Raw genomic sequence first — 142,056 nt, 5'->3', positions numbered from 1 at the left:
GATGAATACCAACATAGGCTAAAACACATTTCTTAAACAAAACTCCCACTTTAGAGAACTAGAAAATCTAAACACCAGAACACGTTATTAACGGATCGTATAGTTATGAATATATAATAAATGTAACTTTGTTTATCCTCGCGTGGCGACAGTCGTAATAACACGGATTTTTACACCTCATGTTCACTGTCAAGTTATAACATGGGTGTCTTGTTATACACCAGACACACATGGTGTATTCATACACCTCATGCTCACTGTCAAGTTATAACGTGGGTGTCTTTTTATACATCAGAAACATGTATTGTTCATACACCTCGCGCCAGCTTACAAATTACCAAGTATGTTACTTAAGGTGATTATTTTTTGTGGATTTTTCCATTTTTTATCTGTGGCTGATAATTTGGACAACTCATTAGTGATCACTGGATTAAAGCAATTGCCTTTATAAGCGTCTTGTTCCAAAACAAATGTAGGAGCTAGGGTTTAGCTCGAACGCGGCTGCAGTTTTAGCCGTAAGGAATAAGCGACTGATGTCTATAACTTAATTAATGCTCTCCACTTGGTGAATATATACAGATGTGTTGACGATAACGCAAATCATAAACGATAGCCAGATTCCAACAATAACCAAAATAGAGCCAAACCAGCCAGGTTGCCAAAGAGCCAGATAGAGACCGAGGGAGAGCCAGAGAGAGAGATTAAAAAACAGTTATGTTCAGTCGCTTATTCAAATAGAACATTGTTAATAGCTGAACACATAATAACTAAATCTTAAACAGTTACGTTAAATTGCGATGTTAACAGAACCATGCAAGAACCTATACTGAAACGCAGACTAGAGAGACGACGTTCGCATAACGAAGACACAAGAAAGGCAGTATATAAGCCAGTCAGACGGTGGCGACAGTCAGTAAAATAGTAATTGTTGGAGTTAACAACAAGTATGTCTACAACGGTAAAAAAGTAACTAATAAACAAAACACAATAAACACGGTGTAGCACATTTCACGAATGTTTAGCGTTTAAAATTTTTTTTTTATAATGCCTTATTTATTTTAAAACTTTTGCGTACACATCATTCTTTGGCGGTTCTTTCGCCACTTTCGCGTATACGTCATTCTTTGGCGGTCCTTTTGCCACTTTGGCGTAAACGTCTTTTGGCGAATCGACTCCCATGTTGTCATCGATTGGTAAATTTTCCTGAGCGCATACATATGGCCCGTCCGCACCACGAAAATCAACATCTGAAACATCATGGCTTGGGCCAGCCTCCGCACAACTATACACAGGATCTACTTTGTTGGCGACAGCGTATATATCTTGACTGGTTTCACCGGATGTTTCGTACAATACATTGTTGACCGAAGCTGGAGTATAGTCTAAAAGTGTATAGAAATACGAATTAATGAATGAATGTAACTTGCTTACTTTACCCTTGCATGGTCGGAAAACGAAAGTAATTATAAGACGGGTGTTCTGTTTCATACGACTCGTGCCAGCTTACGAGTATTTGTTTTTTATATGTATGGCTAATAATTTGGACAACCCATTAGTGACCAATGGTTTGGAGCAATAGCCGTTAAGTATCTTGCTCAGTGACACATACACCCACAACGGTAGCAACGATAAGAGCCTTGAACCATTTACCCCTGGGTTAGACACAGACACGCTAATCACTTTGCCACGTCGCCACTATTTAAAAGTTTCATACGTGGTAATTAGTAAGCGCGCACGAAGTGTGTGTAACAGAACACATGCGTTATAACGACCGTAGTTGCCCCAGCATTGGAAAATTATGTGTGCGTTTATGAGCAAGGTACTTACTACTGAGTTGTCTAATTTGTCAGCTTATGGGAAAAACACAAAGTTACATACGTGGTAACTAATGACCTGGCACGAGGTGTATAAAACAGAACACTCGTGTTATAACAATTGCCACTGTCCCACCATACGCGCAATTATTGATTAAAATACATTAAGCTTATTTATCCTTGCGTGGCGAGGCAATAATAGCCGTTACAAAATGCGTACATAATTAACGGTAGCAGCGTTGAACCTCGAACCCGTATTCCTTGGTTAAAAAATATTCATTAAATATTTTAATCACAGACATAAAATAAAGTTTTTATACCTTCATTCGGTACGGCATACGTCACTGTGACATCACTAGCCGGAGATTTGTTTCTGTAAAAAAGTTTTTTTTATTTTTAAGCAAAACAAGCCATATGGGTATTGGTTGTGCTTATAATGTCCTGGTCTATAAATGACCAAACCAACCAAAAGTCATGTCTGCTTATCAACACATTGTAATAGCTTTAGCAACTCGACTGTGGGCATGGGAGTGGCAACCATGGATAAGTCACTCAAGTTTCCACCCACGAGGATATAAATGACCAAACCAACCAAAAGTCATGTCTGCTCATCCACACACTGCAATAGCTTCAGCAACTCAACTGTGGGCATGGGAGTGGCAACCATGGATAAGTCACTCAAGTTCCCACCCACGAGGATATAAATGACCAAACCAACCAAAAGTCATGTCTACTTATTCACTACAATAGCTTCAGCAACTCGACTGTGGGCGTGGGACATTTGGCCTACATATTCTAACCTGTAATACTTTATGCAGATTACTCCACATAATACGATGACAATGACTGCCCCAACACTTGTAGCTGCATAAAGACCCGCACTCGAACCACTTGTTTCCTTATGTTCTATACCAGAAGTAGTCTCGGTATACCCTACACAAAACAGAGGCAGTTATTTAACACAAACACAACGTAAAATATATATTTACCACCGATTTTTAATCCTTGAGTATATTACAGACACACAAGGTGTATTCATACAATATATTACATAACTTATAAACAACATACACAGCAGCTTGGGTGCTGGTTTCTTATACACCAGACACACATGGTGTACTCATACACCTCATGCTCACTGTCGAGTTATAACATGGGTGTCTTCTTACACACCAGACACACATGGTGTACTCATACACCTCATGCTCACTGTCGAGTTATAACATGGGTGTCTTCTTATACACCAGACACACAAGGTGTATTCATACACCTCATGCTCACTGTCGAGTTATAACATGGGTGTCTTCTTATACACCAGACACACAAGGTGTATTCATACATCATGGTGCACCAAAAATAAATTACCCCTTTCACTGTTTGTTGTCGTTTGTACTTCAGTTGTTGCTTCTGTAGTTGTTTTAACAGTTTCTGTATAAAAGGAAATCGCGGTTTATTTTTTAATTAAATCGACATCGCAATGTTTTTGTTGGTTGTAACGGTCACGTCTTTCATCGATTAAGTTCTACTTATTTTTAGTCTGTTATAACAACTGCTGTTCTACCGTGACTTTCCGTATTTTTTTTTGTAAAAGCATTACAAAATTAGAATGGGGAAGATGGGACATGTTTTTATTCTTATTATTCGTCTCATTTGGGAAAAAATACTAACAAAATTATATAACAGTAACCTCACCCTCTAAAATCTTACCCCACGGTATAAACTGTGTTTTATTTATGGTATGATAGTACCGTTAACCGTACAAATGAAAGCGAGCGTTTTATTATATGCTACCTACTTTGACAAATAAAACGTTGGGTATCGCCACAACGTACGATCTTCCACTTAAATGATGCGTCAAAAGCTCCATCCCATCCCATAGTAACACAAAGTTTGGTGGAATCATAAATGTCATCGTTGGTGTCCCAATAAGTGAAGACTGATGTATCAGTTGTTGTTCCATCCGACCATTGCAATGTAGTTGGACTGGTACGACTCAAACCAATGAAGAATGAATATGGTTTACCTAAACCATATAAAACACAAAATCTAATACTTAAACCCACACACAATAGTCCGTAATAATGTGATTAATATTTAGCTACCTGTTAACTTAGTCGTATCAATATTTTTCACGAGAAAATCTTGAATTCGTTGAGAATTAACAACAGCTAGAATGGCGTTCATTGATTGACAACTTTCGTTAGCTTTATCAACTCCATTCACTGCTGTATACTCAATGTAATATTCGATGCCATCAAGTTGATGCCAACTATCAGTGGTTGATGTTACGACGATTAAATTTAACAGAATCAAAACGGAAAACATAATTTTGTATGTTAACTCAAAATTCTACCATTCTATCATGAAAGACATGTATAGCTTATGTTTGGTAGTGCCAAGGCATTATAACACGGTTGTTTTGTTTCATATACCTCGTGGCCGCTTACAAGTTACCACGTATGTAACTTATTTATCCTCGCATAGCGGACAAATGACAGTCGTTATAACACGGTTGTTTTGTTTCATACACCTCGTGGCCGCTTACAAGTTACCACGTATGTAACTTATTTATCCTCGCATAGCGGACAAATGACAGTCGTTATAACACGGTTGTTTTGTTTCATATACCTCGTGGCCGCTTACAAGTTACCACGTATGTAACGTATTTATCCTCGCATGGCGGGGCAACGACAGTCGTTATAACACGGGTGTTCTATTTCATACACCTCGTGCTCGCTTACAAGTTACCACGTATGTAACTTATTTATCCTCGCATGGCGGGCAATGACAGTCGTTACAACACGGGTGTTCTGTTTCATACACCTCGTGCTCGCTTACAAGTTACCACGTATGTAACTTATTTATCCTCGCATAGCGGACAAATGACAGTCGTTATAACACGGTTGTTTTGTTTCATATACCTCGTGTCCGCTTACAAGTTACCACGTATGTAACTTATTCATCCTCGCATGGCGGGGCAACAGCAGTCGTTATAACACGTGTGTTCTGTTTCATACACCTCGTGCTCGCTTACAAGTTACCACGTATGTAACTTATTTATCCTCGCATGGTGGGGCAACGGCAGTCGTTATAACACGGATGTTCTGTTTCATACACCTCATGCAAGCTTATGAGTTATAAGTATATAAGTTTGTGCCTTATAATATTTCTACTAAAATCCCACCTTTTTAAAGTTATGTACTCCTATATTATGTTGTGTGTATACCACCTATAATATAAGTCCTAAAACTCCTTACGACTCGATCACATTTACCATATTAATGCCAACTATATATCGTAGCATTGCTTCATTGTTTATTAAGCCTACATATAGAAGTATAGTAGAATGGGGAAAAAATAGGACACCCATTTTTATTTTCTTCTCATATTTGGTTGTATAAGCAAAGAAAATTCAAAGAAACATAAAACAGTATCCTCACAAATCCCATACACCGTTGTTAATTGTTTAAAATACGATTAAGATATTTGGATTATGAGCTAAAGGTGTCCTGTCTTTCCCAACATTACTATATGACGTAATGTCAAAGTAAATTCTTCAGTTTTGCTTTCTGGCCAAAATTTACGTAAAGTACACATCTCCCGAACATGTAGACAAGAAAATGTAAAAAATGTAAAATTTCGAAATAAATAAATTAACGAATGAATCATACTTTATAAGCTCGCATGGCGAGGCAACGATAGTCGTTATAACACGGTTTCTTGTTTCATATACCTCGTTTTCGCTTACGAGTTACGTATATGTAACTTTGTGGGTGTTAAATAATTTCCGTTAAGTGAATTGCATTTTTATGTAAGTAGAATATATAAAACCAATCGGTTTTAAAAATTAAAACGTTTCGATTCTAGCAAAAATCTAAGCAGACTACGTTATTTTCTATAGCAGCTAAATGTCTAAATGAAAAATACTTTCAACTATGCTGGCAATGAATTAAAACTAATCAGTGTGAAAAACGCTTTGGTTCAAGCAGAAATCTAAGCAGACTATTAGCTGTTTTTTAACTAACTACAATAAGGAATCAAACGCGTGCTTTTCTGCACTTTTAAATATCATTATTTCAGAACCTAAGCAATATTACGGTAGTTATAAGTGTAGCTGCATAAACTTTAACTTAAGGAAGTCTGGGCTTTGCGGAACCATTTTAAGAAGATGACGCAACGTTAAAGGAAGTTAACGGTTACGCAGTGTAAGCGTAAAAGACAATGGAATAAAGTTTCGACCGCGTTACGTGATAGTAAAGTTGCATAGGCGTCTCTGTAGAATGAATGAATGACACTTAACTATATCTACTCGTGGTGGGGAAGTGAAAGTATAGTTATAGTAGGATGGGGGAAGATGGGACACCTTTTCATTCCATTTTCTCGTACATTTTGGTAGCAAACAAAAAACATTCAAGGAAATATAAAACCTTGTCCTCGCGACTTTCATAGACCATTGTTAATTGTTTAAAATACGATCAGAATATTTATATGTTTCGTGCTAAAGGTGACCCATCTTCCCCCCACCCCACTATATAAACCATTTCTTGCGTTAGGCAACACATATATCCATTTTGGTAGCGGCATTGAGCATTGAACCCATGTATCCTTTGATTAAGCTGTAAGCTACTGACTATGTTGAAATTTGCATTAATAAAAACATTTGCATTAATAAAAACTACTGAATTTAAGGTATTAGAATTGCGACTGCCTTGATGTATATTCTATAAGAACTCGGCCAAAAAATCAATCTAGTGTTTATTATAAAAAAAGACTTAACTTTAAATCAATATTATATAGTGGGGTGGGGAAAGAAAGGACATCGTTCGCACATGATATCAAAATATCCTGATTGTGTTTTAAACAAGTAACGACGGTCTATAGGAGTCGTGAGAATACGGTTTTATAATTTTGTTTTTTGCTTACCACTAAATGGGACGAGAAAATGGTATAAAAATGTGGCCCATCTTCCCCCATTCTTCTATACTTAATGTGCATACAATACAATGTTGGGGATTATGATACAATAAGGCGATTAATGTTGGAATATAGAAATAAAATTTCGCAAATACCGGTACGTCCTTAAATTAAAGTACGGGGTAAATTAAAACAGTTGGGATAAGATGAGACTTTGTTCTCATTAGAAGTAGTCTTTACATAATTATATTTACAGAATTATAAAAACCGTAGTTCCGCTGCTCTAAAAGAGTGTTATTGTTTATAACACGAACAGAAAATATAAGATTTAGGTGCTAACGGTATCCCATCTTACCCAACAGTATTATGTTTATATATAGTTAAAGAAAATGGGAGAAAGAGATGGCGGTAGTGCATCGCGCAACACTTTAACGTCACACTGCGATTAATTTTACAATGTTTAATAACCGCTAGATGACGGTAGTGCACTGCGCAATTCTTTAACGTCACATGGCGGTTAGTGTTAGATTATTTATCAATCGCTAGTTGTCGGTAGGGAACTGCGCAATCTTTAACGTCACACTGCGATTAATATTACAATATTTTATAACCGCTAGATGACGGCAGTGTGCTGCGCAAGTTTTTAACATTACACTGCGAAAAATTGTACTAACTTTTATAACCGCTAGAGGGGGGTAGTGCAGTGCACAAATATTTGAAGTCATACTGCGGTTATTTTTAGAATATTTTACCGCCAACTAGCGGTTAGAAAATGATCAAAAGTTAACCATAGGGTGACATTAAAATTTGCGCAGTTTCCTACCGCCGTCTAGCTGCTAAAAAATATTCTAAAAATAACCGCAGTATAACCTCAAAGATTTGCGCAGTGCTCTACAGTCTTGCAATTAGAAAATAGTTTTAAATGTGTGAAGTTATAGATTTGACTACCACCATCTAGCGTTAAGAATTGCGAAGTGCACTACCGCCATCTATCGGTTATAGAATATTCTAAAATTAATCGCAGTGTGACGTTAAAGAGTTGTTTAAAAAAAATAATTATTTATATCCTCGTAGGTGGGAACTTGAGTGACTTATCCATGGTTGCCACTCCCATGCCCACAGTCGAGTTGCTGAAGCTATTGCAGTGTGTGGATAAGCAGACATGACTTTTGGTTGGTTTGGTCATTTATTTTCCCGTGGGTGGAAACTTGAGTGACTGGTCCATAGTTGTTGAATAACTTGGCGTTTATAGAGAGTTTATTTTATTTACTGCGAGAAAATCACAAAGTGTTGGAAATTGTCATTACGTAAAAAGGGTTGAAGAAATGTTATTCACGAAATGAGTGAGATTATGCATAGGTTAGAACAGCATCTTCAAAAGAGCTCGGGAAAGAAAACTTTTTGGGAAGTTTTGATGAGTGTTAAAAGATTTAAACCGGCAAAATAAACAAACTTAAGATAGTTGAAAAAAAACTTGATTTTACAATTTTATTTTAAAATAAATTTCATCAAATTTTTAAAATATCACACGTTACTGTAATGAAAGCTGGTAAGTAAAATAAATACAGATATTTTTTTTGTTTATTGTAAATGGTAATTTCTTTAATTTTGTTTTCTATGATGAACAGATATAGAAGTGTGTAACAGAATACGTTAAAAGCCGAATACGTTTCCAACGGAATCTAAAAAAGTGACTGTTGGATTCAAAACTACGAGCAAAATTCAAACGAATAAATAAGTTGTTATATTTTTGTGCATGTTCTGTTTAATAGAATTTTGGACGGAAAGATAAAATGTCGTGACCACAATGGTTTTCGTATTTTTTGGAAGCAAAAATAAATGAGTATAATAATAATATAGAATCAGGCGTGCAGATATTTTTTGTTCGTTGTTTTTACACCGAGGCGAACTACGCTGTAGTGTAAACGCCGCTTAAAAGAACAAACACAGAAATATCTACGCTGACCTGCGCTAAACAACGCTGGCTGTAGATATTTCTTTGTTCGTTCTTTTTACACTGATGCGAGCTACACTGTAGTGTAAACGCCGCTTAAAAGAACCAACGAAGAAATAGCTACGCTGACCTGCGCTGAACAACGCTGGGTGTAGATATTTCTTTGATTGTTTTTTTTACATCGAGGCGAGCTACGCTGTAGTGTAAACGCCGCTTAAAAGAACAAACAAACAAATATCTGAACAACCAAGTTTTTATATAAAACAAGTGATTTAGGAACATAAAACATGATTTTTAAGAAAAAAAATTCACTGCTTTTAACAATCTCGGCTGCAGTACAATGACCTCATATAACGTCACACTAAGAACAACGTCGTATGACGTCACGATGAGATCTGTGACGTCACACAGATACCAACCATGTTTCGTCTGGATTAAGGCCAAGAGATTCCATTGCTTCTATCACGTGATCTGCGAGTGTAACTTGTTTTATCTATGTGTGGCGGGAAAACGACAGTCGTACTATATTGTAAAACCACAGAAAGATATTCCTTTCAGTAACCCTATCCTGTACCATTGCTAATATAGATACTGTGTGGCAAGATCTCATATTTTCTAAAAACTCACATTTTGTATTTTTTAAGTAACAACGTTTTTTTAGAGTCGCGGGTATATATTTCTATAAATATTCTTTGTTTATTACCAAATGGATTGAGAACATAACATAAAAACATCCTGTATTAGCTCACCCCTACTTCTATAACTCTCAACTTACTTTCATTATTTTCTACAGGTGACGTCACTGGCACTTGTTCTCTTCTTTGGGGAAACACCTTGATATCAAAATCTTCAATTTTCTCCAAGTTTTCGTCGCTTTTCCGCGACTTATTGTTCATTTTTTCCACGTCATAACCGATCGCTCGTGCCACTCTGTTAAGTCTTTCTTCGTTAATTTTTCGTCTCGTGACGTCGCTATTCTGATTCGTGACGTCACGCCGGTCGGTAGCAGTTTGGCGCTTCAATTCGCCCCTTCGTGTGACGTCATTACGACTAACGTCACTTCGACTGACGTCAGAGGCACTATCAGTCGCGCTGTTGTATAACTGCATTATGATGTCAAGCTCTGCTGACGTCAGAGGTGCGCTGTGTGACGCAATCGGTACAGGTGATTCCCCCATTCGCGGACCAGGGCCTTGGGAACGATCGGAATTTCCAAAATCTTTCAAAGTTTGTTCCGAAGTTGCACGAACATTTCCGAAATCTCCCGAATCTAGTTCTTCGCTTTCTGTAGTTTCGTCGCTGTAGTTTCGCCCATGCCCGACTGGCATACGGTCATAGATGCTATTTGCGTAGCTTGCCACTATCCCGGCCTGCCCTATTTCTTTCCGTGGGGTCGGCGGAGAATCCGCATCAGCAAAAAGGTCATCCGGAATCTTGTACTCTGTCGGAGTCAGAGAAGGGACCTCCAACCTTTCAAGATCATTAATTCCAGAAGAAGAGTCGGAAAAATCAACCTCCGCTATTGTGGAAGCCGCGCCGGACTCGCTGTCACGTGACAAAGTGCTGACGTCATCACTGCTGTTCGAAAGTTCGATGACGTCATCGTGACGTATATCGCGCACCATGTACTGGTTTAACTTGTCTTCTAACATAGAGTTGGTGACGCTAATAGCGCACGCCTCTGATGAAGTCTTATCTAGGGATGTTACGGTAGTGATACTGGTATCGTTGGAGACGACGCTCTCTTCCGCGCGTCTTCCGGAGGATCCCGGAGAACCCTTGGACTTGTTCTTCCTCGCTTGATCCAAATCATCTCTGCTGAGTCCAAGGATGCGAGCGGCTCTCTCCTGAAGCGTCTCCTTCTTCTTTTCCGGAGCAGGAAACTGAAAGACTTCCTGAGATTTGCGGAGGTTTTGCTTCAAAACTTCTTCACTTTTCGCTCTTTGTAAAAACGGCTGAATGTCCGGAGTATCTTGGCCTCGAAACGGGTTTACCCCAGGAGACGGAAGACCGCTCCTAATCCCTGCATCCCGAAGGTCTGACTGCGATATAGATCCAATAGTTGCTCTTCTATCGAACCCAGTAAAACTTCCCTGAGATGAGGTCCTCCGCTTCATTCTCCTCTTCATGTTGATGGAGTCGCGACTATCGATCCGGAGGAGCCGGGAACCGAGTCCGGAGCTTCCGTACCTCTCATCCGGCTCTTCATCCTCCGACGAGGAAGACTCGCAATATTGACTTACAAGCGATTCCACTCTCGCGCGTAAACTGCTTGCAGAAACGTCATTTCCCGTTGTCGCTATGACGTCATTTCCCTGTGAAGCTGTGACGCCACTACCTGTTTCTTTGACGTCATTTCGCGATCTAGCTATGACGTTATTTCTTGCTGGAATTATGACATCGTTTAGTTCTGAAGGGTTGACGTCATTCCTTGTCTTTACGTCATTAAATCGCGTACTTACGCGGTTCGGAGCGTTTCGAGAAATTGATGGGAATAATCGACCTTCGTTCAAGTCGTCCACAGATGTCGTGATTTCAACTTTGCGGTGCTGGGGTGGGCTTGGTTTAGGAGCTTTTCCGGTGCTCTCTTTAGCTCCTCTTGTGGGTAAAGAGTAAAACCCAGGATTGTTGGGTGGTTGCTCTCTTGTTTCAGAACTTATTTGACTGCTATTATTTAAGAGTTGCGTTCTTGATTTAGCTAAATTTTCTGATTGTTTTTTGTCGACGTGCTCAAAAGGTTGATTTGTACCCGCATGGTGTCTCCCTTGGTCTAAGTTCCGTGGCAATTGTGACGTCATATCCTGGGTCGTTTTATGGGGGTGTGGTGAGATATGAGCGGTGGGGGTGGCTTTGGGTGTTTCTTTGACAATTTTTGGGGCCGTTGTGGGGTGAACTGATCTCACGGCTGGTGGGGAACCTGTGAATCCATACCACACCCCTTCTTCTTGAATGTCAGTTTGTTTCGGGATCTACACAGTTAGAATGAGAAAGTTATGTTATGAAGTTATGTATAAAGAAATGCCTCGTGATTGCTTACAAGTCACCTCATATACGTAACTTGTTTGACCCCGCGTGGCCCGAAAACAGCAGTAGTTATAACACGGGTGTTCTGTTTCATACACCCCGTGCCCGCTTACAAGTTACCACGTATGTACCTTATTTACCCTCTCATGGCGGGGCAACGGCAGTCGTTGTAACATAGGTGTTCTGTTTCATACACCTTGTGCCCGCTTACGAGTTACAACGTATGTAACTTTAGGGGTGAATGACGCTGTTTTATGTGACCTTATGCACATTTTCGTTAAAATACATTAAATATTGATAATGTAGTTTTAAAAACACATTAATATTTTATATGAAGTCAACTTTAAACTAATGTGTTGGTAATTTCATAAGACAAAGACGTGTGTGAAAATTTAAGTTAAGGATGTAACTATGTAGTTACAATAGAGTTGTTCTATATAGTATATATGCATATGTGGGATCCTCAAAAACTATAACGGCGCAAAAATAGAATAACTTTTTAGTAAAAAATCGTTATGGCTGCTCACGCCAAATAAGTACCTCGATTTTAGATGGGATTTTTCGTGGTTCAGATTTCTGGGTTTTCCCCTGCAGGACCGGGGCTTCGTGCTTGGTTCGAGTCAAGCAAAATACTTTTCCCTGATTGGTTAAAAACGAAGTCGCGACGATTGACTCGCTCTCGCATAACGTCATGATTGGAGCATTGTTGTTGCGGTCTAAAACAAGAAATGAGTTCAGTTTTTATATATATAGAACGGTGGGGTAAGATGGGTACGGTTGGCTTTTTATAAATAATAAGTTTTGTGTTCATTAAGTCTGAAAGGACTTTTTGGCAATTGTTTGTGAACTTTTAGGACTGATTTTTGTTTGCCATACGAATGTCCTTCCCAATGACTCATACGCCCACAATGGTAGCAGCGTCGAGCCTCGATCCCGTAACTACGGGGTAAAAGGCACCAGTAGGTCACCGCGCCAAACTATTTTCATACTGCCAGAACAACATTTGCAATAAACCTAGATCATGTTACCTACGTACTATGGTTGGAAAAATGAAAAAATCACGTTGGAATTTATATATGCGGCGCGGTGGGGGAAGATGGGACACTTTTCATTTTATTGTCTAATTCCAGTTGGTAGTAAACAAAGAATCAAAGAATTATAAAACCGTATTCTCACGACTCCCATAGACCGTGTTATTTGTTAAAACACGATCAGGATGTTTGGATATTATTTTCTAAAATTTTCTGTCTCTCCCCCCCCCTGCTATAACAAAATACCTGAAGGTAATGTCGTTTCTGCATTTGTTTCTGTTTTTGCAACGTCATTCTGTTCCATTTCTGTCGAGTCAGGGTTTTCGGTTTTCTTCTCCGGTGTCACGTGATCGATATAAACCTCTCGCTCAGAAATTGGTTGAAACAATAAAACCCCTTGTGACGTCACAGAGGATTCGATTGGTGACGTCGCTTCTTCCATTATGATGTCATTACACGACGACTCGCTCTCGGAGGAACTCGATGATGACGTCATATCTTCTACGTCATCATCGTCGAAAGTTTGGGGAACTGTGATTGGATGAGCGACTGTAACGTCATCAACATAAATTTCTTGGTTTGCTTTGTAATCCTCATGTGCCAACAATTTACGAGTTGGTTCGATGTCGTTAAAATACTGTCCGCTAGACGGTGTCAGTAAGCTAGGTGCGGACTTGTCCATTGACTGAAAAAAACATAAATTAAATTTTACCAAATAAACAAACAGTAATGAAGATATTATTAAATAAAAAAAAAAATAATAATAAGTAAAAAAGACAGTCATCAAACTGTTGGTAATTGTTTCAAACACTATCAGGATATTTGGATATAGTAGAATGGGACACCTTTTCATAATATTTTCTCGTCCCGCGTTGTAGTAAACAAAAAACATTCAAAGAAATATAAAACCGTATCCTCACAACTCTAATAGAGCGTTATTATTTGTTTAAAACACGATCAGGATATTTGGATATTATGTGCTGAAGGTGTCCCATCTTCCCCCACACCACTATAGGTGTTAAAGGTGTTCAATAATCCGCCACCTTTACTACTTTATGTTGTATAGGTTAAACAGTAACTGGTTAACTGGTTACCAGAAAAACTTAAGTTCACGATTATAAAACACATGAAGTTCCGCAATTAAATTAAACAATAGTTGTATGAAACGTACACGACTTCTCTTCTTTTTATGTTGTTTGGTCTCGTGACCACTTCTCGTCCAATCAGCTTCCATTTCTTCAAGAGCGTTGTAGGATTTGCTTCGATGTCTGGAAAAGTGTTAGGAGTTAAAGGACATATTTTCATAAAGAACATGGTCAAAAAGGGGAACAATAACAATTTAAGCAGAATTGGAATTAGTTTGGCCATTTATATTCTCGTGGGTGGGAACTTGAGTGACTTATATATGGTTGTCACTCCCATGCCCACAGTCGATTTGCTGAAGCTGTTGCAGTGTGAGGATAAGCACACTGACTTTGGTTGGTTTGGTCATTTATGTCCTCGTGGGTGGGAACCTGAGTGACTTATCCATGGTTGCCACTCCCATGCCCACATTCGAGTTGCTGAAGCTGTTGCAGTGTGTGAAAATACATGCCCATATTTTACTAATGACAACATTTTTACCCATATTTTAATAAATAGAATATAGGTCACCTTCTGCTGTTGAATTTCTGTCGTGGATTCCCGCCGTATCCAACATCTTCAAGATACTGAAGATCCACCATGTATGGGTAAGGTAGGGGGAGATATCCTGGTACACCATGTGCTGCGTAAGAGCTAAAAAAACATTTTTTTTTATAAAAAAAACAAACATATAAAACATATAAATAGCTCACTTACTCGTACATTGGGGAATACCCGGGGTAAACACCTAAAGGGGCTCCGTCGGGGCGATGTAGGAATTGAACTGAAATGAAAATGAACGTTGTTAAAAAGTAAATAAATCGATAACGCCAATAAATTTAATTTATGAGACGTATGTAACTTATTTTTCCTCGAATGGCGGGGCAACGAGTTGTTATAACACGGTTGTTCTGTTTCATACACCTCGTGCCCGCTTACGATTTACCACGTATTTAACATTTTGGTTTACTGGGTTTTCTGTATGGCTAACATTTTTGAATAATTAGTGACCACTGGGTTTGGAATTAAAAGTGTGTGAACCATAATTCGTAATAATAAACGTGAATATTTAAAAAAACTTGGCATTTTAAATAATTGTGACAGTAAAAAAAGCGAGACCGTTGAAAAATGCGTGGCTGAATAATAGTTACTGTTAAGAAAACGTGGCCGTTGATAAAAAGCTTCGTAGTTTAAAATAAGCATTACAGTTAAAATAAACGCGGCTGTTAACCCCATATAACCTTGGGGTTGAAATCTTCCCACAGGGTAGCCGAGTCCGTCAACCAATTCATGTGACCCCGGAATGACCCCTGTCATGTCACGTGGTAAGGATCCGTAGAAGTTTCCGGGGTTGGATCTGAATATAAATATTTTGTAACTCGACAGTTGAAACGAAGTTAATAAATACACCATGTGTGTCTGGTGTATAAGAAGACACCCATGTTATAACTCGACAGTGAGCATGAGGTGTATGAATACACCATGTGTGCCTGGTGTATAAGAAGACACCCGTGTTATAACTCGACAGTGAGCATGAGGTGTATGAATACACCATGTGTGTCTGATGTTTAGGAAGACACCCATGTTATAACTCGACAGTGAGCATAACAACTCACCCATATTGAGGCTGAGGTGGGAAGTTGTTTGCAGAATTAAGCCAATCGCCGACACGAGAATTTTGAATGGTTGTGAAATTGGGTTCGCTTCTCTGCGAATTTGTTTCTTTTTCTTTTTTCTTCTTCTGCAAAATAAATAAAAGACATCTTTTCTTTTCATTTTCTTGTCCCATTTGGTAGTTAACAAAGAACATTTAAAATATTCTAAAGCCGTATCCTCACAACTCCCGCATACCGTTATTAATTGTTTGAAACAAGATCAGAACATTTGGATATTATATGCTAAAGGTGCCCAATCTTTCCCCATACTGATGTATTTTTTATCCCGATCTGTATCAGATATATTTTAAGAAAACTAGTTTATTGCTGCTTGACGTTTAAGTTTACTTTAATAACATAAATAATTGGAAAATTTGTAAAAAAATATGATTTAGGAAATTAATATATTTTTTAAAATGTATTGATACTTTTTTTTTAAATTTTGGGGGGTGTTAATCATATTAACTCACTTTACGATTGCCCTCTTTCCCCACCTTGCGGCTAGAAGATTTGCCACTTCGTTGTTTTCTTTCCCGTTTACCTGCGTGCAAATCAGTGGTCACTAATGGTTGTCTAAATTGTCGAACAAACATTTTTTTTACAAAGTTGGATAAATGGTATTTTGTAAGCTTGCACGAGCTGAATGAAACAGAACACCTGTGTTATAACGACTGCCGATTTCCTATTACGCGAGAACAAATAAGTTACATTCATTCATTCTTACCTTCTTGTTTGTTTTTTTTTTTTAATTCCTTATGATCGGAACTGGTGCTTCCCCTTGATGACGTACGTCGATGACGTGATCGTCGTTTCGTGACGTCATCCCTACTTTTGTCACGGTGACGTCGTTTATCACGTTCTGAAGTTTTGTCATGATCGTTTTTCCGGCGTTCTTTTCTTTCCTTTTCTAAACTAGACTCCTGACGATCAGAATTTTGTTTCTTTCGCTCGTTATCGCCATGATGCGGTTTTTCCTGGCGTTCCTTTCTTCTATCGTGGTGACGCACTTCTTCGTTAGTTCGTTTTCGCTCTCTAGCATCGTCTACCGGCTTTCGAACGTCTTCTAACTGCAGGGCGTTTTTGTACGCGTCTTGGGTAATTCCTTGGTGCACACGCGGCTCTTGTGGCCGAAACGATTTGCTCTCTTCCGCTCCCATGCGGTTAAACTTCACGCAGGGATTTTCCTTTACACAACGGCATTTGGCAATTTATACAAAGTCTAACTTACTGTCTGAAATGTAAGAAAAAAATATTATATGATTAAACCTCACTGTGGTGACTACGTTTCAGTGTGTGTCTCGTAACTAGAGGCTGCCAGGTTCAAGGCTCACTGTGGTGGCTACGATTCAGTGTGTGCCTCGTAACCGGAGGCTCCCAGGTTCAAGGCTCACTGTGGTGGCTACGATTCTGTGTGTGTCTCGTAACTGGAGGCTTCCAGGTTCAAGGCTCACTGTGGTGGCTACGATTCAGTGTGTGCCTCGTAACTGGAGGCTCCCAGGTTCCAGGCTCACTGTGGTGGCTACGATTCAGTGTGTGTCTCGTAACTGGAGAGTTTCACGGCTCACTGTGGTGGCTACGATTCAGTGTGTGCCTCGTAACTGGGGGCTCCCAGGTTCAAGGCTCACTGTGGTGGCTACGATTCAGTGTGTGTCTCGTAACTGGAGGCTCCAAGTTTCACGGCTCACTGTGGTGGCTACGATTCAGTGTGTGCCTCGTAACTGGAGGCTCCCAGGTTCAAGGCTCACTGTGGTGGCTACGATTCAGTGTGTGTCTCGTAACTGGAGGCTTCCAGGTTCAAGGCTCACTGTGGTTACTACGATTAAGTGTGTGCCTCGTAACTGAAGGCACCCAGGTTCAAGGCTCATTGTGGTGGCTACGATTCAATGTGTGCCTCGTAACTGGAGGCTCCCAGGTTCAAGGCTCACTGTGGTGGCTACGATTCAGTGTGTGTCTCGTAACTGGAGCCTCCAAGTTTCACGGCTCACTGTGGTGGCTACGATTCAGTGTGTGCCTCGTAACTGGGGGCTCCCAGGTTCAAGGCTCACTGTGGTGGCTACGATTCAGTGTGAGTCTCGTAACTGGAGGCTCCAAGTTTCACGGCTCACTGTGGTGGCTACGATTCAGTGTGTGCCTCGTAACTGGAGGCTCCCAGGTTCAAGGCTCACTGTGGTGGCTACGATTCAGTGTGTGTCTCGTAACTGGAGGCTCCCAGGTTCAAGGCTCACTGTGGTGGCTACGATACAGTGTGTGTCTCGTAACTGAAGGCACCCAGGTTCAAGGCTCACTGTGGTGGCTACGATTTATTGTGTTACATACTTAGTAACTTGTAAGCTAGCATCAGGTGTATAAATCACCGGTCTGATAAAATTCGACTACTCCCTGTCACGCAAAGATAAACAATTTATACATCTATTCATTTAGTCATATCCGATCCCCGCCTTTATATAACTTAACACTTTGTTCAAGACAACATACTTCATACACCGACGCAACCCACGCACCTACGGGTAACAATTAACTTTATGACGTCACAGACGCTGGGAACCGCAAACAGTTTCAATGGTTTTTACGAGTACCATTCAATATTGGGACAGAAACAGGTTTTAAGTCGTTCTTTCGCACGTTTTGTTCGTTTTTGAAGTGCTTAACGTAACAGCGAGCAAAAAGTACGACGGAATTTTTTGTAACGTTAAGTTTTTTAAATCTGGCATTAAAATTGGATTAAGTAATGAGCCAAATCTGACTTGGGTAAGATGGGTACCGTTAGCACATGAAAGTCCATATTTTCTAAATTATGTGGTAACTCCTAAGCGGGCACGAAATGTATGAAACAGGACAACCGTGTTACAACAACTGTCGTTGCCCTGCCATGCAAGAATAAATAAGTTACGTACGTGGTAACGTGAAGCGGGTACGAGGTAAATGAAACAAAACACCCGTGTTATAACGACTGTCGTTACCCCACCACGCGAATATAAAACAAGTTACATTCATTCATCAAAACCAACCAAGAATTGGCAGCATAAAATTTCCAATTTTACCGTTACTACTCGTTTTCGCTTTAGTAAACACACTTGTTCTTCGTTATCGTGACCGAAGAAACGGAATAAATTTCATTCATTTAATAGCCGACCCCACGTGGCGTGACAATGAGTTATTTATGGTTGATTGTGTTTACGTAGAAAACCAATGAAGCCTGAAAATGTACTTTAAAATAGTTTTGTGTATTTAAACGTGTATATTATATATACTTGTTTCATAAACGGGTATTACCATGAGTTTTGTTCATCTATATAAGTACAGTAACGACTATGCGGTTATTTAAAACAACGAAGAGAAGGGTATTAGCAGCAAAACAACAGTCGTTAAAACACGCTACGGTAAAAACTACCAAAGTAAAACCTTGGCTATTATATTACGCAGTTTCCAACAAAGTATTACTTTTAACACAGTCGTTTTGTTGCTAATTCCCTTTTCTTCACTGTTTTAACTTACTTGATCTACGCTATATTGCATTCGATTATTCGACTAGATAAATAAAATGTCGGGGGGGAGATGGGACACCTGTTAATTCTATTTTCTCTTCCAATTTGGTAGCAAGCAAAAAACATTCAAAGAATTATTAAACTGTATGTTCACAACTCCCATGCACCGTTGTTAAATGTTTAAAAAACGATCACGATATTTGGATATTATGTGCTAAAGGTGTCCCATCTTCCCCCCCCCCCCCCTATATGTTTATAAAATCTATTGTGAACATAATGTACCGAAACTCGTGAATGTCTCACTGTAACAGTTCTTTTAATTTTAACTAATGAAAACTACACGTCGCTTATAAAATACGACACAAAATCGTATGGAAACTAGTCTTTTACTATTTCAAGAAACTAAATCGTTTCTAATGACATAATTTCTCTCTCTGGTCCTTTAAAACTGCTGTACCGTCCGTAATTATATCTTTAAATTACCGCCTGTGAAACTAAACGCGTAATCGTGTCGACTGAATGCTCTTGCGCAACGATTACTGTTGTATCGGTCGATAAGACGTAAGCCCTTACCGCATAAATCTGTCAGATCATGTGTTATAATCGTGTATACTGATAAACCAATACAATATAAAATCCACACACTGCTTTTCCTCAAGTAGTTTTTGCCTGTAGCGTGTTTCAAACGACTGTGGTTTTTCTGCTATCTTCTTTCTCTTAGCTGTTTACATTTTTATGATTTTCGTAACTGTACTCAAGAGATAAATAAAATTTTTCACATACAATTATTTATAGTAGGGTGAGGTAAGATGGGACACATTTTTAATTTAGTTTCTCGTCCCACTTTGTAGTAAAGAAATAACATTCAAAGAATTACAAAACTATATCTTCACGACTCATATAGACCGTTGTTAATTGTTTAAAACACGATCTAGATATTTGGACATTATGTGCTAAAGGTGTCCTGCCTTTTTCCACCCTATACTATAAAATCAACTTAGTCTAGAACAGCCGTGTATTAAATCTCTTGGTTTCCCACCCCGAGGACAAATATCATATATCCTGACTTTAACTACCAATACAATATAAGCAATTGGACCTCAGTATACGAAACTTAACTTTAACTCCCATTTTCCAGCTATTTCTTTCGACTAGGCGCTAAAAGTTTAACGTGTCACAGCAGAATGAATAACTGCCTTTTTCTGCCTTTGTTCTTTGCACTGTTTGTTGGCGTTTTGTTCTAAACGTTCGGTTCAACTTCTCACGTCAATAAAGATGGTTTGTATTTGTTAAACCGAAATGTATATAGTAGGGTGGGGCAAAATGGTCCATGGTTTTATTGTCTTTTCACGTCCTATTCGGTAGCAAACAAAGAATATTTATAGAATTTCACCGTACCCTCACGACCTAAAATAGCGTTGCTAATTGTTAAAACAGTAAGTATGAGATGTTAAGTGCTACAATATCCATTTTACCCCACAATACGGAATAAAAAAACGTCATACTAAACGACCGAGCGTCAAAACCACTTCAGACGAATTTGAAAAATGACAAAACCAAACAAATACGTCAGCTCTTAAAAGCATATGGAGACGACAACAGCCTATGTTTTAAATAAGTATAACCTACTTAGTACTATAGTTTTATCACTATATATTAAAAACTAGATTGTAGCGTATATCATATAGTAGGATGGGGAAAGATAGGACACCTTTTAATTCTATTTTCTCTACCCATTTAGTGGTAGACAAAAAACATTCAAATAATTATGAAATCGTATCCTCCCGACTCGTTGCCCGGTGTTAATTATTTAAAACACGATAAGGATTGAATATTATTTGAACAAAGTGTCCCGTCTTCCCCCACACTAAGTTACATTCACTAATTCGGTACTACAAACAGTTTTGAATTATAATGTAGATAAACGTGTGGGGTACAATGGATAATGTTAGCACGTAATCCTACATTTCAATATGATGTTTTTAACAATTAACAACGCTATTTTAGAGTCCACAGTTATATACAGGAAACACAGTTATATAATTCTGTAATTACTTTTTACTACTAATTGTGACGAGAAAATGGAATGAAACAAGTGCCATCTTACCCCAACCTACTATATTACAACATGGTTAAAAACTACAAATAATCTTTTTCATAAACTCTAAGACTTTTACCGTACAATTTCTTTACTTAACGAAAACCAATGACTTTTAGGTATACTTGCATTTTGTTATACCTTACCAAAACATATCACTCAAATCATAAATATAATTGACATACTACATTCACTCCTTCCTACAAAACTATAAGGGCCCTTGACAACATCAACCAACAAAGCGAAAAGCTCATATAATAACCACTAGGTAAACAAACGCACAGTGATGCACAGTTTTAATATACCCTACACCCAAAACGTTATAAACTTAAGGTCTGGCAACACTGTAAGGTCAAACATGCTGTAGTTAATAATTTGCTTCGCTCTGTTTGCATGAACGCTACGGAATTTCTTTATTCTGTTTTCAAAACGAATCTCATTTCACAAAACAATGCTTATAATAGGGTGGGGAAGATAAGACAACTTTTTTACTTTCTCGTCCATTTTGGTAGTAAACTAAGAACATTCAAAGAATTATAAAACCATATCCTCACGACTCTCATAGACCGTTGTTAACTGTTTAAAACACAATCAGCATATTTGGATATAGATTTTAACGACTGACATTTTGCTGTTAATTCTCTTTTATTTGCTGTTTTAATTCACTTGATCTACGTTACTATACCCGAGAGGAAATGTACATTAAACTGGCTGTTTTTGACGCTAACTTTTAGGCTTCTAACTCAATTCGAATCGGCCGTTCAAATTACAGTGAGAAAATTTGGTCGCTCGCTCGCTCGATTGGAAAGAGCGACGTCACAATACACGGCTCGGTACGTAACAATGGGACATCTCCCGCGGTTTCTTTGACACAAAGAACCAATTAGATCGAAATTGGTAGACGGGAAGGGGACTTTACCTAATACGTCAGAGAGTAAACGAAAAACTCAGCACGCCATTTGAGACTCGATGCTGCTACCATTGTGGGCGTGTGTCCTTGGGCAAAACACTTAACCGCAATTTCTCCAACCCAGTGGTCACCAATGAGTTGTCCTTTTTTACATTTTACGTGGTAACGTTACGTGTTAACTTTTTAGCGAACACGAGATGTAGTATGAAACAGAACACCCGTGTTGTAACGAGCGTCGTTCCCCAGCATGCCAGGATAAATTCATTTATTACTTTTAACTCGTTATGTACTAATTCGCAATAATATCATTTTAATAATACTGTTATAACTCGACAGCGAACATGAGGTGTATGAATACACCATGTGTGTCTGATGTATAAGAAGATACCCATGTTATAACTCGACAGTGAGCATGAGGTGTATGAATACACCATGTCTGTCTGGTGTATAGGAAGACACCCATGTTATAACTAGACAGTGAGCATGAGGTGTATGAATACACCATGTGTGTCTGGTGTATAAGAAGACACCCATGTTATAACTCGACAGTGAGCATGAGGTGTATGAATACACCATGTGTGTCTGGTGTATAAGAAGACACCCATGTTATAACTCGACAGTGAGCATGAGGTGTATGAATACACCATGCGTGTCTGGTGTATAAGAAGACACCCATGTTATAACTCGACAGTGAGCATGAGGTGTATGAATACACCATGTGTGTCTGGTGTACAAGAAGACACCCATGTTATAACTCGACAGTGAGTATGAGGTGTATGAATACACCATGCGTGTCTGGTGTATAAGAAGACACCCATGTTATAACTCGACAGTGAGCATGAGGTGTATGAAAACACCATGCGTGTCTGGTGTACAAGACATCTATGTTATAACTTGACAGTGAGCATGAGGTGTATGAATACACCATGTGTGTCTGGTGTATAAGAAGACACCCATGTTATAACTCGACAGTGAGCATGAGGTGTATGAATACACCATGCGTGTCTGGTTTATAAGAAGACACCCATGTTATAACTTGACAGTGAGCATGAGGTGTATGAATACACCATGTGTGTCTGGTGTATAAGAAGACACCCATGTTATAACTTGACAGTGAGCATGAGGTGTATGAATACATCATGTGTGTTTGGTGTATAAGAAGACACCCATGTTATAACTCGACAGTGAGCATGAGGTGTATGAATACACCATGTCTGTCTGGTGTATTAGAAGACACCCATTTTATAACTCGACAGGGAGCATGAGGTGTATGAATACACCATGTGTGTTTGGTGTATAAGAAGACACCCATGTTATAACTCGACAGTGAGCATGAGGTGTATGAATACATCGTGTGTGTCCGGTGTATAAGAAGACACCCATGTTATAACTCGACAGTGAGCATGAGGTGTATGAATACACCATGTGTGTCTGGTGTATAAGAAGACACCCATGTTATAACTCGACAGTGAGCATGAGGTGTATGAATACACCATGTGTGTTTGGTGTATAAGAAGACACCCATGTTATAACTAGACAGTGAGCATGAGGTGTATGAATACACCATGTCTGTCTGGTGTATTAGAAGACACCCATTTTATAACTCGACAGGGAGCATGAGGTGTATGAATACACCATGTGTGTTTGGTGTATAAGAAGACACCCATGTTATAACTAGACAGTGAGCATGAGGTGTATGAATACACCATGTCTGTCTGGTGTATTAGAAGACACCCATTTTATAACTCGACAGGGAGCATGAGGTGTATGAATACACCATGTGTGTCTGGTGTATAAGAAGACACCCGTGTTATAACTCAACAGTGAGCATGAGGTGTATGAATACACCATGTGTGTCTGGTGTATAAGAAGACACCCATGTTATAACTAGACAGTGAGCATGAGGTAAAAGCATTTATTATTCCGCATTAAAGGCATAAAAAAACGAACTAAAAACAAAACAAATCGGCAGTTTTTCGATAAAAATTCTTGCGTAAAAATACGGCAGTATTACGTCATAATGGCAGTACATGCGTCATAAAACAATAAAAGATAAATAGACATTACTTCGAAATTCCTCGTTGGAGAATGGAAGATAAAAGTGCTTTTCCTTTTAAAGCAAATTCGATTTCTTTTTCATCAACATTTAACTTGATCTGAAAAATTTTTTTTTTTTAAATGTGCATTTTTTTTATTTTCTGATAAATTAATAAAGTGATGCCAAATTTGGCCGAAATTGCTAAAATTTACGGTGACATTGCTAAAATACAGTTACACTCATATTTGTCAAACCTAGGAAACCTCATTGATTAATGTGGTGAATTCAATATACTTTGGCTCTGCTTGTTTGTATAGACACCTAACAGCAGGGTAAAATCCGTTTAGGCCTGAAAACTGGGACTCTAAATCACATGAAGCCAATTCTGTTTCATGCCTATTATAAGTTAACTGTACGCCCGTTAAAAGTGGTGCAACCAATTCAAGGTTACTATTTTTGACACTTAGTAAAACTAGCTGTCAAAAATACGGAAGTGTCGGTCAAATACAACTTAACTTATATAAAGTAAACACAAGCTAAATTGTAAACCAATCACCAAAAGCCTTTGAAATAATAATATAAAATAAAAATATTTCGTTTATTTACACTAACAATAAATACCTTTGCAAGACGTGGCTGTTTATGTCGACGTAATGAAACAAGTCCTCTGGCTTCAACAAGGTCGCATAGGGAATGAAATTCTGATTGACTTACTGCAGATACTTGTCTGTCCTTGCATATTGTAGTGTATGTTTCTCTAAGCTGTAATAAAAAATAATGTTATTTTATTTTATGTTCGTTGTCGAGTTATAACATGGGTGTCTTCTTATACACCAGACACACATGGTGTAGTCACTAGTCATACACCTCATGCTCACTGTCGAGTTATAACATGGGTGTCTTTTTATACACCAGACACACATGGTGTATTCATACACCTCATGCTCACTGTCAAATAATAAAAACCTAATTATTACATCAAAACACAACAGTGACCGTACCTTTCCCAAAGGAGCCTCGTAACTTTTCGTTTTCTTGCACAGTAGTAGCAACGAACACACGACCAACTTTTGTTGTAACGGAAACGCATCGTCCGCCTCTGTAGCACCACCATGTGACGAGTAAACATTGCCATAAACTCCGTCCATCACTGAAGAGATTTGTCGAATTCCGACTTTTGTTGTTGATTCTGAAAAAAGTAATTTTTATTACTAATATTTGGTTCCAATTATAACAAGTACAATTATTATAAATAAATACAATTTTACATTTTATTTTTGCTTCCGAAAAAAAGTTTTTGTTTGGAAATATTTGGGTCTTAATTTCCAGTGTTGCCAGTCAGGAAAGATATTGAAAGAAAAAGAGTTGCCAGACATAAAATGAATAAACAAGTAGTCTTAAAAAAATATTTAGGAAAATTTTGAAAACAGTTTGGCTTTAATTGGTATAAAATTTATAAAATAACAGAATATTCACAGCAAATTTTCTGTGTTACCGAATGAAATTTTATGTGGTGTGACCAGAAAGATACCATTAATGTAGTGTTTCCAGTCAAAAAGCTAAAATTTTGTGTTTCCAGGCAAAAACTGTGAAAAGAAAGTTTTTTTTTCCGGATAAATTGTGTGACCAGATAAATAAGAATAATATAGTGTTGCCAGTCAAAAAAAAATTGTGTTAGGAAAAAATTGTGTTGCCTGATAACAAAAATTTAGTGTTGCCAGTTAAAAACTCACCAGCAGTGTTGCCGAGAGAATTAGTTTCTACGAGTTCGACAGCCCTACGACAAACGTCGAGCGCTTTACGAGCGTCTCCGGATGTGGCAGCGATTTTACGAGCGCAAAATTGAACGGCCATTGCGTCGACTACCTTGATGTCATCGTGGCCACGCGATGCCTGCATGGGAAAAATTAGAGTAATTTTTAATTTAAAAGTTCAAATAGGAATAAAGTGCATTTAAAAAAAAAGATTATTAAATAAAACGAAAAGAACGAAAACTATAAAAAATATCCAAATATCCTGATGGTGTTTTAAACAATTAACAATGGTCTATAAGAGTCGAGAGGATACGGTTTATTGGTTTTATAACTCTTTAAATTTCGTTTCGTTTACTATCAAATGAAACGAAAAATAAATGAACAGGTGTCCCATCTTCCCCCACCCCAATATAATATATTTATATATTTCTTTTAGTAAACTATTCGTTGGACTTTTTTTTGTTACATATTTCCTGGCACTGAATTCGGAGTGTTATTTCGTTACGAGAATCGTCCCACATTATGAGCACTAGATGGGGACCAGATTTATGGATTTATTACAGACGTTTAATTAAAAAAAAAAAAAAAAAAAAAAAAAAAAAAAGAATTCTATCCATAAACTGAAATTTGTTAACAAAAGTGAGAAAAACGAGAATTTAAAATTCACCTCGGTAGAAAGCACTTGTTTAGGACCAGATTCAGGGAATTTATTATTAGTTACCCAGTAGTTTTAATATACATCTGGATTCTAGCATTTTTAACAAATTTTTAATGAATTTTAAAAAAATTAAAAATTTACCTCGGTAAAATACGGTCGGTCAGATCTAGAGAGTTGGCGATCCCGATCAGAATGACCTTGGAATTAGGAAGAGCTGACCATCCAAACATTGTGTAAAGAACTTCATGATTACGGCTGTCAAGCTGGTCCATCTCATCCAAGAGGAGTAAGCTAAAAAAAATTAAATACCCAAAAAATTAGAAAAAAAAATTTAAAAAAATAAAAAAAATTGTGCAATTAAACATTTAGTAAAATTTAATAGAAAATATTCAGAAGAAAACTAAATTAAAATAAATGAAAGTTTTGAAAAACAATGAATTGAAATAAAAAAGAAAAAATAGAACAAACAAAGGTTATGTAATAGGCTATTGTTAAATTATTTCATTAAAAAAAAACAGCAGACAAAATATTGTTCTTTTTAAAATCAATTTTTAGAAGATCTTTTTCAGTTTTCACACTCACAGTACACTTGGTAGCAATTACATATTATTTTTACAAATTACAGTTAGACTTTTTTTTAATTTATGTTTTTTGGCAATTGTGCAGACGTAGCTACCATGCCTAAAAAACATGTTTAAAATACAACAGAAAAAATTTAGAAAATGTTACTTATTCTATCTAAAAATAATAACAAAAATCAAATCAATTGAAAGAAAAAAATTTGAAACAAAAAAATTTTGAAAAAAAAACAAAATTCCCGAAAACACAAATTGCAAAAATACAAAATATTAAAAAAAATTACATAAACAAACTTACATCATAGATTCTCGCGTTGTAAGATCATTTTCAATAAATTTGAGCGCTGTTCGTGCAGATTTTGACTCCTTACTGTTAGCCCCCATTTCCGTTGCAATTTGTTGGTATATTTGTGATGCCGTGCGTACTGACATACAATTGATGGAAATCGATTGAGCTAGTTTCGATGTCACCTGAGTTTCAAAAGGAATTTAAATTAAAATACAATAAAACTATACGTTTAAAAGGTTTATATAAGTTACGTTGTAAATGACCACTTTAGTATTTTGACAGCTAATTTTACAAAGTGTCAACAAACAATAACCCTAAATTGGTTGCACCACTTTTCACAGGTGTTTATAGAATTTTAGTGTTATTGGACCGACAATTTAGTATTTTTAACAGGTATTTTTACAAAGTGTCAACAAAACAATACTTTTTATTTGGTTGCACCACTTTTTAAAATACTGAAGTGTTGGTCAAATACAACTGAACTTATATAAACACCTGTGAAAAGTGGTGCAACCAATTCAAGGTTATTGTTTTGTCGACACTTTGTAAAACTAGCTGTAGAAAATACTAAAGTGTCGGTCGAATACAACTTAACTTAAATTGGGGTATTAATTGGTTTATACTTTTAATTCTCAATAACAAACACTAACTCAACAAAAATAGAATTTCCCAGCCATTAATCATAGTATAATGAATGTAGCCAGACAGCTTGTCCCAATTACATGGCATGACCCATATAATGGATTACAGTTTCCTAATCTTGTGAAAAATGCTGCATATTTGTCCTGGGGGAATAGAACAGTCAGGAAGTCAGACAGGATATCGTGTAAGACCTCATTCCCGCTGTCGAGCTATACCATGCGTGTTTTCTTGGTGTATACATATATGCATGCTCACTGTCAAGTTATGACATGGGTGTCTTTTTATACATCAGAGACACATGCTGTATTCATACACCTCATGCTCACTGTCGGGTTATAATGGTGTTTTATTATACACCAGACACACATGGTGTATTCATACGCCTCATGCTTGCTGTCGAGTTATAACATGGATGTCTTCTTATACACCAGACACACATGGTGTACTCATACACCTCATGCTCACTGTCAAGGTAAATCTCACCTTTGGATCAGACAAAGCTTGCGAGAGACAAGCACTCTTCCCAGTCCCTGGTGCTCCGGAAATATAAAGACTTCCAGACTTTTTCGTTTCCACCAAATCTTCGATAAAATCTTCAATTTTCTTAAGTTCGGATTCTCGACCAATCAAGCGCTTCGGAGCAGCGTTGTGTAAAGCGTTCTTTACTGAGTTGAAAACGGCAGCTGAAATGTTCAATTTAATATTCTGATAAATTCTTTTTTTTAAATAATTTTATTTTTTATAAATAATAGTAAGTAAAATCAAAGTTTTTTTTATGAATTTAACAAAGTAAATGGTAATGTTAACAAAAGTTTCTACTTCTTGGTTAGAATGTTTATTTTGAAGAGATCAATTAAAATATTGGTACAGTGTGGTAATATCATTGCAAAATTTTTATTTGAGCTAATATTGTTTCAGTTTCTTTTTGTTTTTGTTAAAATATTGTACATTAGGACCTCGCTTTCGTACAAAATTGTTTGTTTACAACTAAAAATTAATACAGATTAAAAAATAAATAAACGTTATTCTAAATTTTGAGAACACTGAAAGAAAATTCCAAAAATAAATGGCAACACTGAAAGCTTACTTTTGTCAAGTTTTTTCGCTTTTTGTGTTCGAGGCGTTTTTACAGACGTCGAAATAATTTCAAGATTTTCTTGAACTGGTGTTGGGGTGTTGATTATGACATCACTAAGGGGTTTCTGAACCGGGACGTTTTGTAACTCTCGTAAAACAACGCGGGTGCCAAATTGGGGAACTTTTTTCGGCGATTTTTTTGGAGATCGAACTGGAGGTGTGTTTTCCTCATTTTCTTCATTATCTTGTTTCTTCTTTTTATTTGGAGATGTAACCTCTGTTTTCGGAGCTGAAATTGCTCTTTTGGGAGAAGATTTTTGAGGTTTCGACGATGTCTTTATCTCTGCAGAGGTTTTTAGCGGTAGTTTTGGAATAAGAAAATCAAATTTCCGATCCAAGAGGACAGAGTTGAGTCTGTTCTGAAGAGCAGAGGATTTGATGGTAAATACAGGATCTAAGGACTTCTTTTGCTCCGGGGATCGAAGAGAGAGAGCTTTAAGAGGCGATAAGATACCTCTGCAAAGAGCAGTTGATGGTTTTACATTTTCCCGGCATCTTTTGACGGGAGAAACTGGAGAAAGTTGAAAAATTTCTTCTAAAACCGATTCCTCGGTTAGCGAACTCTCTTCCACGCCGCTCGTCCAGAGTCCGAGCCTTTTTCTCGCAGTTTTTGAGAGAGCTGACTGACTCTCTCTTGCTTTCTCTTTACGACGAATAGAATCTGACGTGACGTATTTTTTCCCACTTCTTGTGACTCGGCACGACATTTTGATGACTGGGCACTTTTTAGCAAACTTGTTAGCAAAAAAATCCAAAATTGGTAAAAAATTAAAAAAACAAAACCTAAAGTTTCTATGGAAATAAAAATAGTTAAAGCAAAAACAATGCATATGCCCAGTTTACATAACTACTTAAATTTTTCCGCAAGTATTATCATTTATCAACCGTTATAATTGTCTCTTTAATTACAGTAGCAAAGATTAACGAATACTTTAAACGAAAATAAATTCGATTAAATAACTCTTAAACTTTAATTGCATTTAATACCGCGTCCATTTCAACATAAATCTATCCGTTAACTGTAATTTAGGTTCTCGATTCTATACTACAAAAACATAACTATACGCGCGTACTAAGTAACATGCAGAAATTAAAACTGAACTAATGAATCGAAATACCGACCAGATCAAATATATACCCCACTAATACATCCTTACACGTGTAAATGACTTCATTTATTGCTACAGGCTGCACGCCCACGACATAAAACGTTCACCAGATGCCCCGCGTCGAATTGGCCGGCGGGAATGTTAGGCGCTTATTATTGTACGTCACAAAAAACGCCCGATTGCCGCGAACTTTTTCTTTTCGCGCCAATTGAGATTTTAACATGCTAACCACCGCAGTGACATTTAATAATTTGGGCGGAATATTACAAAGGTTTTTTTTTAAATTTTGCAACAAAACAAAGTGGTTTTTAAAGAATTGCTTAATTATAGTTTATTTATAAATATTAACTTATTTTTCACTTATAATATAAATCATACTAATATTTATTTTATAATAATTTATTTTATATAAATCACCTAATAGACCAAATACAAAAACATAAACCAACAAACAGTAAAGATCCTCGCAAATTGCAAAAGTCTTTTGTATCTACACTGCAGACATAAGAATTTGACGTTTCAAACCAGACATAAGAAATTGACGTTTCAAAAAATTAGAACAACAAAAGTACAATAGACGCGCGATTATAAAACGCAACCTATTTTTCACACAAAGAGATTATTTCTCGGAAGCTGTAATTAAGTAAAGAGGTCACTGGCTCGATTTGATCAGACAGTTAATGGCAGTTTAAATTTATCGCTTTTGATCGCAAATTTGATTGTTTGTGAGATATCGTTTTTCTCACCAAAAAAAGACGGTTAGACCAGAGACCAGTATACACGGACTCCGGGTTAGACCATATACATTAGGGTGGGGGAAGACGGGTCACCTTTTAACTCTATTTTCTCGCCCTATTTGGTAGTAAACAAAGAAAATTCAAAGAATTATAAAACTATATGCCCACGACTCCCACTGACCGTTGTTAATTGTTTAAAACACGATTGTGTCCCATCTTCCCCACCCTACTATATATAGAAACAGAGTAGTCCAACTGCCATCATTTTGTTTCTAAAAGCGAGTAAAAGCGGTGACTTTCGAAACGAATTTAAACGAACTTGTTAGGTTTTGTTTGCAATTTTCTTTTGTGGAAGGCGTAAACCATTATTGTGGAAACACGTTCCTTCCAAGGTGTATTTTGGTATCAATTTTATTCATCATGTTAAGTTTTAAAATGTTTTCTCTTGTTGCGATCTTTATGCAGAACTTGGACACTTAAAAATTTCGTTAAAATACTGTTCGTTCTAGTATTAGTTAAACAATTTTAACAAGAAATGCAAATCGGACAATATTTTAGATTTGAACATTAATGTAAGCTATATGCGTGGCAAGCTGGTTGGTTGCACTCTATGTTACTTTGTGGGTGATTATTTTTTTGGGATTTTTTCATTTTATTTTTTGTATGGCTGATAATTTGGACAACCCATTAGTGACCACTGGGTTGAAGCAATTGTCGTTAAGTGTCTTGCCCAAGGACACATACGCCCACAATGGTAGCAGCGACGAGCCTTGAACCCATTACCTAATGGTTACAGGCAGGCGCGCTAACCACTACGCCACGGCGACGGACAATTTGAATTCCACAACCGCATGTTGTCGCTAGTAAACTGTTTTTTTTGCCAACAAACGGCTTATTTGTATTTGTGTATGGGTCAGGAGGTTCTTTTTTTACACCAAGGCCTCCTTTTAATTGATGTTAATGATATTCATGGGAATTGCTTATTATTGTGTGCACGATTATGTATTTACCGATGTAAAGAGCAAGCAAAATCACCTGATTTTAAAATAATCATATATGACGTCGAAAATGCTTAAGATAAATATGACAAAACAATGGTACGAACGGCCACACATTTCAAGTGTGTGTGTAACCGCCTGAACGGCATAATTATAAAACCCCGCAGCACTGCTTTACGTTCGCAGACAAAACTATCCCAGACAGTCCAGTCACCTATAGGTATTATAATCGAAACAACTGATATATACGACATTTGCCGGGGAAAGACAACCAAACCGTGCGGCAGAATGCTGTCCAGCAGCTACCGCACATTAGCTATGACGACCTTGCTGCCGCCGTCGATCCCCAAATACCTGCTTACCGAAACGCCATCACAAGTCTAACGCTACAGCAACATACCCTCCCGAGTGGTTCATCCCTGCTCTGTGACACTTCGACAGGTCGGTTACGACCCATCGTCCCATCGATCGAGTTGGCGTCGAAAGGTTTTTGACGCTTTCCATGGCTAATCTCCGAGAGATTTACGTGGCACCGCATGGGATCCGACATCGCGTCGTGGGTTCGAAACTGTCTCTCCTGTCAGACGTATAAAATCCACAGACAGGCAACGGCTCCGAAGCGCCCATTCGAACCACCAGGACGTCGTTTTGAGCATGTACATGTGGACATTGTTGGTCCTTTACCGGTGTCATCCGGCTTTCGATACTTATATACTAAGATGGATCGTTTTACAAGATGGTCAGAAGCAGTCCCCATGACTGACGCCACTGCAGCCACCTGTGCCCAAGCATTTGTAAATGTCCAAGTTGCTCGATTCGGTATTCCTCTACGTATCACCAACGATAGAGGCAGGCAGTTCATTTCGAGCCCGTGAAAGGCCCTATCAAAGTTGCTTGACTGTCGCCTATCTCACACCACATCGTATCACCCACAAAGCGACGGTATGGTGGAACGCCTTCACCGGCGACTCAAGGCTGCTAACAGAGCTCGACTTACAACGTCCCTTTGGTATGAGCTGTTACAAGGTTGTGGTTTTATAATTCTTTGAATGTTTTCTACCGAATGGAACAAAAGGTGTTCCATCTTCCCCCAATCTAGTATATACTCGATTTTGAATGTGATTTTTTTTCAGCGATTCAGACAACCCATGGTAGAAATTGCTGTTAAACAGTTTTGTTAAAGAACACATACGCGGCCACTATGGTAGCAGCATCGAGCTTCGAACCCACGTGCTAACCGCTTTTCCACCAACATTTCTACCTAAGCATTTTGCAAAAAAAACATTGAAACCTAAACTTTTCTGTATAGGCTACCTATAAAACTTTTTATGTAAAAAAAAGTTAAAACGAAACTAAATAAAATAGATACCGTAATTAAAACCAATAGATAATTTTGCAAAATGAGCAAAAACACCAAAACTTTATGATGTACTTTATAGATAATTTATTAATATGAAGAATTATAGCAAATGTAAAAAGAAAATAGGTGCATAAAACACAGCCAGTTTAAATACAAACATGCAGCCTATATGCAGGATTTTTATTTTTTTAAAAACGTTAAAATCTTGATGTCATTTTAACATCTGACATTACTGAAAATGGTTTGGTTTTTAAACTAAAACGTTTAAAATGAAAATCATATCATAATATATGGGTTGTCATGTTTGTATTGAAATTGACAAAAAAAGAAAATAAATGCAGAAATAAAAATAAATTTACTTTACATATTTAGAGCAATAAATATATAGTGGGGTGGGGAAGATGAGACACCTTTTTTATTCAATTTTCTTGTCCCATTTGGCAGTAAACAAAGAACTTTTAAAGAATTATAAAACCGTACCCTCATGACTTCCATAGATCGCTGTTAAAAACAACGATCAAGATATTTGGATATTATGTGGTAAAGCTGTCCCGTCTTCCCACACACTACTATATTCAACATTTAAAAAAAACAAAGCAGTTTAAAATTTAAATTAGTTGTCAATTAATTTTCTTCTCTTCATCGAAAGTTTAAAATTATTATGGCCGTCGTTAAAACTTTGAGTAAAACTATCGGCAAGGTCTTTTCTACCAGCATTTGTGAGTGCTTTTGTAAACCTGTATACAATAAATTGATAAAGTAATGTTCTTACTTTATCCTCGCGTGGCGGGAAAACGACAGTCGTAAAACAAGGGTGTTTTGTTTTATACACCTCGTGCCAGCTTAGGGAGTTAGTATTTCTCTTTTTTGATGTGTTGCTGATAATTTGGTAGCGTGCTAACCACTTTGCCCGGCACTGTTTATCAATAACATTTATACACTAAATCGTAGCCACCACAGTGAGCCTTGAACCTAGGAGCCTCCAGTTACGAGGCACACACTGAATCGTAGCCACCGCAGTGAGCCTTGAACCTGGGAGCCTCCAGTTACGAGACACACACTGAATTTTAGCCACCGCAGTGAGCCTTGAACCTAGGAGCCTCTAGTAACGAGGCACACACTGAATCGTAGCCACCACACACATACTTACACTTGAATACAGTCTTGATCATTCATATGCATTTGCGCCCATTTACGAAGCATCCTAAATGCTTGTTCCTTGCAGTTTAATGGATAGTCTTTCTTTAACCTGAAGTAAAATGAATTGATAAACCAAAAGTCATGTCTGCTTATCCACACACTGCAATAGCTTCAAAAGCACAACTGTAAGCATGGGAGTGGCAACCATGGATAAGTCACTCAAGTTCCCACCCACGAGGATATAAATGACCAAACCAACTAAAAGTCATGTTTGACTATTAACACACTGCAATAGTTCTAGCTACCTACATGTCCATAAAGCTAGTACTTAAACCAAGTACATATCCAATTTCCATCCATTGTGAACCAATTTGTGCCGCGAACCCCCACAAGTTACTGTCACGAAAAACTCCTTCGCCTGTAAATAGTATAATCCTCATGCTCACTGTCGAGTTATAACATGGGTGTCTTCTTATATATCAGACACACATGGTGTATTCATACACCTCATGCTCACTGTCGAGTTATAACATGGATGTCTTCCTATACACCAGACACACATGGTGTATTCATACACCTCATGCTCACTGTCGAGTTATAACATGGGTGTCTTTCTATACATCAGACACACATGGTGTATTCATACACCTCATGCTCACTGTCGAGTTATAACGTGGGTGTCTTCTTATACACCAGACACACATGGTGTATTCATACACCTCATGCTCACTGTCGAGTTATAACATGGGTGTCTTCTTATACACCAGACACACATGGTGTGTTCATACACCTCATGCTCACTGTCGAGTTATAACATGGGTGTCTTCTTATACACCAGACACATGGTGTATTCATACACCTCGTGCTCACTGTCGAGTTATAACATGGGTGTCTTCTTATACACCAGACACACATGGTGTATTCATACACCTCATGCTCACTGTCAAGTTATAACATGGGTGTCTTCTTGTACACCAGACACACATGGTGTATTCATACACCTCATGCTCACTTTCAAGTTATAACATGGGTGTCTTCTTATACAGCAGACACACATGGTGTATTCATACACCTCGTGCTCACTGTAGAGTTATAACATGGGTGTCTTCTTATACACCAGACACACATGGTGTATTCATCCACCTCATGCTCACTGTATTAAATATGTATCCTTGGGCAAAGACTTTTCTTGTAGTGGCTACTAATGGGTTGCCTAAATTGCCAACCCAACGTACAAATACAAATGAATGGAAAATTCCCAAAAATAATTGCCCATAAAGTTACATACATGGTAACTCGTAAGCGGGCACAAGGTGTTTGAAACAGAACACCCGTGTTGTAACGACTGTCGTTGCCTCACCATGAGAGGATAAACAAGTTACATTCAACACAAACCTAAATCTCCAAAGTTTAATTTGTTTTCTTTGTCGTCTTGTAACATCATGGGTGTTTTACACTGTTAAAACAAAACAATAACCTTGAATTGGTTGCACCACTTTCACAGGTGTTTATATAAGTTAAGTTGTATTTGACCGACACTTCAGTATTTTTGACAGCTAGTTTTACAAAGTGTCAACAAAACAATAACCTTAAATTAGTTTTAAAAAAATCCTTTTTTTACCTCAAGTGACAATAAAACTCCATCAAGATAATTCCATTGTTGTTGAATAGAAGCATCTGTGACATCACAATGCTCTTCAGTGACATCACCATTACTATCATTGTGACTTCGTTTTAATGAAGATTGCTGTATAGGTGGATTCGAAGGCAAAAACGATTCTAAAAAAATGGAAATTTTTTGTAACTTATTTATACTTGCGTGGCTGAAAAATGACAGTTGTTATAACACGGGTGTTCTGTTTCGTACACCTCGTGTGCCTGCTTACGTGTTGAAATGTATGTAACTTTGTGGATGATTACATTTTCTGGTTTTTTTCATTTTTGTTGTAATGCATGGCCGATAATTTGGACAACCCATTAGTGACCACTGGGTTGGAGCAATTGCAGTTAAGTGTCTTGCCCATGGACAGATACGCACACATTGGTAGCAGCGACTAGCCTTGAACCTGTTATTCTTGCCCGGGGACACATACGTCCACAATTGTTGACCACTGAGTTGAAGCACATTTAACCACAATGGTAGCAGCAACCTCTGGACTAGACGCTAAGCATGTATAAGCTTCAAGGCCCGTTGTTGCTACCATTGTGGACGTATGTATTCTTAGGCAACGAATTTCTCCAACCCAGTGGTCACTAATGTGTTGTCCTAAATATCAGCCATACATAAAAAAATAAACAAAAAATAATCACCTACAAAGCTACATACGAGGTAACTCGTAAGCTGACACGAGATGTATGAATACCCGTGTTATAATGACTGTCGCTTCTAGCCACGTGAGAATAAATCAAGTTACATTTATTCATTTTATAGAAACAAATTAACACTAAAACTCAAGCATTTGGAGAAAGCTCTTCCAGTGTAACATTTATTATATATTTTATGATTTCTAAATGAGACTAGGTGTAAGCCTTAAAAGAGACCACAGTGAGCCTTGAACCTGGTAACCCTTAAGCTTATTTATGGAATATATTACCTTCACAATCGGGGTGAATAATTTGATAAAACGTAGCATGTCCGTGAACCACTTCGGTGACTTTGGGATTCTTTGCCGATATCGGGAAACTAAATATATTTATAGGTGGAGTAAATTAAATAAATGAATGTAACTTATTTATCTTCACATGGCGGAAAATCTAGTCGTTATAAAATGGGTGTTGTGTTCCATACACCTCGTGCTTGCTGACGAGTTACCATGTATGTAAGTTATTTTTTTACGCATGGCAGGGCAACGACAGTCGTTATAACACGGGTGTTTTATTACATACACCTCGTGCCCAATTACTAGATACCACGTAAGGAACTTTAAAGGAGACTGTTTTGTACATACATAAATACACACGCCAACAATGGTAGCAGCATCGGGCCTTGAACCCCTAATCTTTGGGTTGGAGGCACAAATACTAACATACCTTTGATAACCGTCCTCATCGGGATGAAACTGTTTATGGAATCGACCAATCAGAACTTTTTCTTCAAGGTGTTTTCGATAAGCGTCAGTGTGGGCGTCCAATCGAATGTCTCCAATTATCTAAAAGCAATTTGATTGGTGGGTTTAGTCTTGACTGCCACTTGTCACAAATTCATACTATTATACGTAATGTATTGCTACGTCAGCAATACATTCCTATGTCAGCAGTTTCCAAACTCAGGTCTGACTGGGTTCAAGTAGTCAGCAATACATTACGTCAGCAATACATTCCTATGTCAAGTAGTCAGCAATACACTACGTCAGCAATACGCTACGTGTTCAAGTAGTCAGCAATACATTACGTCAGCAATACATTCCTATGTCACCAGTTTCCAAACTCAGGTCTGACTGGGTTCAGGTAGTTTCAGAGAGTCCGCAATGAAGCAATGATTGTGATTCATAACCAAACTTTGATGAGCTAATTGCAGCAAAACAAGTGCACCCATCCCACTACACAGCTTACTGTATTTGATAGTTTTTGCATTTTTTATTGGTCTCCTTTTTGCATTTTTCCTTAGGATTCTTTGATTTATATATGGCTGTGAAATATCAAAATAAATGCCAAGAGTCCACCAGGCAAAAAACCACGACCCTATACATATGTTATGTGCATGTAAGTTTTTGGGTGGTTCTACTGACGTATCTAGAAAGATTATTCTGTATCGCGGAAATTGTGGAACGTAACTGCAAGGTGTGGAGTCAGACCAAACACCCCTGCTGTTACGTATCTAGACGCTGCAGTTATCATACTGTTTTTATCTGTATGTTTTTTTTTGTGAAATTGTTGCGTTTGTTGTGGGCCGTAGTAAACATAATATAGTGGGGTGGGGGAAGATGGGACACCTTCAGCACGAAATATATAAATATCCTGATCGTATTTTAAACAATTAACAATGGTCTATGAAAGTCGCGAGGACAAGGTTTTATAATTCCTTGAATGTTTTTTGTTTGCTACCAAAATGTACAAAAATTACAATGAAAAGGTGTCCCATCTTCCCCCACCCTACGTCCCTACTATATACAAGAGTAAACTAGTTACGTGTTGTATAAGAAAGACGCTTAGCTACGGTTATTAACAGGAACAGGTTCGAGACACTTTCGATAGTTAATTCGAATTAAAACTCAAACGTCACTCTTAAAAATGTGACACAAATCCCATGCCCACGGTCGAGTTGCTAAAGCTATTGCAATGACTTTTGGTTTGGATTGGTCATTTATATCCTCATGGGTGGGAACTTGAGTGACTTATCCATGGTTGCCACTCCCATGCCCACAGTCGAGTTGCTGAAGCTATTGCAGTGTGTGGATAAGCAGACATGACTTTTGGTTGGTTTGGTTATTTATATCCTCGTGGGTAGGAGCTTGAGTGACTTATCCATGGTTGCCACTCCCATGCCCACAGTCGAGTTGCTGAAGCTATTGCAGTGTGTGGATAAGCAGACATGACTTTTGGTTAGTTTGGTCATTCTCGTGGGTGGGAACTTGAGTGACTTATCCATGGTTGTCACTCCCATGCCCACAGTTGAGTTGCTGAAGCTATTGCAGTGTGTGGATAAGCAGACATGACTTTTGGTTGGTTTGGTCATTTATATTCTCGTGGGTGGAAACTTGAGTGGTTTATTCATGGTTGCCACTTCCATGCCCACAGTCGAGTTGCTGAAGCTATTGCAGTGTGTGGATAAGCAGACATGACTTTTTGTTGGTTTGGTCATTTATATCCTCGTGAGTGGGAACTTGAGTAACCTATCCATGGTTGCCACTCCCACGCCCACAGTCGAGTTGTTGAAGCTATTGCAGTGTGTGGATAAGCAGACATGACTTTTGGTTGGTTTGGTTATTTATATCATCATGGGTGGGAACTTGGGTGACTTATCCATGGTTGCCACTCCCATGCCCACAGTCGAGTTGCTGAAGCTATTGCAGTGTGTGGATAAGCAGACATGACTTTTGGTTTGGACTGGTCATTTATATCCTCATGGGTGGGAAGTTGAGTAACTTATCTATGGTTGCCACTCCCATGCCCACAGTCGAGTTGCTGAAGCTATTGCAGTGTGTGGATAAGCAGACATGACTTTTGGTTTGGATTGGTCATTTATATCCTCATGGGTGGGAACTTGAGTGACTTATCCATGGTTGCCACTCCCATGCCCACAGTCGAGTTGCTGAAGCTATTGCAGTGTGTGGATAAGCAGGCATGACTTTTGGTTGGTTTGGTCATTTATATCCTCGTGGGTGGGAACTTGAGTGACTAATCCATGGTTGTCACTCCCATGCCCACAGTCGAGTTGCTGAAGCTATTGCAGTGTGTGGATAAGCAGACATGACTTTTGGTTGGTTTGGTCATTTATATCTTTGTGGTTGGGAACTTGAGTGACTTATCCATGGTTGTCACTCCCATGCCCACAGTCGAGTTGCTGAAGCTATTGCAGTGTGTGGATAAGCAGACATGACTTTTGGTTGGTTTGGTCATTTATATCTTCGTGGTTGGGAACTTGAGTGACTAATCCATGGTTGTCACTCCCATGCCCACAGTCGAGTTGCTGAAGCTATTGCAGTGTGTGGATAAGCAGACATGACTTTTGGTTAGTTTGGTCATTCTCGTGGGTGGGAACTTGAGTGACTTATCCATGGTTGCCACTCCCATGCTCACAGTCGAGTTGCTGAAGCTATTGCAGTGTGTGGATAAGCAGACATGACTTTTGGTTGGTTTGATCATTTATCTCCTCGTGGGTGGGAACTTGAGTGACTTATCCATGGTTGTCACTCCCATGCCCACAGTCGAGTTGCTGAAGCTATTGCAGTGTGTGGATAAGCAGACATGACTTTTGGTTGGTTTGGTCATTTATATCTTCGTGGTTGGGAACTTGAGTGACTTATCCATGGTTGTCACTTATATGCCCACAGTCGAGTTGCTGAAGCTATTGCAGTGTGTAAATACATGACTTTAGCAGATATTAAACAAAAATATCCAAACCTTAATTTTAAACTGGTCGCCTTCTGTCAATTCTTTTACTTGTGTACACGCTGGGTCCCCAAAGTAGCCTCGCTGTTTGAGTTTCGCAACTGTACGTTGGGTATACTGTGACTTAAGGCACTGTGTGAAAACTGAGGTTGGTTGAGAAGATTTCTAGAGAAAAAATTAGGAAGTTATTTTTTGAAGGTAAAAAATTAGGTTACAAAATTTTTTTTTTAATAAATAGAATATTTTTTAAAATTTTTGTTTGAATATTAAAGTTATATTTTTAGCCCTAAGAAATAAAAAAATAATTATATAATATATATTCAAAGTCATAGATATATGTATATATATTTAATAATTGTTTTAGTGACTTTTTAATACTTTTTTTAATAGATTTTGAAAATCATTTTTTAACAAAAAAAATTGACAAATAAAATGCAGTGTTGCGCAATATAAACTTACCTGCATGGCAATGAACTGAACCTTACATGTATGTAGTCGGTGATAAACTAATCTGGCAACACCACATACGTTTCGCCAAACCAACCAAAATCTGTAAAAAAAATTTTTTTAGATATTTTTGGATAAAAATATTACAATTTTTTACTATTTTTTTTTAAATTACATTTATTTAAAACGTTTTTCTTATAATATTTTTTGCTTATTTTTTTAAAAGTTACATAAAAGAAAATTGTCCACAAATGGAGCCCCACCCCACCCACTAGGAGAGCTTCCAGCGTTCACAACCCCTAGGTGTTTTTTTTAACCTTTAGTAGAAAAAAATCTTGGGTGACATTCAGTGGCGCAGCCACTAAAAAAAAGGGGGGGGGGGGTTTTAATCAAAAAAATTTCAAAAAAAATTAATTTTTTTTAAATAATTTGTTTGGTTTAACAGGGGGGGGGTGGCGACACCCTAACACCCCCCTGGCTACGCCACTGGTGACATTGCTTAAACACAGGTATATTCAATAAACATAATGGAACCCCAATTCCTTGATTTTGACTCATTTTACAGATAGCAGTTTAAAAGTTATATATGTGGGAACTTGTAAGCAGGCACGAGGTGTATGAAATAGAAAACCAGTGTTATAACAACTGTTGTTGCCCCACCATTCAAGGATGAATAAGTTACAAACGTGGTAACTTGTAAGCGGGCATGAGGTGTATGGAACAGAACACCCGTGTTATAACAACAGTTGTTGCTTTGTGAAAAAAAATAAAATCTTTTCATATTTTCACAAATTGAACAAACAATACAAATTAACAAGTCATAAAATAATAAAAAAAATATTCCCTACTTCGAAAACGAGTTCACATTAAACTTAACATCTGTTTGTGAAAATGTCATTTCTATGTTGTCCGTCACATCTTGCCACTCGGTGCTGCTACAGGGACACTTTAATAATCGGAATTGGGATTTGTCAAAATGACGGCACATCTAAAAAAAAAAATAAAAAAATATTTAGGTTAAAAATTACAATTTTATTTGTAAAAAATAATTTAGGTATAAAAGTTATTCTAGCGTGATGTGACAACAACAGTAGTTATAACATGGGTGTTCTGTTTCATACACCTCATGACGGCTTACAAGTTACCATGTTTGTAACTTATTTAACTTGCATGGTGGGGCAACAACAGTAGTTATAACACGGGTGTTCTGTTTCATACACCTCATGACGACTTACAAGTTACCATGTCTGTAACTTATTTAACTTGCATGGTGGGGCAACAACAGTCATTATAACACAGCTTTTCTGTTTCATACACCTCTTGCTTGCTTATGAGTTACCAAGTATATAACTTTATGGGTGATGTAATGTAAGCTTGACAATTTAGACAACCCATTAGTGGGCACTGGGTTGGGGCAATTTTGCACAGGGACATAGACAAAAAAAAAGTTCGAGCTAGTAAACGTGTTTTGATCAATTTTAAAACAAAAAATTACTCTTTTTCATTTATAATACACCTAACAGCAACAACAAGTTTTGTGGGGTAAGATGAGACACCTTTAGCACATATTATCCAAATATTTTTATCGAGTTTTAAACAAATAACAAAGCTATATGGGAGTCATAAGGAGAAGGTTTTATAATTCTTTAAATATTTTTATATACTACCAAATGGGACAAGAAAAATGAATGAAAAGTATCCCATTTTCCCCACTTTACTATACAAAATCTATTTCTTAACACATAAATTAGATTTTTACCTACCAGCATTTGAGGTAAAGACAAATGAACTTTAATGTCTTTGTTGAACATTGTGGTCGTTGGTGAAACCTTAACTTGGAGAATACTCGTAGTGTATGAGGTTCGTTCCTTTGTGATGTCATATAGAATAGATTGTGGTACTGATAAGACCTAGAAAGTTGGTGTTTATACCTCATGCTCACTGTCGAGTAATTACATGGGTGTCTTCTTATACATCAGACACACATGGTGTATTCATACACCTCATGCTCACTGTCAAGTTATAACATGGGTGTCTTCTTATACACCAGACACACATCTACCCTTTTTGCATGGTCATTTTATGCGCGTAAGTACTCGCATATTTACTCGCAAAAACAAAGTTAATACGCATAACGTCATAAGCGAGTTACCTGCTGTAGAAGGTTGATTGTTACTCGCATTATACGAGTACAGAAAAGTATAGTGAAAGTACAGTTTCACTTTTGGGAGCCTAATCTTTTTCGGGTATTATTTTTACAGATTTTAGTTGGTAATAACTCCATAAAGTATCAGAATTTATTTCATAAACTAGATTTAACAATATTGCGCTAAAATAAGCTAACTCAATGTTGATACGCGCATAAATCTATGACCATGCAAAATAACGCCGTAAGCGTGTTATCATATGACGAGTTGATTCGCATTTTTTACCATGCAAAAATGGTAATGGTTAAGATATACACACCAACCTTGATAGTAACTCTTGTATTCGAATCAACTGAATTTTCAGGAAACTCGAGTTGAGTAAAAGGTTCGACGCTTGAAACAAGTTTTCCCGATTCCTGTAATTTAAAATATTTTATAACTTGACAGTGAGCATGAGGTGTATGAACACACCATGTGTGCCTGGTGTATAAGAAGACACCCATGTTATAACTCGACAGTGAGCATGAGGTGTATGAATACACCATGTGTGTCTGGTGTATAAGAAGACACCCATGTTATAACTCGACAGTGAGCATGAGGTGTATGAACACACCATGTGTGTCTGGTGTATAAGAAGACACCCATGTAATAACTTGACAGTGAGCATGAGGTGTATGAATACACCATGTGTGCCTGGTGTATAAGAAGACACCCATGTAATAACTTGACAGTGAGCATGAGGTGTATGAACACACCATGTGTGTCTGGTGTATAAGAAGACACCCATGTTATAACTCGACAGTGAGCATGAGGTGTATGAATACACCATGTGTGACTGGTGTATAAGAAGACACCCATGTTATAACTTGACAGTGAGCATGAGGTGTATGAATACACCATGTGTGTCTGGTGTATAAGAAGACACCCATGTTATAACTCGACAGTGAGCATGAGGTGTATGAATACACCATGTGCGTCTGGTGTATAAGAAGACACCCATGTCATAACTCTACAGTGAGCATGAGGTGTATGAACACACTATGTATGTCTGGTGTATAGCAAGACACCCATTTTATAACTTGACAGTGAGCATGAGGTGTATGAATACACTATGTATGTCTGGTGTATAAGAAGACACCCATGCTATAACTTGACAGTGAGCATGAGGTGTATGAATACACCATGTGTGACTGGTGTATAAGAAGACACCCATGTTATAACTTGACAGTGAGCATGAGGTGTATGAATACACCATGTGTGTCTGGTGTATAAGAAGACACCCATGTTATAACTCGACAGTGAGCATGAGGTGTATGAATACACCATGTGCGTCTGGTGTATAAGAAGACACCCATGTCATAACTCTACAGTGAGCATGAGGTGTATGAACACACTATGTATGTCTGGTGTATAAGAAGATACCCATGTTATAACTCGACAGTGAGCATGAGGTGTATGAATACACCATGTGTGTCTGGTGTATAAGAAGACACCCATGTTATAACTCGACAGTGAGCATGAGGTGTATGAATACACCATGTGTGTCTGGTGTATAAGAAGACACCCATGTTATAACTCGACAGTGAGCATGAGGTGTATGAATACACCATGTGTGTCTGGTGTATAAGAAGACACCCATGCTATAACTCGACAGTGAGCATGAGGTGTATGAATACACCATGTGTGTCTGGTGTAAAAGAAGACACCCATGTTATAACTTGACAGTGAGCATGAGGTGTATGAACACACTATGTATGTCTGGTGTATAAGAAGACACCCATGTTATAACTCGACAGTGAGCATGAGGTGTATGAACACACCATGTGTGTCTGGTGTATAAGAAGATACCCATGTTATAACTCGACAGTGAGCATGAGGTGTATGAATACACCATGTGTGTCTGGTGTATAAGAAGACACCCATGTTATAACTTGACAGTGAGCATGAGGTGTATGAATACACCATGTGTGTCTGGTGTATAAGAAGACACCCATGTTATAACTCGACAGTGAGCATGAGGTGTATGAATAAACCATGTGTGTCTGGTGTATAAGAAGACATCCATGTTATAACTCTACAGTGAGCATGAGGTGTATGAATACACCATGTATGTCTGGTGTATAAGAAGATACCCATGTTATAACTCGACAGTGAGCATGAGGTGTATGAATACACCATGTGTGTCTGGTGTATAAGAAGACACCCATGTTATAACTCGACAGCGAGCATGAGGTGTATGATTACACCATGTGTGTCTGGTGTATAAGAAGACACTCATGTTATAACTCGACAGTGAGCATGAGGTACCTGCTTAATAACGGCGGTATCTTCAATAATTCTTGCCACGACAGCAAATAACGAGAAATGATCGACGAACGCTTTAACTTTGCCGCGTCGCTGACAAGAAAATGCTGATTCATCACTATTTTGTGATGACGCAGCAGTTTCTTCAATCAAAGTTGAACTGCACAAATAAAAAATATTAAATTCATTATAAAATATATGTAAACATATATATGAACACTACTCGGTAGGGTTGAGGAAGACGGGGCTTTACCACGTAAAATCCAAATATCCTGATCGTGTTTTAAACAATTAACAACGGTCTATCAGAGTCGTGAGGATAGGGTTTATATTGCTTTAAATGTTCTTTGTTTACTACTAAATAGGGGGAGAAAAGAGAATAAAAAAATGTCCCATCTTCCCCACCTTACTTTTATATATGTTTTTGTTTCATATGCAATAACATGATCAGGGTAATTACCAAAACGAAGAAGAGGAAATTATAAACCATTGGTTTTTATACTTTTTTAACCGGTGTAAAAATTTCCATTTCATATTCAGTTATTTTATCAGAAAAAAAACATTTGTAGATAGAAAAAACATTTACAAGAAAAAACTATTTATAACAAAAAAAAAACATTTATAAGAAAAAACTACAATGCTTTCTTTATAACAATTACTGTTAATTCGATTTATAAAACCTGAATAAGTTGCTTGCGTACCACTTTTTAAACCTATAAGCCCACCTATCATAGGTTGAATAAACACAGACAGTAGTGACATCAAAATTAAAAGGAGGGCTTAAATTTTTTAGTGGTGTTTAAACTTTTTAATCTGTCTAAAACACAGAGATAATATTTTTAATCCCTAAAAATATTTTTTTATTTAGAAATTTTTGAAAAACAAAACCGGAACCCCTTTTACCCCCTGACCTGCGCCACTCTATAAGTGAAATTGACAGTGAATTAAATTAAACTTACTTTATCCTCTCGTGGATGGAAAAAAAAGTCTTTGAAACATGGAAGTTCATACGCCTCGCGCCAGCTAACGAGTTACCATGTATGTTACTTTGTGTGTGATTATTTTTTTTTGGGGGGGGGGATTTAGACAGCCCATTAGTGACTACTGGGTTGTAGCAATTGCTGTTAAATGTCTTGCTCAAAAACACATACATCCGTAATGGCAACACCGAACAGGCTTGAACCCATTACCTCTTGGTTAAATGCAGGTGTGCTAACTACTTGCCGCGGCGCCGACAATATTTAAGTAGTTACCTTAAATCTTCTTGCGTATATTTACCACCATCAGTATACGAAGATGTTCTCATAATAATTTCTCTCTTTTGTTCGTCGCAACTTTCGTATTTGTAGGGGATTGTTAATAGTAGTGGCTGAAAAATCGTATAAAGTGTATTTACCATTTAATTAAGCAATGCAGGCTCACTGTGGTGGCTACGATTCAGTGTGTGCCTTGTAACTAGAAGCTCCCAGGTTCAAGGCTCACTGTGGTGGCTACAATTCAGTGTCTGCCTCGCAACTGGAGGCTCCCAGGTTCAAGGCTCACTGTGGTGGCTCGATTCATTGTGTGCCTCGTAACTGGAGGCTCCCAGGTTCAAGGCTCACTGTGGTGGCTACGATTTAATGCGTGCCTCGTAACTGGAGGCTCCCAGGTTCAAGGCTCACGGTGGTGGCTATGATTCAGTGTCTCCCTAATTCGTTACCTTTTTAAACAAGATTCCACTCGGAGAAAGCTCTAACACAGCGCTTAACAATTGATCCATGGGATGAATTTTAAAATCTGTGGATGCAGAATCCAGTATGGAGCAAAACACCTCTGTAGGAGCATCAGAAAAACCTCTCGGAAAAATGATTCTGACACCAGAGGGCAACAGAAAGCAGGCTCCAGTTTGAGGCGAGATTTCCCAAACGTTAAAATCGGAATTCATAATTTCTTCTGGGAGATTTTCATAATCGTTGTTTGGATCCAGTTTCTCTTGAGAAAATAAATAAACAGTTAATTTAACTTATTTATCCTTGTATGGTGGGGCACGAACAGTCATTACAACACGGGTGTTCTGTTTTAAAAAACTCACGCCTGCTTACGAATTACCACGTATGAAATTTATTTATCCTAGTATGGCGATCAATGACAGTCATTTTAACTTGGGTGTTCTGTTTCTTACACCTCATTCCCGCTTACGAGTTGCCAGTTGCCACATATGTAATTTTAAGTGAGTTTTTACGAATATAATAAAAACTGAATGTTATTTTTATACTCATGCAGGGCAGAAAAAAAAATTCATGTTATAACTGGACAGTAAGCAAGAGGTGTATGAATGCTTAAAATACATACATACCTTCAAAGTCTGTAACTTTGGAAATATTTCCTTTAGTATAAAATCGAGGGTCATTGGAATATTTTTCAGGAAACTTAGGAAAGAAATTGAAACGGAGGTCAACGAGTTCAATAGAGGTCGAAAGGTCACCAAAGGTCGGGAAAAACTCTAAAAAAATATTTTTAGGTTTATTCAAAGTTATAATTGATAAATATAGACTTGATAAAAATGTAAACTCAAAGGCATGAATTTTTTTAGCTCGACTGTGGGCATGGGAGTGGCAACCATGGATAAGTCACTCAAGTTCCCACCCACGAGGATATAAATGACCAAACCAACCAAAAGTCATGTCTGCTTATCCACACACTGCAATAGCTTCAGCAACTTGACTGAGGGCATGTGAGTGGCAACCATGGATAAGTCACTCAAGTTCCCACTCACGAGGATATAAATGACTAAACCAACCAAAAGTCATGTCTGCTTATCCACACACTGCAATAGCTTCAGCAACTTGACTGTGGGCATGGGAGTGGCAACCATAGATAAGTCACTAAAGTTCGAATAAAAAAATTTTCAAGAATAATTGTTTTACCTATTTCATTATGGCAGAGGTTTAATTTCTTTAATGTTTCCATTGAAAACATCGAAACAGGAATTTCCTTCAACAAATTTCCAGATAAATCAAAAACTTCCAAAAATTTAAAACTCGCAATTTTGTCAGGTAACACTTTCACAAAATTTGAGGAAAACTTTGCAACTTTTAATTTTTCAAGTTCCGCGATTTCCTCTGGAATTTCTGTCAGTTTATTACATCTTACAGTAATTTCTTGGAGATTTTTAAGTCCAGATATTCCATTTAGATTTCGAAGTACATTGTGGTCTAAGTTCAGTGTCTTTAACGCAGCATTTTCCGATAAAATCGCAGGAAAATTTGAGAAAGAATTAAAACTAAGGTCCAGCTCCGAAAGAAAACGCAAATTCCCAAAACTTTTCGGAATTTTTACGAGTCCGCCTTTTTGAACTCCGTTTTTACCGCGACGTCCACCTTTTAAAACACAGAATTCTAAATTTTTTAAACTTCCGATTTTGGCAAAGACCTCATGCTCGTGCTCGGCTAAACACTCTGTCGGCAGGTCCAAAGTCCGAACAAAATCCAGATCAATTTTTTCAGGTGAAAAGTTTAAAATTTCGGAAAATTGCTTTCTACATTTTGTCGGCTCATCTTCAGTGTTTAAATTGAGACGACCAAATAAGGAAATACATTCCAACCTCTGGGTTAAATCTTCCATTCTTCGTCATTTCAAACAAAAATAATATAAACCTAAAAATATATAGATATCTATAAATAAATTTAGGCTTATTTTTAGATTTTTCAGATGTTTAATTTTTAGTATGACTTGGAGAATAGTAACCTCTTTTACACTGATGATGGACCAAGTTACTGTCTGGATACTAAACTCATGATCAGCAAATGTTTTGGACAGTAACTTGGTGGATAGTAACCTCTTTTACACTGATGATGGACCAAGTTACTGTCTGGATACTAAACTCATGATCAGCAGATGTTCCTGTCTGAAACTTTCATGTAGAAAGGGGTGGATCTCCCGTCAAGTTTAGGCTAATTTTAACGCAATTGAACACTTAGAGTCATTACAAAACGTAAATAACACAACTTATTTCCGGCACCGTGGTGTAGTGGTTAGCGCGCCTGCCTGTAACCATTAGGTAATGGGTTCAAGGCTCGTCGCTGCTACCATTGCGGGCGTATGTGTCCTTTGGCAAGACACTTAAAGACAACTGCTCCAACCCAGTGGTCACTAATGAGTAATGAGTTGTCCAAATTTTCAGCCATACATAAAAAAATGAAAAAATCTAAAAAAATAATCACCCACAAAGTAACATACATGGTAACTCGTAAGCTGACATGAGGTGATAAACCCGTGTGATAACGACTGTCGTTTTCCGGCCACGCGAGGATAAAGTAAGTTAAATTCTTTCATTACATTATTTTGTTATTAACCAAAACAAAAACAAGGGTCCTACTAAAACACGCCCGGCGGGGCCCGGTGGGGCCCGGTGGAAAAAAATATACTAAAACACGCCCGGTGCGGGGCCCGGTGGGGCCCGGTGGGACCCGGTGAGGACCCGGTGTTACGAGTCATACTAAAACACGCCCGGTGGGGGGCCCGGTGAGTATTTCTTGAAAGGGGAGCTTTCCCTATGCAAGAGCCACCAAATTGCGTGTGTGAAACAGAACTTGTGAAAAAATTGGAAGATATTGTCTGTCTTCAAGGCATAAAGATGGCAATTTTCGGTGGTAGAAGTTACATTCTTGCTTCGCACGTCATCGCTGAAACAAAATGTGCAAAGGAAATAAAACATGATGATGAAAATGGACACGTAATTCGCAAGTCCTTTAATTATCGCTCTGCTAAAACGGAAACAAACGTGGGATCGCGCTACTGAGGGCTTGTCCGAATACGTTAAAGCCTAACACGCTAACTAAAAGACACATCATGTCTAATATTTACATTTTTCATTTTAAAAGTTACATTGTTCGTCTTTTAAAGTTTTTAATAATAAAACTTCGATCAAGTATAAGTGTATGTATAGTACTGTGGCCTAAGGTAGGACACTTATAGCACATATAGTAGGGTGGGGTAAGATGGGACACCTTTTCATTCTGTTTCTCGTCCCATTTGGTAGTAAGCAAAGAACATTCAAAGAATTATAAAACTATATTCTTACGACTCCCATAGAACGTTGTTAATTGTTTAAAACACGAACAGAAAATTTGGATCTTATGTGCTAAAGGTGTCCCGTCTCCCCCCGTCCTACTATAATATTTAAATATCCTGATCGTGTTTTAAACAATTAACAACAGTCTATGGGAGTCGTGAGGACATAGTTTTATAATTCTTTGAATGTTCTCTGCTTACTACCAAATGGGACGAGAAATAGAATAAAAAGGTGTCCCATCTTACCCCACCCCCTATTAACCAAATTTAACGAATAAACTTTTGCTAAAAATACAGTTCATTATGTAAGTGTACAACGAAACAAACCTTGTACATTCATAATCAAAGTTAATTTTCAAAAAACTCAACTCGGGGGTCTCATTAGGCTAAAAATCTGAATACACGCATCACATTTTGGTGGATCTTGAATAGGGAAAGCTCCCTTTTCAAGAAATACTCACCGGGCCCCCCACCGGGCGTGTTTTAGTATGACTCGTAACACCGGGTCCTCACCGGGTCCCACCGGGCCCCACCGGGCCCCGCACCGGGCGTGTTTTAGTATATTTTTTTCCACCGGGCCCCACCGGGCCCCGCCGGGCGTGTTTTAGTAGGACCGCAAAAACAATTAGAAAAATTCGCGCGCATATTATACCGGTGCTTTCCCTCAACAAAGAAAAAATAATCACTTTATGTGACACTATTTAAAACATTGGGGACTGTTCTGTAATGAATAACTATTAGTTATTTTTGTGTCCAAAACCAATACTGCTGTATTAGCTCGAATAAAGCGATTCTATGTTACCGCACGTATGTAATGTTTCCATTTCGCTGCGTAAAATTGTTACTTTTTGTATAGCAGGGTGGGGGGAGATGGGACACCTTTAGTATATAATATCCAAATAACCTGATAGTGTTTTAAACAATTAACAACGGTCTATATGAGTCGTAAGGATAAGTTTAATAATTCTTTGGACGTTATTTGTTTACTACCAAATAGGATAAGAAAATACTAATAGAATGAACAGGTGCCCCATCTTCCCCTACCCTACTATATATTACCTAGTATTTAACGTTTTAAATACACAATAACATAATAAAATAAATTTAAAGTTGGTATTTATTTCTTCGAAAGCAATAGCATTAATCAAATTGTTATAACAATAGGTGGAAAAAAACTAACAACACACAACAGCAGTAAAATACGCTAAACTGGATAAAAAGTTTCTGAAAGAATGTCAGTTAAAAATGTCCTTTGTTATTTTACACTAATGTTACAGGGTAAAGGAAAATGGGGCACTTTTTCATTCAATTTATCTTAATCGGTAGTAAACAAAGAACATTGTTAGGAACCATAAAACAGTATCTTCACGACTTCCGTAGACCGATGTTAATTGTTTAAAATAGGATCTGGATATTTGGATATTACGTGCTAAAAAGTGTTTTACTTCCCCCTACTATACCATCATACCAAAAAATACTTATATGGTATTTAAGTAATGTTATTAAACACGTGTGATATTTAACAAGAATTCGACTTGTTTATGCAGGATATCCGGCTGTCACAGCATTACAGTTTGTTATGATATTTTCAATGCTGTATTCTTTGTCTGCATTCAGTGTAGCTCATATTTACGAAAGTATATTAGTGTCCAAATTTTCTACAATCTGCTTAAAGATTAGAAATGGCAGCAAATCAGGTAAAAATAATGTAGGCTTTGAAATTGTATTGTGTATCGAAAAGGCCTAATATAAGTGTAGGCCAATTGTGTTTGGCGTATATACAGTGAGCAGGAGGTGTTATGAATGCAACATGTATGTTTGGTACATTAGAAAACACCCATGTTATAACTCAACAGTGAGCATGAGGTATATGAATGCACCATGTGTGTCTGGTGTATAAGAAGACACCCAAGTTATAACTCAACAGTGAGCATGAGGTATATGAATACACCATGTGTGTCTGGTGCATAAGAAGGTATCGATACTACATTAACAGTCAAGCTAAGTTGGTGTCTGATTGTTCGCTATGGTAACAGAAGCAACTTCATTACATAAAACCCTATAGGACGCGGAGCGTGCGAGACTTTGGGCCAAATTCCAAGCTTGCGACAAGGACAAAAACGGAAGCATTACAGTTGATGAACTGCGTGCCAGTCTCTTAAGTGGATGCGATTACCAACGACCATTTAGTTACGAAGTTTGCAGAATGATGATGTGTAAGTACAGTATGTAGAAATTGAATTGAATATATACAGGTTATTCCTTGAGAATGTGTAATGGAAATACCGCTTAAAAATACAAAGAAAGAACCATCTACGGTAACCTGCGCTGAACAACGCTGGGTGTAGATATTTCTTGGTTATTCCTTTTACACGTTGAATGAGACAGAACCAATAAAATCACCCCAACTTCCCAGCAATGTACGACAAGAACCGTAACGGGCGTCTTACGTTTGACGAATACGTGAACTTGGACGGTTATATTCGAAATTGGTATGGTTACTTCACAAGGAACGATGTCAACAGAGACGGGAGACTGGAACATAGGGATTTTCAAACTGCCATTACCGGATTAGGTAAGTTCAATACATGTGTAAAATATAAATCAATGAATTAAATTTATTCTCGCGTGGCTCCGAAACACGGTCGAGTGAGGGGTTTCATACAACTCGTGTCCGCTTACGAGTTACCACGTATGTAACTTAGTGGGTGAATGCAACTTAAGTTTTGTACGTTCTGGTTATCTGTATCGCTGACAGTTTGGACAAATATTAGTGACCACTGGGTTAAAGCAATTTTCTTTTTCTAACTTGCCCTGAAACACGTAGGACAAAATGAAACGTTTTGGGTTGTCTTGCATATATTGCAAAAAAATACCCAAGTTACATACGTGGTAACTTATAAGCTGGCATGCGGTGTATGAATCAAAACACCCGTGTTATAACGACTGCTGTAGTTGGCCCGCCATACGAGGATAAATAAGTTACATACGTGGTAACTTGTAAGCGGGCACGAAGTGTATGAAACAGAACACCCGTGTTATAACGACTGTTGTTGCCCCGACATGCGAGAATAAATAAGTTACATACGTGGTAACTGCAAACGGGCACGACATGTATACAACAGAACACACGTGCTATAACGACTGTCGTTGCACCGCCAGCACGCAAGAATAAATAAGTTACATTTACCTTTCTTATTTTTCTTTAAATGAAGAATTTCACAAATACAGCAGAAGCTAACGTATGTTTTCAATAAACAGGCTTTCGTCTTAATCAAGATTTTTTTAATCAAATATGGATGGATCTGATGAAAGGTACTGGTTCAAATGGGGTTGTATTCGACCAGTTTATGCACGTCTGTATTGTCATGCAGGTATGATGGTATAACATGGGTGTCTTATTATATTCAAAGCACTCTTCGTGTGTTCATATACACCTCATGCTCACTGTCGAGTTATAACATGGATGTCTTCCAATACACCAGACACAAATGGTGTGTTCATACACCTCATGCTCACTGTCGAGTTATAACATAAGTATCTTCTTATACATCAGACACACATGGTGTATTCATACACCTCATGCTCACTGTCGAGTTATAACATAAGTATCTTCTTATACATCAGACACACATGGTGTATTCATACACCTCATGCACACCGTCTAGTTTTTCCTTGAGCGCCTCCTTTTTTGATCAGACACTTACATTATTATTTTACAGATGTTGACAAACGCATGGAATAAAAGGGTTCCCAACAATGTTACAACCCTCGAAATCGAACATGTGGATTTCGCTTCCATTATCATGGGTATTCGCCCTATCCGCTAAGCTCCGTCCCGAATAATTTTCCGAGTCCTTATACTCGGAAGTGGTAATCTTGTGTTCTGTATATTTTTCCCGAACTAACACATATTGTACAGATTTTGCATTCAGCAGGACTTCCTATTTATTTTTTGTCGCTCATAGAAAACAGAAATATTTATTCGAAAAACTAGTTCTCTAAAATAAATTTAGTTATTCGGCGGAACAGCCATTGTAAATAAAACTCGTTTTCTTTTTGCGTAGCTGGAAAATGACAATCATTAAAACACGGGTGTTTATACACATTGTGCCAGCTTACGATTTACCTTGTATGTAATTTTGTAGGAGATATTTTATCCTTTTTAACAATGTTTTATGTGTGGCTGATATTTTGAACAACCCATTACTTACCACAGGGCTAAAGCGATTACCGTTAAGTGTCTTGCCCAGCCAACAATGGTTGAAACGAAGAGTCTTGAACCCATTACCTTTTGGTTATACTTCGCGACTAAATTTATGCCTTTGATTCTGCTTGCGGCTCACTAAGTTTAAAACTCAAATTTAGAATTGTCATACAACACATTAAACATTGTGCATAAATTAGTATATGTTTTTTTTTTAAAAAAAAACACACATTTTAAGCGAATAGATGCGTGCCTCATAACCGCATTGTGGTACATAGTTTAAGAATTTTGTGTTAAGAGGTGGCGCTAGAGAGTAATAACTAAATACCACATTTTTCCTCGAGGCCAAAGATTTAAAAGAACTGCACGAATAAAAATCCTCATAATAATACTATGTATCTAAGATTATTTACCATCAAATTTTACTATGACAGATGTACTTATAACTAATGTGAGACAAACTTTTAAAACTTATTTACTCAAATAGAATTTATATATAGTACAGTGGGGGAAGATGGGACACCTTTTCATTCTATTTTCTTCGTTCAATTTAGTAGTAAACAAAAAACATTCAAAAAAATTATAAACCGTATCCTCACAACTCTCATTGACCGTTGTTGAAAACACGATCAAGATATTTGGATATTACTATTAAATTCTATATTACTATGGATATTAAATTGTTTTTTTTTCTTTGAATACAGTTCCGAAAATCAAATTAATTAAAACTGCAAAGAGAAGCTATTAGCAGCAAAACGACAGTTGTAAAAACTCGCAACGGAGAAAACTACTCTGGGATTGGTAAAAGTTATCAACATACGGATGTACTATTAAACAGTTTATAGAGTGGGGGAAAATGGGACACCTATAGCACATAATATCTAAATACCCTGGTCGTGTTTCAATCAATAACCAACCAACTATGACAGTTGTAAAATATATTGTTTTACAGTTCTTTGAAAAATCTTTGTTTTCTACCAAATTGAAAGAGAAAATAGAACGAACACGTGTCCCATCTTCCCCCACTCTAATATATGTTTCTTAAACGCTGTGCCGGCTGTCGAATACTCGACGTCTTTAGTTTAGCATGTTTATTGAATTTAGTAATTTAATTTGAATAAACTTTATACTCGTGGTTACGTGTTGTATAGTACTGTGGGGGGAAGATGGGATACCGTTAGCACCTAAAATCGACATTTCTTATTTGCAGTTTAAACAATAACCCTTTTTACAGTCGTAAAGTAACGGCTATCAATACTATAAATATTATTTGTTTACCAACCAGGATGGAAAAAGTTTATAAAAGACAAAAAGTAACGTTTAAACAACTGCCGTTTAATCAAGCTTCTGGATAAAACAAAAATACAAAACGTTTTTGATGAAGACGTGACCGTTACACCTACAAACAGTATAATGTAATAAACCATTTACTTAAACAACGTTAAAGTTTTATCGCACGAGAGGTGTGCGTAAGAATATTAAACACTTTTAATTGATGTTTGTCAAGAAAATGTATTTGTTGAGCAACCGCATTGACGTAATAGGTAGTGATGTAATAAAGAAGATTTATGACGTAACAATGCCCTATGTAAATATTACATTAGAACTTAGTTAAAATTCCACCCTGTAAAATTGCAAAGTCATTTCTTCGCCGCTACTGACATTTCGAACGCCTCATGCCCGCTGTCCAGAGACTCTAGACGATAAAATATGTATTTTTCCTTATTAAAATGGAAAAGTTATTCAACAAAAATTATGACTTAATGTATTTATATTAACCCATTTCTACCATGACATAACGACTAAAATCCTGTTTATTTATCTCGCTAATAAACTCATAATACAGTATAAGTTAACTCATATATGGAAGTGCATTTAGCTAAAAGTTAAGGTGGAATTGAAAAAAATGTTCATAAAGTGTAATACCTAAACTAATTATATTTGAATAAAAGACCGATGATGTCATTTTAGGTGAAATATATATATAGTAGGCTGGGGGAAGATGGGACATCTTTATATTCTATTTTCTCGTTCCATTTGGTAGTGAACAAAAAACATTCAAAGAATTATAAAACTATATACTCACGACCCCCACAGACCGTTGTTAATTGTTTAAAACACAAACAAGACATTTAAACATTATGTTCCAAAGGTGTCCCATCTTCCCCCACCCTACTATATCTCATAAATTATTCGCTGGACTTAGCTTTTCCTACACATTTCATGGCACTTCTGACTGTTATTTTGTTACGGAAATCGTCCAACTTCATGAGCACTATATAGATCGGGGCAAATTTCTCAGAATTTTTGAGAGTTCATATTTTTTTACAGTTTTATTTATTTATTTATAAACACGCGCGATATGCGGGGCATTATTACGTCATAATAAACAGGTGCATTGAAATATTACAACAAGGGTGTACATGCGACAAAGGTAAAACAAGTTCGTTCAAATGTGCAAAATAAATATTGAAACAACAAGAGAGCAAGCATTCGACGAAGGGAAAAATTCGGGTAATTTCGTATTAGCAGGAACAACAATTATTATTGTGCCGTCGGGGTGACGTAATTACGACGTCACGCAGACGGGTTTACGACACAAGACGTGACGTCACACGCTGAGATTTCATTGGAAACGCAGCGTGAGACGAAATTTGTATATTGTCGGTTGGGATAAAATGGTCGATGTTTTAGTCTATTTTAGCGTCCAAATTGGTAGTAAACAAAGAATATTTACGAAATTATATAACCGTAACCTTATGACTCTAAAAAGAGCGTTGTAAACGATTACGAAATATGCATCATTTGTGCTTACATATATCCATCTTACCCCACAGTAATATAAATACGGTTTTTGTTTTTTGGTTTCTTAGATTTTTGGCAGGATTCCGACGGCGAACGATTGCACTTGACTTTTGAAGAAGTTTGCGGAAGGGATAACACATGACGGATTACCGAAGACGCATTACGCAGTGACGCACCGCATGCGCCATGTTTCGATGACCATGTCTTTCCAGGTAACGTTCAACGCATACGTTAAACGGACTGCCGGCTTGTTCGTCCCTGGAAAAATAAGATTATTTTGTTAAAAAAATTATAAAAAAAATAAAAAAAAGGAAAAAATTTTCAAAAATTAATAAAAGAATGATAGTTATATATTTGTATCGTAATGGTGAATTTTAATGCACGTTATGCGCGCTGCATATTTTAGGGAACTTTTACAGTGGATTTCTTTGTCGTATAGAATAACTGTCTTGGTCAAGTTATTTCCGAACTCCGTTCAATAGAGTATAGTTGATACAATTTTAGCGTAAATTGCAACAGTATATGCTTGCTGTAAAATACTGACGGAAAAATACAAATAAATTTTATCTAAAAATTATTAAAATTTAGGCACAAAAATAAAGAAAATATTTATACCTGAAAAAAGTTTTCAAGATTTTTCGTTTAAGCTGTCGGTCCAAGATCCGCGCATGATGGCTGGTAAACATGGACTCGCTGCTGCGGCGGAATCTTCGCAAAACTTCGAGTTCGGATTTGTTGGTGTGAGTTGAAAGGGAACTGAAAAAATGATTAAAAAAAATAAATAAAACTATTTTTTTCTGGCTTTCTGTTTTAGGTTGTTACAGAGAAACTTTCAGATTAATGCACTGTTTTTCCGAAAATAAAAAAAATGTTTAAACCAAATAGAATGCAAACTTTCTTAGTTTTCCTTAAAATTATTTTTATTTAATTAAAAATATTTTTTTAATAAAAAATAACACATGCAAAAGTACATACCTTTTGATAGGTTTTGCTTCTGAAGTTGCTATAGCGACAATGCATACTATGCAGATCATTTTCATGACGAGAGACATTTTCAAGTTTCTAATAATTCGACGACTTAACGCTAAAAACAGAGGACGGTTTGTACCTCGGCGGTTCTTCTTACTTCACGAAGGTTAATTATGGACTTATGCCATAAACTCGCCTTTATAAACCCAACTGCCTTTTTCCTTTTTGCGCATGTTAGCTCTATCTCCTTGGTCACGTTTATTGATTGCGTCTTTTTTCTCGAGTTAAGCGTCTCGGGTTAAACCAGTTTTTAGCTAAAATCGTATTGCCCATACTCCGCACTGACGTGTTATATAATTATAACACTTTCTAATACCAGATATATTTAACAAATTTGTCCAGTTTTTACAGCGTAAATCTTTACTTTATATTTTTGAATTATATAGTATTGTGGGGTAAAATGGGACACTTTTTATCATATAATATCCAAGTATCCTGAATCGCGTTTTAAACAATTAACAACTGTTTATGGGAGTCGTGAGATATAGTTTTATTGCTCTTTAAATGTTCTTTGTTTACTATCCAATGGGACGAGAAAAATATAATGAAAACATGTCCTAACTTCCCCCAGCCAACTATATACATATATATTACACATGTCTAATAGTGAAAATATAAGAGATAAAGGCCTATAACTTTGTTTTGTACTTCCCATCATATTGTTTGCCTAATACATGTTATGTTTTAATACATGCTGAAATTGGTGTATTAGTACTATGTCATTTGAATTAAACACTTTATATTGCGAAACCGTTATATTTTACAACGTTTAATTTTTTTTGTAAAAGAGTATTGCGCAAACCAATATGAATGGAAAAGAAAAAACGCGTTCTCTCGTTTTTATCTCCACGTCTTCTAGTCTAGAGGTTTCGAAACACTTAATTTTACTGACGAAACAGGTTTTAACTACTGGTACAAAGTTCACTGTTTAAAAAAACGATGACACAACAAATTTGGCTTAAATGCCGTATAACCTGTATGTCTACTATACCCAAGGAACAGATTGTGCAATAAAATCGTTATCCAACCCTAAACGACCAATTGACTTGTTTTGTAAAAAGGCCAATTCTGTGCTAACACCATTTGACATTGAAACAAATCAAACTTATATTTGTTCAAATTATAACGAAATCGTAAAGATTTATTGACGCCATAAAATTGCCGTTTGTCTTTGTACAATACATAAAACCACTCTTGCGACCTTGGAAATTATTTTAACCAACACTGATGCCATTCACACGTGACCAAACCAAGGAAAACGTAAATTAAACAAACCATTGTTACGTCAAGGACAATCGGACGACATTTTGAGTCAAAAACCACAGCGGGTATAAAAAAATGCAATAAAAACTTGAACTTAAAAACAGTTTTCACTTCACTTATAAAGCGTATAAAAACATGACTAAATTGTTTTCTATTTGATAAAAAGTCTAACGTTTGAAAGCGGGTATTTCGGAACATTTTAGTCATTTAATGGATGTAAAAAAAGACTTATGCAAAAAAATTGAACAAGCCTATTGCGTCTTCCCGCAATAGAAAAAGTAAAACCCAATAGACTTGTTTAAATCTATTGCGAAAGTCACCGCTTTTGCTCGATTTTGGACACCCTGTGGCGGCAGTTGGACTACTCGGTGTTCTATGATTGTATGCGTGACCAGCGCCTGCCTACATTGTGGGCAAACAGACGGCTTTGTGACGTCACAGAAGGAACAAAAATTTAAACATAGACTTATATCAGGTTGCGCATTCCAAGAAAGCTTCTGCAATATTTGCCAAAGAAACGATGCGCAGTATTGGAAATAAGTGTCTTGTTTGCAGACGAGGGAACGTCTATCGGTTTTAATCTGTCCATATCACGCAATGACGTGGGTTCGATCATTTTTAGCTCAAAAGAGACACCACAAAATTGAATTACAGCCGGTCAACGCTTTTATTCGAAACGCAGGAAAAATTAAACTCTAGGCGGGAGAGTTTGAGTGACTGTGGGCATGGGAGTGGCAACCATGGATAAGTCACTCAAGTTCCCACGCAAAGTGTATAAATGACCAAACCAACCAAAAATTAATTTCTGCTTATCAACACACTGCAATATCAGCTGGACAGTGCACATAGTAGTGATGCAAATAGCAAATATCAAAACCAAAAAAAAAATACAATACACGTTTCAGCACTTTTTTGTATAGCATGTGTTTTGTAAAAGTACGATCAAAAAACTTACTAAGTCATTGTTTTTGTGGCTCTGTTTACCCCTGCAGTGACGTTACTATCACGTGCTCAATGATGGATTACTTCACGCTAAACCACGCTCCTATTATCTTTAAATAATCTTGAAACCGAATACGTTTCCGGCGATTGTTACGTTGCTCTACGGTACATTTCTCCTAACTGATTATACCACCTTTGCGCTATTGAAAAAGCGTGTCTTTTGTGACAAATCAATCAATAAAAACGGTGTCCACTACCGCATCGAACGCGTTTTTAAATCCAAGCGTCTTTATTTCGGGCACGAAGAATCGCCGTGACGTATCCCCTATTCCTTCTGGACCACAGAGCCAATTATTGCGTCATAACCGGTAGATTTACCGGTGTTTGAACAAGGCACATGAGATGGGAACTTACAAAGGCGTTTTCGGCTGACTAAAAACGGTAAAAGATTGATCTAAATGTGCCTGTCACCTTTAGGGTTCGTTGAACTTGTGACGTATTAATCTTTGGGGAGAAATATCCAAAATTCCCATTAGGGTTCATTCATAAAAGTCCTCGCAATCGTAGTCATGCGTTTCCCCGTAAGGTGTGTGTTCAAAATTAGCGAAATTCGGCCCAATAAATAGCAAACAGTGTACCGGGTCACTGGATATAATACAAACAGCATACCGGATTGCGAAATTAAAAACAACTGTTTTTTGGTTTCCAAGGAGACGCCCGACAGTGAGCATAGGATGTATATGGTAACCGACATCGAGGCCCGATGCTGCTACTGTTGTGGGTGTATGTATTATTCCGCAAGACATTTAACTGCTTTAACCCAGTGCCACTAATGGACTGTCTAAACTCTAAATTGTCTGGCATAGAGAACAACAATCACCCACAAAAGTACATACGACGTAATTAAACGACCATGGGGTGCATGAAACAGAACACTCATATTATATAACGACTGTCGCTGCCCGTTATGCGAGAGTACAAATAAGTTACATTCATTTATTTAGGTACGTAATGTTCTGCAGCAAAACGAAATACAGATAGGCGTACTACACAGGATTTTTGCGAAACCCAAATATTAAAATGTTTGGTTTTTTTCGTAAACGCGCAGTTTTTGTCTGTCATGCCAATTTACTGTCTTTAAATATATTTTTTGCTGTTTTAATTAACAGGGTGTGGCACTTTCTTCAGTGTTTTTTAATCGCCAGCCTTTTTGGGCACCTGCCTTTCAAAGGCATTGTCGATGCTGCTCGCTGTTATCATTTAATAGTATATGTGTTTTGGCATCAAGACAGTTACAACGCCAAACAACGCGCCCCAACCCAGTGGTCACGTTACAAATGTGGCAACTCGTATGCTGGCACGAGCTGTATAAAATAGAACACTCGTGTTATAACGACTTTCGGTACTCTGCCATGCGCCACGAAAGTAAAAAAAAAATGGTAGGAAGAAAAAATAAATTACAGGAAAAATAAGTTACACCACAGAGGGATCAATAAGTTACGTTTATGTAGTTTTGTTACAACGGTCGGCTATATTAATTTTTTGTAGACTTGTAATTACTTTCATCGCGGCAATATATTTTCTCCAAATTACTTTCATATTTTCAGAATGTTTCTTTTAGTTTTGTTTTTTTTACCATTGCACATTGGTTAGCTCGCCTGCCTGTAAAAGAATATTAGTTCCTTTATGTCATTATGAGTGAGGGTATTTTTTGAGAAAAAACATAAAATTTAGTGCTCTAACCCAGTGGTCAGTTACACCAACCCCAAAGTAATATGTGGGTGACACGTCAGCCAGCACAAGGTGTATGAAACAAAACACTGTTATTGCTATAACGACTGTCGCCGCCACACTCGGATAAATAAGTCCCATTCCGTATGTTTATGTACCAAAATAATACAATTGCTGCTTTATATATATTTAGTAGATGTTTTTTCTACAGTTCACTCATAATAGGTTGTTACGGCATAATGTTGTTATTGTAGCTTAGCAACAACAATTTTGGAAAGTCCCAGTCGCCATTGCACGTGTAGTGTGACACAACAATCGTTTGTTTGATGTGCTTTGTCGACCTCCCACGCTTGAGATTAGCCAATCAGATGTCAGTATTAGATCACGTGGGTTTCTTTACGTTAACCATACTCAGGGCTCAATGAAAACAAGAGAGCTAATTGCGTGAACAAATTTGCGGTACGCAAACAATTTAAACTTCAAACAAAATTCTTTGTGACGTAAGATACTTCATTGTCGACCAACAATTGCCACTTCAGCGGCAAATCATGTTGAAAATTTGTCCTACCGATGTTCCTACTCACTTTTATATGAGTAATATCACTGGTTCAGTGGACAAGAATGGACATACGGATTGCGTGTAGTGCTATACAAATATTACAAATACGAATTATCTCGAAACTGCATTCCATAGTTATTCATTCATAAAATACGATGACAATTTTAGCGGCTATTTACGTCCAATATTATTGCGGAAGAAATAGATATGTGACGTAATTCAATGGACACGTGGTGTTTTCACACGCCATAAATGAATTAATGTAACCTATTTATCCTTGAGTGGCGGGGCAACCACAGTGGTATTCCGTTTCATACACCTCGTGCCGTTTACGAGTTACTGCATATGTAACTTTGTGGGTGATTATGTTTTTAGTTTGGTTGACATTTTAGACAATCCATTATAGTGACCACAGGGTTAGAGCAATTGTCGGTAAGTGTCTTGTTCAAGGACACACACGCCGTATTGTCCAAGGACACACAGGACCACAACGTAATATTATAAGCCTTGAACTCTCCCAGTTTCCGACGACGCCGTACGTTACATATCATAAAAGTAGCTTTTTAAACCATAAATCAATTATGTACGTGCCCAATGTCAAGTTACGAAAATAATATACAAAACGTTTCCATAAAGCCATGTTTCATTTTACAGATATAGTTATACTACATGTTATTATAATAAAACTAAATCCAAAACATACGACTAAAAAAATTAAAAATCCATAAATTGAAATACTCTTTGTTACGTAGTAGTTCGCATTAGTGCGTCACACATCGTTATAACTTCGCGCTTAAATTTAAACTAAATTGACACGTGTTACATGTTAAATGTCTAAAACCGTGATTTTCCGTAATTAAAACAACAAATTAACGATTTGTTTTGCCTGTACGTGATATATACTTAGCACAAAAGGTCCGTACGAACGACATATACACATTTCTGCACTTACGTTTAAATTTTAATCCCCAAACGTTTGCTTTGAAAAGAGTTTAAGATTTAATCAAATCCACACAAAATGTCGTTGCTAAAAATAAAATATTTAAAGCGTTAGAAGAAATTTTCATTGCGAATAAAAACGGGCAAAAAAGTTTTTACGGGGCTTGAAAGTTAACAAACATTCTTATAAATATTAACTTTACAGTAAACGCTCTTGAGGTTATAATTAGCTTTGCTTGTTGTTAAACATTAAATAAATCGTAATAGGTTCGGTGTATTTGCTTACAATGTTGCGCCAAAGTTACCTACAGAAGTGAAATATACACCTTTTTAACCTTTGTGACGTCACATAGGATAGTTTTGCAGGAATTGCAGCGTTGTAGCTAAATGTGTTTTTCCCCTTGTATACGTTCTATATATGTACACGTGTATACAGTTGTTGTATATAGACCTATATACAGGTTTTATATGTGTACTTGTATGTTTTATGTATGTAGTATGTACAGTCTGTATGCCTAAATGTTTGTCTTTGCTCAAAGAGTCCGTATATATGAACAATAGGTATTTCCAGTCGCTGTTTTAAGTCAAATAACACGCCAAAAATGCGGTTAATTTGATCATAGACATAATTTGAAACTATACATGTATAATCAAACATTACATTTTCACGTAAAAAACACCGACAATTTTCAAGTCGTTTGTACATTTTTTTTAATCCCACAACTGTCTTAATGATTAATGATTTATCGCACCCAAATTACGTTGAATATTTTTATCTCGAATTTTTCGAGCTCCAACCCATTAATAAAACAACCGCACTTAATCATCGAACAATTACCTGTGTTACGTCAATATAGATACAGTTTCTCTGCACCAGGCGCCGTCACATCGTATTTCTTGGAAATTCGCACCTGAAAACCGGTTACGAAAATTACCTGGTTTCGCTAAACATGCACCGAAATAACTTGTACGAATAAAAGGCATGCACCGCATATCTTAACAGCGATCTACGCGCGCGTTTCGGCCTCCTATTGTTTCGTAACAATCGTCGACGTGTTTTTATGATGCACCGGTGTTGTGACGTCATGAATTCGCAGGATTTAGTCAAAATATGAAATATTCTTATTAATATATTTTCTCTCCAGTTTTAATTTTTAAACGATAATTTTTATGTTTGGTACATGGCGTTTAATATTAGTCATTTATACCTAAAAATCACGCTCATGAGAACACCATGTGTGTCCAGTGTTTAAGAATAAACCAATATTATAACTTGACAGCGAACATGAGGTATATGAATATACCATGTGTGTCTGATGTTTAAGAAGATTCCCATATTATAACTCGACAGGGTACACGAGGTGTATAAAAACACCGTATACGTCAGCTGTATGGCTAAAATGCATGTATGACCAAAGTAACGCAAATTTACATAAGAGAGAGTACAAGTTACGAATAAAGTTGCTCTTTGGCGTCCTCACCTGGCTTCAACAACAAACCATTTCCACAACTACGCGTCGCTCGCGAGTTATATTTACAGAACGACTGCATTTATGACGGCATATTCCTAAAACGGGGCTTTGTCGTAAACATGCATATTTTGCACATTTTATTGATATGTTGTTTTGCACTACGTTTCGAAGTATGAACCCTCCCACCAAGACTTACTATTCGGCAAAAAACATCCGGTCAAAAGTTAAAACAAGAGCAAAACAGACCGAACCCACACGTTTTGAAACTTAAAACCTCATCTTGAAACTAACGTGTAAGCATAGTATACTGAAGTGATAGTACGCTAACGAGACCACGTGACCACTTTTCACGCATGAGTGCACAGTTGCACTTCGCCCGACAGTTCAGCCAGACAGTGCAGTATAACAGTGCAAGGCAGAGTCCGTATATAAGCATTTTTATATGTTTATATACGGAAAAGGATCGCGAAAATTGTTGTATAATGTACAGTGACACATTTTTAATAGTTTAGCGAATTTGACTGATTGTTTGCGTAAAGAAATTACATTTGTAGCCAGATTGGAAATAATCATCATAGAGTAGCATATATACAATGGCCTCTGCTTAAACGAAAGTTTTCTGGACGACCTATTTGCTGATTCACTAACCACAGGTAGCACCAGATATAAGAACTTTACAAGTAAAAATCTCAGAACTTATGCATTGAGTTCTGATCTGGCAGATATTCAACCCACTGTAATTATTGAAGATTTCGGAAACAATTCTAATGCAATTATTGACATGATGGAGAAAGTGCCTGGACTGCTGAAATGCCCATATGCAGACTACCTGTATGTGCTCCAGCAAATCTACGTTCTTGCTGTGAAGAAAACACACAAAAATCCAAGGGAAATTGATTTTAATGCAGTGTTTCATAAAATATGGGAAACAACATTTATGAAAATATTTATCGATCATTTGCTGGATATACATGGTGATAGGGATGAAGAGGACAGCAGTTAATGTAGTATTTTTAACTAAACAGGAGCATATAAAATTATAAATAACACAATTATCGAGAATGGTCACGAGGTGTATGAAACAGAACACCTGTGTTATAACGACTGTCGTTTTCCCGGCACACATTTGTAAATATATGAACGCTTATATTTTATTTTAACACATTGCTTTATTTTTTCTTTGTTCTTTTCCTGCCCTTTTATTATTCTTGTTTGAACTGTATTTCGAAAATTTTATTATAATACCGACCTTTAAAAAAAGAGTTTTGCTCTGGGTGCGATCAGTTAGTGCAGTATAAATGTTTTATTTATTATTCAGCTTATGCTTATCATGTGTATACAGTTTAAGAAGCGAAAAGTTATCCATAAATTTAAATAGCCTTTTGCCTCGACTGTGTCGATCTGTCCTGCTATCCTACCCAATACATCATTTCTCAAGTTTTTTTTTGATAAAGCAGGACAGAGGCCCTTCCTTGAGATCAATATTAGGATTATAGAATAAAAAAAACGGTAAAAGAAAAAAAGTTACAACTTTTTCTTTTGGGCATCGGAGCATCACATACAGTGGTCCACATATTTTTGGTTCCGAATGTGGTGTTCCCACCTTTAATTTTTTTGATAACTTTTCTTTGGGTATAGTGTGCAACAGAATATCCAAACTGATGTATATCTGGGTCTTGCATTCGTCTGCCCATTTCACGCTAAATAAAAACATTCTAATTAATATAAAAATATTTGACAGAAAATGGGTACTTTGATATATCATTTTGTTTCACATTCATAATTGATGTTTATTTTAAGAATTTGGGAAAATTACTGACATAAAACTCACAATGTTTCCAAAAAGTGCTTCGAGGGGATCTTGAGTAAAGATCCTGGACAAATGTAGCGATTGGTCTTCAAAAGACGCTGTACTAGGGCTATAAAATTTCTGGTCGTAAATATTAGACCAATCAGTGTGGGACTAGCCATTAATCGCTTATTTTCCCCACGATGATTTCTTCAACATCTTTCTACAGAATAGGTTAGGTGGGCTATATAACTTTTCATACAAGAATTTTTATAAATCAAAAAGTCTTACTTTCCAATCCAATAAAAATTCTATGAAACTCTTTAGTTTCAGTATCCGTGAATCGGACATACTGTATATAGCATGATTTGCCTTTGCGTTTTTATGATTTCAAACCACCTGTAATAACAGGTCATTTATCAAATGCCTGGGAACTTTGTAAATTTACTGTAACTTACTCAGTAACATGAGCCACAAACATTGCTGTACCTTCAGCTCCCTGGACAGAATCCAAGTTTTTTGCCACCTGTAAACTGAAGATATCTTTCGCCAGCTTAAGATTCATCTTAAAAGATAATAAACTTGTTTTTAAAACTCCAAGTACAATATAGAAGGTGCAAGTTTAAAACACCATTAGTCACACAAATGGAAATTGCATGTTATTAAATATCTACTTTGGAGAAAGGATTTAGATGAATATGTGTCTTTGTTAAACGTGTTCGAAATAACAACATGGTTGATTGTTCTTGTTCGTATAGCTGGTCAATATGTTGCCATAAAATATCCATGCCTTTATAACTCATCAACCGAGTACCAGTAAAACCCGATGAACAGAGTGAATTTCTTACAGTCTGCAAAAAAATATTTGAATATTAAAAATTAGAAATAAGAAAAAAAGTAGTTTACCTTAAGCAAGTGTGGTGGATCGGAACAAAGAAATATAGGCCGTTCTTCTGAAAAGGGATTTGGGGCAACCAGAACAGAATCGTAATCCATGCCCCCAGTTGAACTTATCTGCTGGATCAGAACTCAATGCATAAGTTCTGATATTTTTACATGTAAAGTCCTTATCTGGTGCTGCCTGTCAGAGAATCAGCAAATAGGTCGTCCAGAAAACTTTCGTTCAACTCTTCTTGGACATTAATATCTTTAGAACACTGTGCAGTACTGGATGAAGCAGAGGCCATTGTATATTATAAGCTATAGCTATTCTATGATGATTATTTCCAATCTGGCTACAAATGTAATTTCTTTACGCAAACGATCAGTCAAATTCGCTAAACTATTAAAAATGTGTCACTGTACTTTATACAACAATTTTCGCGATCCTTTTCCGTATATAAACATATAAAAATGCTTATATACGGACTCTGCCTTGCACTGTTATACTGCACTGTCTGGCTGAACTGTCGGGCGAAGTGCAACTGTGCACCCATGCGTGAAAAGTGGTCACGTGGTCTCGTTAGCGTACTATCACTTCAGTATACTATGGTGTAAGAGTAAAGCTGTCGTTTTCTAAAAATAGACCTGAACAAAATACTTTTAAGCAAATTTTCGAAATTGCTTCGTTTTCTATGTGGGTGGTGGGGAGTGTTTTGTAACTTAAACTGCACGATTTTCTACAAATTTTGCTTTTTCCCATAAACTGGCTGACAGAAATGTACACGCCCACTAGAATTACTGCACGGCAAATGCAAATCAACCGGGTAGACAACACCTTATGGTCGCAAGCTTTCGCAACCGTTAATGGTTCATATCAGTCCTAACCATTGACGAAAGTATAGGGTTGTGAAGATAGGGATTTATCTGACGCATTTCGACCGAAATTATACGCTTGAGTGACCTTATACCACGTGGTGTCGTGGTCGCAGAAATTCTTGACTCTCGCTTTGTAGCTTATTGTATATTTTATATTTTTATTTATATATACGGTCCAGTAGGTACCACTCAGTTATAATGTCAGTGAATTCAAGTATGACAGTGGAAGTTGCCTATGATGACGACTTCTTAAGTGATCTGGAAAAGCTGGAAACAGTTGAGCTTGAGCTTCCTGATTTTGAAGAACAGTCTATTATTGCTAAACAACCGACCGCAATACATGAATTTAAAGGTTTTAAATTATCCACGTTTGGACAATCTTGGGTTAAAAAGTGGACACAGTGTAGGAAACTTAATAATGCTTTGGATGAAAACATAGCTGATTATCCTGTTGTAAGTTTGAAATATGATCAGTTTTTTACGACTAAACCCACAAACAAAGACGGCCCAATGCTGGTTCTCGAGTTGTTGGAATACTGCTCTATGCTCGCTTGCAAGACCACAACTTTACCTCAATCCAATACTGCTGATGCAACAATCCCATTAAATGAAATTCAGATGGAAACTTGTCAATATTTGGGTGGGTATTGTGCAAAGAAATGCATAGGTCGGTACAAAGAAGTTGCTCAATATCTGGAATTGACATCCGAAAAAACAGAATGCAGACTTTTTAATATAATGGAAAAAAAACAAGGAATCTTGGTTTACCCATCACCAAAACTAACTATGATTTTAGAATATGCAATGATGGAAGTAAATTCAGCGACTGCGATAGAAGATTACCAAAATATCTGCTTTAAAGTTATTGAAGATAGAATTCTTGAATCAGAAACTTTTTCATTATTTGTAAATATGTTATATGACCAATTGGATGAACATGATGTATCTAAGAAGGAGTGTCACAAATGTGCTATTTACATTGTAAAATTGTTTGTTAAAATACTGGCCCACACTTTTGTACGGCGATTGTTTGAAAAACTATTTACAAGCGTAAGCAAATGCTCTAAAGGTTTGCGTGGTGATCTCAAAAAAAATAAATCCTTGTTGAAGTAACTGTACATAAATTCCAATGAAAATTGTGTTTATTAAAGCTATATATAAATCAAATACAAACCAAAAAAAAACATAAACAAAATAGCACTATTGATTACTGCAGTGACGGAGAATACTAGTATATAAACTGAATTAACATTTATTAAGTTTAATGAACTAAACGATGGATATCTATGTAACAAAACAATAACCAATAAACAAAAACGCTAGAGGCAGAACGAAGTAGCCAGTAAAACTCTACCACACTACAATACATAAAAAATTTCAGAAATTATTTTACTTTCTTGAAAGGAACATGGGAAACTTCTGTCCAAGCATTTGTGGATCCATATGTAGTGTTACCATTTTTTACTTTTTTTATAATTTTCCTTTGGACAATATGCTGCACTCCATATGCAACTTGCGCTGCATCAGGGTTTTGAGAAAATCTCCCAAATTGCCGCTAAAATTTCACAATATTGTTAGCTTATAAGTATAATAACTATAGTAATCTCATACTTACTAAGTTTCCGAAAAACGCTTCCAATACATCTTGGGATATTGTACCGAAGCACACATATCTCATACCATCCAGATCCAACAACCTTTTTGCAAGCTGAATAAAGTTATTGGTGGTGAACAAGAGTCCTTCCATTGTGGGCATTGGCAGAAGTCTTTTGTCACTCTCTTTTTTGTGATTGTTTCTAACATCTTGCTAAAATAGCGAATTTAGTTATGTTTTGGTTATATCAGTTGTTGCGAATAAAACACACCAGCCACATTTTTATTTTGGGTAGAAATTCATCTCGCAACCAAGTAATCCGCTCATCATCCATACTGTCCACTGGGTTATTGGCTTTACAGGTCATTATTTCATACCATCTACAAAACGAAAATCAAAATTTTACATAGATTTGTCACTTAAACCATAATTTAATAATTACCTTACCTATCAAACAGTAAAATAAATTCTGCAGTTGCTTCCGCACCATTTATCATGCGCAATGATCTCCCCACTTTCCACGAAATTGTGTCTCGGGCCAAGTTTACTTTCATCTAAATTAAAAACAGTAAATTGTTGCTTGTTTCTAACTTTAAACACACTAACCTTAGAAAAATTGTTCAATGACATATGTGCTTGTGTAAGCCGAGTCCAGCGTGTGAAAGGAAGAGACTTTTCCAATGAATAAAGATCCGAAATATGCTTCCAAATTATTTCTCTTCCACATTCACCATTCATGTTTAACAATCTCTTTCCGCTGCGAATAAAACACACCAGCCACATTTTTATTTTGGGTAGAAATTCATCTCGCAACCAAGTAATCCGCTCATCATCCATACTGTCCACTGGGTTATTGGCTTTACAGGTCATTATTTCATACCATCTACAAAACGAAAATCAAAATTTTACATAGATTTGTCACTTAAACCATAATTTAATAATTACCTTACCTATCAAACAGTAAAATAAATTCTGCAGTTGCTTCCGCACCATTTATCATGCGCAATGATCTCCTCACTTTCCACGAAATTGTGTCTCGGGCCAAGTTTACTTTCATCTAAATTAAAAACAGTAAATTGTTGCTTGTTTCTAACTTTAAACACACTAACCTTAGAAAAATTGTTCAATGACATATGTGCTTGTGTAAGCCGAGTCCAGCGTGTGAAAGGAAGAGACTTTTCCAATGAATAAAGATCCGAAATATGCTTCCAAATTATTTCTCTTCCACATTCACCATTCATGTTTAACAATCTCTTTCCGCTCCAACCGGATGAGAGCAATCCATTCCGAACAGTCTAAATATGGCAAATGAAAATAAGAACAAAAATTATGGTTATTATGAGAAATGTCAATTCACACACCTTCAATAAATGTTGAACGTCAGAACAGAGATAAATTGGGTTGTTGATATTATATGGGTTTGGTGCAGAAAAAACTCCTTGCAAGGGGATGTTCTTTTTTCCAGATAACTGCTTAAAGAATTTTCTATTCGTGGCTGCACCATCAGCCACTACAGCATGGACATGAATGTTTCTTTTTTCCAATTTATACAAGATTTTCCAGAATTTTAATGAAATTTGACAGGCTGGTGTGCTCTTTGTGGGATACCAGGCAAGCGGTATACTTACCTCTTTTTTAAATGATCGAACATAGAAAACTAAAAAATAATTTTATTTAAAATGTTATTAAAAACCCTATTATCATTAATAAAGAAAATAACACATACCAATAATATGGGTTGCAATTTCATTTGTTTCCCACCCTAAAACAAACCCAGATATTTCTCCATTTTGATATACTAGATTCTCGCGAACTGAAAATAATAAATAAATACAAACTGTCAGTACCAATCAAATTTACTAACTTTTCATTTCATCCACTGTGATGTACACTGGAAGTGATTCATTCTCTTCCATTATTCGATCCAATTCCTCAAGAGCCATTTCATTTATTCCGGGCGTAGCTTTAAAGTTATTTCTAAAGAATAAAAAAACATTAGTATTACTAGTACACCTAGTGTCCTAGTAGTATACCAGTGTCACATACATTATTAATGGATAGTAACTTATCCATGAATTCAGTTTACCTGTACTTTGAAATTGTGGCTGGAGAAGGTAAAAATAATACATCACTGTTACGAATATGATGATAAGCAGCCGGAGACCGTGCATATAATTCAATAGACCAGCGTATCATGTCAGGGTGAAATTTTCTTCCTTTGGGGTCCACTTTGGCATTCTTGATCTGTTCTTGAAAAAACAATATTTGCCATTCATTGAGAGTTGAAACATCCCTCCCAAAAAGCTTCTATAATATAAAAAATGTTAGACTTACTTAGATGCTGTGAACTGAGTTTATTAATGCTCACCATCATGGTTTTATCATCCACTGTAGAAGTAGAACATGGAACATCCTCGGAACTTTTGGTGGCTTGATTGTTTTTGATTTCACATTCAACACAACAGCCTGCAGGATCTAAATACAAACGTCTGTAATACCACACAATCATATCTACAAAAAACCTACTTGAACAAATGACATGGCATTTATTAGGTCTGAAGTATGAATACTTTTTACATATTTGATCTTTTTTTCCATCCCAATAATAGGCACAATGATTTTTGAAACATCCTTGATTTTCAACTCCTTTACAGATGCTGATGTTGTCAAAGACAGCTGAAAAGTATTTATACCAAGTTAACCAAGCAAATTCAAACTACAGAACTATGAATACATACACAGAATATTAATACAGGAGTTCATTTTAAAATTCACTAAAGGCCACCTTCTTTGCTTTATTTTCCAACCAGCAACGTATAATTGTTCCATTTGAAGGTCATTGTTAATGACAATCCTAAAAGTAGTTTAATTAAAAAATGAATAAACGATGCTGCATAATAACTTGTCAAGTTTGATATATGTTGTCACTAACTGTCACAGTGCTGTTGAATATACTGCATTAAACTGGACTAGCATGAATTATTACAATATCCTACTTGATATTGGGAATCAAGTTTTCTTCTTCATCTTGCTTTTCAATGACAAAGCTGTTCATACGAAAGTAGTAAATCCAATTCACTAAAAAAAAATTTTTTCTGAATATATATATGGTTTTCTGTGTATAATCAGATTTTTCGGATTATATGGTTTTCTGGCTAAACACAATTCTATACCAAGCCAGCTGCCTGCATGCATAATTACATTAAATTTAAAGAAATATGGTTGCTCTAGTTGGTATATAGGGTAAAATGAATTATTCTACTTTCGCCAAATCTACTGTATGAATTACTTGCTTCTACTTGCTTGATACTATGTCACCACTGTGAATTTAATGCTTACTGTCATATTCTGCACTAGGATTGTATCTATTATAAAATAATGCAATGCTAACTTTGATACTTTTCCGGCATCTTTGTCATGTTTTTGTGCAGTTGCTGAATGGTACTCTGCCATACTTTTGCTGGAAGTGGGTGTTTCACTGCAGGGGGCTTCCTGGGCTCTTTTTGTGTTATTGCTTTTGGCAAATAATAACATGGCACTGCTCCAATGCGCAACTTATTTTTGGACTGTGACTTGACTATGTCTTCTTGTTTAAAATGTCTTTCACAAATTGCTGCACTATTATAAAATATTAATTAATTCACTGTTGTAGATGTAGCCTTGTATTAACCTAGCCTACTGAGAAGTTTAATTTCAACAACTCGATATTCTCACAACAAACAAATTACAAAAGAGCGGACGGTCAACAAATATGAATTAAACCTAGATAAACTTACGCTTCTTTGTGAAGAAGTTGTTTTATATTGTCTCCTTTCTTAGCATCCCTCATCGACAAAAGCATATTTGTTAGTTTTGTGTAATGTTCACGTTCTTCCATTGTTTTCTTGCCCAAATCAGGTCTGCATACCACAAAAAGACTAGTACCCGAGTCACGATAAGATCTCCCACAGTCGGGAATGGCACAATTAAACGGCATTTTAACTTTAAACACTGATCAAACTACTTATTCTTAATAGAAAACACGAATTACATACAATAGGCTATACACCGAATATGTGATATACTCAAAATGTATAGGTGACACAAAAATACATATAATATGGCTGTAACATTCCCATATCTCACGCTAGTGTTATCTACCTATCTAAATTGCTGCAAAACTTTTTCAACATCGATTAACTATTGATTCCTAATCAAATTTTGCACTTTTTCACATCAGAAAGATTCGATATAACTGGTCTGTAGACGCTTTCGCGCGAATCCGACATTTTTTCTCATCGAGCTGTATAAGGTCACTCAAGCGTGATGCGTAACACGCAAAGCATCGCAGATAAATCCCTATCTTCACAACCCTATAACGAAAGGCAGTGCCCTGATCTGGCGAAACAAGAATTTATGGTATTTCGTTTGATGTAAATGACGTTATAGCTAAAAGTAGTATAAGACGCTTTTATTATAATTTTGAAATATGTTTCCAACCAACTTATTATCTACAATATACCAGCTTAAAACGAAATGGCCCAAACGTGGTCTTGCTGTGAATAAAAGTATTTAGCTGACGTGCACGATATAAACACATATTAATGATAATCCCAAAACTATATAACTGTTGCTTACAGCCTTACAGAGTTGGACGATTCTTGTTTAAAGAAATACAGTCAGGGTCCGGCGATCTAGCTAAAGTTTAGTTGAATGACGATCCCGTTTAGAGGAAATATATATTTATTACGCTATGCATTTTTGTTTGCTAAAACCTGATTTTCTAAATTCCAAATTTCTTTTTGCCTTCAGCATAGGCCTACACGAAAAAAAAGTGTTTTATCGTCTCTTCAACTAAAACGTTAGTGTGAAAACTACAATAACACATTTTAATCATGCCTGGTAGCAGAAGTAACAGAACATAAATGTTCCGAAATCTCTTAATAGTCGTAGATGTTAAACTGAAATGATGAACAGTAACGCCCACTTCGCTATTTTTATACCAAACCTAAACCGCAGCAAAATAACCAAACATATTTCCACCATTAATAACTCTTTAGCGACTTAAAAATGTAAAAATAGCTGGCTATTTAACACATAACACGATTTTCCAGTATTGCTGCAACAAATTGGTAAAAGTGTTAAGATGAATATCTTGCGTTAACATGTGGCCGAGCAAGTAATGTCAATTAGATTGGAATCTTGCATTACAACCGTGTTAATATCGTCGAGCATGAAACGGGCTAGCGACAGCGGTCTTGGAATTCGCATCAAAATCATGTCAATATTTTGTTGCTGTTTATGTCCAAAAAGCTTTTGGTGAAATGAGAATGGAAACTTTGCAAAGTCATTCTAGTTAATGCATTCCGGATCTTACCCGACGTCAAAGGGGTTTTAACTTGTTGATTTGTTTACAAGAGAATTTTTTCGTACACTATGCTCGCTTTCGAGTTATAACATGGGTGTCTTCTTATACACCAGACACACATGGTGTATTTATACACCTTATTAAACGTACAATTGTTTTGCTATATATGTGTCTGGTATATTTATAGTAGAGTGGGGGAAGATGGAACACCTTTAACACATAATATCTAAATAGCCTGATCGTGTTTTAAACAATTAACAACGGTCTGTGGAAGTCGTCAAATTACGATTTTATAATTCATTGAATGTTCTTTGTTTACTACCAAGTGAAAACTAAACGAAAAGGTGTCCCATTTTCCAAAACCCTATACTGTATAAGATATGCCGACTGGATACAAGTATTTTGTAAGAAAAAAAATTGAAAGACATTCCAGTCATTATAAAAGCCTGTTCAAAAAAAAAATTTTAGGGCAAATTACTAAAGTCCAAAGTTCGCTCACATTTTACGAAGTAAATGTGGCGTAACGTTGACGTTTGTAACAGAAGCAAAAATGTTAATCGCTTAAAAATGCGAATTAAGTCGCTGGTTCGGTGTAAAAAGCTGAATTGCACTGGACGACGTTGACTGTAGATATTTATTTTTTCACACCAATGCGAGCACACTTGAACAACGCTGGGTGTAGATCTTTCTTTGCATGTTTTATTATGACCGAGGCGAGCTTGTAGTGTAAACGCCGCTTAAAAGAACATTCAAAGAATTATCTACGTTGACCTGCGCTGAACAACGCTGGGTGTGGATATTTCTTTGTTTGTTCTTTTTACACCGAGGCGTGCTACGTTGTCTTGTAAACGCCGCTTAAAAGAACAAACAAAGAAATATCTATTCTGACCTGCGCTTAACAACGCTTGGTGTCGATTTTTTTCTTTTTACTCCGAGGCGAGCTATATGCAACTGTATTGTAAACAAGGCATTAGCATTAAGCGGTCGTTTTAAAGTAAATGTTTTTAATGCGATGAAACATTTTCGTGGAAATGTTGTCAAAGTATTTTGTAGACGCTACTGCAGTCACGTTTTATGTTTTTTTTTACGTATAAAATGTATACAGTTTTTTGACCATTTGATTTTAACAGAAGGTATTAATTTTTGGTAAGTTAAAAAAAATAAAGCTTAAACAAAATTTGTAAATGTTGGAAAATGTAACAAACATTGTAAATTGTTATGTGTATCAAAAAAACGGAATGTAGAAGGGGGTAAATTTAGTCTTTTAATATTGGTAGTAGTTTGTTCTTTCCGACATTTTCCACTAAAAATGTTGATCATATACCTATTTTATAACGACTGTTCTGTTTATACACCTCGTCATGGGCGTCGCCAAGGGGGGTCTGAGGGGCCATGCCCCCCCCCCCCAATTTTGAGTTTTACAGTAATGTTATTGGTGAAAAAATAGAATAAAGTGTTACACGTGCTAAATAGTGATGTTCAAACATGGGATCTCGATCCGGTTCCGGATCTTTTTTTTTATTAAAAGAAAAAAACAACATTTAAGCCTGTTTTTAAATTTCTTACACAAGCTAAATGATGAGGTGCCAATCCCTATTATGACGCAAATAATCGCCATGTGAAATGCTATTATGTCGTAATTAGTTGCCAGGTCAAACAATCGCTATTATGATGGATGAACTCACGTGTGAATCCATACTATTTCGTAATAAACAGTCTACCTGCTAAGAAAAACAAATCTCAAATTTTGTGACAAAAATGGCTGGTGGTAGGCAACGTATAGAGTTTTAAATGTAGTTGTAGATCGTTGTGTTTTCATGCGGCGTACGTGTGAAAAATAAATGCCATTCACAGTACGCCTTCCCGTGTTTTGTGTTGTAATTAGGAGGTTTTTCAAACCCAAAATACAACCGTAAAACATTTGGCCCCCACCAAAGTTTGGGGCTGGCTACGCCCTTGCACCTCGTACCCACTTACGGGTTACCGCATATGTAGCTTTGAGAGTGCTTTTTTATTTCTTTTAATGTTTGGCGCACAATATTCAAAATATTAAAAATACATGTTTAACTGTTTAAGTAAAATTTAGTCACTGGCGTACAGAACAAAAATGTTTACTAATCTTGCATAGGACAAATACATACGTGTTAAAAATCGACTACAATCGTATAACACTGCCGCAAACAGGATTGTGTATTTAAACGAACATGCATTTGCAATTTGCGGAAAATTTCTTGTTTTTATCATCACGTGAGCATTTTTGCGGCTGTGTTGTTATCGAGCTTCGCGCTGTGGTGACGTATGGCGGCAAACAGGTACATTGTTGATTGTTGATTTATTATGACGACATAAAGAAGCGATTGTTTAAGCGCTTGCTGCATTGAGCAAAGCGCTCATTAATTGCCGATACAATTTCGCAAAAGATTTCCCAAAAGAATTATTATTCTATTGTTATGAAACTGATTAATTCAACTTATTTTATATGAGTTGTCTAAATCGTTAGCCATTTATTAAAAAACAATAACAAAATAAATATTTAAAAAGTTAACAGGGTAGGGAAAAATGAGACAACTTTTCATTTTCTTGTCCTGTTTGATAGTTAAAATAGAACATTCAAAGAAAAATAAATCCATATCCTTACAAATTTCATAAACCGTTTTTAATTGTTTAAAACACGATCAAGATATTAGTTTGTGCTAATGGTGTTACGTCCTCCCTCGCCCTACTGTATACATTGTAACTTGTAAGCAGCAACAAGGTGTATAAAACTAAACACCTGTATTATAAGGACTCTTGTTGCCCCGCCAAGCGAAGATACATAAGTTACATTGGTCCTTACATAAGTTACATTGTTCCTAAAACGGGTTTTCTTACATTAGTATATAAAATATATTCCTAGGCATAAATTTAGTTTTATTTTTTAAACAAAATACCGAATTTAACAATATAAACCGAATTTTCCGCAATATAAGTTTTATTTTTAAAAATAGTTTTCTAAAAAAAACTTCTAAAAATTTAATTTTTTTGTTTATGCTACAAATTGTAATAGTAGTACAAGATTAATAATCGACCATAAAATCATCTTACAGCACCATTTCCACTGAAATGGTGGCATTGTCCGCTTTACTGTATGGGTATCGTTGTTATTTGCTACTTATTAAACGAACACATGTTTGTATCAAAATATACAAACACGTCCCAATGATTCATGCTATCAAACTTTAGGTTAGATTTACCCACCTATTAGCCGCCGACGCGAAGATAGTTTATGTCTGCACAAACCACGAAATTGCGATGACTAGTTTTAAGTTGGTATTATACGTGAGGTCCTGCGTCGGAACGCCTTAGAAAATAGGGTACAAAGCTATGACTACTACAAGTCTATACATTATTATGTATTAAACTAAATCCGGGTGTCCGCCGGTAATCCAAAAAATGCTTCAATTGCGAGAAAATTGCTCGCTTTTACTGTTCACTGTGCGTTTCTCGTGACTTGTATGTATTTCTGTGTAAGCCTGCAAATTTAGCAATACAATATTTCATAGGAGAATGTACCGCGAAAAGGAGATATCAACTAAAATGACCGCAGTCGGGTTCAAGAATCTAAAACACTTTCAAAACAGATTATTTTCGATATAATCAATTTTTCACCCGACGTGAACAAGTGTCCCATAGAAATTTCGTTTAGGGAAATTTTGTTTGGTTGACGTTTTGGTGTAGGATGTCGTATCCTGTGTAAATAAAAGCTCGACCGATGTCAAATTACACAAGTTGTCAAATTAAAAATTAGACCATCTTTATACCGTGGCAGCAGGCATAAGGTGTATGAACGCACCATGTGTGTCTGGTGTATAGGAAGACACCCATGTTATAACTCGACAGCGAGCATGAGGTGTATGAATACACCATGTGTGTCTGGTGTAAAAGAAGACACCCATGTTATAACTCGACAGCGAGCATGAGGTGTATGAATGCACCATGTGCGTCTGGTGTATAAGAAGACATTCATGTTAAAACTCGACAGCGAGCATGAGGTGTATTAATACACCATGTGCGTCTGGTGTATAAGAAGTCACCCATGCGCCATGTTATAACTCGACAGTAAGAATAACGTGTGAAAACTCTGACATCCACCTAATAAGCCATAATACAAATATCATAATTCCTTATCTAAGCAATGCGGAGTATGTACGATCACACGACACAATGCAATCAATGAAGTTATGTTATTAGTTAATATTCACCTACCATGACCTCGAAGTTACTACGTGTGTGTCAATATACGGACACGCAAGTCAACTTAATCAAACCAATGTTTGCTAATTTAATGACAGCGGTCGCTTTTATCGCTAACATAATTGACAGACTAAAAAATGTCCATTTTCTGACGTCATGGCGGTAGCGACATAAATCATATCTCTAACTGGTATTTCCCAATATTTCGCAACCCTATAGAACAGGTTTAAACCGGTTGAAACCGGTTCGTCTTTCACTCATTCTTGCGAAACTCAACGGCTTTCAGAGTTCATTGCCCTGTGTTAAGACGAAACATTGTTTATTTATAACATTTTCCGATAACGGTAAGATTCTAAGTAGATAGTTTGTTGACAAAATAGTAACTACTGATAATGTAAAAAAGCGATATATGTAAGACCAGACAATCGTTGCTGGGTTCTTAAATGTAATTTATCTATCCTCGCATTGCCGAAATACGACAGTTGTTATAACATGGGTGTTGTGTTTTATGTACCTCGTGCCCGCTTACGAGTTATACCACATATGTAATTTTTAGGTTGATTTTTTTCTTTTATTGCTAACAATTTCGACTAATTAGTGACCTCTTGGTTCCAGAAATCGCCGGTCAGATCGCAAGGATACGTCTACAATATTTGTTTTAAAGCTCCCCACTTGACAGTATAATCTAGCTGTTAATGTAAAGTATAAACAATCACTTATGATATATTACGTGACCTTATAATTGTTTTAATTCTCGACTATGTTTGTTTGGGGCAGTGCATTTTAACAATGTCTTACAACTTTAAAGTTGGGTTTCATTTAGACATGGTTTGCTGGTTACTACTGAGTAGTTAGCAAAGTATTTTAAATGCTAATGAAAACATAATGCTAAAAATAAAGTACAAATGTCCAATTACGAGGCACACACTGAATTGTAGCCACCACAGTGAGCCTTGAACTTGGGAGCCTCCAGTTACGAGACACACACTGAATTGTAGCCACCACAGTGAACCTTGAACCTGGAGCCTCCAGTTACGAGGCACACACTGAATCGTAGCCACCACAGTGAGCCGTGAAACTTGGAGCCTCCAGTTACGAGGCACACACTGAATCGTAGCCACCACAGTGAGCCTTGAACCTGGGAGCCTCCAGTTACGAGACACACACTGAATTGTAGCCACCACAGTGAACCTTGAACCTGGAGCCTCCAGTTACGAGGCACACACTGAATCGTAGCCACCACAGTGAGCCTTGAACCAGGCATACTAAAAATACAAACCTCACCAAAACTCCTCGTGTTGATACGTCTTTGATCTTTGGACCAAAATATCTCAGATCGAGTCAAAAGCTCGTAGTAAATTATTGTAACTTTGAGGACAATCGTCGTGTGAGACCTCTATGTTTATTTTCGTCTCAAAGTTCACACTATTGTTGCTCAACAATGGCTCTCTGTGGGTGTCGCACGACGAACAATGACTATACTACGACGTCACAAAGGTGTGTACAAACGCAAGCGTCGAAGCGTGGCAGGCGTAGCATTCGCGTGTCCGCGTAGTCAATGAAAAGGTAGAGGCGTACTATGGGCGTGAAAGAAAGCGTATAAGTAGAACGGTGGAGGCGGTTTGACTTAAACGAGTAAGTTACTTAGTTGGGCAAACTTCCGTTTTATCAGCTACTGAATTTCCGCTTGTAATTTTAAAAACCGCAGTAGGTATACGAGTTAAATATTATTATGTGAAGAGTATTATAGTCTTAAGCACATAGTACAATATGCATTTGGTTTTTCAAGTTTTATTTTAACATCAAATAGCAGAAAAAATTACCTTTACTTTAATTTTTCAGCGTACTTTTTGTGAAATTTTGATTCTTTACATTTTTATCTAAAGTGAAACTGTCGTCCAGAATTATGACAAGATTATTTTTCTTCACGATTTTGATTATTTTCGTTATTTCCGGATTAACTGAAGCGAATCCGATGCGAAGGTATATTATTTTTATGTTTTGAAGACATTATAATTTTTGATGTATTTGAATATTCTGTTAGCAGAAAAAGTTTTTTGTAAGCTAGAAACCAATAAATTATGGCTGAAAATGCATTTTTTAACGCCGTACTATGGTTTTTATTGAGATAAATGGAATGCCAAAACGTTTTTCTTTCTGGTCACTTCTGATAAATCGATTTCGTTCGTATAAGTATGACCCATTTATATTCCTTTTTTTAATTAAAAATTTTAGTTTAAAATGTAATGTTTTTTAGGCATCATCATAAAGGTAATGCTAAAACACACACCCAACACAGCAACGAAAAGAGACTTGTAGAAATGTAAGTGATTTAGTCTTAAATTAGTCTATAAAATATTTTAGCAAAACGTAAAAGTAATTACAACTAAAATGAAGTTGTATTCAAAATTAAATATTTTATATTTTTTCCCAGAAAGGATTTTGTAATAATTTTTACTTTGAATTTAATATTTTGCTATTTTGTATTGAACTAAATAAAAAAATCACAATATATCTTTAAGGCATAATATAAATCTAAATACGAAAATCGAAACCTGTTTAAGTAGCTATATAAAATCCAACAATTTTACCAAATGTTATGCATTAGTTAGAAACTAATCTAAATATTCGTTTTCAGTCTTTTGGAAGACTTGGTTGAACACAGAGAGGCGATGCAAGCCGACACACCACAAACCAATACCGATAGAAGCGTAATGTGGCTTCTACGACGCCTCTCTGGTAACATCGAGTCCGATAATCGGGTTCTGCGGGCTTCTGACAATCTCGAACGCGGCGTGAGAAATCTTGGAGCTGAGGCTTGGCTTACCCAACAAAAAGCGATTGAACGAAAACAAACTAAAAAAAGAGAGCAAGCGCGACAAATGGTGCAAATTGTAACTCAACTAAATGGGTAAGTACTTAAGACGTTAAGGAAACAAATTTGGATCTAATTTTTAAACCATGTTTAATAAGAATTTCTTTGTTTCTTTCTTTCAAACGGCGTTTACACACTATACAGCGTAGCTCGCCCCAGTGTAAAAAGAACATGCAAAGCAACATCTACACCCAGGGTTGTTCAGCGCAGGTCAGCGTGGATATTCCTTTGTTTCCAGCGGCATTTATTGAACATAAACTCCATTTTCTTCCAAAATTAAAAAAAACGTTATATTCGTTGTATAGTAGAGTGGGGAAGACGGAACAGCTTTAGCACATAATATCCAAATATCCTGATCGTGTTTTAAACAATTAACAACGGTGTATTGAACGTGTGAGGTTACGGTTTTATAATTCTTTTGTGTTTCTTTTTCAATACCAAATGGGACAAGAAAATAGAATGAAAAGGTGTCCCATCTTCCCCACCGTACTATATATACCCAACAAAGAGATTTTTCAATGTAACGAAACGAACAACGCATCATATGTTGCGCAATATATCGAATAGATATGTAAGTCAGACCAAATGGAATTTTTTATTTTTTCAACGGCGGGCGTCGCTAGGGATTGACCAATCAGAGAGCCGGAAGAAATATTTTCATCGTTGCTTGGTAGAATACATGTTTTTTTTGTATACGTCCAGGGGGGCGTTATGTTTTTATATGTTTGACGAAAAACCTGATACCGATGCACCTGTAAACGTTGCCTCCCACGTCATAAATGCAATTGTGACGTCACAGAGCCTAGTAAACTGAGACAAAATTCTGACGCAACATTGCCACATTTGGAACGCAACTATGTTGTCATATCTTCGATTTCTTTTGTCAGTTTGAACCCTGACCTCCAACATCCATACTAATTGTCTTTAGTACATTTTTTATTATAATATACGCGTTTCTGGAACACAGGGGTCATAACCTGCGGCCCTTATTTCACAGTAATGGTCTCCTCTGAAAATATTGTTCCTAAGTGGAAGCCATATTTTTTGGTTTTGTGATCTTTAAGGACCGAAGTTTTGTCTGCCATACAACGAGACATTGTCAGGGTTTGCGTTAAATGTCTCGTCCAACGATATATACGCCTGCAATGGTAGCAGCGTCGAGCCTCGAACCCGTTTATACTGCGCTAAAGGCAGACGCGCTAACCACGTGTGAATTTTTAATTTATTATTTAAAAAAATTAATATTATCATTCAGATTTTTTTGGTAAAGATTTTTGCAATTAAATATTTTTATTTCCGCAGAAGTCGAAAGAAAACAAGAAATCAAATCAACTTCGACCGCTGCTTTACCTCTGCAGTTTTAAGAGGCGTTCCCACACTAACGGCTAAGCAAACGTGTGAACGCCGTTCCTGAAACAAAAATTGTTCGGTTAAACTGACAAAGAAAGTCAAGGGTGTTTATCGCCTCGTGTGGTAAAAGTTCATGGCACACTCTTCTCCATTTAGCGCATCGTCAATGCAATTTGACTTTTCTTCCCGACGTGATACCGCTCACTAAATCGGCAATACGTTTTTCAGACAATTTTCCGCCGACCTTGCCCATATCCGTTTTAACTCTTTTATTTCAAAAGTTTTGATTAGTTTTTTATATTCCGCAAATGTACTTTTGCTCTAAAATATTTTCTCCTTAATTTCCTATTTATCGTGCGTATATTTTTGATATGTTCTGTATTTTTGTTCCTGCACGCTTTGTATTTATAATTTATTTATTTGTAGCTGCGACGAAAATAAAATATAAATAAACGCAACTTGTTTTATCCAAGCAACGACATTTGTTACAACACTGGTGTTATGTTTCATACACTTGGCTTACAAGTTACCACATATGTAACTTTGTGGGTTACAATTTTAAGAGTTGTTTTCTTATTGTTTTTAACGTATTGACAATGTAGACAACCCATAATAAGGAATCACTGAGTTAAAGCAAATGCCTATGTAAGTGTATTGCCCAAAGACACATACGTCCACAGCGTATAGCAGCGACAATCTTGAACCTATAACCTCTGGCTTGTTCAATTTTAAATTGGTAATGCGTGATTATACACCCCATGCTCACTATCAAGTATAAGACACCTATGTTTTCATACACCGAACTCATAAATAGGTGTGTGTATATATAGGCTTTTATGTATATTATATATATATATATATATATTTTATTTTTTTATTGAATTTTTCTAACTTTCTGTATTACGTTTTCCTTTCATTGCTTCGTTTCAATAAAACTGTGATTTTTGCGTCGACACATTTACTGGCATTCAAATAAAATCACAATCAAATAATCGAAACGCGAAGCGTGTTTCGGTAGGTTTCGGATCCAAAGTTTTTCCGAAGATCCCCGAAATTTAAAGAAAGCACTTTTGGATGAAGGACGACTTCATGTGGCGGGGAATCGCGGGATTTTCAACGACTTGGTCCATGCAATTTTTTGGGGAGCTGGACCTGAAAAATGAAGAATATTATTTAGACGGTTTTATTTGGAAATACGACTATTATAAAAACATTACAAAAAGTATTATAATAATAAAAATATTTTTTTGTGCGTGGTAAAGAAATGCAAAAGAAACAATCCCTAACAAAGTTACATGTACGTGGTAACTTGCGGGAACGAGGTGTATGAAACAGAACACTCCCTATTAACAGCTGTCGTTGTCCCACCACGCGTGTATAAATAATTTATATTCGTTTACAGTGTTTAAATCTATGGTATGCCAAATTATTTTGTTTATTGGATGTAACGGTTACGCTATTAAAACGAATGTCGTTTTACAGTGTTTCGCTTTTCTATAGGCTACTTTTATTTAGTTTGTAAACTTTTTTTGTTTCTGCGTTAAATTTAAATAAAATTGAAATACGCTGCTGTATGTGACAGTTATTTACATCGTTGGAGTTATTTTTAGAAATAATCTATTTAAGAATTTCGAACCTGTTTGAACAGGATTAAACGATATTGGATTACTTTAAATTCCAAGGTTCAATAAACAAACGTGTGTGTGCTGTATACAAACGGGTTTGTCATTTAACACAAGACCGCTGAGCATCAATTGCCAACTGCAAGCTAATATGACCTAAAGTAACCTAATCTAATGACCGTAGATAACCCAATGACTATAGACCCAGCAAATTCCCCAACTTCGAAACTAAAAAACCTATCTTTTTGTAATCCCAGATTACAAATATTTCTATGGGGTAAGATGGGATACAAATACCATGTTTCCTAATCGTGTTTTAACAATTAACAACGCTCTTTAAAAGTTGTGATTATATAAATTTGTAAATGTTTTTACTATTACATCGGATGGTAAAAGAAAATAAAAGCATGTCCCATCTTACCCCACGGTACGATAACAGAAAAAAACTATATATAACACAGAAAAACTTTTCTAAGAAGAAAAACTGACAACTTAGTTTAAAACCTCCGACGCGTCGTTTCGTGCGTCATATTACAATGCTGTCACATCCGCTAATAATAAAATCTCAATTAAACAGACTGTTGCAATAAAATAAACCCGTCAAAGTAAAATTGTTATATAGCCACAAACATAGGGTATGAAAGTATTATTAATTTTGATGACGTCATGTTTTGAATCATTAATTGTTTTATTGTAAAATTATTTGTTTCCTTAATTAAAAGTAATTGTGACGTAAAGAATCGTGACGTATTTACTCCAGAAAGTTTTTATTGGTGTTGCATCATAAACTTGTTTTAAATATTGATTTAGGATTGGCATCAAACACGAAATGTATGAATATATTATGTGTGTTTGATGTATAAGAAGACACCCGTTTTATAACTCGACAGTGAGCATGAGGTGTATGAATACACCATGTGTGTCTGGTGTATAAGAAGACACCCATGTTATAACTTGACAGTGAGCATGAGGTGTATGAATACATCATGTGTGTCTGGTGTATAAGAAGACACCCATGTTATAACTTGACAGTAAGCATGAGGTGTATGAATACACCATGTGTGTCTGGTGTATAAGGAGACACCCATGTTATAACTCGACATTGAGCATAAGGTGTATGAATACACCATGTGTGTCTGGTGTATAAGAAGAGACCCATGTTATAACTCGACAGTGAGCATGAGGTGTATGAATATACCATGTGTGTCTGGTGTATAAGAAGACACCCATGTTATAACTCGACAGTGAGCATGAGGTGTATGAATACACCATGTGTGTCTGGTGTATAAGAAGACACCCATGTTATAACTCGACAGTGAGCATGAGGTGTATGAATACACCATGTGTGTCTGGTGTATAAGAAGACACCCTTATTATAACTTGACATTGAGCATAAGGTGTATGAATACAGTTACATTAGTACTCACGAAGGTTGGATAAGATTGAAGAAGTTTCTTAACAAAGTTGACTGATAAGCCTTTCCCTGCATACTGGTAAATGCTCCCATCGTGTGGCGGCGTTGTCTAAATTCAGGCTGTCGTATGGTGTCGTCCGAGAGATCATCATCGCTTAGTTGAAGAAGTAGTTCAATAATTTGTGACCTGAGCCTATCAGAAGCGGGATCTATGTCACGTGGGTCCTGTTCCGCTTGAGCGACGTTCTGAAGGTCATTAATGTCGTTTTCTGTCCTGAAATAAGATACAGAATAAAAAAAAATTGGTTACAATATAAAAATTCGTTTTCTGTTTATAAATACAGTAGAATGGGGGAAGAGGGGACACTTTTAACTCTATTTTTTGTCCCATTTAGTAGTAAACAAAGAAAATTAAAAGAAATATGAAACTATGTCCTCATGACTCTCATAGACAGTTGTTAATTGTTTAAAACACGATCAGGATTTCTGGATATTGTGTGCTAAAGGTGTCCCATCTTCCCCCACCCTACTATATAGTTCTGTGGAATAAGGTGGGTCACTGTTACCACATAACATCGTACATTTACGCTCTTTGAGAGTCGCGGGGCTACGACCATATCATCACCACCCGGCGCCGTGGCGTAGTGGTTAGCGCGCCTGCCTGTAACCATTAGGTAATGGGTTCAAGGCTCGTCGCTGCTACCATTGTGGGCGTATGTGTCCTTGGGCAAGACACTTAACGACAATTGCTCCAACCCAGTGGTCACTAATGGGTTGTCCAAATTATCAGCCATACATAAAAAAAATAAAAAAATTCCGAAAAAAATAATCACCCACAAAGTAACATACATGGTAACTCGTAAGCTGGCACGAGGTGTTAAACCCGTGTGATAACGACTGTCGTTTTCCGGCCACGCGAGGATAAAGTAAGTAAGTTACAAGTTACATTTGTATATATTTCTATTTATATACCAATTAAATGGTCCAGAGAGGAGAAAAAAGCATTTTACCAAAATCAACTAAAAAATCTGGTTGAAAAACGATAAAACATTCAATAGAGTTAAAAAATAATCAGCGGTTCTTATACCCGTAAAACTTTACTGTTTTAGAACTTTTAGGAATGTTTATCGAAGATCGTTAGTAACAGTAGTACTGCACTGTTGTTTAAAATACATTCAGATTACTATTGGACATAAAGCAATAAAAATAAACGTTGTTTTATGCAAAGAATACAGTATTGATTTTTGAAATAAAACGAGCAATGAAGGTATATGTTAAAATTTAAACGCTGTGCGAATACCGCTTAAATGAACAAGCAAACAAATAACCTGCGCTGAACAACGCTGGATAGATAGTTTCTATTTTTTACCTAAACCTTATTCGTAAAAAACAAATGCCATTTACAAAGCATCGTTTTTAGTCGTCTTTTAACTTTTTTTTCTTTTTTATACTTTATTTTTATACACATAGACATCTACCTTGGTATAAATTTTCCTTCACATAGTGCTACTGTGACGTAGATACAGCAAACAATTGCCATTAACTTTTGTTTCCGTGAACCAATCATTATTACGTAACAAAGAAAATCTTTTTAAAAACGACTCAAAAATCTGAAATCAAATAAAATAAATTTTTAAAGGTTTTAATAAAACTAAAAGGGGCGTAAGTTATAGCGCGCTTGCCTGTGGTCCAGTGGCTACGGGTTCGAAACCTGACTCTGACATTACTGCGATTATGTTTTTTTGTTCAAGGCAAAAAACGGTAAACCCTGATAATGTCTCTCCGTATGACAGGCAAAGGTCTGTTTAAAAATTGCACACAAAATCTAAAAAAACTCTTTCAGAAATGTAATAAGCCTGACAGCAGCAGCTGATATGCTATATAGTAGGGTGGGGGAAGTTGGGACACTTTTAGCACATAATATCCAAATATCCTGATCGTGTTTTAAACAATTAACAACGTTCTATGAAAGTCATGAGAATATGGTTTTATAATTCTTTGAATTTTCTTTGTTGACTACCAAATGGGACGAGAAAATATAATGAAAAGATGTCCCATCTTTCCCCACCCCACTATAATAATTAAAGTTCATTTAATTTTTTCCAAACCAATTTTGTTCCTCTTAACATTTACACATTCAATCTGTAGTAGGCTGGGATGAGAAAGGACACCTTTTTATTCTTCTTTCTCCCCCAATTTGGCAGTAAACAAAAAAAAAATTTTTAAGGAATTCTAAAACTGACCCTCACGTCTCGCATAAATCGTTGGTAATTGTTTAAAACACGATCAGAATATTTGTATATTATGCGCAAAAGATGTTCTATCTTACCCCACAGTACTTATATATTTATTAAAAAAATCCTCAAAATGTTGCAAATTTATGTTTCAAAATAATAAAATCGTAAAATTGTCTACTATGCACTATGCACCTTATCAATGATTCACATGCTATGCCAGAATCCGTAATCGCTTATATGACTTGGCTAAAGCGTTCGCCTTTTATACCCTCGCTACGTGACCAGGAATTTAAATCTGACCACAATAGGAAAAATGACGCATCTGTCACATAAAGCTTATCAATTTGGTTTTGCCCCAAGTATTGCGAAAAAATAACCGCGGCGCCGTCTCGTTAAGGTGCATTTGGTTCTTACGGGTGAAAAACTTCGATTTTTTGTCATTTGAATTGATTTCATTTGTTTGCGGTCGATAATCGTCGACCGGCCAACATCGGGCCGGAACAGATTCGTCCGCGGGTTCGAAAGCGTGCCAAGCCCGCCGAGCATCTGCTGTTTGCTTGTGACCCAAAAACAAGCGGAATATCTTTGGAGAAAGCCACATCAGTATCGTTTTGACGTCATAAAATACTCGAGTGTCCTTGAATAGACATCATAAAAATATCGTGAAATGTGATTGAATCATTTTTGTTTACTAACGCAATGACAAATGATAGCTTTCCAATTGTTATCAGCAATGACGTTCAGAATGAATTTAATGCAAATAATGGATGACGGTTACAGATGCTCGTTAAGTTAATAAGATTTACACCATGCACACATGGTGTTTTTACATATCATGCTCGTTATCGAGTTATAACATGGGTGTCTTCCTATACACCAGACACACATGGTGTATTCATACACCTCATGCTCGTTGTCGAGTTATAACATGGCTGTCTTCTTATACACCAGACACACATGGTGCATTCAAACACCGCATGTTCACTGTCGAGTTATAACATGGGTGTCTTCTTATACACCAGACACAAATGGTGTGTTTATACACCTCATGCTCACTGTTGTGTAATTAAAAAGATTTTAACCGGGATTCATACTAATTTAAAAAGTTAATTTATTTTCTTATCCGATTCCCATGATTTTAAATGATAAACCGAAGGTCATCGATTAAGTTTATTAAAAGGAATTGAATAATTAAAGTTAATGGGAAAGTTTTTAAAAACTAATTTTATCTTTTTTATTGATGGACTTTTGGATGGTCTGGTCATTTATATCCTCGTGGGTGAGAACTTGGGTGACTTATCCATGGTTGCCATTCCCATGCCCACAGTCGAGTTGCTGAAGCTATTGTAGTGTGTGGATAAGCAGATATGACTTTTGGTTGGTTTGGTCATTTATATCCTCGTGGGTGGGAACTTGAGTGACTTATCCATGGTTGCCAATCCGGAGTGGGCCCATGCTCACAGTCGAGTTGCTAAAGCAATTGCAGTGTGTGGATAAGCAGACAATGGGATAAAAGCTTCTTAAAATAGTTATAATGCATTCACAACGTTAACGATTAATTACATCAACAATGAAAGCAAAAAATCAAATTTTATAAATTCCAAATCTTGTTCCGAAAAAATTAGTTTAGCTGACGGAATATAAATCACACCCAACAAAAACGTGCGAAGAATAAACGACAATGTTTTCGGGCGGTTAACATTAGATAGGTACATAATGCCTTTACGCTGCATTAGCTCTCCAAATTAATATTTCACAATTTAGGCGGCCATGAAACGTAATTGCACAATGCTATTACGCCCGCAGTTCTACGGACTGCTATGAAATTAAATCAGCCTGGCATGCGGTATTTGTCATGGCCAATATTCTGGGCGGGTAAAAAGTCACTTTATGATGGCGGGGCATCATCAGAAGTTGGGTTACAACATTTTTATTAAAAGTTTAACAAATTAAAATAAAATAAATGGCTTGTTTGTCCGCGAGTTGTAGCGACCACGCTTATTTTCTTAAATAGTAGGATGGGGGAAGATGGGACACCTTTTCATACTATTTTCTCGTCCCGCATGGTAGTAAACAAAAAACATTTAAAGAAATATAAATCCGTATCCTCATGACTCCCATAGACCGTTGTTATCTGTTTAAAACACGATCAGGATGTTTGGATATTAGGTACTAAAGGTGTCCCATCTCCCCCCACACCACTATATGTTTTTAACTGTCGGCGTATTTTAACAAATGTTTTTTTTGTCGGTATATCCTGTCTTTTCGTTCAAGATATTTCTAAATCTTTGCTACCGTAATCAAAGAGACAAATAAAAGTTATTAATAATATTAACATCGTTGGTATTAAAAATAGTGTATAGCTAGTATTTTTTCCACTGGTTTAAACAAATACCGTTAAGTACTTTGCAAAAAACACACGCCCACAATGGTAGCAACATCAAGCCTCGGAAATTATGTGCGCTGGTCCAAAGGCGACAATTTTAAAAATTGGGGGAAGACGTCTTTAGCACATAATGGCTAAATATCTTGATTGCGTTTTACAATTTACAATTAACGGTCCAGGGGAGCCGTGAGGATTATACGGTTAATTCTGTAAATGTTCTTTCTTTAAGACCAAATATCACAAGCAAATGGAAAAGGCAAAAGTGCCCTATCTCCCCCACCCTACTATAGTAAAATGTGTGGCTTTCTTTTTTACTTAGTATCACTCTTTATAAAATTCGCCAACTTGTAACTTCGATCCAAAACTAAACTTTTTCAAAACATAAATGGCAATGCCGCATATACCTTATATTCGACATAAAAAGGAAAAATTTCTAAACTTAAATTTATCTGCTATACACTACATTTTATATTCTTAGGTTTTCTATTTCGCAAAACAATTACATTTTATTTCGTGGTAAATCAAATTCTTCGCCGGTGCCAATATACTTATAAAAATAAATTCGTTTGCATTAATTATTCATACTCTCCAGACCACAGCACAGTCTGCATTCATAAATATTATGAATTTCTACTGCACAAAGAAAATCACATTTTTTAAACGTACTTTGCCGCTAAATTTCTATGCAATTTAAGCATACACAACGGTAGGGTAAGACGGATAACGTTAGTTCATAATATCCCTTACTTTCTGATCGTGTTTTTACTATTAACAAAGTCCCTTTATACTCTCGAGATACAATTCTGTAAATATTCTTAGTTTGCTACCAAATGGGACGAGAAAAGGAAAAATAAAAATGTGTCCCATATTACCTCACTCTACTACACTTCATAATTAAACACACTTTGCAATTTTAAAACACACATCAACAGAAAATCACAATATTTTTCTTTTTTCAAAGGTTACATTGATTTTAGTTAATAGCGATAATGGTTATACATCGTATGCGGCAAAGCCTTAAATTGCAGTAAGCTAATATTCTGCCATGGTTTGCGGTTAAATTACAAATTAAGCGAAAACACTAAGCGCGAAGCGAAACAACAGATTTTCCCGAATTCGTTTAACCAATTTTACAAAATCTATACAAATTTACCATGCTTTTCAAAACAATACATTTTTTTACAAATATGCTGTTGATGCCAGAAATTTTTAATCTGAAAATGATTTACTGGCAATTTTTTAACAAATTTAGGTTGAATTTTTGTGCAGTACAGGTTCACCCTATGTCGTCACCCCTCGTGACGTCATTAGATCTCACTCTCCGACTCCGATGAAGACGACGACGAGCTGCTGGAAGAGTTCTTTTCGTCGTTTTCACTCTCTTTCCGAATCACAACTTTTCGCTCCTCCACTGAAAAAACACAAAATTTTGGTTTTGTTAAATTTTATTATAATTTTACAATCACACACTTAAGAGCTTTGCAAATGCTCGTTAAAATGCGCAACATTACAGTGTAATATGATCATGTCCGTCTACAAATTCGTAAAATATGACGAAAGCCGATTTTGCACGGCGAAAAGTGCAATTTGTACGTTTAACAATATCGTAATTAAAACTAATGCTTCAGAACTATGGAAAATGCCGTTGTATAGATATTAATATATACCTATCTACCTAATGTTTAATTTATGGAGGGTAACATAAGAATGAGTACGTAACTAATACATTCTACCATGGGGTAAGATGGTACACCATCAGCATATAATTTCCCATATTTCCTCATCGTGTTTGAAAATTAACAATGAGTCCTGCGTATACGGATATATAATTCTGTAAACATGTTTTGTTTGCCTAGAAGAAAACATAATGAAATCATGGTTCATCTTACCCCACTATATACAAAACAAACGCATGCAATGGCTAGTATAGCTAATTATTCATATAAGGCACCTTGAAAATGGCTTAGCAGCGACGTCTAGCGGATATAAAAATCATCACTAATATAAACAATACTAAAACTATTGATTTGTGCAAATTCGTTTTTTAAATCAACTGAATTAAATTAAAACCAACTACGTCAGCAGCGCGTCACCCTCAGTCTACGTCATATCCGTTTTAGGGAAATACGTCATTTCCTGTTTCCAAAGACTCCACGTCACCAACAAGCGGATCGCTCTCCGCCGCTTCAACGCTCCATATCTCAGTTCGTGACGTCATATCGTCGATGACGTCATCATCGAGTGACGTCATATCGTCGATGATGTCATCATATCTCGACGACACATCACTGATGGCGTCATCATTCTGTGACGTCACATCGTTGATGACGTCATCGAGCATCTCGACCAGCTCGTCATCTACGTCACAGCTTGCGTCTACATCGGGGGCATCCCCGGCTACTACGTCATTCGGCAGCAGCGTGTAGTAGCGCGCATTCATGACGTAACGACGACGTGACTTACCGGTGACCACCTTGCTGATGACGTCACCTTCAGTAGATAATTCACCGTTGTAGTTCACGGACGACGAACTGACGTTGATTCTGAAAAATAAAATAACGTTATGTTAGCCTTACACGGATTCGAGGCTTGATGAAGCCACGATCGGGCGTCTATTTTTTTGAAAAAAACATTTAACTAACTGCAATTGTTTCCACCAATTGGTCTCTGAGAACTAAGCAATTTAAGTAATTGGTTTAAGGTTCAAGTCCTAATGGTTCGACTTTTAGTTTACGCCAAATTTAAAGTATCTCATTGGTTACTAAAATAAACTGTAATACTGCCAAATATATCAAACAGCATTTAATACATTAAATAAGCTGGTACAGGGTGTCTGAAACAGAACACCTGTGTAATAACAACTGTCGCCCCGCCATGCTAGGATAAATAAGTTACATACGTGGTAACTCATAATAAGGCAAGGGGTGTATAAAACAGAACATCCGTGTTATAAGGACTGTCCTTACCCCGCCACGCGAAGGTAAATAAGTTATATTTATTCACTTAACGGTAATTGCTTTAACCCAGTGGTCAAAAATAGGTCTTCCAAACTATCAATATGTAAGCGGGCACAAGGTGTATGAATCAAAACACCCTTGTTATAACGGCTGTCGTTTCCCCGCAGAATTTACCAAATGATTTAATGTTTCAAACACCAACCTATTCTCCTCGCCTTCCAAAAGTTTCCTGTAAGTTTTGATTTCGAAATCTAGCGAAAGTTTTATATTCAGCAACTCATTGTAATCGACCAGTTGTCTCGCCACGCGATCACGTGTCAATGACAATTCTGCTTCCATGTCCTGTAATATGACGTCACATGTTTTATGACGTCATAGTGTTTTATGATGTCAAAGTGTTTTATGACGTCACAGAAGCGCCTCGGTAAAAGATGATTACATAGTAGTTTAATATCTAAATTTCTAATTTTGTGAAAACATAATAAAAAATACTAAAATGTCCAAAAACTTTACATTTTTTTATTATTTTTGTTACAGATAAGTTTGTAATTTAACCAACATCGAATGTTATATTCACCATGAGCTTTTGTTGATATCCGGAGACCTCGTTGTGGTAACGAATGTCCAGCTCTTGTAATTGAGTCTCGATGGCAGAGTTCTGTAATTAAGGACCTTTTTAATCATTTGTACACCTCATTCTCACTGCCGAGGTATAACATGGGTGTCTTCTTATACATCAGACACACATGGTGTATTCATACACCACATGCTCACTGTCGAGTTATAACATGGGTGTCTTCTTATACATCAGACACACATGGTGTATTCATACACCTTATGCTCACTGTCATTTGTAATTAACATTGGTGTCTTCTTCTCATATACAGCACTCTATACTTACATTATTTGCTGTTGACTCTAACTCATTTGTGACGCTCTGCAGTTGTCGCCTCAATTCAAGAACCTCTGTTTTAGAAGATTTGTTTGTTCCAGCTTCTTCTTTTAGTTGATTTTGCAAATCAGAAATCTTAAACAAAAAAATAATACTTTTTTAAATCGCAATTTTGTTACAACAAAAACAAACTAAAAATTACAAAAATCGGAGTAAAACCACAAAAGCGAAACGACAAAGGATTACCATGGCTCCAGCCATGCCTTTGTATATCAAAACTAACTTAAAACAGAATTTTTGTGCCAAGTACAATCGGCCACGGTTTCGTTTTGAGTATGTATGTAGGTAAGGGTACATGTGTAAACATTACTTAGAAATCGTTTTGAAATAGAATAAATAAATCACATCCGTCGTAACTCGTAAGCTCCCACGAAGGGGAAGGAAACAAAACAACTATGTTATAACGACTGTCATTGCCCGTCACGCGAGGACAAAATATTACACTCATTATTCAAATTCTTGTACCTTAGTTTTATAATATCCCTCTATTTCGATCTTATTCTTCTGTGTAAGACGTTCATAAGCTGCACGGACGTCCTTCAAAGATTCCGAAAGATCAGTTGTCGGTTCGTCAACACTTTCCGAATACACGGTGGTGCTAGAGAGCTGCTCGGTTAAAACTCGGATGTCCTGGTAGACAAAATGACGTCATAATAGGTTAAAAAATGCCCACAAAATATTTTTTTATTACAAATTTTTGTCACGGAATTGCTAATACTTTAAAATACTTCAACGATGTCGTTTCAGTTTTTTAAACCAATCTTAATAAGCATACGCTGCGTACTATAGCCTGTTTTATGCTATACGCATATATATAGGCACTCCATATAGATTAGGCGTAATGCTTCTGTAATGCGTATAATCTTAAAACATATTTAATCGGGAAAATTAAAAACAGCTTTTGAAAGGTGCAGAATATGAATGTATGGAACTACACAGATGCACAAAACGCACAGAAAGCACATAACTAAGTTCCACACATGGCACTAATCTCTATCTACACACAGCACAAAATGCACATGACGCACAAAAACCACACCACGCAAATTGAACACATGGCACAAGACCTCATCTTAATACAGTACAAAATGCACAGAAAGAACATACAGCACAAAATGCACATGACGCGCATACAGCACACATTGCACCGACCTCATCCGTTGATCTTCGCACAAGGTCCAGTTCCTCTTGCAGTGATTCCACCTTAGTTTCCAACTCAGTTCTTGCCAGTGTTGCCTGATCTACATCCTTGCGCAGTGATGCCGATTCTTCCTCCGCGAATTTTCGATCTTCTTCTTCTCGTTCCAATCTAAAGTTTAAAGAATGAATGTAACTGAATGAATAATTGACTAAATGCAACTGTATGAATATACCAGTTGGAGTGTGCGAATGTAAATGTATAATAAATAAATGAATGACTACAAATAATTTATGTTCGCATGACGGGACAACGGCAATCGTTATGACATGTGTGTACTGTCCATCTCGTGCCCGATTAAAAGTCACCATGTATGTTACTTTGCGCGTGATGTTTTTTCTGTGTTGCTGACAATTTTGAAAACTTTATAATGACCACCGGGTTGAAGAAATTACCCTAAGTGTCTTGCACAAGGAAACATATATCCACGATAGCAGCAACTCGTATTCTCCTATTTAGAAGCAAAATACCCACTGTGATACCAGGCATGGATACACTTATGTAATAAAAAATAAAATCGAGAAAAAAGTATTTATTAGCAGAAGTTTTAGCTATTCGAAGCAATCATACCATTTATAAATATCAGTTATATAGAATCAGATGCATCAGTTTGTATTTGAAACTGAATTAAACTATGGATAGCGTGAGGTTAACAATAAGTTTAAAAAATATTAACATTTTTTTAAATAAAGTAGTATACATTTATAATTTTACAAATTATTTTAACTCTTCTTTGCAAAATATATATTTTTTATTTTTTAGTGGAAAACATAATACAGAGTTTGCAAAAAATATTGATTTTTTTCCCACGTATAAGTCTCAATCAAAGTAATGATGACTTATTTATCCTCGTGTGATTGTGTAAGCGATAGTTATACTACGAGTGTCGTATTATTACGTTTTATAAATGTAGGTTCCTGGTTTTAAGGAGTTGAAATTTAACTGGTGAGGTTTATCGTTATGTGATCCATTTATATTTTTTATTCTCACGTGGGGAGGGGGGGTGGGGGGGGGCAACAATAGTCGTTACAACACGGGTGTTCTGCTTTATACACCTCGTGCTTACTTATGAGTTACAGCTTTGTAAATACATTATCTTTTATTATTGATTACACCGAAAAAAACGCTCATTGTGGGCGTATAATTAAACCATCACCCACAAAGTAACATACATGGTAACTAGTAAGCTGGCAGGAGGTGTATGAAAACCTGTGTTATAACAAGACTACTGGGTTGAGATTGACCGCTACACAATTTGCCACGACGCCGGACGTTAATAAATGAATATAATTACTTAAGTCTGATTGCGTCCAATTCCCTGTAACAATTTTCGAGCTCAATTTCGATTCTTGTTTTTTCTACGACGGCCTTTTCCAACTCCCGCTGTAGTTTATGTAGTTGGGCTTCGTATAGTTGACCGGATCTACTCGGGACAACTCTGTTTGCTTCAAGCTGACAAAAAAACATTGTTACAATTAGTTTATTGGGATTATCGATTGTGGGCATAGGAATGGTTACCATGGATAAGTCACTCAAGATTCTACCCACGAGGATATAAATGACCAAACCAAATAAAAGTTATGCCTGCTTATCCACACACTGCAACAGCTTCAGCAACACGACTGATGTGGGAATGGGAGTGACAACCATGAATAAGTCGCTCAGGTTCCCACCCACGAGGATATAAATGAGCAAACCAACCAGAAGTCATATCTGCTTATCTGCACACTGCAATAGCTTTAGCAACTCGGCTAAGAGCATGGAAGTGGTTGCCAAGAAAGTAGTTCAAATAGATACCGACAGGCCAGGTGTCCCGACAGACAGATTTAATCGGCGAAAGTCAAAAACAAGCAAATGCAAATATTGACAAACGTGACCGATAGTTAACCTTTACCACGAACTTGTATGCGACGAAAAACACGGTAAGCCAGTCAAATAGTAAGTCACATACGTTGTAATTCAACCAGGCACGAATTCGTTTCCTCGCTACGCGACGACTCACACGTCACATACGTGGTAGCTTATAAGCAGGCTAGAGGTATATAAAACAGAACACCCGCTACAACTGCCGTATTCCCCTACGCGAAGGTTAAACAAGTTACATACGTGGTAGCTCGTAAGCAAGCACGAGGTATATGAAACACAACACCCGTGTTATAACGACTGTATTTTTCCTACCGCGTATGTATTAATAAGTTATATACGTGATTGCTCGTAAGCGAGCATGAGTTGTATGAAACAGAACACCCGTGATTCGGTATTTTAACGACTATCGTTTTCCCGCCGGATAATGTAAGTTACTTATGTGGAAACTTGCACAAGGTGACTGAAATATAACACCTGTGTTATAACGACTGTATAAGTATAAGTAAGTTATATACGTGGTAGTCCGTAAACAGGCACGATGTGTATAAAACAGAACATTTGTGTTTCCGTGTTATAACGACTGTGGTTTTCCCGCCCCGAGAGGATAAAGCAAGTTACACAAACATCTCGGCGGATTATTCTGCTTCTTGGTAGTAAACCACTGGCTTGGGAGCAGCAATGAAAATAATTGGACAACGTGATAAAATGCAGTTTTCCACAGTTCAAAGTCTAGACGAAGCTGTATTTTTTCTAACGGTTTTTGAGCACGGTAGTGGTCTTATATATTCTTTTTTGTCGAACAGTTGTTCTTGGCGTTGTTGTTGTTGTTGTTTTTAGGGCGATTTTTTCCGCACTTATATCAATTCTCAATTCTAGCATTTATTCTTTAATCTCTTGACTGAAATCAAATCATATATTTATAATTGTTAGACTAAATCTTCAGATTTAAAACCGCACAATTAGCGTGTGTGCACCGAAGCGTAGACGAGTGCCTTTTTCCTATCGTTATTTACGGAATAAAGACCGCGTCTTTCGTTTATTCGCTCTTTTAGTTTTAATGAGTTATAATACATGAATAAATGCATTCTATCTACTGCTCCACAGTCACCAATGGCAACTGAAACCCGCTTTGTTGGTTACTTTTGATTTGTTTTTGATCGATCTCAGTCGACCATTGTAGTAATAGGGTTAATTAATACTATGCTAATTAGTTTATACCGTGCTCATGCATTAGATCTGTGATCTCTTGTTAAATTTATAGCAATGCAAGTTATATCAATTAAACTGAGAATAAAATATAGATTTGTTTTTATTTATTTTTTTATATAAATTTTATAGACATATAGTACAATGGGGGAAGATGAGACTCTTAAGCACATATTGCCAAATATTTCCAAAATCAAAATAGATGACGGTTTTTGGGTAATACCACGAATTAGTACTATCATTCCTTTATCAATAAAATATAATAAAACACACGAGGAGTTACTTAGCAATCCGCACAACAGGTGAAATTTTACAAATTTGAAAACACACAGGATAAGATGGGACAGTTTAAAATCGTTGTTGATTTTGAATATTAAGTGTATTTATAAATAGGAATATACGTAAATAACATGAAATAATACTGTATGCTTTGAAAATTAGGTCTAAACATTCTTTTTCATGCTCTACTGCTATAGTTTTTAACATGTTACCTATACCTTATATTATTGCATAACAGTTGGTATTGTTTGAACGACAATGACTAATATTCGAACATCAATGGATAAATACGGTATCCTACAAATGTATATGAACTTGTAATAACGGAAAATTGATAATAACTATTGATAAAGTTTTTATTTTTGCTACAAATTGGGTATTACTACTCTGTTTTTGGCACAAGCCACTTCTTATAAATTATCACTATGTGCAAGGGACCAAATTTCGAATATATTTTTAAAATATTATCTTTTTATTATATCAGTATCTTATAGTTGAAAACCCCCTGAGGTATAAATTAATAAATTAAAAGCAAATCTTTCAAAGTTTGGCAATGAAAACATACGAAACTACAATGTGGGGGAAGATGGGACTGTAAATTGAAATATATCTACATTAGCAGTATTCTGCAACTTGTAGTTAACCTACCTAGTTTAACAGGCTGAGCTAGTTTCTTTGCCATGTAAGCTTCATATATATAACGTTAAGTCGAAATTTGTTTGTTGTTTTTATCTCAAATAAAGTCATATTAACCCTTGCTTATTTTCTTCGTGCTCATTTCTAAGTGTTTTTTAACAAAACTAAAACTAGTTTTATGAGACAAAATTAAACTGCACGGAATATTCAAGGTTGTTTTACGAAGCTTTGAAACTAGTTTAATCGTTCGCACACGCAAACTCAAAAAATTCATTGGCTTTACTATGATTTAGCGAGCATTAAAATAGCACCTTACTATTTCGCATTTTTTCACCTGTTCAAAGTATACTGTTTCTATTTTACATATTTTTTTTAATATTTAATAACAATAATCAGCTTTGACGGGCGTTTTATAACGTCGTGATAATACTGTCGAATAATTCTGTCACCTCATTTTTCTGATTATCATTAAATGGGGGTCCGTAAAAAGAAAATAAAAAAAGTCTCGTCTGACAAAATGTCCCATCTTCCCCCATCCTACTATACCTTTTTATCTTTCGGAAACAGTAACGAAGATTAAGTTAAATATAACCGCGATTAGATTTCATTAAAATCAAGCTACGGGTAAAAACTACTTGAGTAAAAGCATGTGCTTAATCCGCCTTTTACAATTGAAATATTTTCTACACGTGTGTTTTTATACAATTATAAATTAAATTTTTGTCGCCCAAGTTTGTTGTGAGACCCTAGTTTTAATATTCAAACGTTTAGTTCCACTACAGTTTACAGCTACTTATAAATCAGTTTCAAAGGCAGTTTTCAACACGGACATCCATAAGAAAACATTTACGATGTTCTTAACTGTAATTTACAATCAATTCCCATTAAAGTGGGCAGTTTAATAACCTTGTTAAATTTGTTAAAAATTTACCAACGAAATCAGAATATTATACGGAATCTTAAGACAAGCAAATACACACCGACTTTGCCAACGTTAAAGTTATTTGCTCTTCTTAATAAAGGACCACCGGCGTAACGCCTTTTGTCCAAATACGGAGGCGGTCGTCTTACGTAACACACCGACAGACTATGTAAACAATACAGTCCCACCGCAATACAGGCTTAAAATAGAACTTAATACGTTGAATGGAAAATAATTTTAACGAATAAAAAGAAAAGATTTTGTTTCGTTCCTGATTAGATTAATAATTTCATCAGTTCGAAAGGGAAAGCTTTATAAAACAACAAACACACATGGCGTTCATATATTGTCGCGTTATAACATGCTTGAGTGGCTTTTTATACACCAGACACACATGGTGTATTGATACACCTCATGCTCACTGTCGAGTTATAACATGGGTGTCTTCTTATACACCAGACATACATGGTGTATTCATACACCTCATGCTCACTGTCGAGTTATAACATGGGTGTCTTCTTATACACCAGACACACATGGTGTATTCATACACTTCATGCTCACTGTCCAGTTATAACATGGGTGTCTTCTTATACACCAGATACACATGGTGTATTCATACACCTCATGCTCACTGTCGAGTTATAACATGGGTGTCTTCTTATACACCAGATACACATGGTGTATTCATACACCTCATGCTCACTGTCGAGTTATAACATGGGTTTCTTCTTATTCACCAGACACACATGGTGTATTCATACAACTCATGCTCATTGTTGAGTTATAACATGGGTGTCTTCTTATACACCAGACACACATGGTTTATTCATACACCTCATGCTCACTGTCGAGTTATAACATGGGTTTCTTCTTATTCACCAGACACACATGGTGTATTCATACAACTCATGCTCATTGTTGAGTTATAACATGGGTGTCTTCTTATACACCAGACAAAAAATGATGTATTCATACACCTCATGCTCGCTGTCGAATCGTAAGATACACCTCATGCTCCCAGTCAATTAAACTGTTACCTGTTTAATTTTAATTTCCAGTGTCCGGTTTACTGCAGTGAGACTCCGAACTTTATCGATGTAAGAAACGAAACGATCATTTAATGAACCTAGCTCTGCTTTTTCTTCGGATCGTGACGTCATCAGTGACGGAGTAAGCTCCAAACCATCACTAACGGTTACTCGAGTAATTGGCGCTTCAATCACTCCTGAAGAACGACTGCGTGCAACATAAAAAATTTAGACTTGAATGTCGTTTCGGAAATCGATAAAATTTAAAAATAGACCTGGAAAATTATGTACTTTGCTTGTTTTTATAAAAAAAAAACACACTTTTTAGACACGAAATGGATTTAATTTTTTATTAATGAATTTAAATGGATTTCATTTTTTTTATTAATAAATTTATTTCAACAAAAAGAGCTTCCAGCATTTTCTAATTCCTAAATGCTTGTTTGTATGCTTTATTTTAGAGTGAGAGAAAATGGGTCACCTTTAGCACATATATCCAATACGGTGTTATATTTCTGTGACAGTTCTTTGTTTTCTACTAAATGATAGAAAAATATATTGGTATCCCATCTTCCCCCAACCTACTCTATTGTAGGTTGTGGAAAATCTGGACCCCTGTTTATTCTTATTTCTCAGCAAATAAAGAGTTATTAAATCGCATCCTTACAACGTTGGTATTCTTTTAAAATATGGATATTTGAGTATTATGTGCTTAAGTTGTTCTATCTCCCCCCAACCTACCATAAATCCCGAAAATGCAGTTTTAAAATAAAATTCCAAATTCAAACCACAACAATACTAAAATGCTCATGAATAGAAATTAACTTACCCCCCATAGCTTCTCCGTGCGCCAACAAAGCGGTTCCCACCATAGCGTAGTTGGTAGCTCGAAGTGCCTGCCTTGGCACCGCCGCTGAATCTGTAATCTGTACAAAAATAACAGGAATAAAATTATGTTCACAAAAAACATTTGCAATAAAAATAAATTCTTACGCCCTCTGAACATAACACGAAAAAAGTTTATTTGATCGTACTTTAAATGATTCGTTTACAACGCTGGGCGTAGATATTTTTTGTTTGTTCTTTTTACACCGAGGCGAGTTACACTGCAGTGTAGACGCCGCTTAAAAGACTAAACAAAGAAATATCTACGCTGGCCTGCGCTGAACAACGCTGGGTGTAGATTTTTTGTGTTTGTTCTTTTTACATTGAGACGAGTGTAGCGTAAACGATGTAGTGTTAACGCCGCTTAAACGATCAAACAAACAAATATCCATGCGCTGAGCAACTTCTTTGCAAAAGTGAAGCATGATTGCAACCCTTGTCTCTTTCATTACAATTTATTAGTTTTAGATAGTGCAAGCTAGAATGAATATAAGACACCCATGTACATGCATTCTACTTATTAGTACGATTGAATACAAACTAAACAATCGTTATAACATAAATACGAGCATGATTTCTTTGAGCTAATTCAGGCTTGAAAAAAAAATTCTATGGCATGTAAGATCTCACCCTTATAAAATAGAATGTTAATACAATCTTGGGGTAATGGGCCAACTCTGGCCTAAATCTAAGGTCAGGTCGGACCTTATGATCCAAACCATTAAGAATTCAAAAAATATGATTTTTAGACCTGATAAGTCAGCAGTACGTTCAAATTTTCCACTTTTTTCGATTGTTGTTTTTTGCTCAAAACTTCTGCTGACAGTAACAGCTCCTAAGGCCAAACATGCGGTTATTTTAAGTTAGAAAGTTCGTTAATGAATTGCCACTGCTTTTGTTAGGGTACATGAGTATTAGGTTAGTATATACATGCATATACAGTCAGTCATGCTTATGTTGCTACTATAGCGGTATTCTTATTTCGTTACATATTATACTACAAGGTACGAGGCACATACTGGATCGCAGCCACCACAGTGAGCCTTGAACCTGGGAGCCTGCAGTTACGAGGCACACACTGATTCGTAGACATTACAGTGAGCCTTGAACCTGGGAGCTTCCAGCTACGAGGCACACACTGAATCGTAGCCACCACAGTGAGTCTTGAACCTTGGAGCCTCAAGTTACGAGGCACACACTGTATCGCAGCCACCACAGTGAGCCTTGAACCTGGAAGCCTCCAGTTACGAGGCACACACTGATTCGTAGACATTACAGTGAGCCTTGAACCTGGGAGCTTCCAGCTACGATGCACACACTGAATCGTAGCCACCACAGTGAGCCTCGAACCAATCACCCTCCAGTTATAAGGTAAAATACATATCAATCACAGCAACTCACCGGAAGAATCCATGTTTTCGTTCTTAACTGGAGTTGACGTATGTAGCGGGAAAGTAATATTAAACATAAACTAACGTTCTGAAAACAACAGACTTTTTAAGGCTTTAAACTTAAAATTCAGACATATACTTTTAAATGCACAATGATTTTGATTCGTTACAAAAGGTGAATAGTTCCACTGGTGGTTATTTACGTAACGATTATCAGGGTGAATGAAAATTATGATCACATAAAGACGACTTGTTTAGTACGTCGAACGCCGGAAACGTTGGTAAACAAATAATTGCAAAAAGAGCTGTTTTACAAAACAAGTTTAATATGCCCCCAGCAACAATATATATGTAGTAGATTGGGGGAAGATGAGACACTTTTTTATTCTATTTCTCGTCCCATTTGTGGTGTAGTAATAAATAAATATTAAAAGAAATATAAAACCGGATCCCAACGTCTTCATAGAACGTTTTTATTGTCTATCACAATTGGAATATATGGTTATTATGTTCTCAGGGTCTCCCGTCTTCCTCCGCCAAACTATAGAAAGTTAAGTTTCTTTAACTCACAAACAAAGATTTAAATGTTTTTCACAATGGTTTTAGCGAAGAACATTACCTAATAAAGTTACTTTCACATTGCGGTAAGAAGCATTATTTATTGGTTTGATTTTTGTAACCGGCGTTCACATAAGAGCATAAGTTAGAAAATTAATACAGAATTATCTAATATAGGAAATGCTTCATTGAATTAAGTTTATATACAGAACATGAGACACGTCGCACATATTTTATAAATATCCTGATCGTGTTTTAAATAAACAATTAACAATGGTCTATGTCAGTCGTGAGAATACGGTTTTATAATTTTTTAAATATTCTATGTATACTACCAAGCGAGACGAAAATGTTTAAGATACGATTTTTATTTCAAACAGTTCGGTTCAAAAAACAAAACAAAAAATAGAAGCAATTGCAAAATCGATGCTTCTTTCATTCTTACACGCTATAGTAATAAAACTAAACTTATTTATAACTTTGTTTATGGTAGCAAAGATCAAAAACTATTTAAACCGAAAAGACAGGATATAGCGACGAAACAACCGTTGTTAAAACGAGCTTACAATAAACAAAACATACTTATATATAGTAGGGTTGGGAAAGATGGGACACATTTTTAATCTATTTTCTCGTTCCATTTGATAGTCAACAAAGAACTTAAAAATAGTTATAAAACGGAATCCTTACGACTCCCGTAGACCATTGTTGGTTGTTTAAAACACGTAAGGACATTAGAATATTACTTGCTAAAGGTGTCCCGTCTTCGCGTGGTTGCTACACCTAACAGGTTCAAGTTATTTCCCGATTTGCGCAAACTCATTCGCTTTAGTCAAATCCAAACTCGAAAACAAATTAAAGGCTCCATCTGTCTGCACTAACGCCGGTGTCCGCTTTTTAACCCCACCGTACGAGAACTCCAATTTTGTAATATAAACCTTTTTTTTTTTCTCAGCCAATACCTATCCCCGCCGACCGCGGATTATGACGTCATAGGCGGGATTGTTTGCGCCGCCTTTCCTAAAGAGCTCTTGTCTACGCGTCGGTGCACACGCCGAATTGAGTTTCTGTTATTACGCGTTCGTCTTGGAAATATAAGCTTTGAAGAGGCAACTACGATGTCATAGCTGCTACCATAGTGAGCATATGTATCCTTGGACAAAACACTTAACGGCAATTGCTTCAACCAAGTGGTCCCTTATGGGTTGTCTAAATTATCAGCCACACATAAAAACAAAAATAAAACTGAAATATTGTCCCATACAAAGTTACTTAAGCGGTAACTCTAAGCGGGCTTGAGGTTTGTGAAACAGAACACCCGTGTTGTAACGAATGTCGTTGCCCCGCCATGCGAGGTTAAATAAGTTCATTTACGGTCCTTGTTGCGACGTTATGTTGTTTTTTACAACACGAATACGCGGAACAGAGAACGATTTCCAACGAGTCCCCATTGTGTTTTTATATAACAAAGATATTGGTAACTGCCCAAGTTTTGCGCATAATATACAACGAAATTAGTTTAATAACGAAAACCTTACCAACAGTCGAGTTGCTGAAGCTGTTACAGTGTGTGGATAAGCAAACATGACTTTTGGTTGGTTTGGTCATTTAAATCCTCGTGGGTGGGAACTTGGGTAACTTATGTATTGTTGCCACTCCCATGCCCACAGTCGAGTTGCTAAAGCTTTGTATTGTGTGGATAAGCAAATATGACTGTTGGTTGGTTTGGTCATTTATATCCTCGTGGGTGAAAACTTAAGTGACTTACCCATGGTTGCCACTTGAATGCCCAAAGTCGAGATGCTGAAGTTATTGCAGTGTGTGAAGCCGCCGCGGTTTTAAGTTTGTTTGTTACATTACAAAACCAGGAAACGAATTTTACTCTTACGTAACAATAGGATGCCCCGCAAGTATTTTGAAAACACTTTATAAGTTTTTATCCTTCCGCAACGCTAGACGTATCCTCAGTGACGTCACAATGTAGTACTTTGGTTCAACAAAAAGTCACCGGCTTTTAGGCGTGTTGTGATTGTAACATTACCTACAAAACCATTTGTGCTAATGCAAGAAAACGCGGCGATCTAATAACGTTTTGTGCAATTTTTCGAAACGTCCACGATTCTTCGAAAGCGCAAGATACTTGAAAACACCTGTTTACCACTTGTAACACAAAACTACTATGTAAAAATTTGATACGTTAAATCTTTGCTTTTTTCAAATACAAACTATATTTACTACAACGTATTTCCCGTATAAAATCAGGTCTAAACGTTTATAATACTGTGGGGTTAGATGGGTTATCGTTATCAGATGCTATACCAATTGTTTTAAACGATTACTAACGCTATTTTAGAGTTGCCGGTCTATGCGGTTATGTAATTTTGTAAATACGTTTTGTTTTCTACCAAATAGGACAAGAAGGAAATATAAATATATCCTATCTAATATAATTAGGTGGGGGTAAATGGGACACCTTTTTATTCTATTTTTAGCCCCATTTGGTAGTAAACAACCAAAGAATTATAAAACCGTATCCTCATGACACCCATAGAGCATTGTTAATTGTTTAAATGATCAGGATGTTTGGATATTATGTGTAACAGGTGTCTCATCTTACCCCATAGAACTACAAGAATTTACGCACACTCTCCATTCAGTAACACTTTTTTTGTTTTAATTAAATTCATCAACAAATACTATTGATCGCTTTGAAAACGGTAGCTAAGTTTATTACTAAATTTGAACACAAATCGATATAATTTTGTATATATTGGGGGGAGATAATATCCAATTATTCTAATCGTATTTTAAATAGTTAACAACGGTCTATAGGAGTCGTGGAAATACGGTTTTATAATTCGTTGAATGTTCATTGTTTACTACCAAACGAAAGAAGAAAGTGTGTCCTACCTTGGTGTTTTACAAAAAGTATCCTATCTTCCCCCACCCTACTATATTCCTACACTTTACATTTACCAGCCACGCCATTATGTGACACTTTTCCGCACTTTTTAACCAAAGCACATGTTTAACGACTATCATTCTATCGCCAATTCCTTCTTCATTGTTTTAAATAATCTGAACTTTACTACTGTATTCGAAAAATTAAATAAAGATTGTTATATTTTTGTCAGTCTCTTACTCTTTTTTTTTAAATAAACTGCTTTTGGCTTATAGCTATAACGAATAACCAACAAACCCGGTAGAAGCTCATGTGGTCATGTTAGTTTAAGCGCTTGTTCAATACGTCAAAGTGTACTTTGCGTCGACAGTATATGTTTTAAAGGCGTATTCAATGTACAGTTAATATGTTACTGATTATTTGAATTGGAGTTTGTAACAAGTTTTTGTGTTAAGTCCAAGCCACGTTAAAGACAAAACAAATACCTATCGGAAATGATAAGAGATATCTACACCCAACGTTGTTCAGCAGCACAGTTCAGCGTATAGATATTTCTTTGTTTGTTCTTTTAATCGTCGTTCACACTTTCGCGTAGCTCGCCTTAGTGTAAAAAAGACAAATAAAGAAATATCTACACTAAGAGTTGTTCATCGTATATGTCAGCGTAGATATTTCTTTGTTTGTTCTTTTAAGCGGCGTTTACACTACAGCGTAGCTTGCCTCGGTGTAAAATGGACAAATAAAGAAATGCATACACTCTATATACACCCAGCGCTTTTAACGGCAAGCAGGTCAGCACTGGTATTTCTTTGTTTGTTTCTTGTTTTTATGTTATTGGCAAAAACAAAGATTACCTACTTAACAATACATGGTTGAAGTTTATGGAGTACACACTGTTAAATAAGATGGTATACGTTAACACAATGTATCTCACATTTCTTGATGATATTTAAAACACTTAACAATGTTCTCTTGGAGTCATGAGGCTACGCCGCTACGGTATACAATTTTGTAAATATTCTTAGTTTACTACCAAATAGAACCGGATACTAGAAAGAGAAAAGATCTTATCTGACCCCAACCTACTATAAACTTAACTTAAATTATCTAATAATGCAGAAATTAAACTAGACAGTATATTGCCGCAGTCATACGCCAACCAAGCACTCCATACTTCCTACACTGAACACAGTTTTGTTGTGATACTTCTTATGTAATATTACTTAGTATATTAAAGGCATTCGTTTTTCCTAATAGCACTGTTTAACGCTGCCGTGTGAAGCTTAAACGTAATATGTTTGTGACTTACAATGAATGCAACTATTAATCCTTATATGGCAGGACAACGACAGTCGTGTGATATGTTTTATATACCTCGTACCAGCTGATGAATTACCAAGTGTTCAATTGAAATGGGGATAATTTAAATGCGCGTTTAAACACAGCGATTAAGAGTCCTAACTTTATATACCGGGTTAATTCTGTATAATGTATGTAGAATGGCTTGTTCGCTAATTGTAAGATTATTTTGTTTTTCTGTAAATGAGGATTCTTTACCATATGTTGCAACAGCCACACTTTTTAACACTCTTTTTTTTACTCTATTTATCTCTTTTTTTTACTCTTACACTCCTTTTTTTTACTCTATTTATCCAAAACATGTTTCTATTTATCCATAACATGTTTAACGACTGTCGGTTTGCTGTTGATTTCGTTCTCTTCGTTTTTTTTCAAGAATATTTTCTATCGTTTTCTAAGAATTAAAAAACGGGTATTAAGTTTTTGTTTGGATTCTCAAAAAGTTGTAACCCAATGGCGACATCACGCTCAATGGCGAGATCAAGAAATCGATTTTAACCAGTGACGCTGGGCATTGGTTAAACCGTGGATCAGAGGACGCAGGGTTTGTTATACGATACATTGTGATTAGAAAGCATTTTGTCTTAGTGAAATGTCGTCCAAGTCGTTAGCGATACAAAAACAATTGAAAAATTAGAGCCAACCACCCACAAAGTCGCATGCGCGCCATCTCGTCAGCGGACATGAAGTGTTTGAAACAGAACACCTATGTTATAACGACTGTAAAGAAGCGTATTACTTTTCATGAATACTTTATTTTGTAACATTATTTGTAAACAATATATTTCCCGTTTGAGTTAAAACAATTTATGAATTAACGGTAAAGTTAAAATACGCGGTATATTTTGGGGTTAAACAAGACACGGCTCATTTGAAAGTCCTTCTCTCTCTCCTAATTCGAAAGAAAAGATGAAAAAGGAGAGATGGAGAGAAAAAGAAAAAAGGGGCGTAAAGTATTTGACCCAAAGTTTGCGAAATATTACGGAAGTGCATATTGAATTGTTATGTACAGTGTTTAACAAATGAAATATTATAATAATATACGTAAGTAACTATCAGTAGAGAGACATGGTTATATTTTCATGCATTATTGGGAAATTTTATACAAACAAAACTTTGTCGTCAATAACAAGCCTAAAAGGCTAAATCTAAAGTTCAAAACTAAATGTCACAAATTAAAATCGGGGATATTTCAAAATTTGGGAATTCGTAAGCTTTACGTTTTTTTCGTGAAATATTTGCAGAAATCAATTAGATTTTGTCATCTGTTAGCTTTTGCATTTCTCCATTCTCGTCGTCGTAATTCGTTGGTTTAGCTTTTACCGGGCCTGTATAAACAGAGTGCATTTGTTGTTCAGTCAGGCTCATATTGGTCGCTTCCATTGGTCGTGTCTCAGATGTCAAATCGCCTTTCCTATTAAGGAATAAAAAAAGTAACTTGTGAGTTATAACACGGGTGTTCTTTTTTGGGCCGTTAAGTTCCACGTATGTAACTTACTTATCTTCGTGGCGGAGCAAAAACAGGGGCCAGTTTTATATACCTTATGCCCTATCTCGAATTACCAGGAATATATTTGTATTTTAGGTCGACAATGACCATGAGATACAAAAATGCATCCTATATAATATGTTTGGTAAGGCAAGAAACAATATATAAAATAATATGATTTAATATTACTAGCTTCATTGGGAAAAAAAGAACATACAACGTATGGGCGTATTTAACAAATAAAATGGTGTAAACATGGCTTACTTGTAAACTTTAGTCATTGCAGTTGCACTAGCGGAACTAAGGTCTTTTGTTCCAGATTGTTTCTTTGTGAAACGAACAGAACCAAGTCCGGAGGAGCTAGTTCGGATCTTCACTGACTTTCGGATGGTGGATGTTGCAGATCTGAGAAAGAAAAGATGATCAGGTTATTTGTATACCCTCTGCTCGCTGTCGAGTTATAACATAGGAGTCTTCTTATAAAACAGACGCACATGTTGTATTCATACACTTAATACTCACTGTCAAATTATAACATAGGTGTCTTCTTATACACCAGACACACATGGTGTATTCATACACCTCATGCTCACTGCCGAGTTATAACATGGGTGTTTTCTTATACACCAGGAACACATGGCATTTAAAAAATCGTACTCTATGAAAGTTCCCCATGTTGGCATTTGGTTTACTCAGCAACATTTACTACTACGCGTATCCGGAACGTCAGTTGAACAATACCATTACATCATGCCATTAAATACTCATGCTCCACAAATATGTTATCAGATCACGAAAGAGCCACTAATCATGCTTAAAAGAAATGCAGTATCTGCATTGCTTGCATGTATTGGCAAAAATAAAGGTTGTGCAAATTTAAAACCAAAATGACTCTTTCTCTTTCGTGGTATGACCGAGCGTCTGCAAATTCAAATTCTGAACAGCAAATGCTTGCTGTCAGGTAGTCACTCATGGGTCGTTATGTGAGTCAGAAAACGAGAGTGTGGTCACTTTATTATTGGACACTGTCCTTCGTAATGCATAAGTCTTGACATTTATGGAAAAGAGGGAGTAACAGGACATATTTACTATCGTGCACATTGTGTTAGAAGGCAATTTTATTGTTATTCCCAATGAGAATAAGGTGTATGAATACACCATGTGTATCTGGTGTATAAGAAGAAACCCATGTTATAATTCGACAGTGAGCATGAGGTGTATGAATACACCATGTGTGTCTGGTGTATTAGAAGACACCTATGTTATAACTCGACAGTGAGCATGAGGTGTATGAATACACCATGTGTGTCTGGTGTGTAAGAAGACACCCATGTTATAACTCGACAGTGAGCATGAAGTGTATGAATACACCATGTGTGTCCGATGTATAAGAAGACACCCATGTTATAACCCCTATGTGTGTATAAGAAAACGCAATGTTATATCTGAGCAGTAAGCATGAGGTTTCGACATACAATATAATTTGCAAATAAAGTACGTCAAAATTACAAAATACTTACAACCAACGCCTAGCAAATCTTGTCCCAAGTACACTGTAGAGATACGGATTCAACAACGAATTGGAATAAGCCAAGAGCGAGCCTATGATTGGTAAAGTAACGCAGAGGGCTTTCTGTATTAAAATTAAAGTCAACGTTAGTTATATGCGAGAAAAATTATTACTTTCAAATTTCTTTTGCATTTTAAATTGTGTGTGTTTACTTTTTTGAAAGGGTACTCTATTTAAAAAAAAGATTGATGTCATTTTGGCAAAATTTGTATTTTTCTAACACTATTGTACTTTGTTTGTAACGTGTTTCGTAGCGCTTAATCCTGACAGTTTTTTTTGTCAGAACTGTCCAACTTTATGAGCAGTGGATTACAGCAAAAAGATTTACATACTTTGTTCCAGTTACGCTGTTTTTTAGATTTCATTCTCTCTCAGGAGTTCTAACATGGGTGTCTTCTAATACACCACACACACATGGTGAATTTATACACCTCATGCTCACTGTCGAGTTATAACATGGGTGTCTTCTTATACACCAGACACACATGGTGTATTCCACCTCATGCTCACTGTCAAGTTATAACATGGGTGTCTTCTTATACACCAGACACACGTGGTGTATTCATACACCTCATGCTCACTGTCGAGTTATAACATGGGTGTCTTCTTATACACCAGACACACATAGTGTATTTATACACCTCATGCTCACTGTCGAGTTATAACATGGGTGTCTTCTTATACACCAGACACACATGGTGTATTCATACACCTCATGCTCACTGTCAAGTTATAACATGGGTGTCTTCTTATACACCAGACACACGTGGTGTATTCATACACCTCATGCTCACTGTCAAGTTATAACATGGGTGTCTTCTAACACACCAGACACACATGGTATATTTATACACCTCATGCTCACTGTCGAGTTATAACATGGGTGTCTTCTTATACACCAGACACACATGGTGTATTCATACACCTCATGCTCACTGTCGAGTTATAACATGGGTGTCTTCTTATACACCAGACACACATGGTGTATTTATACACTCTATTCTCATTAAGAATAACAATAAAATTGCCTTCTATCACAATGTGCAGGATAGTAAATGTCCTGTTAATCCCCCTTTTCCATGAATGGGTGTTCTCTGATCACCAAACGCACATTCTATTTATGTAACACATACTTACTGTCATTTTGACTTACGTTTTCAAATTTCACTGCTATCCCAGCTATCTTTGCAATGTGTATTGCATGAAAGGGCAACCAGCAAACAACGAAACAGCCAACAAGTGCAGCGCACATAATTGTAACTCTTCTACGGTCTTTGTCCGACCTGGAGGACCCTTTACGTCCTCTACCAGACGTCGGTTGTTGGTTGCTTTGCGTGCTCGCAGTGCGCATGCGCGTGGTGGAGAGACGATGTATGATAAGCCCATAACACGCTACCATGACCTGGGAAATATACATGTTTAATAAATCTTGCGCTTTCTTATGTTTTATGTTGGCAAGTGTTTAGAATAGAGTTGATTGGGTTAGATGAGTAATGCTATCATTTTCATTAATGCATGAATGTACTTTATTTATCCTTGCGTGGCGGTACAACGACAGTGGTTATATAACACGAGTGTTCTGTTTTATCTAGACCTCGTGCCTGCATACGAGTGAATGCGCATGTAACGTTGTGAGTGATTATTGTTTTTAGTTTTTTTTTTTTTATGTATGGCTGGCAATTTAGACAACCCATTAGTGACCAATGCATTGAAGCAACTGCCCAAGAATGCACAATCAACCCATAACCTCATCTAGGGGGAGACAAGCGCACTAAATATTGTTCCGCGGCGTCATTCACAATAGGTCCAGTTTGTATTAAACAAAATATATTTTATCCGTATCTTCACGACTGTAAACGAACGTTGTTAATTGTTAAAAACGCGGCTATGTAATATAAAATATTATGTTCTAACGGTATCCATTTTATTCCCGGTACAAAATTTAATCACAATCTGTTTGTTTTTCTGAAGCTTACCAAAAACGGGAGCAGAAACATGACAATAAAATTGAAGACATTAAAGATTGTCCAACCCCGTGGTCGTGTCCAGTAGTGACACTCAGGTGCGATTCCTGCCTCGAAATTATACTGCGGTACTGTTGTCATAGTAGCAGTGGGGGTGGTAGGGGCTGGTGGGAAAACTGGCATACCGATTCCCGGACTGTAAATAAGAATAAAGTGTGTAAGTTCAGATGTTTTAGTTGTATTTAGTGTACTTGGTAAAAGCTAACACGAGGTGTATAAAGCAGGACACCCGTGTTATAACGACTGTCGCTTTGCGGTCACGCAAAGATAAAGTAGGTTACATTCATTTAACATTGGTATAAAAATAACAATTTTTATTTCGTCGTTTCAGTGACGAAGATCAAATTAAGTAAGACGATAAAGAACTAGAAGCAAAACAATAGTCTTTATATACACACTCTACTGTAACATCTGCATAAGCAAAAGTTATAAATAAAATAGTGACCGATAAACTTACATTAAAGTATAAATTAAGTTATATTGAGTTATATTTAAATAAAATAAATAAAGATATAAATGAAAAAGACGGTATATTAGTTTGGTTGATTTTTATTAAATTGAATAGACGAATAAATGAATGCATTTTATTTATCTTTCCGTGTTTGGGCAACTCAGTCTTTATTACATAAGTGTTCTGTTTTATATACATTGTGCTTAAAAGTTACACATATGTATAGAGAAAAAATAAAAAAAGGCAAAAAATATTCATCAACAAAGTAACATACGGTTACTCGTAAGCTGGAACGAGGTGTATGGAACAGAACACCCTTTTTTACGACTGTCGTTTTCCGGCCAGACAATGATAAAGTAAGTTACATTTATACATTTATGCAGGTAACTTCTTTTATGTGTGCCTAAAAGTTTGGCCAATACCAGTTACGATTATAGCACCAAATTAACTTACAATCCAATGCCAGTAAAATTGTCTGAATTTCCTGAAGAAGTGTTTCCCATTCCGCCAAATCCGCCGATTCCGCCAAATCCACCAAGTCCGCCCAATCCACCGTCACCTCCGCCTCCAGTTAAATCAATATTCCCAAGGCTTCCCCCAAAATCAATACCAAGAGCGGAGAGGTTGAAATGAGTGTTAAGGTCACTACATACAACATCTCATTAAAGCTTGATATGACATATTATATATTTTTTGTTTTTATGTTCACTGTTGAGTTACTACATAGGTGTCTTCTTATACACCAGACACACATGGTGTATTTATACACATGAAGCTTTTTCCAACATAAGTAAGACCTTGTAGGAAAGGTGTATGTGTAACTAACGTGCAGTATGGTTCTGGCCCAGAAGGTTCTTGTCCTATCTTAAGGCATTCATCAATTCTGTCCGTAGTATATCCATTCTCCAGACATCGAGCTGTTTCATTCACTGGATCCGGGGGGAACCGATAGCTGTACATAACAGAAAATCGAATCAATCGTTGTGGATGAAGATAATTAATTGACTTGTGCATGTTTTACTTTTAGAACTATGTGTAATGTACATCAATATACAGAAGGGTAGGGGAACATTGGACACCCTTTCATTCTATTTTCGTGTCCCATTTGGTAGTACACAAAGCACACTTAAAGCGTTTAAAAAATCGTGTTGTCCATAAACTGATGTTAATTGTTTAAAACACGATCAGGATATTTAGATATTATGTGCCGAAGGTGTCGCGTCTCCCCACCCTAATTTACCCAGTTTTGTTAGCAGCATCAAGCTTTGGACCCGATACATCTGGACTAGAGTTAGGTAAACACTATGCTATTTATTTTTACTAGTGCACTTGTATGTTTGCATTTACGTAGACCAATTGGTGTGTGAACCTATTTATACTGAAATAAATATTGAAAGAAAATATTTTATTTTGCAACTATTAAGAAACATAGTTGTTTGCATTTACGTAGGACACTATATAGTTGCATTAATGCAAAACACGCATAGTGTATTCATACACCTTATGCTTAATGTTTTAAATAGAAGGCTACATCTATTTTGTTTGTTTACATCTACGTAGAACTTTATAGGTTTGCTTTTTGCAGAACAGTTTATGCTTGCAACTATATAAAGAATGTGTGCGTTGCATCTGCGGAAAACAATGTGTGTTTGCATATATTGTTATCTTACAGGAAATTGGTGCTGCGTGTACACTCTATTGTTATATCACCTGGAAGTTTTTCAACGTAGCGCTTTCGATTTAAAGTATTTATAAATTGTCCATTTAAATACACATATAGTATCAGTTTATTTAGGACGTTGCACTCTTTTAATGCCACTAATTTGCATAGCAATGTAAAGGCATTTGTCATGTCCAATGATATAGACACACCGAAAATGTTATAGTATCGCCGAGCCTGAAGCCTTTGGGCTGAAGACATGCGCGCACACGGCGCCGGATATTTTCATAAATTGTGACGTAAGGTAGGACACCTATAGCACATAATAACTAAATATCCTGATCGTGTTTTAAACAATTAATAACAGTCTCTAGGAGTCGTGCGGATACGTTTTTATATTTGTTTCTTTAAATGTTTTTTGTTTATTACCAAATGGGACGATAAAATATAATGAAAAGTTGTCCCATCCCTCCCCACCGTATTATACATTTTTTCCCACACAAAGGTACCTGCATATACAAGATCCTTTTATCCCAACCTTGAAACTGTACAACATAATTGGTATGCATATGAGCAGTGAAACAAGCCACGTCACTGCAGTGATCATTACTGACACAACAGGCTTTCTAAGTTTCTGCAGCTGGGTGGAGAAAGTATGACACACAGCAATGTATCGGTCAAGACTCATAATCTAAAAGCAAAAACGTCGTGTCAATAAAAAGTGATGTAGATTTTACAATATAGTAGGGTGGGGTAAAATGGAACAGGCTTTCACCCTCTTTTCGTCTCACATTTGGCAGCAAGCAAAGAATCTTTACAGAGATTCTAAAAGATCGTTGTTAATAGTTTAAAAACACGATCAAGAAATATGGGATTTAGTTAGTAACAGTGTTCCATCTTACCCTTTAGTACAAAAAGTGCCTTCCTGATGTAAATCAAAAATAATTTTTATTAAAAAAACAGCGCTGCTTTTAAGTTATTGTCATTTTTGCTTCCTTTGTGTCTTTCTAGTGCAGATGTTATAGGCTCGAGGCCCGACGCTGTTACGATTAAGCGTGTGTATCTTTGTGCAAAACACTTACAGGAAAATATCCCAATTAGTGGCCCTCTAACAAAATGTAACGCACGTATTAGATTAAAGAGTAAAAATATTAAAACAAAAAAACAATTACCCATAAAGTTACACGCACTCGTAAGCGTGCAGAAAGTGTATAAAATTAAAACATCCGAATTTTAACAACTGTCCTTTGCATGGAATAAATAAGCCACATTCGGGCATCCCGTACCATAGCCCGTTTATACAAATTGCAATTTTTGATATCATCGTAAAGATTAATTCTGACGATTTTTTTAAAACAGCGTTTTTCTTTTTTTAGAAGACATACAAAAAAAATATTATTCTAAGTGCAAAATTAAATTTCAGTGCTTGTTATCTGCATAGATTTTGATTCACATTGGTAAAGCACAGCTGCATAAACTCACGACCCGATCAGGCTAACCAATTAACAACCTAATACTTCTGACAGGTTGGCATTGTCCGGAAGTAATATTAAGTCCTATACTTTAGTTTATGTAAACACATATGGCGAATTTAATCGTATGGTCCTTTTTCGTATTTTGTATCAAAACACAGTTAAAAAAGGGTGGGGAAATATGAGACACCTTTTCATTTTTTTTCGTCCCATTTGGTAGTAATCAAATAACGCTCAAAGAATTATATAACCGTATTCTCTTGGCTTCCATAGACCGTTGATAATTGTTTAAAACACGATCAAGGTATATAGATAATATATGCACTAAAAGTGTCCCGTCTCCCCTCCTACTATTTCACGTTAAAAAATGTTGTGCCTTAAAACACACATCAGTTTTTTAACGGGCAAAACAAATAGTTTGGAATTTAGTTTTACATCATAATTGTTATAGCAGCTAATATATAAATATTTCGCTAGCGGTAATTTGTAACGAAAGCAAAAAAAATACTTTAAATGTTATAAAATACAATGTAAAAATATTTTCCGCATCTCCGTTTGTGGTTAAGTGGTAATGGGCAAACTCTTGAATTGAATTTCCCATGACTTAATTCGCTCATATTACCCACAAAGTTACATACATGGTAATTCGTAATTCGCACGAGATGTATCAAACAGAACACCACGCAGTGTTATAGCGACTTTCATTGCCTCGCCATGTGAGAAAAAACAAGTTAAATATGTGGCAACTTGCAAGTGGGGACGAGGTATATGAAACAAAATACACGTTTGTCATTGCCCAGTTATGCAAAGAAACTGCATAAATTTATATAAAATATAATCGAATTTTGACTTTAAAAAACACCTACAGACTCACCATAAGAAAAAGTATAGAAGCGTAGTAGTTTAGGAAAAGCAAAGTTTCTTTAGCTTTACACATCCATTCCGAGTATATCCATCTTCCGTTGATATCTTCCACCATTTTAAAAGGTAGAGTTAAGAGGAACAAAGAGTCAGCTATGGCAAGTTGTAGTACATACCTAAAAATGTTGGGTTATTTAGATTTTTGGTCTGTATGCGAACACGAATAAATGTAACTTATTTAGCCTATAGCATGGTGGGATAACGACATTTGCTGTTACATGGGTGTTCTGTTTCATAACTCGTGCCCGCTCGCGAGTTATCATGAACGTAATTTTAAAGGTTCGAATTTTTATGGAATAATAATATATTTTAGAAACATCTAACTGGCAATTTAGACTACACATTATTGACCAGGAATCGAGCAATTGCCGTCTTCCCAAATGATTTTTACGTATACACTGTGGCAGCATTGATGAGCCCTGAATTCACAGACTGTGTCGCTAACCACTATTCTACGATTATATGTGTTTTATATGGGTGACCATTTTTTATTATGGGATTAATAAACGCCCGATGACGAGAAAATAAAATGGAAAAGAGTAGGCCTACCCTCTTTCGTAAAAAGTAACATTTTTGTGTCTTCGGTTAGACAAAAGAAAAATCTGCCGTTACAGCAGATTGATTTTGTGAGATAAACTATCTTTATATTCAAGGCCGTAATACCGATGTTTAAAATTTCTGATAGAACTTGGTTGGTGCGAATTACTTTTATACATTGAGCAGATTAGGTCTTGTGCTGTCCCCCATTTGGGAGCATCGTGACCGAAATTCTTTGAGGTCAGCCACCTCAGAACATCATCAACATATATATGTGTGTGTATTTCTGTGTATTTTAGGTTACATAAGTTATAACTCGACAGTAAACATAAGGTGTGTGAATACACCATATGTATCTTGTGTATAAGAAGTGTTAGAAGACAACCATGTTATTACTCGACAGTAAGCAGGGGTGTTTGAATACACTCATGTTGTAACTTAACAGCGGGCGTGAAGTTCTCGACCGAGCAAACTTACCAGTGCGTCACCGACTTTTTATATTCCTGCAGAACCAGAATAACGAAGATTACCATCATGTTGCCTATGAGTCCGAATGCGCAAATCAACCCGGAAAAAACAACTTTAGGAATGTTAACCTGGTGACCGGTTATCACCTCAGTTACTCCGGCTGGGCCATACACTAAAAAAACAATACGAAAATTAGATAACACATTTATATTAGAAAGTAATCACCTACAAAGCAATATTCGTATTATGAAAAGTGTCGTTGCCCCGCTGTGCGAGGATAAGTAAGTTAAATATGTGGTACATAACTCGTAAGCGGGGACGAGTTGTATGATACACAACACCGGTGTTATAATGATTGCCGTTGCTTTACCATTCGAAGATAAATAAGTTTTATTTATCAATGCAACTTAACTAATACTAAACCAAAAACTAACCAGCGGAAAAATCCGGTGAAATATCCGAAGATTCTACGAAGTCAAAATTGCCGAAGTCGTATGCGGCCATCGTTTCACGGAATTAAGACTTTAAACTAAAAGTTTCACTCTGGTAACCGAGAATAAAAGTTTGTTAAAACGTAAATGCTTGCATCGAACTACTCTGTACTCTGTCGAGTTCTAATGTCCTTTTTTTACAACTACTTGATTACACTACAGCGGAGCTTACCTATAAAAAGGACCTATTGAAATCTATTTACACCCAGCGTCGTTCAGCGCTGGTCAGCGTTAGAGATTTCTTTGCCTGTTCTCTTGACATTTGCACTGCAGCGCAGCTCGCCTTGGTACAAAAAGAACAAACAAAGAAATATCTACGCTGCGCAACGCCTGGTGTAGACATTTATTTGTTTCTTCTTTTTACACCGAGGCGAGCTACACTGTAATCTAAACGTCGCTAAAAAGGGACAAACAAAGATACATCTAAGCAAAACAACCCCATAGTTGAAGCAATTTCTGTTTTTTCTAGTTCAACTAATTACGAGTGGTGCTTTCGTATAACGCATTTACTCCGGAGTGGGTAAAATGAAAAAAATGTTTTGGCGAACTCTTTACTTTCGTCACCCCACCATTTATGATATGAACCGCGAAGAATTGCGTCACTTCCCGTGACGTCATGGAAATTTAGGCAGTGACGGCAAACTTCGTGGCTTTACTCTCCGTAAGCCTAGTGACGTGTTTCAATGACAGTTCTGCGCATGCGCTCCAGGAAGTACATAGCATTAAGAAGTCGTTTAACCAACTCAGTCTTTCAGTTTACGCTAATGTCCACTTTTACGCCTCAATCTTAAAACTTATATACAATTGCACAAATAAATATAGTAGGTAGGGGGAAGATGGGACACCTTTAACACAGATTTATCTTTATATCCTGGTCGTGTTTTAAACATTTAACAATAGTCTATGAGAGACGTGGAATAACGTTTTATAATTCTTTGAATGTTCTTTGTTTAATACGATATGACGACAAATTACAATTAAAAAGGTGTCCCGTCTTCCCCTGCTCTACCATATATAAATAAATGTTCAAAGCTTACTGCAAGGCCATTTTAAGTACCTTTGCTTAAAATCTTTACAAATATACGCTAAACAGTTGCCGCTATCTTTCCGAACAAACTTAAATGTAAAAATTACCTCACAATACGAAGCTAAAACGAATTTGTTGGTTTATAAACTGCTAACAAGCTGATTTAAAATGCATCCGTAAAAATGCATCCTTCTATTGCTTACAATTGATCTCTTGGAATATTAGCTCTTAAAGCATAAAATACGAAAGTATTGCTTACCAGACGCTTTTAAAAATATCTGCTTAGAGAGCGCGCGCCTAAATTGGCATATTGTTTTAACGGGAAAGTTTTTCAGTATAATGATTGATTAGCACAAAAGGAAGAAGGTATAACTGCTTGTCGCGTTATCGCTTCCGTTTTAGGTGCTTGATTACGTGTGGCATGCAGTGACTATGCTGCATTATATTTTAACTAAAGCCGAATAAGCCATTATGTACGTGTACGGTGTATGGTATTGTTTCTCTTTGTCACGTAGGTCTACATATACATAATACAAATGATAGCATTAAACACCTAATGCCATCTGCCGAGTAACTGAGGTGTCTTCATATACACAAAACACGCATGGTGTCTTCTTATACACCAGACAAATATGGTATATCCTTTTCTTTAATTTTCCATGGAAAGGTAAAAATTCTATTCCATATAATATTAAAAATAACTGTTTATGCAAAACAAAGCAAGGAAGTCTTCCCTAATTATTGTTGTTACGTATCACTGTTATACAGGTACACGGACGTGATGCCTAAATATTTTCTCATCCTTTATATGAAGATAACACTTACCTTAACAAGGAAGCGTATTACATTATATAGTAAGTTTTAGTATAAATGTGTATTTATTGTAACTAAAGTCTTGATTAAATTCAGTAGCTTACGATAGGCAGCATGACTTGGCTTTGACATTATATTTCGTTTTACCAACACAAGTGTAGGAAGACATACAAAATATGTTGTTTGTTTTGATTCTGTTAAATTTGATCGTCGTAACATCAACCACTGATAGTGGGCATCAACTTGATGGCATCGAATATTACATTGAGTATACGCCAGTTACTGGAATTGACAAAGCAAAGGAAAGTTGTCAATCAATGGACGCCATTCTAGCTGTTGTTAATTCTCAACGCATTCAAGACTTTCTCGTAAAAAATATCAATGCTACTAAGTTAACAGGTAGCCAAATATTAATTACATTGTTACGAACTATTGTGCGTATGTTCGAGTATGATTTTGAATGTTTTATGGTTTAGGTAAACCATATTCCTTCTTCATTGGTTTGAGTCGTACCAGTCCAACTACATTGCAATGGTCGGATGGAACAACAACTGATACATCAGTCTTCACTTATTGGGATACCAATGATGTTGTTTATGATTCCAGGAAACTTTGTGTTACTATGGGATGGTATGATGCATTATTTGGCCTTTTTAAATGGAAGATTGTGCGCTGCAGCGGCACCCATCGTTATATTTGTCAAAGTAATTATTTTAACGATTAAAATTATTGAACCACACTTTAAATGTTTCTTTTTTAATAAATATAAATACCAAATTATAATGTTGTAGGAAATGCATCAACAACAACAGATATTGACTACAATGCTACATAGTATTGCTTAATATTGGCTTGTTTTAGGTTTGTAAAAACATTAAATATATCTTTCCTACAGTAAGTAACTAACAAAATTTATATTGTTTTACGTCCTGCCTTTATACAATGTACCAATACAATTGTTAGTACATGTGTACGTTTAACTTTGTTTGGGTCATGTTTAGAGGTCTTGTCGCAAACGTACGTAGCCGAAACACCATCGTGGGTTATTCCTGTTCTTGTGGTTTTGGTATCCTCAACCGTCGTTTTCTTGCTATCATTTGCGTTGTACTTGTGGAACAGGTAAATTAAACATACAAAAATGCTTTACCCCACGCCAACCTAAATTATGTTGCTTTGCCATAAAGCTGGTTTAATACAATTGCAAAATTATTGTTGCAGACTTAAATTACTTGAAACAGCACCCCCAACTTCTGTTGTCAATTCAGATTACATGGATATGACGCAAGCACCGGAACATATTATTCCATATGCCACAACTCTTGGTTGTGAGTTTTTGTTTATGACTGACTAAGTGAACGAATGTAGTTTGCTTTATCCCCGTGTTAAAGAAAAAAAGCAGGGTACTGGTAATTAATAGCACGGGTGTTCTGTTTCATACACCTCGTGTCAGCTTACTAGTTACCTCTTAACTTTGTTGGTGATCGTGTTTTATGTTTGCTAATTTATGTGTAAGTTATGTTAAAAAAATAACTGAACCTTGCTTAACTAGATCAACCGCCAAAATACGAAAATCTAAAAACACCAGAACCAGCATACGAAAACTTCAATAACGAATGATGACTCTTATACATGTATTTATTGTAAGCCAAGAAACAACAACCGTCACTTTTTGTTTGTATTTGTATGTATGTAAATTCTGACTTTATTTTCGCGTAAACGTAGGTGTTTTGTTTTACACACTCACAGAAATAAAAAAGAATAGAACGCGCATCTCCAATGTCGGTAAAGAAGAATTGTCCCGTTTACTATTATAGTCAGTAAATTCCAGGGCGTTTTATGTAGTTTTTCTTCTTTCCTTTACTCAATTTAAAGCCACGGAGAAAAATAACCCTTTCCGTATATGTTTGTAGTAATTCAATTCTTAAACGCTAACAAAGCATTCTATTTGAATAAGGTTACTTCATGTCAGTAGAAAATGTGTTTGCTTGTAACTTTATAGTAAATCCCTGGAGTAGCGCCGTACTCTCACCCTGTTAAACCAAAAGTCATGTGCTTATCCACACACTGCAACAGCTTCAGCAACTCGACTGTGGTTATTGAAGTGGCAACCATGAATAAATAAATAAAATTTATTTCATTACTTAACTACTTTAACTTTAATAGTTTATCACTTGGAAATGCGTCACTTAATTTGCCACCTATGTAGATTTAAACCACTAAACCAATTTCTGTAAACCAATAATTGTCCTAGATTTTGCTGAGCTCCGATATTTTCTATTGAGCAACTATGTACACAAAGATTTTGCAGCTAAAAAAATTATCTAATTGTTTTCTTAGCAAACACAAACGCTGCGGTATGTTCACTTTAATTGCTTGTTTAACGGGGAGTGTTTAATGTTCCTGCATTCGCACAACTTTGCAAATGCAACTCGTCACTTATTAACACAGATAAGCTGTAACCAAGATGTTATTTTACAAGCCACAAAATGCAATTTTTGAGTGTATGTTTGCGATAGCTTGAGTACTAGGACTGTTAACTATATCTGTTCCCATACTTTAATATTACTGATCAAAAGCAGCATTTTCGTTTTGGATAATTTAAAGAAAGATCTAATTTAAAGCGAGTATCGCATATGTCATTGCTCATTTAGTCAATTCTTATTCATGCAGTGATTTAATTCCTATTTAGTGTAAAAGAGGTTACTATCCACAAAGTTACAGTCTGAAGCATCTACTGATAAATAATTTGGTATTCAGAAAGTAACGTTTTCCATAACCACTGTAAAATCCTGTAACAGAGTTCATGCCTAAATTTTAAATTACTTTTAGTTCTTATTCCATTTGGGTTACTGTTAAAGTAAAATGGATCTCGAGGCGTATCAAGATGAAGTAGGAGGTATAAGCCAGTACCAGATCGTTATAATATGTCTCGCTTCCTCCTTAATGTTGTTCTCAAGTTTAACAAGTCAGGCTGCAGTATTTCTTAGTGCAGTTCCCGATCACAGGTATATATGGACTTGGACTGTATTTTATGCCAGTTTGTACGAATAGAGATAATGTGTATATATAGTAAGGTGAGGGAAGGTGGGACACCTTTAGCACATAATATATAAATTTCCTGATAAGGTTTTAAACAACCAACAACGGTCTATAGGAATCGTGAGAATACGGTTTAAATTTCTTTGAATGTTCTTTATTTACTACCAAATGCGTCAAGAAAATAGAATACAAAGATGTTCCATGTTCCATCTTTGTATTATATACATTAAATATCTGGAATGCTGCGTATTCAGTTTACTCATTCCTACATTGCTAGATATTATATATTTAAACAAATAATGTCAAAACGCTTTTGCATTTACTCAATTGGACAGCCTATATACCGACACTGTGGCGCAGTAAATAGCGCGCCCAATTATAACCTACAGGTAAGGGTTTAAGCATCGACGCTGCTACATTTGCGGGCGTATGCGAAAAAAAATACTTTACGGCAATTGCTACCTAATGGTCACTAATGAGTTGTATAAAATTGACAGCCTAACAGAAAAAAACAACCATCCACAAACTTGCATACGTCGTAACTCGAGGTACATCCGTGTTATAACGACCGTTGTTTCTCGTGTTTACACAACGATAAAGCAAGTTACATTCATTTTACAGTACCAGTTTTAACAGTACAGTTTTAAATCAAGTTTTTGTGTTGTTAAAACAATGCTTGGGACAGCGCCGTGGCAGAGTGGTTAGTACGATTGCCTGTAGTCCTTATTGTGCCAATTGACGCTCTTGCTTTATCATTGTAGGCGTAGGTGTTCTTTTTTTTGTGAAAATAATCCATGTTTACTTTTTTGCCTAGTATAATTTTAAAGATAGCTAGACAGACTCTAAGTCACATTTTAACGTATTTAGATTTGGAGACAAATAATTATCGTGTATTCTAACTTATTGTACCCAAAACAACACAGTGGGTATAGGGAAAAGGCATGTTTTTTTGATACATGGATTTGAAACCTGACATAGTAGGGCAGGGAAAGATGGGACACCTTGTCATTCTGTTTTCTTGTCCCATTTAATAGTGAACAAAGAACATTTAAAGAATTATAAAACCGTATCCTTACGACTCCCATAGACTGGTGTTACTTGTTTAAAATACGGTCAGGATATTTAAATATTCTGTTCCAAAGTGTTCCATTTTCCCCCGCTCTACTATACATAGTTTTCGTAGAAGTAAGCAATTTTTAGACATACAAAAACTAGCAAAGTGTTTATAATAAGCATTGCAGATGTTCCGTGCCACCGATCGACGATCCGAACTCGTACAATTTTACCGAATCTGAGATTCGTAACCTTACAATTCCGTACAACCCAATAGAACAGGCAAGTATGAATAAATAATTGAAAGTAGCTTGCCTATTCCACGCGTGGCAGGGAAACACCAGTCTTTTCCATCGCTATTTTGTTTTAATTGCCTCGTGTATTATATTTCACGCATAATAAAAATGCCGATATTTATTTAACTTGCTGGAATAAAATATCCAAGGATAACATATACCGAAGTAAAATAACTGTCAAAGCGTTTAAACATAAACGTTAAGCACTTGTAATAAGCTCTGCGAATCTGACCCTGATCGGATGTTCTTATAGTTGAACGATTCTTGTATAGTGAAATAAAGTAATGTTCTGGTGCTACGAAAACGTAACCAACAAAAATCAAGTCCAACCACTAACGGTAAATGAGAAATAAATTTCGCTCAAGTGGCACCGGCAGTCTCACAAACAGCATCATTCTTTTTAAATAAGAGACTGTCGAAGCCATTTAGGCGAAATATATTTCCCTATTATTACTAGTGGTTGGACTCGATTTTTGTTGGTTACTTTTTCGTAGCACCAGATCATAAACATAAAGCCTGAATTCGTGTGAAAATGTGAACCACGCCTTGCAATGTCTGCGTTGGCTTAAATCTACACGTTGGTTTTAGATAGCTTTGGTTAAAAAAAATGGTTTTCTGAAATACAGTCATGGTAGGTAAAGGTGTTGTAACGTTACAAGCACTACAACAATATTTATTTAATGTGCCTTTTCTGTTGTGTGGCGTTTTACGTATATTTGCAGATATTTAATTTATCGCCTAGCTTTCTTTACAACCTTTTACGAGGCAGTTATAGACGCACTGGTGTTGAAAAATAAAGAACGACCGTTTCTATCTGGCTTGATACCGTTAACAGTTACTTGCCTCCTCTTACTCGGGGTAATGGGTTCAAGGCTCGTCGCTGCTACCATTGCGGGTGTGTGTGTCCTTGGGCGAGGCACTTAAAAGCGAATAGTTTGGTTGTCCTAATTATCAGTCACATACAAATAATGAAAAAGAATAACTGCCCGCAACGTAACATACTTGGTAACTCGTAAGCTTGCAAGAAATGTATGAAACAGAACATCAGTGTTATAACGACCGTCGTTTTTCACCCACGCGAGGATAATGTAAGTTACATTCTCTACATTTCTTTGCTTTGTCACTACTTACAGCAGGCCCCCGTTTATATTACATTTTACTACAAAACTTAGTAGAACTAATTGTGAGTAGTTTCAACGGTATAGGGTGTTAGGGCTGGGCGCTTAAACTTCTTAACGGAAATTGTCGTTACACAGTCAGCCTTGAGATTAGATTGTTTATAAATTTTCTTTCATAGCGCTTTTAATTTCTGTTTGATCATTACATACACGCATGATATTCGCTAACGCATTGAGGGTAACAGAGATGCACAGTAATGTGAAACATTTATTTGTGTTCTAAGACATATGACGCGTGTCAGAGGTATGCCTATAACCTCTCAACCTGCACCGGAGGTGATGACGTTTCATGCATTACGTCACCAATGGAAGCTGGTGTGATGACGTGTGATAAAGGCTATTACTACGATACATCGGTGTACAAAGCTACCACAATCTCCGACGTAAGATATGGCCGTTAGGAATATTGTACTTTTAGAAAGAATGTATTTTTACAACACATGCTCTTGATTGAATTACAAACTGTTTGTCTTTTATTAAAACAGACGAAACTTCGCTATCAAGTTATAACATTGTTCTTATACACCAGACACGCATGGTGAATTCACACACCTCATGCTCACCGTCGAGTTATACTAGAAATGTATTTTTATACACCAGACGCACATGGTGTATTCATACACCTCATGATCACTGTTGAGTTATAACATGGGTGTCTTCTTATACACCAGACACGCATGGTGTATTCATACACCTCATGCTCACTGTTGAGTTATAACATGGGCGTCTTCTTAAACACCAGACACACGTGGTGTATTCATACACCTCATGCTCACTGTTGAGTTATAAAATGGGTGTCTTCTTATACAACAGACACGCATGGTGTATTCACACACCTCATGCTCACTGTCGAGTTATACTAGAAATGTCTTTTTATACACCAGACACACATGGTGTATGCTATTCATACACCTCATGCTCACTGTCGAGTAAAATATTGGTTGTTTTCTTATGCACTAGAATATATTATGTATTTATACAACTCATACTAGCTATCAAGTTATAACACGGGTGTTTTCTTATACACTGTACACACAATAAGTGTAAACATAAACCATATATATTGCAGTTCAACCTTGTATGTGATAGAGTTTATCTTGACACTCTGGCCAACACTTTGTTCTTCGCTGGGATTTTTATCGGCTCTGCCATTGTGGGTCCTATGTCAGACTGGTGAGTATATGCATTGTATAAATATAAGTGTAAACCTTTTGATTCTATTGGTTACCAACTAAATGAGAGTGTATGCGTTTTAACGATGGTTGACATTACTTCCGCTGTGGATCAATGTTGCAGAACTCACAAAGAGAACAGATGTTATTGCGTTCGAAACTCTATGCTGCCAATATTATGCTGTCTGTGCTTAAAGGTGGTTGTATCGTTTAGCGGAAATTAACTTCATCAAGTAGTAAAATGATTTGCTGTCCAAACTATATAAGCCATACAAAATTGTTATCAAAATTAAGGAAAAAGTTTATAAGGCTAGTTTATGTTTATTTTAAAACTTTCATAAAAGGTTAGAGAAAAGTTGTAAATTTGATTTTTTCCGTATGGCTATTATACGTGCTCGTTTATCAAAAACCTGTTGATTCACGACACTTTTTATAAAAAAGTTTTTCCCGTTGGGTTTTATCGACCGTTCTTTTGGTTATATTCTTCTGAATGTAACTTATTTTATTCTCGTGTGGCTGGAAAACGACAGTCGTCATAACACGGAGTAATAATACACCTCGTGCCAGCTTATTAGTTAAAATGTATGTTACTTTGTAGGTGATTACTTTTTGGGGATTTTTATTCTTAATTTTATGAATATAGCTGTTAAATTAGAAAATTCATTAGTTACCACTGGGTTGGAACAATTGCCGGTAAGTGTCTTGTTCAAGGACACATACGCTTACAATGGTAGCAGCGACGAGCCTCAATTACCTATTGGTTACAAGCAGGCGCGCTAACCACTTTGCCACGGCGCCGGATTCTCTGATTAATTTCCGTTACTGCATTTGAAGGGATAAATGATTTTTTTGTTATATGTTATGTAAACTTAGCTCAATATTACAGGTTTGGTCGTAAGGTGGCAATAATAGTTTTCTGCCTCTGTCTTGTATCTACTGGGGTTGGTTGTGCGTTTGCTCCAACTTACGAGATATTCGTCGTAACCAGAGTTCTAACTGCAATTTTCGGAATCCCATGCTTCATCATACAGTTCACTTACGGTATGAAGTCCCCATCTATACATACAGTGTGAAGAAGTGAATGAAAGAATATATGTCGCTTATATATCGGAAATACATCTGTACATTACCGACGCCGTGGTATAGTGGTTAGCGCGCCTGCCTGTAACCCAGCGGTAATGGGTTCACGGCTCGACGCTACTACCATTGTGGGCGTATGTGTCCTTGGGCAAGACACTTAACGGCAATTGCTCCAACCCAGTGGTCACTGATGGGTTGTCTAAGGGGGGCATATGTGTCTTTGGATAAGATTTCGGTATCAAAGCTGCTATTGGGCGTATGTGTCTTTGGATAAGATACGGTACGACAATTACTCCTACCTACATGGTTTCTAAAGGATTATCCAGACTATTAGCAAAATATTTTTTTTTAAATGAAATATAGCTGCCGAAAAAAATAATCACCTACAAAATTACATATGCGGTAACTTGTAATCCGGCATGAGCTATATCAAACAGAATACCCTTATTATAACGACTGTCTTTCATCAACTGTTCTACTTTTATTAGTGACAGAGATATCTGGCATTGAATGGCGAACACAAGCTGGTCTTTTAGTCAACATGGGGTCCGCTTTAAGTCACGCCATTCTACCTGGAGTTGCGTATGCGTTAAGGGAATGGAGAGGTATCCAGTTGTACGTTGGTGCAAGTCCTGCAATTTTCCTATTGTTCGTGTATTTTATTCCTGAGTCTCCCAGGTTCGTGATAGACTGCGTGTCTTGTTACTGGCTCCCGGGTTCGAGGCTCACTGTGGTGTAGGTGTATACGATTTAATGACTGCCTCGAAACGAGACGCTTCCGAAACCAAGGCTCACTACGGTCGGTCCGATTCAGTCTGTGCCTCGTAACTGGAAGTTCCCAGGTTCGGAGCTCATTGTGGTGGCCAAATTGATGTGTGCCCCGTAACTGAAAGCTTCCACGTTCAATACTCACTGTGGTACCTACAATTCAGTGCGTACCTTAAGCTCTTTTAAATCAGAAAAAAAAACTGTTCTAAATTACTTAGGAACATTTATATTAAAAATGACTGTTATAGGCTAGAAACGTTTGTTTAACATCTTTATTACAGGTGGCTTTTGGCAAATAAAAAATACAACCAAGCAAAGGCTGTTATTGGACGATTCGCCAAAAGTAAAGGGAAAGTGCTGAGTGATGAAACTTGGGACAGGATCGTGGAAATGGAAGAAAAACATGTAAATCGGTTTCTTGTGGTTCCTGAAAAACTAGCCAGTATTAAATTGAATATACACATAATCGCGCAAATTTATGTGTATATTCAAGTGCTTCATATCCAAATCAAAAACAAACCTTTAAGTGGAGTTTAAAAGTTTTTCTTGCTTTTGTTATAGATTGAATCAAGGAAGTCTGAAGAAAAAGCTGCAAAGAAACTTGGAGTTTGGGATCTTTTTCGTTTCCCAGCCATGCGGGTGATTTGTCTTGACATTTTGTTTATCTGGTTCACTATTAGTATGGTGTTCTATGGACTTACATTGAACGGTGGAAGTTTGGCAGGTAGGGTATGACCATTGGTAACCAACGAAGTTCCCAGTTGAATGCAACTACGTGCGCATCATTTTATACTTACATACACATATGTATACTTGATAACAAACTGTATCGTGTCACCACATACAAACCGTTTCATGCGGTGCCGATGATCTACCTTTTGGTTTCTAAATTTGTACTCTACGTGTCCGTTCATTAGAACTATATGTGTATTTACTCCCAAGCTTAAACAAATTCTGTCAGTTCTAGTCACTGCTATATAAAACATATACGCTAATTCTTTGTTTAGAAATATACTATCTGCATGTCTCTTTATTAAAGCACTGTTCTCTTTCATTTACAGGCGACCCATATCTAAATACTGCATTGAACGGTTTAGTAGAAGTAGGCGCCTACTTGGTTCTATATTTCTCGGGTAAATTTGGTCGCAAGCCTATGTTGAGTGGCAGTTTTATCTTGGGTGGGCTCTCATGCATTTCGTCGATGTTATGCGACTACTTCTCCAATGGAGATACCGGTGAGCCATGTTTGAAATATGTTTATAACATTAACACAACACGTTTACAGCAATTACATTATTTTTAGATTTGTTGAATGCGTCAACTGCTCTTGCAATTATAGGGAAGTTTTTCGCTTCGCTTGGTTTTGCTTTGGTTTATCAAGTTACGTCCGAACTTTTCCCAATAGAAGCGAGGTAGGTTATTCCATAACTATATGTGTATCTGGTGTATAAGAAAACACCCATGTTATAACTCGACAGTGAGCATGAGGTGAATGAATACACCATGTGTGTCTGGTGTATGATGAGACACCCATTTTATAATTGATAGTATGCACGAATACACCTCTCTGTTGGTGCAAAAGCCACCTTTCCTAATTGGCACTCTTTCTCACACTTTGTATCTATATAGCTTGTTTTAACAATTATTGTTTCTTAGCATTTTAAATAACATAATCGTTGCTTTCGTTTTGAAAAAGATAAATTATGAAAATCATGGTATGGTATAAGCACAAATTTAAGCTCAACACTTCAAAAACATAATCTTCGTAATAGAACAACAGCAGTGAGCATGGGATCAATGTCTGCTCGAGTCGGTAGCATGCTTAGTCCTTTAACCCTTCAACTACAGAAATCTGTGCCATGGGCTACCCAGGTAATTATAAACCGTAGGAGAAACGGCCAAACGTAAGGTTTGCTCGAAACCCAGACTTTTTACAAATGTGAGATTAAGTTTTTCTTTTCAGAACATTTACCGACCGTATGAATTCTTGCACGAAACGTGAAATAAAAAACTATTTTTACGTCTGGTTAAGCTATTCAAAAATTATTTTATTTTAACTTTAATATAGAAATCAAAACCAATGCTTTTAGCACCTTAAAAACATTAAATATTCTAGTTTATTGTGTATTTGCCATTACTCATACTTTTATTTACTTATTTATTCGCTCATACACAAATTATTTTTTAAATACTTATTCACTTTTTTATTCACACTTTTATTTACTTTCATAGGCTACTTATTCCTTCGCTCATTAATTTCGCCTGGTTAAATCATTTATCATTATCTACCCATTCATTAAATCATTTTTTAAATTTATTTTTTACTCATTCATTTACTCATTACTTGACTCGTTCAATCACTCATTTATTTATTAGTTAATTAAGAAAATCATTCACTTATTTTTTTTCCTTTTTATTTGATTCAGTCATTTATTCACTCGTTAATGATATCGGCCATTTAGATTTATCTACTTATTAAATATTTATTTATTTACTTAACACTAATTGATACGTTTATTCGTTCATTTACAACTAGACAATATTTGGAACCTTGTCAGTGCTGGCCGGCTTCACAACACTTTTCTTTCCGGAAACAAATAAAGCCGAATATCTTCGTTCGCTTCCCGACGCTGAGCAGTTTTATTGGGACAACATTTTCTGTTTAAAATGGTGGAGGTAAACAATCAGTATAGTAATTACATGTTATAATAGCTTAAACCTGTTTACACAGTTCTTAACCCTGCCCAAATTGTGACGTTTTTATATTTGGTTGCATCGTCTGTAACAACGATTCAAACCTCTCTTTTTATTGTAGTTATAGTTATATCATGTTTAGTGTACTCCAAGCTTACAAGTTCTGCTTTACGAATATTGCCCGAAAACTCTAATGCTTCCTGTGACCGCGCATTAAAAGAGGTTTAGAAACCCTATCTGAAATGGTACAACCATACATAGTTATGTGGCCACGCGACGATAAATAGGGGACATTTCTCTTGCCTTAGCAGTGCACCTGCTTCTTGCCTGGATAATACGGTTCGAGACTCGGCGCGGAAACGAGGTGTGTATAAAACAAAACGTCCATGTTATAACGACTTTCCCTGATACACGAGGATAAATAAGTTACATTTAATCGTTTACTTGGTAAAGAAAAAAAATGTATTGCGTTTGACAGCAAAGGAAAAAGGACATCGAACGAGGAACACACTAACTGTGCTTATGTGGACGAAGAAAAAAGAGAAAATGGAAATGTTACTAGATTGTAGCGCCATCATAGTGTAGAGCTGTCATGTTGTAGTGTAGTTTTATTATAACCATGACTGGATTTCCACCGGAACCCTACGAAATTGCGTTTTATAAGTTTCAGTAAATAAATATTAACATAGTACTGTTGGGTAAGCTGAATACCGTTCGCACCTAAATCTTACATTTCCTTACAGGCATAAGCCTACAGCTTTACAATTCTACAAATATTATTTGTTTACTACCACAAGAAGCAAAAAAAGGGACTTAAAACGTGTCTTATGTTTACTCATCAACTTAATGTATAGTGGGGTGGGGAAAGATGGGACACCTTTTCAATGTATTTTCTCCTCCAATTTGGTAGTAAACAATCATTCAACGATTTTTTATAAAACTTTATCTTCACGGCTCCCACAGATCGTTGTTAATTTTTTAAAACACGATCAGGATATTTGGTTATTATGTTTAAAGGCGTCCCATCTTCCCCCAGCCTACCATATTTTAATTTTACGTTATGGCGCTGTAAACCCAGATTGCAATGGATTAAACCGCTTTGGCATCTGAATTAGCTTTAGTTGTATGAGTTCTTCCAAATCAAGTCCGATTGTAACATATTGCATTGTAAAACTTGACATCGTATTGTACATTAAGTTACCAATAAATTACATTAGCATTTAAATTTTCAGTTTTGTTTCGGTATAAAAACCAGAGTTCTTGTTTGACTAAGTTCCAATATAATATACATCAAAACAGTGTTAATTCTTATACCCCTGACTTAGTAGTAAGCCGTTGTCGCAGGAGTCTGGTTCCTTCCCAAAAAAACTGGTTTCCACTGGCTACTTTTAACCACATTTTCAGAAAAATCTAAAATTGTGTTTGTGAATAAAAAAAAACAACTGTAAAGCGCGACATGTTTGTACATTCCTTGATTAAGATTTATCTTTTTATAAAAAAATCAGTGCTACTTTTTAGTTAAAACTACAAGAGATCATAGATCCAATGAATAAGCACGTTTTAAACCAATTAGCATAATCTAGTAGAGTCGGGAAAGATGGGACATCTTTATAAATATATATTATGATTTAAAATAATATTTTAATTATTTCTGTGATAATTTACACTGCCTTTGTTTTGTCACAAGAATAGTTATGACTGCACAGCATCAGCCAACCTTCCACACTTGTTACTCTGGTATAGGGGTTATACCGCGACAGGATTCAACAAAAATACTACGAAACTTTGTCTTTTACCCCGCAAGTACGGAGTCTAAACTGTTCTAAAATCATTTTTCATTACCAACGCATGCTTTGAACTTCCTGACTGCACAGTATTTGTTATAACCGCATTTTGCCGATTCGAGTCGCGTCGCAAATATAGCGAGGAAAACTTTACATGGCGGCCCGTAGCATAATTACAACAGATCAAAGATCTAATGGGTGAGCACGTTAATTAAACTAATTAGCATAGTATTAATTAACCCTTTTTACTACAACGGTCGACTGAGCTTGATCAAAAACTTTTAATGCGTCCCCACTTAAATGGAAATAGTTTGAATCATTGGCCTAACGGTTACAGCGCGCGTTTTACTAACGTCATGTCCCGGGTTCGATCCTCGCCTGCCGTGACAAATATTTTGGATTTGTTTTCTGTTAATAAGAGATATACGAGACTACTATATATACTTTTTGTTTATATTTGCATACTAACGTAAACAAAGCCAAAAGTTACCGATTACCATTTTAAGTACATTTTAAGTACGAGTTAGCACTTTAAACAAACAGAAAATTTAAGTTTAAGGTGCATTTTGAATTTAGCGCATTTGATCAAAGAGTAAAGTAATCGTTCGCTAATTATGCGGTTTCAATTCTGAAAAATTCTAAATATATATTATGATTTGATTTCAATCAAGAGAATAAAGAAAAATGCTAGAATTAAAAATTGAAATAAGTGCGGAAAAAAGTCACGAAAAAACAACAAGAACAACTGTTTGACGAAAAAAGGATCTGTATGACCACTAACGTGCTTAATAATAGGCTACTGTATCACGTATACCAGTGGCCACTACGCTTAACACACAATCAGCAACAACAAAGGGCGACAAAACAAACATTTTCCTATTAAACAAATTAAACTATCTGAAAACATGACTATATTTAATTTTCTAAATATTTAAGTAATATTCGTTAGGAACAAGACATTTAGATATTTAATAAAAGTGTTGATTTCTATTAAAAATTTAATGTCTGCGCATGCGCAGTACATGATGGACCCGGTTTTCTTGTGGGAACCAGTTTGACATATATATTAGGGTGAGGGAAGATGGGACAGCTTATTCTTCTGTTTTCTCGTCTCTTTTAATAGGAAACAAAGAACATTCAAAGGAGTATAAAACCGTATCCTGATGACTCCCACATTGTTAATTGTTTAAACAGGATCGGAATATCTAGATGTTATGTGCTAAAGTTGCCCCGTCTTCCCCTACCCTACTATATATGAAATAAGAAACCGTGTTATAACGACTGTAATTTCCCGCCACGCAAGCTCAAATAAAGTATCATTTATTCGCTTATTTATTAAATTTTAATTTTCATTTTAAAGTGCCATACCAACAAAAAAATGTTTATAGATACAGACGCTCAAATGTGACCCAAAGATACAGTTTAAAAAAATGCGTGAAAAAAAAAAGGCCGAGGTAAAAATGGGCTGTTTGGAAAATGCTTAGGATTTCCAATAAGAAAAACTGACTTTTTACAAAGAAAATGGTACAACAGGTTTAAATGTAATGTAAAAAACGGTTTAATATAAAAAAAGTGTTAAAACTTAACTAATGGGATAAAAGTGCTAAGTCGGCAAATTATGAAGCTATTATGTTCAATTCACAATTAAAAATCAAAACATGTGTTTTACAATTTTTAACATATATTCTTAAAGAAGCAATCATTGTACCAAATCGGAATTAAATTCAAATTTTCTTAAATATTTTAGTTGAGTGAACGATCAAAGTTGAGTGAACTTTTTCCAATCCTAAATCCAATAAATTGTGCCACAGCCAATTTGTTTTATTCCAGCGTATAAATTTGAGGTTTCAAAACTCATTTTTTCAAAGGTTGTTTTATATTTTGAAACTTTAATGGTACCTTTAGAACACATTTGAGCATCTCTATTAATACACAAATTCTGAATTTTCGTTGGTATGACCCTGCACGACTTTTAAGCATTACGAGGCTTTTTACTAACTAGTAAGTTGGGCGGTTTATTTAAAAAACACATTCTTATAATTGTTTTTCATATGTAATGAATGATGTGTTCGTATGGTACTTTACTGTTTTATATTTTCATGATCTTTATGTTTTGCGTGAACCGTTGTGTTTTTAAGAGTCGATCGCATGGTTTTGTTAAGTGACATTCAGTTTTCCCTTGGTTGTGTTATCGCGTGCACGGGCCGATTGGCAATACAAGATATAAAACTTTACACATATCCATTAAGCTGTTTATATGTGAAAAACCAAAAAGACTGGTAGAAAACACAAAGTATACGTTTTGCTGATGTTTAATTTATTAAAATCGTAAGATTGCAGCTTAGGCTATACAACAATCATTCGAATCCACGTTTTCCCCATGAAGAAGAGTCGTCGGACTCCATGTCGGGACCTAAAAAAAAGTTACATAAATAAATTAAACTTATTTATCTTAGCATGACGAAGCAACATAATTTATTTTATAACACGAGAGTTAGCTGGAGTACGCTTATGAGTCACCACGTATGTAACTTTTAAAACCTTTTGTTTTTGGTTTAATGTATAGCTGATAATTTTGACAGACCATTAGTACAGTGTCAGCAGCGGCGGGACTTAACCACCAATAACCTTTAGGTTTGCGGCAGGCGCGCTAACCGTTGAGCCACGGCGCCAAATGTTATATTAAACTTAAATATGCTGTTTTCAGTATCAAACAAATTTTAACCCGTTACCGCCTAGATTTTTGTACATTTTACTGTCATGTATGCGGTGTAAAAACCGAAAAGATTAAATGCACAAAAAATATTATTTTTTTGAATAATAAACAAAAGTAAACAGTTGGTTTGGTATCTGCAAACTTACTTTTGTTTATTTGTGACATTTCTAGTTTAAAAATGCGCGTGCGACGACGACTCAGCAGCGCAGTAGTTGTTTCGGTGAGGACGAGAAGTCCAATGAGAAGCAAAAGTAGAAGTGCTGACTTGTTCATCTGCAAAATATAATTACCACTAGCCATACAAAAAACAAATCAGTTACTCACTATAATTACCACTAGCCATACAGAAACAAATCAGTTACTCACTATAATTACCACTAGCCATACAAAAACATATCAGTTACTCACTTTATTTCTTTTGAAAAACTGATGAAATATTTTAAAACTTAGCGCCTCTTATTACAAGCGCTGTTTGATTGTTTCCGATGCCTCTGATTTAAGGAGTAAAGTCTCTTTTACTCACTGAATGTGGCGCACGATTTCGTAGAATCGGTACCCATAGGTTCTTCAGTACACGCGGTAAGGACTAAAACACAACTAAAATTCTATTGCAACAATTAACCAAACTTTGTATACTAAACCAAAATAACGCGACTGTTTCACGTATTGTTCCGTGTTTTGGTGAAATATCTCGATAATGTCTTATTGTATACAGCAGAATAAATGTTGACCTAACTGAAGTCTTACGTTCTCAAATCCAGAATATAAAATACTTCTCAGGAACAGTAAATAAAAAAAATGTTTTATTAAACTTCAATAACATAGAACAAAACTTCTCGAAAGTTTGTTAGCTAAAACATGTTTGAGATTGCTATGTAAAGGTGCCGCTTTCACTTACGGCGACATACTGGCGTCTTTATATTGATCCTTACAGCCAAACCGTTTCAACACGTAGGCATGTCTACACAGGAAAGCTATAGACGAAACTGCGTTAAGATAATAAAGAAACAAAAACAACGTTTTAAATGAAAGATCACTTACGAAAATGGAGAACAAAGAAAGAGAGTATTTACAAGAACCTTAACGGGGAGTTATTAAAACAAAGCGAAATAACTACGGTTTTGACAGTCATCATGTCTGGAGGAAGTCTGTACGAGCGCCGATACTGTGAAACTGTAAGACCAACTGGGAAATAACAAAACGATTAAACAAATTCTCTCTCTTGAAAACCTTGTAAGCTGGGGGGAGGTATATAAAACACAACACCCGTGTTATAACGACTGTTGTTGCCACTCGAAGTGGTAAAGAATAATTTACACAGAGACGCACGTACCCTTCGTTTCTGTCTCTAACGAAATCAAGTGAAAAAAAACTTTTATTATCCTTATTTCAGTATTTTCTTTTCCAATTTGGTAGTAAACAAAGAACAGTTAGGATTTATAAAACCGTGTGCCCTCGTGACTTTTATTGACGGTTGTGGTGTCACCCAAATACCTTTTGTGTATTGATTTTTAAACTATTCGGCAATTTGTACCTATTTGTTCTTTTTTTACCAACTCTACTTTATAATAACAAAATTGCTATGAAGTGTTTTTCTCAAGCAAAATAATTATCGGTAAACTCCAATATTGCAAGCCAAAACCACATTGGCAGTTATTAAAACGTTTAGTATCAAAATCAAAGAAAGAGAAGCGATAGAGAGTAAGCTAGAAATTTAATAGGAAGTCATTAAAACGATCTGTGTCCAATCAGATTTCAGAATGAACGGTTTCTTAAGAAAAGATTAAAATGGGATGCTGTCTCTTCGATTCGTGATTACACACACAAACGCAGCACAGAAGAAAGCTGCAACAATGCATATTATAACAACTACGTTGTACGTTTATATACTAGAGTAACGTTTGGCTGTAAATACAAAAATATTTCGAAATTAAATAGTCGCACCATTACGACATTACAGAGCGCTTTAATTTGTTCAAAACTGTTTAGAAAACTATAAGATTTAAGTGCTAACAGTAGCCATCTTGTTACGGGGGTCTTAAAAAGGGCGCGGCCCTGCACCCAAACCCCGTAATATGGCTTCTATTTAAATCGAAAAAAGTCCATATGAAAATACACCCTGACTCTTGCTTGAAGTTTATTACACGTTGGTGGGGGACTGAACGACGAGTGACGAGTACTAAAGAGGTTTTCAAATTGTGACTATAGTAGGCCTATAATAACAAAATTGCTATGAAGTGTTTTTCTCAAGCAAAATAATTATCGGTAAACTCCAATATTGCAAGCCAAAACCACAATGGCAGTTATTAAAACGTTTAGTATCAAAATCAAAGAAAGAGAAGCGATAGAGAGTAAGCTAGAAATTTAATAGGAAGTCATTAAAACGATCTGTGTCCAATCAGATTTCAGAATGAACGGTTTCTTAAGAAAAGATTAAAATGGGATGCTGTCTCTTCGATTCGTGATTACACACACAAACGCAGCACAGAAGAAAGCTGCAACAATGCATATTATAACAACTACGTTGTACGTTTATATACTAGAGTAACGTTTGGCTGTAAATACAAAAATATTTCGAAAATAAATAGTCCCACCATTACGACATTACAGAGCGCTTTAATTTGTTCAAAACTGTTTAGAAAACTATAAGATTTAAGTGCTAACAGTAGCCATCTTGTTACGGGGGTCTTAAAAAGGGCGCGGCCCTGCACCCAAACCCCGTAATATGGCTTCTATTTAAATCGAAAAAAGTCCATATGAAAATACACTCTGACTCTTGCTTGAAGTTTATTACACGTTGGTGGGGGACTGAACGACGAGTGACGAGTACTAAAGAGGTTTTCAAATTGTGACTATAGTAGGGCCAACGGGTACGGGAAACAACAAAACAAATACACACTTATCACCTTATTCAAATAGAATCAGCGGTTAGGCACATAAAGTAATAAATATTCTAATACAGCAGACACTAATACAGTAGACACGCACTGACATCTAACTATAAATTTAAAAATGGCCGACATAGGTAAAGTAAAGAAATGCGTAACAATGGCGCTAATTGTCTATGTTCTAAAAATGTCACGTGCTGGCCCGGGATTGGTCGTGACGTAAGTTGTAGGATTCTACACATCTTATCCTACAATAATATTTTTCAATATATGTTATATGATAAAATAGAAGTATAACTCTTCATCTGTAAATTATCATTTCA

The 142,056-nt window shown here is 36.4% G+C and overlaps 13 protein-coding genes and 3 long non-coding RNA genes across 26 annotated transcripts; 5 read left to right on the top strand and 11 right to left on the bottom strand.

Annotated features, from left to right (window-relative positions):
* Positions 1 to 566: 566 nt before the first annotated feature.
* Positions 567 to 4,151, bottom strand: LOC149724308 (uncharacterized). Its single transcript, XM_089893257.1, has 6 exons — positions 3,917 to 4,151; positions 3,610 to 3,837; positions 3,180 to 3,242; positions 2,615 to 2,747; positions 2,135 to 2,187; positions 567 to 1,382 (listed from the first exon to the last, which is right to left on the bottom strand). The coding sequence occupies exons 1-6, from the start codon at positions 4,137 to 4,139 to the stop codon at positions 1,054 to 1,056; spliced, it is 1,029 nt and encodes a 342-aa protein (XP_089749383.1). The 5' UTR covers positions 4,140 to 4,151; the 3' UTR covers positions 567 to 1,053.
* A 4,583-nt stretch (positions 4,152 to 8,734) lies between these two features.
* On the bottom strand, positions 8,735 to 16,988 carry LOC149724307 (uncharacterized). Of its 2 annotated transcripts, none has more exons than XM_089893246.1 (11): positions 16,239 to 16,988; positions 15,985 to 16,055; positions 15,476 to 15,600; positions 15,101 to 15,216; positions 14,577 to 14,643; positions 14,391 to 14,513; positions 13,909 to 14,005; positions 12,984 to 13,422; positions 12,247 to 12,422; positions 9,458 to 11,651; positions 8,735 to 9,153 (listed from the first exon to the last, which is right to left on the bottom strand). In XM_089893246.1, exons 1-11 carry the CDS (start codon positions 16,669 to 16,671, stop codon positions 9,086 to 9,088), a joined length of 3,909 nt encoding a protein of 1,302 aa, XP_089749372.1. In that variant the 5' UTR covers positions 16,672 to 16,988; the 3' UTR covers positions 8,735 to 9,085. The 2 variants fall into 2 exon arrangements, with proteins under 2 accessions (XP_089749372.1, XP_089749373.1); XM_089893247.1 differs by having other exon boundaries at positions 14,577 to 14,646; positions 15,107 to 15,216; positions 16,239 to 16,987.
* A 6,922-nt stretch (positions 16,989 to 23,910) lies between these two features.
* On the bottom strand, positions 23,911 to 29,933 carry LOC149724306 (DNA replication factor CDC6-like). The gene is made up of 8 exons (XM_089893235.1): positions 29,054 to 29,933; positions 28,450 to 28,649; positions 27,334 to 27,506; positions 26,599 to 26,748; positions 25,779 to 25,978; positions 25,047 to 25,234; positions 24,667 to 24,807; positions 23,911 to 24,163 (listed from the first exon to the last, which is right to left on the bottom strand). The coding sequence occupies exons 1-8, from the start codon at positions 29,931 to 29,933 to the stop codon at positions 24,071 to 24,073; spliced, it is 2,025 nt and encodes a 674-aa protein (XP_089749361.1). The 3' UTR covers positions 23,911 to 24,070.
* Positions 29,934 to 33,367: 3,434 nt separating this feature from the next.
* LOC149724305 (p53-induced death domain-containing protein 1-like) lies at positions 33,368 to 49,071 on the bottom strand. Of its 2 annotated transcripts, none has more exons than XM_089893250.1 (17): positions 48,303 to 49,071; positions 47,732 to 47,878; positions 47,096 to 47,367; positions 46,650 to 46,765; positions 45,400 to 45,556; positions 43,416 to 43,508; positions 42,709 to 42,855; positions 41,794 to 41,933; positions 40,958 to 41,048; positions 40,511 to 40,663; positions 37,478 to 37,596; positions 37,042 to 37,130; positions 36,069 to 36,226; positions 35,843 to 35,903; positions 34,757 to 34,865; positions 34,458 to 34,556; positions 33,368 to 34,044 (listed from the first exon to the last, which is right to left on the bottom strand). In XM_089893250.1, exons 1-17 carry the CDS (start codon positions 48,997 to 48,999, stop codon positions 33,921 to 33,923), a joined length of 2,772 nt encoding a protein of 923 aa, XP_089749376.1. In that variant the 5' UTR covers positions 49,000 to 49,071; the 3' UTR covers positions 33,368 to 33,920. The 2 variants fall into 2 exon arrangements, with proteins under 2 accessions (XP_089749376.1, XP_089749377.1); XM_089893251.1 differs by having other exon boundaries at positions 42,709 to 42,813.
* Positions 49,072 to 51,991: 2,920 nt separating this feature from the next.
* LOC149724304 (sorcin-like) lies at positions 51,992 to 54,867 on the top strand. The gene is made up of 5 exons (XM_089893252.1): positions 51,992 to 52,145; positions 52,514 to 52,664; positions 52,865 to 53,023; positions 53,710 to 53,822; positions 54,171 to 54,867. The coding sequence occupies exons 1-5, from the start codon at positions 52,131 to 52,133 to the stop codon at positions 54,276 to 54,278; spliced, it is 546 nt and encodes a 181-aa protein (XP_089749378.1). The 5' UTR covers positions 51,992 to 52,130; the 3' UTR covers positions 54,279 to 54,867.
* Positions 54,868 to 56,975: 2,108 nt separating this feature from the next.
* LOC149724303 (uncharacterized) lies at positions 56,976 to 58,623 on the bottom strand. The gene is made up of 3 exons (XM_089893253.1): positions 58,436 to 58,623; positions 58,076 to 58,216; positions 56,976 to 57,718 (listed from the first exon to the last, which is right to left on the bottom strand). The coding sequence occupies exons 1-3, from the start codon at positions 58,510 to 58,512 to the stop codon at positions 57,607 to 57,609; spliced, it is 330 nt and encodes a 109-aa protein (XP_089749379.1). The 5' UTR covers positions 58,513 to 58,623; the 3' UTR covers positions 56,976 to 57,606.
* A 6,847-nt stretch (positions 58,624 to 65,470) lies between these two features.
* LOC149724302 (uncharacterized) lies at positions 65,471 to 66,341 on the top strand. The gene is made up of 2 exons (XR_016386733.1): positions 65,471 to 66,048; positions 66,145 to 66,341. It is a non-coding gene; the product is annotated as an uncharacterized LOC149724302 (long non-coding RNA).
* A 676-nt stretch (positions 66,342 to 67,017) lies between these two features.
* LOC149724301 (uncharacterized) lies at positions 67,018 to 68,700 on the bottom strand. 3 transcript variants are annotated; one of them, XR_016386731.1, is made up of 5 exons: positions 68,091 to 68,700; positions 67,643 to 68,035; positions 67,476 to 67,583; positions 67,227 to 67,407; positions 67,018 to 67,095 (listed from the first exon to the last, which is right to left on the bottom strand). It is a non-coding gene; the product is annotated as an uncharacterized LOC149724301 (long non-coding RNA). The 3 variants fall into 3 exon arrangements; XR_016386730.1 differs by having other exon boundaries at positions 67,227 to 67,583; XR_016386732.1 differs by lacking the exons at positions 67,227 to 67,407; positions 67,476 to 67,583 and having other exon boundaries at positions 67,674 to 68,035; positions 68,091 to 68,663.
* Positions 68,701 to 68,962: 262 nt separating this feature from the next.
* Positions 68,963 to 70,055, top strand: LOC149724300 (uncharacterized). Its single transcript, XM_089893206.1, has 2 exons — positions 68,963 to 69,582; positions 69,739 to 70,055. The coding sequence occupies exons 1-2, from the start codon at positions 69,141 to 69,143 to the stop codon at positions 70,053 to 70,055; spliced, it is 759 nt and encodes a 252-aa protein (XP_089749332.1). The 5' UTR covers positions 68,963 to 69,140.
* Positions 70,056 to 70,066: 11 nt separating this feature from the next.
* Positions 70,067 to 74,893, bottom strand: LOC149724299 (uncharacterized). 4 transcript variants are annotated; one of them, XM_089893204.1, is made up of 15 exons: positions 74,313 to 74,888; positions 73,275 to 73,390; positions 73,063 to 73,212; positions 72,905 to 73,011; positions 72,623 to 72,843; positions 72,401 to 72,513; positions 72,263 to 72,349; positions 71,898 to 72,193; positions 71,646 to 71,831; positions 71,487 to 71,593; positions 71,143 to 71,419; positions 70,984 to 71,090; positions 70,808 to 70,916; positions 70,558 to 70,749; positions 70,067 to 70,497 (listed from the first exon to the last, which is right to left on the bottom strand). In XM_089893204.1, exons 1-15 carry the CDS (start codon positions 74,510 to 74,512, stop codon positions 70,327 to 70,329), a joined length of 2,439 nt encoding a protein of 812 aa, XP_089749330.1. In that variant the 5' UTR covers positions 74,513 to 74,888; the 3' UTR covers positions 70,067 to 70,326. The 4 variants fall into 4 exon arrangements, 3 of the variants coding, with proteins under 3 accessions (XP_089749330.1, XP_089749329.1, XP_089749331.1); XM_089893203.1 differs by having other exon boundaries at positions 72,905 to 73,212; XM_089893205.1 differs by lacking the exon at positions 73,275 to 73,390 and having other exon boundaries at positions 72,905 to 73,212; positions 74,313 to 74,444.
* Positions 74,894 to 81,726: 6,833 nt separating this feature from the next.
* On the top strand, positions 81,727 to 84,799 carry LOC149724298 (uncharacterized). The gene is made up of 4 exons (XM_089893210.1): positions 81,727 to 82,099; positions 82,374 to 82,439; positions 82,755 to 83,027; positions 84,294 to 84,799. The coding sequence occupies exons 1-4, from the start codon at positions 82,023 to 82,025 to the stop codon at positions 84,403 to 84,405; spliced, it is 528 nt and encodes a 175-aa protein (XP_089749336.1). The 5' UTR covers positions 81,727 to 82,022; the 3' UTR covers positions 84,406 to 84,799.
* Positions 84,800 to 85,000: 201 nt separating this feature from the next.
* On the bottom strand, positions 85,001 to 89,014 carry LOC149724297 (uncharacterized). Its single transcript, XM_089893211.1, has 3 exons — positions 88,856 to 89,014; positions 87,391 to 87,651; positions 85,001 to 85,493 (listed from the first exon to the last, which is right to left on the bottom strand). The coding sequence occupies exons 1-3, from the start codon at positions 88,942 to 88,944 to the stop codon at positions 85,397 to 85,399; spliced, it is 447 nt and encodes a 148-aa protein (XP_089749337.1). The 5' UTR covers positions 88,945 to 89,014; the 3' UTR covers positions 85,001 to 85,396.
* Positions 89,015 to 92,931: 3,917 nt separating this feature from the next.
* LOC149724293 (glial fibrillary acidic protein-like) lies at positions 92,932 to 141,768 on the bottom strand. Of its 2 annotated transcripts, XM_089893197.1 has the most exons (13): positions 141,752 to 141,768; positions 105,334 to 105,411; positions 104,684 to 104,767; positions 103,877 to 103,973; positions 103,057 to 103,255; positions 98,402 to 98,559; positions 97,062 to 97,218; positions 96,375 to 96,539; positions 95,859 to 95,984; positions 95,535 to 95,615; positions 95,160 to 95,299; positions 94,464 to 94,543; positions 92,932 to 93,411 (listed from the first exon to the last, which is right to left on the bottom strand). In XM_089893197.1, exons 2-13 carry the CDS (start codon positions 105,398 to 105,400, stop codon positions 93,308 to 93,310), a joined length of 1,458 nt encoding a protein of 485 aa, XP_089749323.1. In that variant the 5' UTR covers positions 105,401 to 105,411; positions 141,752 to 141,768; the 3' UTR covers positions 92,932 to 93,307. The 2 variants fall into 2 exon arrangements, with proteins under 2 accessions (XP_089749323.1, XP_089749324.1); XM_089893198.1 differs by lacking the exon at positions 104,684 to 104,767.
* Positions 110,878 to 121,277, bottom strand: LOC149724296 (C3a anaphylatoxin chemotactic receptor-like). The gene is made up of 11 exons (XM_089893199.1): positions 121,169 to 121,277; positions 120,744 to 120,906; positions 119,683 to 119,845; positions 117,846 to 118,027; positions 116,503 to 116,628; positions 116,130 to 116,321; positions 115,178 to 115,361; positions 114,355 to 114,603; positions 113,152 to 113,264; positions 111,896 to 112,036; positions 110,878 to 111,556 (listed from the first exon to the last, which is right to left on the bottom strand). The coding sequence occupies exons 1-11, from the start codon at positions 121,236 to 121,238 to the stop codon at positions 111,394 to 111,396; spliced, it is 1,746 nt and encodes a 581-aa protein (XP_089749325.1). The 5' UTR covers positions 121,239 to 121,277; the 3' UTR covers positions 110,878 to 111,393.
* LOC149724295 (organic cation transporter 1-like) lies at positions 125,570 to 135,573 on the top strand. 2 transcript variants are annotated; one of them, XM_089893208.1, is made up of 13 exons: positions 125,570 to 126,070; positions 127,346 to 127,439; positions 128,856 to 129,014; positions 129,701 to 129,804; positions 130,690 to 130,844; positions 131,372 to 131,561; positions 131,933 to 132,056; positions 132,213 to 132,375; positions 132,713 to 132,886; positions 132,955 to 133,063; positions 133,424 to 133,523; positions 134,188 to 134,327; positions 134,824 to 135,573. In XM_089893208.1, the coding sequence occupies exons 1-13, from the start codon at positions 125,928 to 125,930 to the stop codon at positions 134,912 to 134,914; spliced, it is 1,746 nt and encodes a 581-aa protein (XP_089749334.1). In that variant the 5' UTR covers positions 125,570 to 125,927; the 3' UTR covers positions 134,915 to 135,573. The 2 variants fall into 2 exon arrangements, with proteins under 2 accessions (XP_089749334.1, XP_089749335.1); XM_089893209.1 differs by lacking the exons at positions 125,570 to 126,070; positions 127,346 to 127,439 and adding an exon at positions 127,446 to 128,541.
* LOC149724294 (uncharacterized) lies at positions 138,426 to 139,590 on the bottom strand. 2 transcript variants are annotated; one of them, XR_016386723.1, is made up of 3 exons: positions 139,254 to 139,590; positions 138,992 to 139,118; positions 138,426 to 138,542 (listed from the first exon to the last, which is right to left on the bottom strand). It is a non-coding gene; the product is annotated as an uncharacterized LOC149724294 (long non-coding RNA). The 2 variants fall into 2 exon arrangements; XR_016386724.1 differs by having other exon boundaries at positions 139,170 to 139,276.
* Positions 141,769 to 142,056: the final 288 nt, after the last annotated feature.

Source organism: Ciona robusta, unplaced genomic scaffold (assembly GCF_009617815.1).
Source record: "Ciona robusta unplaced genomic scaffold, ASM961781v2 AP042737.1".
Classification (NCBI taxonomy): Eukaryota; Metazoa; Chordata; class Ascidiacea; order Phlebobranchia; family Cionidae; genus Ciona; species Ciona robusta.
This window is presented reverse-complemented; position numbering and strand designations above follow the sequence as displayed.

Excerpts from the sequence above, each read along its gene's own strand:
- LOC149724308 (XM_089893257.1), bottom strand. The coding sequence starts at position 4,139 with ATGTTTTCCGTTTTGATTCTGTTAAATTTAATCGTCGTAACATCAACC. Across the intron at positions 3,838-3,916 it reads TGATACGACTAAGTTAACAG|GTAAACCATATTCATTCTTC; the intron begins GTAGCTAAATAT and ends TATATGGTTTAG. Across the intron at positions 2,748-3,179 it reads GACAACAAACAGTGAAAGGG|GGTATACCGAGACTACTTCT; the intron begins GTAATTTATTTT and ends TGTTTTGTGTAG.
- LOC149724307 (XM_089893246.1), bottom strand. The coding sequence starts at position 16,671 with ATGGGAGCGGAAGAGAGCAAATCGTTTCGGCCACAAGAGCCGCGTGTG. Across the intron at positions 16,056-16,238 it reads AAAAAAAAACAAACAAGAAG|GTAAACGGGAAAGAAAACAA; the intron begins GTAAGAATGAAT and ends ATTTGCACGCAG. Across the intron at positions 13,423-13,908 it reads ATAAAAAGAAGAGAAGTCGT|TCAATGGACAAGTCCGCACC; the intron begins GTACGTTTCATA and ends TGTTTTTTTCAG.
- LOC149724306 (XM_089893235.1), bottom strand. The coding sequence starts at position 29,933 with ATGCATTGTTTTTGCTTTAACTATTTTTATTTCCATAGAAACTTTAGG. Across the intron at positions 28,650-29,053 it reads AGCGAAAAAACTTGACAAAA|CTGCCGTTTTCAACTCAGTA; the intron begins GTAAGCTTTCAG and ends TGAACATTTCAG. Across the intron at positions 26,749-27,333 it reads ACAACGCGAGAATCTATGAT|CTTACTCCTCTTGGATGAGA; the intron begins GTAAGTTTGTTT and ends AATTTTTTTTAG.
- LOC149724305 (XM_089893250.1), bottom strand. The coding sequence starts at position 48,999 with ATGGAAGATTTAACCCAGAGGTTGGAATGTATTTCCTTATTTGGTCGT. Across the intron at positions 46,766-47,095 it reads GTGGAATCTTGTTTAAAAAG|CCACTACTATTAACAATCCC; the intron begins GTAACGAATTAG and ends ACGATTTTTCAG. Across the intron at positions 34,557-34,756 it reads AGTACTAGCTTTATGGACAT|GTTAAAGAAAGACTATCCAT; the intron begins GTAGGTAGCTAG and ends ATTTTACTTCAG.
- LOC149724304 (XM_089893252.1), top strand. Across the intron at positions 53,024-53,709 it reads AACTGCCATTACCGGATTAG|GCTTTCGTCTTAATCAAGAT; the intron begins GTAAGTTCAATA and ends TTCAATAAACAG. Across the intron at positions 53,823-54,170 it reads ACGTCTGTATTGTCATGCAG|ATGTTGACAAACGCATGGAA; the intron begins GTATGATGGTAT and ends ATTATTTTACAG.
- LOC149724303 (XM_089893253.1), bottom strand. The coding sequence starts at position 58,512 with ATGTCTCTCGTCATGAAAATGATCTGCATAGTATGCATTGTCGCTATA. Across the intron at positions 58,217-58,435 it reads GAAGCAAAACCTATCAAAAG|TTCCCTTTCAACTCACACCA; the intron begins GTATGTACTTTT and ends TCATTTTTTCAG. Across the intron at positions 57,719-58,075 it reads ATCTTGAAAACTTTTTTCAG|GGACGAACAAGCCGGCAGTC; the intron begins GTATAAATATTT and ends TTATTTTTCCAG.
- LOC149724300 (XM_089893206.1), top strand. The coding sequence starts at position 69,141 with ATGTCAGTGAATTCAAGTATGACAGTGGAAGTTGCCTATGATGACGAC. Across the intron at positions 69,583-69,738 it reads GGAAACTTGTCAATATTTGG|AATATGCAATGATGGAAGTA; the intron begins GTGGGTATTGTG and ends CTATGATTTTAG.
- LOC149724299 (XM_089893203.1), bottom strand. The coding sequence starts at position 74,512 with ATGCCGTTTAATTGTGCCATTCCCGACTGTGGGAGATCTTATCGTGAC. Across the intron at positions 72,350-72,400 it reads CACAGTGGATGAAATGAAAA|TTCGCGAGAATCTAGTATAT; the intron begins GTTAGTAAATTT and ends TATTATTTTCAG. Across the intron at positions 72,194-72,262 it reads AATTGCAACCCATATTATTG|TTTTCTATGTTCGATCATTT; the intron begins GTATGTGTTATT and ends ATTATTTTTTAG.
- LOC149724298 (XM_089893210.1), top strand. The coding sequence starts at position 82,023 with ATGACAAGATTATTTTTCTTCACGATTTTGATTATTTTCGTTATTTCC. Across the intron at positions 82,440-82,754 it reads GAAAAGAGACTTGTAGAAAT|TCTTTTGGAAGACTTGGTTG; the intron begins GTAAGTGATTTA and ends ATTCGTTTTCAG. Across the intron at positions 83,028-84,293 it reads ATTGTAACTCAACTAAATGG|AAGTCGAAAGAAAACAAGAA; the intron begins GTAAGTACTTAA and ends TTATTTCCGCAG.
- LOC149724297 (XM_089893211.1), bottom strand. The coding sequence starts at position 88,944 with ATGATTGGTTCACGGAAACAAAAGTTAATGGCAATTGTTTGCTGTATC. Across the intron at positions 87,652-88,855 it reads GAAGGAAAATTTATACCAAG|GACAGAAAACGACATTAATG; the intron begins GTAGATGTCTAT and ends ATCTTATTTCAG. Across the intron at positions 85,494-87,390 it reads TTCAATCTTATCCAACCTTC|GTCCAGCTCCCCAAAAAATT; the intron begins GTGAGTACTAAT and ends TTCATTTTTCAG.
- LOC149724293 (XM_089893197.1), bottom strand. The coding sequence starts at position 105,400 with ATGTTTAATATTACTTTCCCGCTACATACGTCAACTCCAGTTAAGAAC. Across the intron at positions 95,985-96,374 it reads AGGGATATTATAAAACTAAG|ATTTCTGATTTGCAAAATCA; the intron begins GTACAAGAATTT and ends TTTTTGTTTAAG. Across the intron at positions 94,544-95,159 it reads TTGGAAGGCGAGGAGAATAG|AATCAACGTCAGTTCGTCGT; the intron begins GTTGGTGTTTGA and ends TTTATTTTTCAG.
- LOC149724296 (XM_089893199.1), bottom strand. The coding sequence starts at position 121,238 with ATGGCCGCATACGACTTCGGCAATTTTGACTTCGTAGAATCTTCGGAT. Across the intron at positions 116,629-117,845 it reads AAAGGATCTTGTATATGCAG|CTATCGGTTCCCCCCGGATC; the intron begins GTACCTTTGTGT and ends TGTTATGTACAG. Across the intron at positions 111,557-111,895 it reads GCAATGACTAAAGTTTACAA|GAAAGGCGATTTGACATCTG; the intron begins GTAAGCCATGTT and ends ATTCCTTAATAG.
- LOC149724295 (XM_089893208.1), top strand. The coding sequence starts at position 125,928 with ATGGATCTCGAGGCGTATCAAGATGAAGTAGGAGGTATAAGCCAGTAC. Across the intron at positions 131,562-131,932 it reads TTTATTCCTGAGTCTCCCAG|GTGGCTTTTGGCAAATAAAA; the intron begins GTTCGTGATAGA and ends TCTTTATTACAG. Across the intron at positions 132,887-132,954 it reads CTTCTCCAATGGAGATACCG|ATTTGTTGAATGCGTCAACT; the intron begins GTGAGCCATGTT and ends CATTATTTTTAG.